Below are 144,179 nucleotides of genomic sequence, written 5' to 3' on the forward strand. Positions count from 1 at the left end.
AAGGCTCCACATTAAGTCAAGTGGCAGCATCGCAATAGGCCACTTGGCAATTCAAGACAAAGTTAGTTAGGTTAGGTAATAATTAGTTTCTTTTTGAATTTAAATATTAAAAAAAATTATGCATTATGTGTTGCTAATAATTAGTTATTCTTTTTGAATTTAAATATACTTAACTAATATTTTTACGAAAATAATATTTTTTTACATATTTAAAATTATTTTTATTTTACGCTTGTTTGCCCTCAAAATCGGATAACAATTGAATTTGTAAGTGGTTTTAGATAAATTAGATCGCAATTGAAATAAATAATGACAAAGTAAATGCAAACCACACGAATTGAATAGTATCAGCCTTGGAAGGTTAGCCACCCTCGAGCCAGGTACGCTTCGAACGGTTTCAGGATACAGAAGAACAAGAGCTTAAAGAGAAATAATAACAATGTATTGCTTTGGGATGCGTGTTACAATGCATTTAATGAATTATCAGACCCCCATTTATATAGTAGAGGAGTCATACTTTAGGTACAATTCTATAAAAGGTAAAAAAAATCCCTTGATTAGCTGAGTGTCGGTTCCTTACTGATACACACCGAGATTCCCGCCGTAATACCAGACCAGTTATGGATATTTCGGTCTTCTGTTGGTTATTCTAATAATATTTCTTCGAGCTCGATAGGGGCTAAGGTCGACTCCGGGATTGCGGACTCAATGTTCTCGAAAACATGCATTCTGACCCCGGGTTCTAGCTCGGTGGGACTCGGGGTCGGTCTTAATCTTTGGTTGTCATGTTCCGAGCATAACTTTCCATGTCGTAGGCGAGCTCGATTCCGACCGTATACAGATAGTCCCCTCATTTTTCGGAGAGTAGACGACGAGAAACGACATGACCTTTTAATTCTTTCTTCGACACCACACGACAGAAATGACAAAATAGTCGCAACGTCTCTTCAGTCAAGTCTTAATGGCATTAAATGTTGGTCAGTTGTTGGTCGGTCACTCCTGGATGCGAACCGTCATTAAACACTATAAATACCCCCTAATTTTGCTCATTCAAACTTTACATTCAAAGCTTTTGCCCATGTACCTTAGCAATATCAATATTTTTAGGCACTTATATTTGAGGTCTTTTTATAAGAACTTCTGTTCCGCTTCAACACAAACCATTAAGTGTACTCTTTTAACTTCCTCTTTTTCTTTATTTCCTCTTCATAAAGAAATGGCGAAAACTTCTAAAACCATTCCCCAAAAAGAAATTCATTCTACCTCGCGGTCGCCTACCGAAGATCTCTTCACGTACTATTTTCGAGGAGCCAGCACCAGAACCATCCTCTAAAAATGTTCATCCCGGGGGGATGCCCGGTCAATGCTGACTTTAAAGTCGAAAAGCCCTCCTCCATACCAGGCCGGTGTGAGAAGGTCTCGAGGTACATCTGCTAGATCACCGAGGATATTCTCTCCAAAATTAAAAAGGATTATAACTGGGTTGATAAACATGTGGTAGTTCCCGAACCTGACGAAGCCATCACCACCCACGTCGAGGGATTTTAAGTGTTTACACTTATCCCTTCACGTTGGGCCCCTTGGACTCAGTTATCTTCGACTTTTGCAAAAGATACGACGTAACCCTCAGTCAAATTCACCCTTCTTTCTGGAGGATCGTAACCCTCCTTAGTTTCTTTGTAAGCAAGATCGAAAGGTGCACTTTCACTATCGACCACCTCATATGTTTATACAGTCCCCGACTCTACCGGGGGGCTGATCAAGATCGCTCGTTGGGCCATTAAGTCCCCGTTCTCAAGTATCGATGAAGATAGGGATCGAGGTTTGCTAGGCCGTTTCGTCTGAGTGAGGACCTCGGACTTGATCCCGGCCGAACACATGTCGTTCCATGAGAAGTGGAACATGTCATATAAGTATATAATTTTTCTTCTAAGATTTTATTTATCGCCCTTTTCCTCCCTTCTTATCGGTGTTCTATGATGATGCAACTGTTGCTCGAATCTCGAACGCAGTTCCTCGAATCAAGGAGTGGGTCGAGGGAATCGTATCACAAATGCCTTATTTCGAGTACTAGTGGCGCGGGCTTTCAAAGGGCCGATGGGAGGCTCGATTGCACAGTGAAATCTTTTTCGTGAGTAATATTTGATTTCCCTTTTGCATGATTAAGTCCTTACTTATTTTATTTCTTTTTGCAGGTTTACCCAAGGATGTCCAAATGAGGCCCCATCCGGTAGTGATGATTTCCCCACTGAGTCCCCTGCTCCGAAACAGGGTGAAGAGAAGAAAAGAAAAAGGGCTCTGAGTTCTCTGAGCTCGGAGAAAAAGAAACCAAGGAGGAGGCTAATCCGCAAGCCAAAAGAAACCTCCAGCTCCCAAATACTTGATTCGAACTCCCTCCACCGATTCAGGGACGAGTCTGGAGAGGATGAAATTTTAGTGGCCCCAGAGCCATCGGTCCCTGAAGAACGGACATCAACCGAATGAGGGACAATAGAGGCCAATCCCTCCCAAATTCAAGAGGTCGATGCATTAGTGAAGGTCGAGAACCCTCAAGACGCCGGTTCTGCTCCACTCGGTGTCATAGATATAACGATATCGCCTTCGTTCACGGACTCAATGTTCGGTGAAGCTTAAGCGGCGAAGGAGCGTCAAATGAGGTAGACCAAGGAGCGAACGATCCCCTCCAAAGATTTTTTGATGACATGGATTCTATTGCCACGGACGATGTCACCGGATGTCACGTCCCCCAAACTCGGGGAGCACGACCGGCGCTCAAGCGAGTGAACCCGATCGAGCAAGCCTATTAGATTTCCTTCTACCCAAACTCATCCATGAATAAAGAGGAGATACACTCCATTAATCAAATATTGAAAATATTTTATTAACAACTCCCATGTCATTCCATTAGCAACTTCATTCATAATTTTTAGAGTATTACAAGTTTATAGATTTAGTGAAAAACATGTTTGCCAAATAGAAATATTTCTAGTTCAATTCCCAACATCATACACCACCCACAACCTATCTACGGAGCCTCTAAATATGATAGAAGAATAGTATGGAAGTGCCGGCAACAAGGCCCCGACTATACTTCAAGACACAAAGTGTAACATCAAGTGACATCGGGCCCAGAATAGAGTAGGGCTCACCAAAACCTGCTGAATAGGGTGTAACTGCTAACGAGGACCAAAGTTGCACTGCTGATGAATCACCTACATCCATTGAAAATGCAGCGTCCCCGACAAAAAGGGACGTTAGTACATATGGAATAGTACTAATATGTAAAGCTAACTGTCCTCTTTTAAAATAGAATACCGATGTAAAAAAAAAAGAAGGAAATCCATAGAATCAACAAGTCACAATCAATGATATTCAAATGCCAAGTTAAAACATAATAATTTCCAAAATATGAAGATAACATTGTGAAGTGATAATCAAATTATGATGATAATATTATTTTTGATTGGGAGATCTTTAGCACCGATATACCACTGTTCACAATACTAATGTTAATAATACCAATATTCACAATATCAGTGTTCACAATACCGATGTTCAAAATACCAATGCCACCGTACTTTTAGCACGAAGTCCAATCACGTCCCGACTGGCTAGGCTATCTCATTAGAGACATCAATCACAATTACTACCATTATCAATACCACCGTAATTTTAGCACAGAGTCCGATCACGGCCCGATCGGCTAGGCTATCTCTTTAGAGAATCAACCACAATTACTATCAATACCAATACCACCATAATTTTAGCACGGAGTCAATTCGGAATAGTTGAATCAAGGCTCATTTCATAACCTTTCTCATATCATTTCATTTCATTTGCTCCATTGGCCACAATATAACTTTCACTTATATCAATCATCGCATTTTATACTTCTTTCACATCTTTTAATTCCATTGGCACCATTGTCCACAAGTATAACTTTTACTTATATCAATCATCGCATTTCATACTTCTTTCACATCTTTATAGGTTATCAACAGTAAGACATTTCCAATCAAGGCTTTAGGTACACATATGAGCAATTAAGAGTCTTAAGCATATTGAGTTTTCTCACACAATTTGGAATCGTAACTTTCATTTGAAACACAACTCAAAGACATAGCATTTTAATACACATATCATTCTTGAACACATTCCCAAAGGATAACATAATGTGTTAGGAACATTCGGAACATGTTTTGAATACTTAATTCCTGACACTTTGCTTATTCGGGACAATCGGATTTATTGGGAACAACTAGGAACATAGAATAAGGAACTTGAGACAACAATACTTGAAACTTATGAGAACATCATTGAATTCAATTCTAAGAGAGTAGTTTAGCCAACATACCTTACTTTTAGCTTTCCTTAAATTACTACAAGTTCCGGAAATTCTAGCAATCCCAATCTATTTTGAGACATAACAAAATTAAACCATTATTAGGAAGATATTCATGGTCTCAGCTCATTTGAGCATTTTATCAAACGCTAGGTGTGCAAATTTAACTACAAGATTCTTCTACAAGATTTCTTTCACTCCACAACCCAATCATTACTTATTTGAGCTCAACAATCTTTTTACAAACCTTATTAGTACAAGCATGTATAAATAATACTCTTACACCCAAGAATCATACTCCCAATTACCCATCTTTTCCCCAAACTCGAAATTGAAAACTAGGGGTTTGAATCTTGCCTCTTAGATGAAGATCTTGTGAGATTTCCTTGTTGGATTTCAAAGCTTGGGCAAGATCTTGATGAACAAAACACTTAATCTACTTTCTCTCTCTAGAACACTCTAACTTCTCTTTAAAAACCCTTAGATAATCGTCCCAAAATAAACCCCAAAGCCTATTTATCAAAATGGGGTCGGGTTATGAAAATAAAAAAATTAACCCTACAAAAGCAGGTCTGTGGTCGCATAATGGACCGCAGAATGGGTATGCGGGTCGCAAAAATCGGTGCCCAGAACTGGGCTATTCTGGTCCATTCTACGACCAGTTTGCGGTCGCAGAAGCAGTTTCGCGATCGCATAATTATTCTGCGATCGCAGAATTAGTCGCAGAATCGCATTTTTCCAGCATTTGGTAATTTGGTCATAACTTCTTGTAGGAGTGTTCAAATGACGAACGGTTTGAAGCGTTAGAAACTAGACACATAGACATTTCATTTGATCAGTAATACACCATATAAATCTTCAAATCAAGATAGGTATGCTCGTTTGAATTTAGGTCTTGTGCGAACTCACTTGAAACTTTATCCCATCATAAAATGTTCAACTTGACTTAGCCTTGGGGCTCTTCTTAGACCATAAACCATTATTAATGCACCTCATACATATATTATCATGATCAATTGATATTATTCATATAATAATCCTTGTCTACACACAAAATAATATAATTAGCGCACATCGACTTTCTTAATAGCGCTTAAGTACTTCAAAAATTTTCGGGGTGTTACATTCTCCCCCACTTAAGAACATTCATCCTCAAATGTTTTACAAGTCACTTCTAATAATAGAGTTACCATCCTTTTACCTCCAGCCATTATACATAGGCGCTTATGACTACATGGGTCTTATACTTCCTTTCCAAAACCTCAACTTACTTATGGCCCTTAAAATTTGGCCATCTTTACAAATTCATAAAACTTTCGGCAGAGTTTCCCTTGTAGGTGGGCCTATCCACCTGTCAGATAATCACCAAAATCAACCTATCACATACACAACTTGACAAAGCATCACCATATATATCAACATCACAAATCTCATCATTACAGGCATTATATTATCAAGAGTGATATCTGGACATGCGCTGCACATATTTAAATTATAACACATAGAAAGTACCTTCCAAATCACAATCATTTGACTATATACTCAAGTGAGAACAGTTTATTTCCTTAACACTTTTTGGCCCTTAAGGTGGCCTCCTCGACTTACCGACTTCGCCATAACACATTAACGGAGGCAATCTCAACTTCCAGACTTTTCGAACAAGGATAGGAAATAGTTGCTCCTCATAATCAAATTATCCATTAACTTCACCTTCTTAAACATAGACAAATGAAACACCGGGTACACGAAGAACAATAATAGGGAAACACCATACTCATAGTTTGGCCTATTTCCTTCGAGATTTCATAAAGCCTAATATGACGACATATACTTTACCTTCCTTAACAATTCACACAATATATTCATAGAGAAATATTTAGAATAACCCGTTCACTTTCTTCCATTCTAAATCTCTATGCCGAACACCCAAACTAAAACTTTTGTGACATCGAACAATTACTCTAATATGTGCTAGCATGAATATGACCATAAACTTTTCTGTCCAATATATTTGATCACGGAATGATGCTTCTTCTTTGACATGTTTGAACCTTTAACCCCCATAGGTTTACTAAAAATAGGAACAACGAGGTTCGAGATTGGGATGAAATTATTCAAGAATCCATCAATGTGCCGAGCACGACATTTCAGGATGTTATATCCTAAGAGACATGAAGGTTACTACCAATAGTGCTGACATGGTTAATCATTGTGATGACATCATTGATTCGACACATGAAGCATAGAGTAGCCTAGTAGGCATTGATAATGTAGGGATCATGTTTCTGATTCTGAGATTTAAATAAATGAGTCATTTTAGACATGTGACATATGCGTGGCATGGTCGGGAGGATAAAGACATTAGCGTCAGTTATTCTTGGAAGACTATGAGCCATGAATAGTACAACAAAAATTGTTTCATTCTATACGTGACTTGTTTGGCAATAGTAAGCCTCAAAGAGATATAGCACTTATGTGACACCAGTCGCCTCTTGGAATGTAGGAAAAATCAGTTTAACTCGAAATGAGAATATTCTAATACCTTGAATGTGATATGGGTTTCAAGATACACAAAGTTGCATTACGCTCCTAACTGTATTTGACACAAGAAATCTATGCCACAAACCAGTGAGGATGAAAAAAAAGTTGAACATTTGTGAGATTATTATCATTCTCACAACTTAACCTTTGCCAATAGTTGATCCTATATGAGAGGACTAGAGATACGATAAACTTGTCTTTCAAATCAATATGCTCTCATGTTACTAGACGGTGAAAAGGATTCGTGATAATATACACAAAGGAACAAAGTGATTGTTCAAACCATATGAGCCACATACACCAGAGAGAAAAAGAGTGACTCAAGAAGGATCTCAACACTAGGTTGCTTTACATTCGATTTGATACCACATAGGTAAATATTATGGTGGTGCGTGCATAGGCACAAATGACCAGATGTTATCCATTTGAATCAAAAGGTTCAGTACGAAATCCATCAGGTATAGTCCTTTGTTGAGAATTTAAGAAAGCAAGTGGAAAGTATTAATCCTAGAGTTATAACTCAATTCAAGGACATAACTATAGAGCTCAATTCCACAAGAGGTTTTAAATAAGAGAATTTATGATAGAGTGGATTCACGAATAATGTATCTCTTTCAAAGAGTAGATATATGCAATGTTTTGTGATTCAACATTTTGGTTAAGACCATATTTATGTAGGCCTCTTCAATATGGATGTACATATACAACAAGGAAAATAATGCGGTGTTCATAATGATGTATTAAGTAGTGACTTACTTGATGACTTTAGATTGATAGGGCAGTACCTTAATTGATGCCCCTCTACTCCACATCCAAAACATACATTAGTACCATAGTGACATACCCCCTAATGATATTTCATACACTTCACACAATGAGGATGGGATCCGCTAAACTGATTCTCCCCACTTACCCAATATTTACCCTTTTTTTATACATCATAAGCATTCCCCTTAGTCTTCCTCCAAGCCTTCATGGTGGGAGTAACAATCTCTGCAACAGCTCGTTGTATGGACTTTTGGAATTGCCTTAATCTACCACCCCTAACATGCTCAGAGTTTTGATCTATATACTGAGATCGAAATCGCTAAGGGGCTCGAGGCCGAGGCCAATAAATTGGCTTACCTTGAGGAAGAAGAAGAAGAAGAAGACTCTGAGGGTTCCGATGGAACCGGGGGCGAAGAAGGCCAGGCTATTTAGACGCCTTTGTAGATGTTCTTGCTTTTTTTCGTACTTATGCACTTTGCACTTTTTGTTAAGGCCATTTGGCCTTTGTAAAAACTGTATATAATATACAAGGCTTGTTTTTCCATTCGACAGTTTAAGAATTTTGTTTTCCTTTGCTTTACTCTTTATGTTTGCAAAGATCTAAATGCCTTAACATAAAATAGTTAGGTCATGTTCGGAGGTTTGAACAGGCCTTGCCTTCGACATTATTTTGCTTAAGGCATCATGGGGGTTCAGTATGACATAAACCTTTTTCCCCAAAATACTTATGAATTTTTAGATTATAGTTTGCCGAAGGTAACCTTTAGAACTGGTTATGAAATTGTGAAGGCCTTATTTTTTGTTACGGGTCTCGGACGTCTCCGAGCCATTTTAATATAGCCGTAGACTTTAGTTTGGGTGTTTTCAGTGGGTTTATTACCCCGAAGTATCCAGGATTGCCTAAGATAACAGTCTCTGAATGGGGATGGCCGTAGCCTTTAAGGTTCGGGCGCTGTCTAATAGGTCTCGTGCCCTCAAGCTCCGATAGCACGAGCCTACCGAGTTTGTTTTTGGACTGCAGTCCTCGATTGGGGGTGATCGTTTGAGCCCAGATAAAGGTGGCCCTTAGGCTCGATACCTTTAGGGGATCGAATGTAAGAAATTCCTTGAGAGGAAAAGAAAAAAGAGACATTCTTAAGGGACAAGATATTTATCCGCAAGGTAGAAACATCTTTTTATTCTTGTGCGTAATAGTTGTACACGTGTACAAGTTTTGTTCCAAGGCTCGAGTAGTCTATGCGGACATGGTTCATTTGACTGTTTAACCCTTACCGTAAATCCTATTGATTAAGCCGAGACCATTCAATCATAAAGTTTCCTTCCTTGCTAAAGTCGTTATCCGAGGGTTATTCCCCCAGTGTTTGTGGCCGAGCATAAAGAGGCCTCGAATATTGTTGTCGTGATCTTCGATACCGATTCATAACCGGCCTTCAATTCTAAGATAGAACAATTTATTGTTGCCTCGTTAGAAACCTTGCCGGAAAATCCATTTGGGACAAAATCAGTTCAAGGGAAAAAGAGTGTAACGCGTGCTTTCTGGCCTAAAGATTGTATCATTCTTTGATGATTGCCTGCAAGTGTTAGTTCGTAATATAAATAAATAAAAGGAAATGAATGGGGTCATACCTTAACAGTAGTATCGCTTCAAGTATGTTATGTTCCAGTTGCTTGGTAGTTGCTCACCGTTCATTGTTCTGAGCTTGTACGATCATTTACCGGTGATCTCGATAATTTGATAAGGTCTTTCCTAGTTCGGCCCCAGCTTTCCTTCGTTTGGGTTTCGAGTGTTTAATGTGACCTTCTTTAACACTAAGTCCCCAACATTGAAGTGTCTAAGGTTATCCCTTTGATTGTAGTATCTCTCGATCCGCTGTTTTTGGGCGCCTAACCGGACAAGGGTTGCTTTGCGCCTTTCATTTAATAGATCTAGGCTCGTGTTCATAGCCTCGTCGTTCGATTCCTTGGTTACATATCAGAACTTGAGACTTGGTTCTCTGACTGGTATTAGAGCTTTGGCGCCATAAACTAATAAGAACGGGGCGGCCCCGGTACTGGACTTCGAGGTCTTACGATATGCCAATAAGATTTCGAGCAGTATTTCCTTCCATTTTCCTTTGGCGTCGGTCAACCTCTTCTTGAGGTTTTGGAGTATGTTTTTGTTGGTCGATTCTGCTTATCCGTTCCTGCTAGGGTAGTTGATAGGATCATTTTGATCTTATGATCTTCGAGAAACTTGCTAACTTTGCTGCCGATGAATTATTTCCTGTTGTCGCACATGATCTCGGCTGGCATTCCGAACCGGCATATGACGTGGTCCTAAATAAAATCGATGACTTCCTTCTTCTTAACCTTTCCGTATGCGTGGTCTTCCACATACATAGAAAAATAGTCACTCATAAACAATATAAATTGAGCATTATCAGGTGCCCACGGAAGGGGCCAACAATATCCATTCTCCACTTCATGAATGACCATGGTGACAAAATCGAATGCAACAGCTCCCCGGGCTGATGAATCATCGGAGCGTGTCTTTGATATTCATCATATTTTTGTACGAACTCCTTCACGTCCTTTTCCATATCGATCTAGTAGTAGCCGACTCTGATCACTTTCCGAACCAATGATTAGGCGCCTAAATGATTTCCACATGTGCCTTTGTGGATTTCCCTCAAAACTTACTTGATATCCCCTGGTCCTAGACATATCGTGAGTGGGCCGTCGAATATTTATTTGAACAGAGTTCCATCTCCGGACAACTAAACCGGGTTGCCTTTGTAGGCTGGGCCCTTGATTATTTTGCACCCGAGGGTAATTTTCTAGTCTTCAAATATTCTATATATTTATTTCTCTAGTCCCAAGTTAGACTCGTTGAGTTAATCTCGGCATGGCCTTCTTCCACTACCGATCTCATAAGTTGTACGAATTCCCCCGAGTTGAACTCGTCGTCCTTGACCGATGACCCTAAATTAGTGAGGGCATCCCCCTCACTATTTTTATCTCGAGGTACATGTTACAAAGTTCATTCTTTGAACCGATGTAATGTTACCTGCAACTTATCTAGGTACCTTTGCATTCGTTCTTCTGTGACTTCGAATGTCCCATTAACTTGGTTAACCACAAGGAGGGAGTCGCACTTGGCTTCGATCACTTCTTCCCCCAAGCTTTTGGCTAGTTCGAGACCTGCAATCATGACCTTATATTCGGCCTTGTTGTTAGTCAATTTCACTGTCCTAATAGATTGTCTGACTACATTACCTGTTGGTGGTTTTAATACGATGCCAAGTTCGAACCCTTTTCCGTTCGAAACGCCGTCCGTAAAGAGGGTCCAGATCCCCGAAAAGGTTCCTGAGTTGATTAATAACTCTCTTTCGATCTCGGGTATTAGGTCCGGCATAAAGTCGGCCACAAAGTCTTCCAAATTTTGAGATTTAATGGCGATCCAGTGTCAATATTCAATATCGTACCCATTGATTTCCACGGCCCATCTGGCCAACCGTCCCGAGAGCTCGGGCTTATGCATGATATTCCTCAACGGATATATAGTCATGACACATATGGGGTGACACTAGAAGTATGATTTTAGCTTTCTAGAGGCGCTTAGCAAAGCGAGCACCAGCTTTTCTAGGTGATGTACCTAGTTTTGGCCTCACCTAAGGTCCTGCTAACATAGTAAATTGGAAATTGCGTACCTTACTCTTCCCAGACCAGGACTCTACGTACCGCTATCTCCGATACTGCCAAGTACAAGTATAGTTACTCGTCTGTCCTTGGTGTGTGAAGAAACGGTGGACTCGATAGATACCGCTTGAGTTCCTCCAAGGCTCGTTGGCACTCCGGGGTCCATGAGAAGTTATTCTTCTTCTTCAATAGTGTGAAGAACTGGCGGCTCTTGCCGGAGGACCTTGAGATGAATCACCCCAGGGTGGCTATGCACCCGGTTAATCTTTGCACGACCTTCACGTTATCCACAACTGTTCTATCTTTGATGGCTTTTGATCTTGTCAGGATTGATCTCGATTCCCTGGTTGGATACCACGAATCCGGGGAATTTACCTGACCCAACTCCAAACGCACATTTCTTCGGGTTCAGCTTCATATTGTACTTTTTCAATATGCTGAAGTTTTCCTACAAATGTTTTAAATGGTCCTCTACTCGTAGTGACTTAACCAATATATCGTCAATGTAAACCTCCATTGATTTTCCTATTTGTTCCTCGAACATCCGATTTACTAGGTGTTGGTAAGTGGCACCGACGTTTTTTTAACCCGAATGGCATCACGTTATAACAGTATGTGCCGTATTTAGTGGTGAAGGAGGTTTTTTCCTGATCACCCGGGTTCATCCGTATTTGGTTGTACCTAGAATAGTTATCTAGAAAACTAAGGATCTCGTGGTTGGTCGTGGCGTCGATCATGCGATCGATGTTGGGCAAAGGGAAAGAATCCTTGGGACATACCTTATTCAAATCCTTATAGTCTACACATATTCTTAATTTTTTCCCTTTTTTAGGGGCTACTACTCCATTTGCTAACCACTCCGGGTATTTAACCTCCCGAATGGACCATATTTTAAGGAGTTTAGATACCTCGTCCTTGATGAAAGTATATTTGACCTCGAGCTAGGGTCTCCTCTTCTGCTTGATCGTATGGAACTTTGGGTCCAGGCTCAACTTATGAATGGTTATCTCCAGCGGGATCCCTGCCATATCAAGGTGAGACCAAGCGAAACAATCTTCATTAGCTATAAGAAATTGAATGAGTTTTTTCCTGAGCTCGAGGCTTAACCCCGTGCCCAGGTGTACCTTTCGATCGGGCAAGTGTTCACTCAATACGACTTGGTCTAGTTCTTCGACCGTTGGTTTTATAGCGTAAGAATCATCGGGGGCTATGAAAGATTTGGGGACCCCGTAATCACCATCCTCGTCTACCGCTTGTTCCTCTGATTCTGTTGAGGTTGGTATCAGTGATTGCTATTTGGCACCGTCTTTGACCATCTGGTTCGGATCCTTCGATGTTGAGATTGTGGATTTTGGGGTCACTTCATCAACCGCGAACATTTCCTTGGCGGTCTGTTGTTCCCCATAAACTATTTTGACTTCACTGGGTGTTGGAAATTTCAGCACCTAGTGCAGTGTCGAGGGCACTGCTCTCATGTTGTGGATATAAGGCCTCCCGAACAAAGAGTTGTACCTCATGTCTCCTTTGATCACATAAAACTTAGCTTCCTGGATGATCCCGGTTATGTTCACTGTTAATGTTATCTCATCCTTAGTGGTTTCACATGCCATGTTGAATCCGTTTAGAACTCGGACTGCAGGCACGATTTGATCTTGTAGACCGAGCTGCTCCACGACCCTCGATCGGATGATGTTGGACGAGCTACTTGGATTAATTAACACACGTTTAACTCAAATTTATTTACGAGTACAAATATTACCAGTGCATCATTGTGAGGCTGCACGATTCCTTCCGCGTCCTCTTGTTGAAAGACAAGGTTCCTTCCAGTACGTAATCTCGAGTTCGTTTCTCCCTCGTCATGGACACTTTGGTGCGCTTCAACATCGACCCCTTAGGGACATAGACCCCACCAATGATTATGTTAATGACGTGTTGAGGTTCTTCTTGTTCAGTTTGTTTGTTAGAATCCCTATTCCTAAAATGATTCTTGTTTCGATCGCTCAGGAATTCTCAAAGATTCCCGTTGTTGAATATTCAGGCTACTTCCTCTCTCACCTGTCGGCAATCCTCCGTTCTGTGGTCGTGAGTGCCGTGATATTTACACATCTGGTTAGGATCCCTTTGGGTTGGATTAGATTGTAGAGGATGAGGCCATTTTGTATCTTTGATGCGCCCGATAACTGATACAATGGTGGCAACATCGATATTAAATTTGTATTCCGATAACCTCGGTGCTTCTTTAGGCCCGATGGGCCTGTTGAAGCTGTTTTTGCTCATGAGTCCTCAGTTTCTCTGACTTCGATCACTTCTCCTTTCATTTCTCATAGAGTTCCGCCCGGACCCATTGCTTCTTCGGTCTCCATTATACGACTGATAACGATCCCTGTTTGGTCTCAGTTTACGATCGATGTCTCTCCTGACTCTGTCGATGGTTTTGATAGGATAAACGGACCCCGAAGAGGCCTTGAGTTGATCATCTTCCACTCTGATTGTTGATTGATACCGATTATGTATGTCAGCCTAAGTAACGGTCGGATATTCTATCAGGTTTTGTTTCAACTAGTGTGAAGCCACCGAGCTTCGAACATTGAGCCCTTGGGTGAAAGCCTGAATGGCCAAATCATCAGCGACCCGTGGCAGGTCCATTCGTTCTATTTGAAATCGGGACACGAACTCTCTGAGTATCTCGTTATCTTTCTGTTTTACTTTGAAAATGTCCGATTTTCTGGTCTCGACCTTAATGGCCCCGACGTGTACTTTCATGAAAGAACCTGCAAGTATGGCAAATGAGTCAATAGAATTAGGCGGTAAGTTGTGGTACCATATCATAGCTTCTTTTGACAGGGTCACTCCGAACTTTTTCAACACGACAGACTCGTTCTCATCATCCTCCAAGTCGTTCCCTTTGATGGCACATGTGTAGGAGGTTACATGCTCATTTGGGTCGGTCTTTCCGTTATACTTAGCAATCTCGGGCATGCAAAATTTCTTAGGGATCGGCTTTGGATCCTTGCTCGGAGGAAAAGGTTTTTGTACGAACTTCTTGGAATCCAGGCCTTTCAATATTGGCGGTGCTCTTGGGATTTGGTCTGCCATGGAATTGTAGGTTTCCACGTTTTTGTCATTAGCTTCGATTTTCTTCTCCCCTGATTCTATATGTTTTGTCAGCTCTTCGAGTACCGGTTCATCCTTGCGGGTGATTTCTCGGGGTGGATCGGGTTCAATTCTGCTCGGTGCACGACTTTGGTTCTGTAACTGAGCTATCGCTGCATGTTGAGCCTGCAACATTTCAAAGATTACCCATAAATCGATTCCGTCTCCTCCAATATTTTGTGTATTTTGAGTTGCCGATCGGGCTCCACCATGGACAATATTCTCGGGGTCGGTAGACAAGTTTGCGTCGATAGCCATATATAAATTAGCGTCAATCGGGCCCGCGACAGGAATTTCGATAGGATCAATAGCCAGTACCTCATCACCGGGCGCTATGTTGTTATTTTCACCGTGATGACCGGACTCATTGTCAAAATGTAGGGGTGCTGGTTGAGAATTCGACATTTTGAGTTTTACCCTCCAATTAGAGACACTTCAAAGAATAAGTGTAAAGTAGTGTGTGTTATGGAGATTTGTATCAAATAACCACTATTATCCTTAGCCCCACGGTGTGCGCCAAACTGTTTACCCTCGAAATCGGATAACAATTAAATTTGTAAGTGGTTTTAAGGATATATGGACTAACTTGATACAAAATGATAAATTAGATCACAATTAAAATAAATAACGATAAAGTAAATGCAAACCAAATGAATTGAATAGTATCAGCCTCGGAAGGTTAGCCACCCTCGAGCCAGGTACGCTTCGAACGATTTCAGGATACAGAGGAACAAGAGCTTAAAGAGAAACAATAACAATGTATTATTTTGGGATGCGTGTTACAACATGTTTAATGAATTATTAAATCCCTCTTTATATAGTAGATGAGTCCTACTTTAGGTACAATTCTATAAAAGGTAAAAAATCTCTTGATTAGCTGATTGACGGTTCCTTACTGATAAGCGCCGAGATTCTCGCCGTAATACCTGACCAGTCACGAATATTTAGGTCTTCTGCTGGTTATGCTAACAATTTTTCTTTGAGCTTGATCGGGGCTAAGTTCGACTCGGGGATTACAAGCTCAATGTTCTCGAAGACTAGCATTCTAACCCCGAGTTCTAGCTCAGTGGGACTCGGGGTCGATCTTCAGTCTTTGGTTGTCATGTTCCGAGCCTAACTTGCCATGTCGTAGGTGAACTCGATTCCGACCATATACAATGCTCGATGCCATCTTTCAAGTTTGACACTCAGAATCATCTTGTTACAACTACCATAGCTATACAAAATTTCATCCGACGACATTCTTCTACCGATACGGAATTCAACTATTATGCTAATGAAGCATTACTGCAGAGATTGAGGAATGAGATGAGCCTTCTGCTTTCCTTTAGAAATTCAAGGCAAGTCTTCTACTAATATGAAGGTGTTGTGTTATAGAATTAGAGATGAAATTGTTGAGAAATATTATCATGTGTGTGCGACTTTGCTTATTATTTCATAGTGGATTATCAATATATAGTAATTTGTGGAATAAACTTCTAATTCATACTGAATGATGTATTTTGATTATTCAAATCATCATATAAACAATAAGTAATTATACTAGATAATATTATATGCTTTGGTGCAACTATATATGTTATATTAATTTAAATCTTTAATATGTATGTTTACTTTATATTTTATATTTTAATTAAATAAAATAAAAAATAATAAAAGTTTACGATAAATATTTAAGTTCATTTTTCTCTTTAAAATAATTACAAGACTTCGGTACTATCCTTTTTGGTAATTTGACACTCAAAAGTACTTTTTAGAAAGGCCGGTCAAATACAATTTGTTTACCAAATGTTGCAAAAAGTATTTCTTAAATGAATTGGCCAAACACAAAGTGTTTTTTCCCAAAAGTACTTTTGGATAAAGCACTTCTGGAAAAAATTACTTTTCAAAATAAACAGTGTTTGGCAGCTTGGCCAAACGGGCCCTAAACTCCATATATCCAGTAGAATGATACCATAATAGGTCAAGAATTCTAATTCAACAAACTTGGTAGGAGGATCATCCAACAACACAGCCATAAAGACTAGACTTTTATAGCATGTTTGCTCAAGCTTTTAAAAGGCCAAAAGTCTTTTGTCCCAAAAAATATTTTTTTAGAAATCGAGGTGTTTGGTCAAAACGGAGAAGTGCTTTTGAGTAGCCTACTCATCTCCCCTTAATTTAGATAAGTACTTAATATTTTTTCTACCTTCTCCTACTCTTCTTTCTAATAGTTTTTCTATTATAAATATATTTTTTTCTGTCTTTTTTCTTTTCATCCTCTCTTATTGCAACTCTCATTCCTTTTTTGAAATAACTAAGCTAATCACCATATTTAAGTATTTTTTTCATGAGGTATGATTCGTTATGTTTTTTTTGTAATATACCATATGCGAAATATTATTATTTTGGTATAACCATATTTTATATTGATTAAAATCTTTAATTTGTATTATTAGTTTATGTTTTATATTTTAATTAAATCGAAATAAAAGGAGAAAATGACTCTCTATAGCCTCTCAAAATTTTAATAGCCCATATTTTTTCGTTGACACGAAACGTCCCTTCGGTCCAAATATATTACATATAATAGCCCGAAATATCTATTTTGTATATTTTTGTATAGTGACAGTCTATTTTGTATATATTTTGTATAGTGACAGTCTATTTAGTATATTTTTTGTATAGTGATAGTCTATTGTATATAAATTGTACAGTGACAGTCTATTTTATATATATTTTGTATAGTGACAGTCTATTTTATATATATTTTGTATAGTGACATTCTATTATATATGAACTGTATAGTGACAATCTATTTAGTATATTTTTTGTATAGTGATAGTCTATTTTGTATATATTTTGTATAGTGACAGTCTATTGTATATAATTTATATAGTGACAGTCTATTTAGTACATATTTTGTATAGTAACAATATATTTTGTATATATTTCAACGTTATGCATAGTTATGTGAGAAAAAACAATCATAAAAATTCCTGTTATTTCCCGTGACTTCAAACTCCCAACTCAAAACCCTATAACTCCATTGAAACACAACACTAAAAGCTTCTTACTTTCCCATTTCTTCCTGTTATTTATCAATGCACCGTTAATTCGCTAAAAGATAAAGAAAAAAGAAAAGAAAAAGATGATGAGGTCACCTTAGGTACGAAACGACATCGTTGATACACCGTCGCCGTCACACTTTCTCTCCACACTGTCCGTACACAAGCTCCGGAGTTTCAACATTTTGAATTATCGTCTTCCGATTTGCTTCCTTCTGCTTCTCTCTTGTTTACTAATTCTCGTCCCGGCGGCTCCGATTTTCCTCAGTGGCACCACTTTCAGGTTTTTCAATTGCTAGCCATTATTATTGTTTTTAGGTTATAACTTGTATGAGGTCATTTAGTGGCTACTGGGTGATATAAGTTTGGCCTGAGTGACTACAAATAAATTTTGCTCAAATAAAAACTTAATTAAATTCTTTTTCGTTTCTATCTTAAATATACTAATAGTATACTGAACCTTGACAGTAATTTGACACTCAAAAGCACTTTTTGTAAAGATTAGTTTTGCTTCCCAATTTATGTAAAAAAAATAATAATTCTCAAATGAATTGACCAAACACAAACTGCTACGCTCCAAAAAGTACTATTCTGAAAATCCATTTTGGTAAAAGTGAATTTCAAAAGAAGCATTTTTTGGCGGTTTGGCCAAACATGGTTTTAGACGAGTTAGAAATGTTAATTGTCAATAGTAATTGTGCTGGGAGAATTTGCGATCATACATTGACTACAGTTTGGAAACGATATAGGATCTCGAATACCTTTTTCCCTTGGTTCATTGAATTGGATGTCTTAAGGAAAATGAACACTTCCCTTTTTCAACAAAATGAAATCTGTTTAGATTGACCAGAAATGGAAGGAAGACAATATAGCAAATTTATTGTTCAAGGTTAATTGGGAGCATCAGAGGTATGTGGACTAAGACAATTGGGAGTATCAAGCTGCAGACTCCAAGACCTGTTTACCAGTTCTCTGAGGCTATAAATAATTGAACTAGGGGGAGTAGTATTTACGAAATAGTATTTACAACGTAACTAGGCATTCTCTAGCATATACTAACTAATACATTAACGCATGACTCAGCTTCATGCCTTGTAGGATTTGTATCTAACCGAGCTTGTCCTATATATTTCATTAGTAAGAGTAGAAGAGCTGATAAGCTAGTATTACTAACACTGTTTTAATATAATTCCCCAATAATTACTAGAATAGCTAATCTAATGCAGTGTGTAATATGATTGTTTGTAACCCAAAGAGAGCTGCATAAACGGTTCTCTGTAACTGTATGACAGAGTGCTATTTCAAAAACTTCTACATACAAGTTCAATTCAGTACGCATTTATTGTTAAGTTAATATCTGAGTCGACTCCTGCTTGGTATGTATCTCTATAAAGTTGATTTTTACAATCAAATGGAGGATAAGCATATCTCTCATGGCTGCAGGTATACCAAGTTGATTTTGTAGTAGTTTGCGTGGGAAGATTCAGCCAAGTTCCAAATATCCCTCCAAACAAAGGTCCACAAGCTGTAGACGGTGAAGAAATCCATTCAATGGACTATTCCAAAATGGATTCAACGACTGCAACTAACTTTGTCAAAGGAAAACATGTAGTCTGTCATTGGGTCCCATAAATCAGGAATGGACATTGCCATCCACAGTTAATGGTAAGTACTGCTACTGATCTTCCATACACCTTCATTACCCGAACCTCTTTATTGTTTGTTTATAAACATCAGTTTGATTCTGTTTGCACTAGTTTTGCAGGGATTGAACGTCCATGCACAGTAGTAACCAAGACACCACATTGGAACATTCCCGATTATTTTCCATAGGGATTGCCTTTGGCATATCTCTACCTACATTGATTCTCCGAACTTATGGTGCATAAACCCGGCGAAGGCCTTCTTCTAAGTCTCCTCGCCACAACTCTTTCACCTTTGGTAATTGTTTTCTTCGTGACTAATTAAACTTATAAAAAGACTCAACTATGTGCAGCAACAATTAGTCATACTTTCTCATTGAAACTAACAAATGCATCTGCAAACAAAGCCAAATACTTTAAGGTTGAGTAATGTTCATTTCTAGCTGTGGATTGTACATCTCGTTCAAAACTTAACCATTGTAGAGAAACTAAGCTACATATAAGTTATATACCTGAATTTCAATAACCAAAGACTGAGTAGCTTTATAAACTAGAAAGATCTTGAATTTGGAAATGAAAAGTTATTCCACCAATTGTTTAAAGAAAGGAAAAAAGTGAAGAAATGTTTTTTACATGACACCACTATGGAACCCAAAAGGATAAAAGAAGTAAAAAAGTGGAGTTTAACATAAGAATAAAATTACATGACTGTTACGTAACACAAATACATGTAAGTGTGCAAGTTAAGTGAAGAAACAAGAAAAATAAATATTATTGTTGTTGAAGCAACAATGGAGCAGCATGTGTCGACAAAGTTAACTACTATTCCTTTTCAAAATATTAGAATCTATCCCAAAGTTACTAGAAGTCGTCTTAAAGTTACTACTCATATGCTCAAAGTTACAACAATGTGATTTTTATTCTTCCTCTCATAAAACTAATATGCAGTACTAATCGAAATCACTCATATTTTAGAGAGGTGGTCCTTCTCAAAATTTGTAGAAAGTCATATACAATACAAACTCGGGCTTGCAAAACATGGAACAATGCTAGAGTATAGTTTCTTAAACGAATTGAGTTCATGTTTAATTTCTATAGTGCATGAGGGATTCTACGATAGAGTTGGGGAAGGAAATATCAAGTTGCAGAAAGCAAAGAGCTTTGGATTCTCGAAAGAAGGTATCATTCTCGAGGGTCAGACTGAACCAATAAAATCCGACTTAGTCAAACTCGCTACTGGATCATCATGCCCTCTTCTGCCAGCTTCAGAGAGGTCTCCTTTCCTCTGTTCTCACTTGTACTCAAAATTCTATTGTATTCTAACTTTAAGACGACTTCAAAATTCAAGATCATTTCCAATTTAGAAAGCTAATCAGATTCTCAGTCTTTGGCTATTGAAATTCAGGTATATAACCTATATGTAGCTTAGTTTCTCTACAATGGTTAAGTTTTGAACGAGATGTACAATCCACAGCTAGAAATGAACATTACTCAACCTTAAAGTATTTGGCTTTGTTTGCAGATGCATTTGTTAGTTTCAATGAGAAAGTATGACTAATTGTTGCTGCACATAGTTGAGTCTTTTTATAAGTTTAATTAGTCACGAAGAAAACAATTACCAAAGGTGAAAGAGTTGTGGCGAGGAGACTTAGAAGAAGGCCTTCGCCGGGTTTATGCACCATAAGTTCGGAGAATCAATGTAGGTAGAGATATGCCAAAGGCAATCCCTATGGAAAATAATCCGGAATGTTCCAATGTGGTGTCCTGGTTACTACTGTGCATGGACGTTCAATCCCTGCAAAACTAATGCAAACAGAATCAAGCTGATGTTTATAAACAAACAATAAACAGGTCCAGGGAATGGAGGTATATGGAAGATTAGTAGCAATACTTACCATTAACTGTGGAGCACTCAATGGCAATGCCCATTCCTCATTTCTGGGACCCAATGCCTGCTACATGTTTTCCTTTGACAAAGTTAGTTGCAGTTGTTGAATCCATTTTGGAATAGTCCATTGAATGGATTACTTCAATGTCTAAAGCTTGTGGACCTTTGTTGGGAGGGAATTGAGGGATATTTGGCACTTGGCTGAATCTTCCCACGCAAACTACTACAAAATCAACTTGGTATGCCTGCAGCCATAAGAGATATGCTTATCCTCCATTTGATTGTAAAAATCAACTTTATAGAGATACATACCAAGCAGGAGTCACTCAGATATTAATCCAAACTATTCATAATAGTATGCAAAACTACAATACTAGAATTCATAACCAATAATAAAAATAGGAAGACGGAAGTGAAAAAACTAATAGAAGAATTCGCCATCTTGCTCCTAGTGTGTTCTTGTCTCCTTAGGTCGAATTTTCCCCTTTCAAAATAGTGTTTAATGACTATTTATATGTGTAGGAAAAACCTATACGAAATAACCAAATCCAAAACCAAATATGAGACAAAATAGGCCTAAAATCCGGAACACCCGCGTCGCGAGGCAAAACGCCTGATCCACCTCGTTGTACACCGGGCGACGCGGGCTCTCCATCGTGCTTTCCACTGCGCGACGCCAGCTCCATAGCGAGCTTTTCGTTTCATTCCTGCTTTGCCTAACTTTTCCCAAATTCCTCTCCTTCTCATTCCTTACTTTTCAACTCTTCTTTTGCTTTTTTTATTTTCTTCTTTTTGTCTTCTTTTGCAATTAAATACCACAAATTAAATAATTATAACTTCATTCCTGTAGTATATAAAATAAACATAAAATCTTTACTTTGCTCCAATTTCATCTCCAATATACCTACACATAAAATAAACTCAATTAAGTACAAATATAATATAGTTTAGCATTAAAGCCTCAAAATATAAGGTAAATAATGCACTAAAAATATGGAATTATATCCAAACATCAACGGCGGAGATGAGCAATCCACTATATAAAAGAGAGTACAAAATATCGAGAGAACAACCTCACAAAGAGGCAAACACAAGTGACATACTAACACTTGTCCCGTAAAGTTCTTCCCCTAAATACGACTCTCAAACCCATATGGCTAAATTGTGGATGCTAATGAATGAGAAGGAAGGATCCTCAATTTATAGAAGTCCAAATATTTTTCTACAAGAAAAAAGGACTAGCCAAACATGGAAGAATTATAATTTTCTTCTATAGAAAGAAAAAATCAATTATGATAAATATATTATCATTTTCTTCGAGAAATAAAAAAATCAAATATGATAAGAAAATCAGAACACAACCCTAACACAATCCTCTATCAGTGGCTTTTGCCAAGTCCCTCCCCGACAAAAAACACAAATAGCCAATATTTAAGAAAATTTTATAAAATCCTAGTAGCACTACAACAACAACAACAACAACTCATTATAATTTCACTAGTGGGGTCTGGGGAGGGAATGTGTACGCAGATCTTACCCCTACCCTAGGGTAGAGAGACTGTTTCTAATAGACCATCGGCTCCCTCTCTCCAAGAACTCTCCACCACCTTGCTCTTGGGTGACTCGAACTCACCCCTAGCAGCAGTCATTATTAACGTGCAAAGAACGTTCATAGATGCTAGTAGAACCTATAAATCTAGACCGTGAATCACGTTTAAAAAACAAATCAATCGTTTTAGTTCCTAAAAATCCATCCAAAATATTAGGACCTCAATAACTCCTCCTATAACCAAGGCACCCTGGATTTCACACTTCCTCAATTTCATGCCATCACCTAAATCACATTCATTGCTAACACATCATCCCCTCTGTCACGACCCAAAATCTCATCCGTCGTGATGGCGCTTATCTCAATACTAGGCAAGCCAAAAATCTCAATAAACCATATATCTTTTAAATTTGAAAATAAAATGATTAAATTCAGCGAAAGAAATCTCAAAAGTACAAATAGAATTAAATAAATAGAATATATACTATGTATTTCGAAGACAAAAGTATATATTATTATTATACATAAATACAATTAAAATACATGGTATATTATATTTATTTAATTGTATTAACTAGGTATAAAAATTGTATGTACTCTGTCTTCAAAATACATGGTGTATTCTATTTATCTAATTGGGTTTAGTTAGTACCTACTTTATCTATATATTATCCAATATTTTGAGGATTCGATTATGGGATAATTAAGGAATTGTGTAAAAATTTCTCTATATACGTATTATTTTTTTAAAGAAAAGAGAAAAAAGTTAATAAGCAAATCTTCTTTTTTATCCCTTAAGTAAATAAAAAAAGAGTTGTGTGACCCCTTGATTTGTGGATTAGTTTATTTTTAAAATTGCTAAGAGGGAGAGCGGGTAAAATATAAATAAGGATAAACATCATATCGCTTGATTTGTGCAATTAGTTATATGTAGTATAACTTTTTTAATGTGCTAATGTTGTAAAAATAATCTGCTATATTTGGAATAAACAAAAAATATATTATTTTCTTAAATAATTTTTAAAGTGCTCACCCGTGTAGTTTTCTCGAAAATTTTTACATCTCTCTGTCTCCACGTGATTGATGTTTTATTTCGGCAGGTTGAAAATATCAGTGTCACTATCTTATAGTTGTGGTATCAAAGTTAGAAACGTTTGTAAACCAGTTATATAGTACTGATAGCTACATTTGTCTTGACAATGATATGTCCTAAGAGGACATGGGCCATACAACTGAATAGCATTGCCCAATAATATGCAGGTCTTAATACTCATCTACGCTTGGTCCCGCGATTGAGCTTCCAAATTAAGGTTGGCAACAGGGCCGGGTCGGGAACGGGACTGGCTCGGAACCGTGGGCTAAAAGATCTGGGATCATTTGGCCCGCAAGAGGTGGGCTCACGCCAGTCTCGTGGGCTGGTTTTTAGGTAGGAACCGTTAGAACCGGACCTGTTTGGCCGGCGAAGAAATTGTGACCGGACAGTTGGCGGGCCCAACGGGCCCAACAGATATATTTAAAAAAAAAGAGTTGTTTGGCTTTTGAAAAAAGTAGTCGTTGGGTGTTTAAAAAATAGCCGTTGGGTCAGGTTGAAAATATCAGTGTCACTATCTTATAGTTGTGGTATCAAAGTTAGAAACGTTTGTAAACCAGTTATATAGTACTGATAGCTACATTTGTCTTGACAATGATATGTCCTAAGAGGACATGGGCCATACAACTGAATAGCATTGCCCAATAATATGCAGGTCTTAATACTCATCTACGCTTGGTCCCGCGATTGAGCTTCCAAATTAAGGTTGGCAACAGGGCCGGGTCGGGAACGGGACTGGCTCGGAACCGTGGGCTAAAAGATCTGGGATCATTTGGCCCGCAAGAGGTGGGCTCACGCCAGTCTCGTGGGCTGGTTTTTAGGTAGGAACCGTTAGAACCGGACCTGTTTGGCCGGCGAAGAAATTGTGACCGGACAGTTGGCGGGCCCAACGGGCCCAACAGATATATTTAAAAAAAAAGAGTTGTTTGGCTTTTGAAAAAAGTAGTCGTTGGGTGTTTAAAAAATAGCCGTTGGGTCAGGTTGAAAATATCAGTGTCACTATCTTATAGTTGTGGTATCAAAGTTAGAAACGTTTGTAAACCAGTTATATAGTACTGATAGCTACATTTGTCTTGACAATGATATGTCCTAAGAGGACATGGGCCATACAACTGAATAGCATTGCCCAATAATATGCAGGTCTTAATACTCATCTACGCTTGGTCCCGCGATTGAGCTTCCAAATTAAGGTTGGCAACAGGGCTGGGTCGGGAACGGGACTGGCTCGGAACCGTGGGCTAAAAGACTTGGGATCGTTTGGCCCGCAAGAGGTGGGCTCACGCCAGTCTCGTGGGCTGGTTTTTAGCTAGGAACCGTTAGGACCGGACCTGTTTGGCCGGCCAAGAAATTGGGACCGGACAGTTGGCGGGCCCAACGGGCCCAACAGATATATTTAAAAAAAAAAGAGTTGTTTGGCTTTTGAAAAAAGTAGTCGTTGGGTGTTTAAAAAATAGCCGTTGGGTATTTAAAAAATAGTCATTTAAACCCTCCCCCAACCAACTAATTTTTAACCCCAAACTTTTTATTATTACACTTTTTCCTATATTTTACTAAAAACACCCCCTCATTCTCTCATTTTTCTTACAAAATCAATATCAATCTATCAAAATCTCCCTCTAATTTTCTTCTATACTTGCTACAATTGTTTACTTTTATAAAAAATATAGTGAAAAAAGTGAGCTTGCTACTATTGCTTACTTTATTCTAAAAAATAGTCAAAAAATATTGAGGTTGTTATAATTTATGAAAAAATTATGAAGTTGGTAAATTAGAGTCTTCAAGTGTTCAACGAAAATCAATTTTCAACAAGTTGTTCGTCAATTCGGTAAACTCGTTCCAACTCTTAAGTCTTAATATTATAGTTTTGTTTGTTTTATTTATTTTTTATTACTTGATTAATTAAAATATCTTTCTTAAGAAATATTTTTGGTAAAAGTAAGAATAAGGAAAAATCCAAGACTGGCAAATCTACTGGTACTGTTGTTCCTCCTCCCCTACCCCCGGCTCTCCGAACCAAACCCCATAGTCGTCCTACACCTGCTATTCTTGATACCGATAATAGTTTATTATATTTTAGCGACACAGAACAAAAATTAGCATGTAACTTGTATTTTCGCACTTCTTGATTAGTTCCTTTTTCTTCTCAATGGTAGTATTAGCACTTTTGTTGTGCTCATTCCAAGGGGAGAGGAAGACTAAGAAAGATATTGCTATGTTTTATTGCTATAATAAAATTACAAGGCATTATGTCACGACCCGAAATTCCCACCGTCGGGACCGTGATAGCGCCTAACATTTCACTTTCTAGGCAAGCCAACGTTAGACAATCATTAAACCAATCCTTATTCCATTCAGTAAATAACGAAAATTAGCTAAGATGAAATATAGTGAGTGCAGAATAATAATAAAACTCTCTTAATTACTACCACCCGAATCTGGAGTCATAATTCACGAGCATTCGAGAATTCACTACAAGTAATAGTCCGAAAAAAATACAATTGTTTGAATGAAAGAAACAGTAAAATAGAAAAGATAGACGGGGACTTCAAGGTCTGTGAACGCCGACAGATCTACCTTGAGTCTCCGGATAGCGAGCCCAACAGCTAGAATCTCGATTAACCCGAGCCAGTACCAAAATCTGCACAAAAGTGCAGAGTGCAGTATCAGTACACCCGACCCCATGTACTGGTAAGTATCGAGCCTAACCTCGACGAAGTAGTGATGAGGCTATGACAAGACACCAATATAATAAACATGTGCAGATAACAGTATATGTACAAGAAAACATCAATAACAGTTAAACATGTACTATTAGGAGGGGCATGCTAAAGGGGCACCAGATATAAGAGATACAACAGAAATGATAACCGAAACAGTCCACATGCTTTTAACCAGTAAAAAGACCTAAAACACAATGAAGAAAATTACACGGCATCACCCTTCGTGCTTTTACTCTCAGACTCACAATATAAATCAATAGATATGGCACGACATCACCCTTCGTGCATTAACTCTCATAACATGGCACGACATCACCCTTTGTGCATTAACACTTACAATATGGCACGACATCACCCTTCGTGCATTAACACTCATAATATGGCACGACATCACCCTTCGTGCATTAACACTCACAATATGGCACGGCATCATCCTTCATGTATTAACACTCTCCCTTACCATAATGCAATGAACAGATAACAACAGGGAGAAATAATAACAAGTACAAGCCTTACCTCAATATTTGGTTCCACAATATCAATCTCAACTTCGAAATAAATACTTAATTATCACCATAAGATCCATAAACATAATAAGAATAATCAATTTACAACACTAGTCTAACACGTAGCAATTAGGCAGGGGAAAGAGACAATATGAGAAAAATGAGGGAAACGGGAAAAACAGGTAAATTGGCGGCGCATAAGTACTCGTCACCTCACATATACGCCACTCACATGAATTTCACATAGCAAATAATCTAAGGTTCCTAATTCCCTCAAGTCAGGGTTAACCACGACACTTACCTCGCTCCGAAGGCCACTCAATACTCAATCACAACTTTTCTTCTAGAATCCACCTCCAAACCACTCGTATCTATTCAAAAATGTCTCAATAATATCAAATATTGCTAAAGGAATCAATTACATTGCATAAATTTAGATTTCCCAAACTTTCCCACAAAAAGTCAAAAATCGACACCGGACCCGCTTGGTCAAAACCTGAGGTTCGGACCAAAATTCTTTAATCCATTCACCCCCGAGCCGGGATATATAATTGGTTTTGTAATCCGACCTCAATTTGAGGTCTAAATCCCCAAAATTTGAAATTCCTAGTTTCTACCCAAAACCCCTAATTCTATCATGAAAGCTCTAGATTTTAGGTTGATAATTCATGAAATATAATGGGTAATCGAAAGAAAATGGTTTAGAATTACTTACCAACACTTTGGGGAAGAGAATATCTTTTGAAAATCGCCTCTAGCCCGTTTGGTTTTTGAAAATTTTGAAAAATGGCTTAAGTCCCGTTTTGGGATTGTTTTTAAACCGGGCGACAGTGTTCATCGCGTTCGTGAGGCCACTATCACGTTCGCGAATAGTAGAGCTTGCCAAGCTTACGTGTTCGCGAGACTCCAATCGCGTTCGAGAAGGTTACGCCCCCTGGCGTTCGCGTTCGCGAGTCCTTGCTCGCGTTCGCGATGAAGAGTTACTGACCCCTCCCCCAGGTCCAAAATGCTACACGTTTGCGATGAGCCGGTCGCATTCGCGAAGGGTAAAAATTCACCCCGAACGCGAAGAAGAACATACTAGAACAGCTGATGCAGCAAAAATACCAGATTTTCTAAGTCCAAAACATCCCGTGGCCTATCCGAAACTCACCCGAGCCCTCGGGGCTTCAAACCCAACATGCACACAAGTATAAAAATATCATACAAATTTGTCGCGCGATCAAATCGCCAAAATAACACCTAGAACTACGAATTGAACACCAAGTCGAATGAAATTTTCAAGAAAGCTTTAAAATTTCTATTTTCACAACCGGACGTCCGAATCATGTCAAACGAACTTCCTTTCTCACCAAATTTCACAGACAAGTCTTAAATATTATAATCAACCTGTACCGGGCTCCGAAACTAAAATACGGACCCGGTACTAACAATGCCAAACATCAATCAATTCTTAAAGACATTAGATTTTTAGACTTTTAATTTTCATCAAAAATTCATAACTCAAGCTAGGGACCTCCGAATTCGATTTCGGGTATACGCGCAGTTCGATACAGACCCACCGAAACCGTCAAAATATGGATCCGGGCTCGTTTACCAAAAATATTGACCGAAGTCAACTCAATTGAAGTTTTTAGGCAAACATTCTTATTTTTATCAGTTTTTAACATATAAGCCTTCCGGGCTAATACCCGGACTATGCACGCAAATCGAGAAAGGTAAAAAAATGAGATTTTAAAGGCTTAAGAGCTGATAATCGAGTTCTAAAATATAAGATGACCTTTTGGGTCATCACATTCTCCACCTCTAAAATAACTGTTCGTCCTTGACTCCTCACAAAGTACCTGGGCTGGTGAAAAGATGTGGATATCTACTCTGCATGTCCGACTCGGACTCCCAAGTAGCTGCCTCGACGGGATGGCCTCTCCACTGCACTCGAACTGAATGGTAACTCTTTAATCTCAATTGGCGAACCTGCCGGGCTAGAATAGCCACCGGCTCCTCCTTGTAAGTCAAATCCTTGTCCAACTGGACAAAGGTGAAATCTAACACATGGGACGGATCGCCATGATACTTTCGAAGCATGGAATACCGGGTGAATTGCTGATAACCCCGGTGGCAACGCAAGCCTGTAAGCCACCTCTCCCTCTCTCTCCAGATTCTCAAAAGGTCCGATATACCTAGGGCTCAACTTGCCCTTCTTCCCGAACCTCATTACACCCTTCATGGGTGATACCCGAAGCAACACTCTCTCCCCGACCATGAATGCAACATCACGAACTTTGCGGTTGTCATAACTCTTCTGCCTGGACTGAGTTGTGCGAATTCGATCCTGAATAATCTTGACCTTATCCAAGACATCCTGTACTAAGTCTATGCCCAACCACCGAACCTCCCCAAGCTCGAACCACCCAACTGGTGACCGGCACCGCCTACCATATAATGCCTCATAGGGAGCCATCTGAATGCTCGACTGGTAGCTGTGTTTGTAGGCGAACTCTGCAAGGGGAAAGAACTGATCCCATGATTCTCCGAAGTCTGTGACACACGCGTGGAGCATAACCACCAAGATCTGAATAGTGCGCTCGGACTGTCCGTCCGTTTGAGGATGAAACGCTGTGCTCAACTCAATCCAAGTGCCCAACTCACGCTGTACTCCCCTCCAGAAATGCGAGGTGAACTGCGCACCTTGATCAGAAATGATAGACACGGGCACACCGTGAAGGAGGACGATCTCGCGGATGTAAATCTATGCCAACCACTCCGAGGAATAGGTAACTGCCACAGGAATGAAATGCGATGACTTAGTCTGCCTGTCCACAATGACCCAAACGGCATCGAACCTCCTCTAAGTTCGTGGGAGTCCAACAATGAAGTCCATAGTGATACGCTTCCACTTCCACTCAGGATTCTCTATCTTCTGAAGCAAACCACCAAGCCTCTGGTGCTCACACTTTACCGCTGGCAATTTAGACACCGAGCTACATATGCAACTATGTCTTTCTTCATTCGCCTCCACCAATAATGCTGCCGCAAGTCCTGATACATCTTGGCGGCGCCCGGATGAGTAGAATACCGGGAACTGTGGGCCTCCTCAAGAATAAACTCACGAAGTCCATCCATATTAGGCACACAAATACGACCCTGCATCCTCAAAACTCCATCATCTCCAATAGTAACCTGCTTGGCACCAACGTACCGTACTGTGTCTCTAAGGACAAGAAAATGAGGATCGTCATATTGCCGATCTCTGATGCGCTCAAACAAAGAAGACCGAGCAACTATACAAGCTAAAACATGGCTGGGCTCAGAAACATTCAACCTCACGAACTTGTTGGCCAGGGCCTGAACATCCAATGCAAGCGGTCTCTCACCGACTGGAATAAACGCAAGGCTGTCCATACTCGCTGACTTTCTACTCAAAGCATCGGCCACCATATTGGCCTTCCCGGGATGATACAATATGGTGATATCATAGTCTTTCAATAGCTCCAACCACCTCCTCTACCTCACATTGAGTTCCTTTTGCTTGAACAAATACTGCAAGCTCCGATGATCCGTGAATACCTCACATAGCACGCCGTAAAGATAGTGCCTCTAAATCTTCAGCGCGTGAACAATGGCTGCCAGCTCTTGATCATGAACATGGTAATTCTTCCCGTGAACCTTCAACTGCCGCGAAGCATTTGCAATAACCTTGCCACCCTGCATCAATACCGCACCCAGACCAATACGAGATGCATCATAATATACTGTATACGATCATGAACCTGAGAGTAACACCAATACCGGTGCCGTAGTCAAAACTGTCTTGAGCTTCTGGAGGCTCGCCTCACACTCGTTTGACCACCTGAACGGGGCACCCATTCTGGGTCAACCTGGTCAACGGGGCTACTATAGATGAAAACCCCTCCACGAATCGATAGTAGTAGCCCGCCAAACCCAAAAAACTACGGATCTCTGTAACTAATGTGGGTCTGGGCCAGTTCTAGACTGCCTCAATCTTCTTAGGATCCACCTGAATACCCTCTGCTGATACGACGTGACCCAGGAAAGCAACTGAACTCAACCAAAACTCGCATTTTGAGAACTTAGCATATAACTGGCTGTCTCTCAGAGTCTGGAGAATGATCCGAAGGTGCTGCTCATGCTCCTCTCAGCTGTGGGAGTAGATCAAGATATCATTAATAAACACAATCACAAAGGAATCCAAGTAGGGCTTGAACACCCGGTTCATCAAATCCATGAATGCTGCTGGGGCATTTGTCAGCCCAAATGACATCACTAGAAACTCATAATACCCATACCGAGTCCGAAAAGCTGTCTTAGGGTCATCGGATGCCCTAATCCTCAACTGATGGTAGCCAGATCTTAAATAAATCTTCGAAAACACCTTGGCACCCTGAAGCTGATCAAACAAATCATCAATCCTCTGCAATGGATACTTGTTCTTGATGGTGACTTTGTTCAACTGCCGATAATCTATACACATCCTCATCGATCCATCTTTCTTCTTCACAAATAACACAAGTGCACCCTAGGGCAAGACACTAGGTCTAATGAAGCCCTTATCAAGAAAATCTTGCAACTGTTCCTTCAATTCTTTCAACTCTGGCGGGGACATGCGGTATGGCAGAATGGAAATGGGCTGAGTGCCCGGAGCCAAATCAATACAGAAATCAATATCCTTGTCGGGTGGCATCCCAGACAAATCTGTAGGAAACACCTCTGGAAACTCACGGACAACCGACATTGAATCCATGGAAGGAACCTCCGCACTAGAATCGTAGACATAAGCCAAATAAGCTAGACACCCCTTCTCGACCATATGCCGAGCCTTCATATAAGAGATAACCCTGCTGGTAGAGTGGCCAAGAGTCCCTCTCTACTCTAATCGAGGCAACCCCTGCAAGGCTAAGGTTACAATCTTGGCGTGACAATCTAATACAACATGATAAGGTGACAGCCAATCTATACCCAATATGACATCAAAATCAACCATATCGAGAAGTAGAAGATCTACATGAGTCTCAAGACTCCCAATGGTGACCACACACGAACGATAAAAATGATCTACAACAATAGCATCTCTCATTGGTGTGGACACATACACAGGATCACTCAAAGAATCACGGGGCACAACCAAATATCAAGCAAAATAGGATGACACATAAGAGTAAGTAGACCCCGGATAAAATAGAACTGAAGCATCTCTACTGCAAACTGAAGTAGTACCTGTGATAACAGCGTCAGATGACTTAGCCTCAGGCCTGGCCGGGAAAGCATAACACCGGGGCTGGGCCCTACCACTCTGAACTACGTCTCTAGGATGGCCTCTTGCTGGCTGGTCTCTACCTCTAATGGCCTGACCTCCACCTCTAACAGTCTGGCCTCTACCTCTGGCTGCATGACCCCTACCTCTGGCTGGCTGAGCAGGTGGTGCAACAACTAGTGCCGGAACTATGGCACGAGAACTCTGATACTGTGAGCTGCCCGTTGCCCGAGGGCAAAATCTAGCAATGTGCTTCAGATCACCACAAGTATAACATGACCTCGGCTTCTATGATTGCTGACCTTGAAACTGACCCTGTCGACCTGAGTAACCACCCTGATAACTCTAGAGTGGAGGTGCACTAATAGGAGCTAGTGGTGCACTATAGGCTAGCTGGTCAGAATAAGTCATATGAGGACCACGACCACCTGAGGCACCGTAGGATGCCTGGAGTGCTGAATGAAACGGCCTGGGAGGATGGCCTCTACCAAAAGTACTCACCAGAATGACGAGGTCTCTTGTCAGACCCCTAACCTCCCTGAGCAAGAACCATCTCGACTCGTCTGGCGACATTGGCAGCCGCCTGAAAAGAAATCTCACTGCCAGTCTCCTTAGCCATCTGCAATCTGATAGGCTGAGCGAGTCCGTCAATAAACCTCCTCACCCTCTCTCTCTCTCTCTCTCTCTCTCTCTGGGAAGCAGAAGAATAGTATGACGGGCCAAATCCACAAAACGGGTCTCATACTGAGTAACAGTCATACTGCCCTGCTGGAGATGCTCAAACTGACGCCGACACTCCTCTCTCAATGTGATAGTCAGAAACTTCTCTAGGAAGAGCTGAGAGAACTGGTCCCAAGTAAGAGCGGGTGACCCAGCTGGTCTGGTCAACAAATAATCTCTCCACTATTTCTTGGCGGAACCAGTCATCTGAAATGCAGCAAAATTGACCCCATTGGTCTCCACTATACCCATGTTCTGTAGAACCTCGTGACAGCAGTCAAGATACGCCTGGGGATCCTCTGAAGTAGCACCACTGAAGTGAACTGGGAAGAGCTTGGTAAACCTGTCCAATCTCCATAAAGCCTCAGAAGACATCGCTGACCCATCTTCGGCTTGTGCCCCAACAACCGGCTGAACTACTCTGGCTGGATGAGCTGCTGGAGCCTGATACTGGGGAGCTATCTGCTCTGGAGCGTGAGTAGTGGGAGTCTGGGCTCCTCCTCCAGCCTGAGAGATGGATGGTGCCATGGGAAATGTGCCAGTCCGGGCCACACTCTCCATAAGGCCCACCAAATGGACCAAAGCGTCCTGAAGTACTGGGGTGGCAATGAACCCCTCCGGAATTTGAGCTGGCCCAGCAGGAACAGTCTGGACTGGAACCTCCTCGTCAAGCTCAATATGAGGCTCCACTACCGGGGCTGCGGCTCGGGCTCTGGGCTGAGCCTTCCCCCTACCTCGGCCTCTGGCACGGCCTCGACCTCGTCCTCTGCCCCACGTAGGAGCTGCCACTGGAGGCTCTGGCTGCTGCTTAGCTAAGGAAGCGGTATGTGTTCTCGCCATCCGCGAGAGAATAAGAGTAGAATAATTCAATTAGTATTGAGAAAACAAAATCGCACGACAGAGAAGAATATAAGTGAAATTTGTTCCTAAACTTTATAGCCTCTGGAAGATAAGCACAGACGTCTCTGTACTGATCTTCCAGACTCTACTATGCTCGCTCGTGAATCGTGAGACCTAGGCAACCTAGTGCTCTGATACTAACTTGTCACAACATTTCACTTGCTAGGCAAACTAACGTTAGACAATCATTAAACCAATCCTTATTCCATTCAATAAATAACGACAATTAGCTAAGATGAAATATAGTGAGTGTGGAACAATAATAAAACTGCCTTAATTACTACCACTCAGATCTGGAGTCACAATTCATGAGCATTCTAGAATTCACTACAAGTAATAGTCCGAGAGAAATACAACTGTTTGAATGAAAAAATAGTAAAACAAAAATATAGACGGGGACTTCAAGGTCTGTGAACGCCGACAGATCTACCTTGAGTCTCCGGATAGCGGGTCCAACAACTAGAATCTCGATCAACCCGAGCCGGTACCAAAATCTGCACAAAAAGTACAGAGTGTAGTATCAGTACAACCGACCCCATGTACTGGTAAGTATCGAGCCTAACCTCGACGAAGTAGTGACAAGGCTATGACAAGACACCCACATAATAAACCTATGCAAATAACAATATATGTACAAGAAAATAACAATAACAGTTAAACGTGTACTATAGGGAGGGGGCATGCTAAAAGGGCACCAGATATAAGAGATATAGCAGAAATGATAACCGAATCAGTCCACATGCTTTTAACCAGTGAAAAAAACTAAAACATAATGAAGAAAATTGCACGACATCACCTTTCGTGCTTTTACTCTCAGCCTCACAATATAAATCAATAGATACGTCATGACATCACCCTTCGTGCAATAACTCTCATAACATAGCACGACATCACCCTTCAGCAGGAGCGTGCCGAGGATTTAGCCAACAGGGAACAAGAGGCAGACAGGGTGACTGCCATGCAACAAACTATAGACAACTTGACAGGCCAGCTCAATGTTGTCAATGCTGCTTTACAAGGCCTACTTCGAGGAGGCGGAAACTAATTTGGGGGTGGTGTGAACCTTGCCCCTATGGAACAAAAGCTAAAAATTCCTAAGCCAAAGCCATACAGTGGAGCTCGGAATGCCAAAGAAGTGGAAAATTTCATTTTCGACATCGAGCAATACTTCGATGCCGTGGGAGGCCTAGAAGAAGCTAAGAAGGTAGCAACTGCTGCCATGTATCTTCAGGGTGATGCCAAACTCTGGTGGTGGGTGAAGTATGAAGCTATCAAGGCTGGTGAAGATGCCCTCGAGACATAGGCGGAACTGAAGGCAGCCATACGCCTACAGTTCTTCCCCGAAAATGTTGAGTACAATGCCAGGAGAAAGTTGCGGGAGCTCCGCCAGACCAAATCAGTGCGAGATTACGTGCGGGAATTCTCCGCGCTCATGCTGAATATCTGTGACATGGGGGACAAAGACAAACTCTTCACCTTCTTGGAAGGGTTGAAACCTTATGCCCGGATGGAGTTGCAGAGACAAAGGGTAGACACGTTGTCTAAGGCAATCCAAGCAGCAGAGTGCCTTGGGGATTACCAAGTGGAAGCCCGGAAGGATAGGCCTCAACAGCCTGCCCCAGGAGGATACAAAGGGGGCTAACCAAACACTGGTGGCCCTAGTAGAAGTGGAGGAGACCGGAGTGCACCCAAATCCAAGGCTCCCTCTCCCGGCATTACTAGTGCTGCATCTAACAACAATGATCGGGGGAGGAAGCCCCCCTCAGGATGTCGTCATTGTGGCGGACCACATTGGAATAATGAATGCCCACATGCACAGATGGACGCCCATCAAGCTTTTGAGGATGGGACGGATGACGACACCGATGATGCGGACCAGACCGAGCTAGTAGGTGTATTCAATGCAATTGTTGGCTCCATTTCTGAGCCCTTAGCGGGAACCAGTGCCGGTATCCGCAAGAAGAAGGACCCCTGTCCAATTGCCAGGAAAGGAAATAAGAAGGCGAATTTGAGGACTCCTCCTCATCAAGAGAGGACCTTAATGTTCGTTGACATGAAGGTAAGTGGCAAGCCCATTCGGGCAATGATAGACACGGGTGCCACCCACAACTACTTAGCCTCGACTCAGGTGGAGCGTCTTGGACTAGTTGTAGGAAAGGGCAAAGGTCGTGTGAAGGCTATCAACTCACCACCTCAACCAGTGGGTGGAATAGCCAAAGAAGTACCAGTGAAGCTTGGCCCTTATGAAGGAAAGTTCAACCTGCGCGTAGTGATCATAGATGACTTTGAGTTAATAGTGGGGTTGGAATTCCTGAGACAGACCAATACCATGCCCGCACCGTATGCAGACATGCTACTGATGATGGGAGTAAATGGGGCCAAGCCCTGCATTATTCCGTGCATTCCCATGAAGATGGCAGCCGAGAACATCTCGGCCTTACAGTTGAAGAAGGGGGTAAAGAGACATGAACCCACGTTCCTGGCTACCCACTGCATGGAAGATATAGAACACTCCTCGGGTCCCATTCCTGCACCCGTGAAGGAGTTGCTTCTAGAATTTGAAGACATCATGCCACAAGACATGCCGAAGCGCCTTCCGCCTAGGCAAACTGTGGACCATAAGATTGAGTTGGTGTCGAGTGCGAAGCCACCTGCCCGCCCTGGCACCGTACAGAATGTCACAACCCGAACTCTTCGAGCTTCGGAGATAATTGACGAAAATGCTAGACACAGGGATCATCGTGCCCTCCAATTCCCCATATGGGTCCCCTGTGTTATTCCAAAAGAAACATGATGGTAGTTTACGACTCTGTGTGGATTACCGGGCTCTAAACAAAATCACCGTGAAAAACAAGTATCCTATTCCGTTAATGGCAGACTTGTTTGATAGACTGGGTGGTGCGACGGTATTCACAAAAATAGACCTGAGGACAGGTTATTGGCAAGTTCGGATTGCAGATGGTGATGAGCACAAGACGACCTGTGTGACAAGATATGGGTCGTACGACTTCCTGGTTATGCCCTTTGGCTTGACTAACGCGCCAGCCACATTTTGCACCTTGATGAACCAAGTCTTCCGAGAATACATTGATGAATTCGTCGTGGTTTATCTGGATGACATTGTGGTATATAGCCAGACATTGGAAGAACACCTGGAGCATTTGCGGAAGGTCCTAGCCCGATTGCGGGAGCACTAATTATATGCGAAGCTATCCAAGTGCTCCTTTGCTCAGAAACAAATTGACTTCCTCGGACATGTCATCGAGGAAGGGAGGATCAAGATAGACCAGCGGAAAATTCAGGCCATTACAGAATGGCCGCCTCCTAAGGATATACATGCCTTGAGGTCGTTCCTTGGTCTATGCAACTTCTATCGGCGTTTTGTGAAAAGTTACTCCCTTATTGCAGTGCTGCTGACAGAACTTCTCAAGAAGGCCACCCCGTGGGATTGGGGCCCCAAGCGGGCAGAGGCCTTCGACGCATTGAAGATGGCTATGTCTAGTAGCCCAGTCTTGGCCCTCCCTGACTTGGCCAAGCCATTCGAAGTGCAAACGGATGCCTCCGACTATGCACTTGGGGGAGTATTGCTCCAAGAAGGGCATCCCGTAGCGTATGAGAGCCGGAAACTAAAGGATGCAGAGCGGCGCTATGCCGCCCATGAGAAAGAATTATTGGCTGTCGTTCATTGCTTATGCCTTTGGAGGCATTATCTATTGGGAGCCCCATTCGTCGTCAAGACAGACAACACAGCCGTTAGCCATTTCATGACCCAGCCAAAGCTGAACGGTCGACAGGCTAGGTGGCAGGAACTCCTAGCGGAATTTCACTTCAACCTGGAGTACCGAAGTGGAAAGACCAATCATGTTGCTGATGCACTCAGTCGGAGAGCTGATCTAGCATCGATGTGTGTACTCGTCGCCCTAAAAGGAAGTAAAGTAACCACCACCATAAAAGACCAGATACAGGATCTACTCATCAAGGATCCTGCTGCACAGTATTTGGTTGATTTGGTAGGATAGGGAAAGACTCGCCAGTTCTACACCGAAGATGGTTTCCTGAAGGTGAAAGGGAACCGACTTTATGTTCCTAAAGGAGGAGATCTGCGACGAGCTCTTCTTGCAGAATGCCACGATACTTTGTGGGCCGGTTATCCCGGCGAGGAACGCACCATGGCATTACTTCGCCGTGCATATTATTGGCCTCAAATGGTCGATGACGTCGCTCAGTATGTGAAGACTTTTCTAGTATGCCAGAAAGATAAGTCAGACAGCTTGACGCAGGCAGGGCTCTTGGAACCACTAGCTGTCCCAAAAAGACCTTGGGAAAGCGTTTCCCTGGACTTTATCACCGGATTGCCCAAGGTCGGAGATCTCACAACTATCTTGGTTGTGGTGGATCGGTTTTCCAAGTATGCTACCTTTATAGCAGCCCCACAATATATATCAGCAGAAAATATAGCTCGACTATTCTTCTCTCATGTCGTCAAATATTGGGGCTTACCTAAAGACATTGTTAGTGATCGCGACTCACACTTCACTAGCAATTTTTGGACCCAACTCTTTAAGTGCCTCAGGTCAAAATTGAGTCATAGCTCAAGTTTTCATCCGCAATCTGATGGCCAGATGGAGCGATTCAATGGCATGCTAGAGGAATATCTCCGGCACTTTGTGACCGGATCGCAGAAGAATTGGGTGAAGCTTCTGGATGCTGCTCAACTGTGTTTCAATTCACAAAAGAGCTCAAGTACCAACAAAAGCGCTTTTGAAATTGTTACCGGACAGCAACCGCTACTCCCACACACAGTGAACGCACCAAACATGTCAAAATCTCCTCGGGCTGCTAGCTTCTCAAAAGAATGGAAGCAAAATTTGGAGATAGTGCGGAGCTATCTTGTCAAAGCCCAAAAGCGGATGAAGAGGCATGCTGATCAGAATCGCCGCTTTGTTGAATACCAGGTGGGAGACAAAGTGATGGTCAAAATCCCAAAGCGGTACTTGTTTGCAGGGGTCCATGACCCTCGCCTATTGCAAAAATATATTGGACCCTTGTCCATTGAAAGGCGCATTGGGAAAGTTGCATACCGGGTGGATACCCCAGCTTGGTGGAAAATCCATCCTGTTTTCCATGTCAGTCTCCTGAAACCTTTTCGGTAAGATATGGAGGATCCTTCACGAAGCCAACTCACAATACCAAGTATTCGAGGCCCCAATTCAATCGGGAAAAGGCGTGCTGAAGCTATTCTTGATGATCGAGTGATTCACGCCTCAAGAAAAGATCACCAGGAGTTCTTGGTGAAATGGCAGGGATGTGATGCAGAGGAGAATACTTGGGAGAGGGGAACAAACCTCAAAGCCTACAAGAGCCTGATTGATGATTACCTTGCAAGGAAGGCGCCGAGGACGTCGCCAACTCAGGTGGGGGAGAATGTCATGGGCGGCTTTCCAACCATGCCCCATGACCCCTTGGACGCGCCCCGTGGTGTCCTGGCCAGCCTCCCAACGCCCGTCGCCACGGTCGGCCCCGTGGTCTCGGCAGCTCCAAGTGACAAGCGCGGATGTGCCTCTATCACCCCACCGATAGCCATCGCCAGCGCCCAGCCACAGGCAGATGCCAACAGCGCCGCGCGCGTAGACAATGCCGCGCGCGCAGACCCTGATGCTAAAGACAAAGTTGCTGCCAACAGACTTGTTGCTGCTTTGTAGAAGACTAAGTCCTTTTCATTGTAAATATAGAGTGGTTTTGCTGCATTTTCTTTAAGTGTAATTTTCCAGATTTCATAGATCTAGTCATGTAACTTTGGTTTATTTTTTTTAAGCATTATTAAGGGGGACCAAGCAATCAAAACTTTCAAGCAAGCAAACAATTCTCTGTACTGGTGTCTCTCCCCCCTGACACCATCTTGTTTTCTGTAATTGCTTTCATTCAATGCAATCAAGCTTTCTTTCATTCTCAATTCTCTTTTCTGCTCTCTTTCAATTGCTCATGACATTGGTTTTCCCGTACGGCACTGACAATCTAGTCTAGCGTATGGAGGGGACCTCAGTTGGCGAACAGCAACCGTACTGACATCGGTTGCTTAGCCTTACGTCGCCCTTCCAAGGAACTTCAGGAAGGCGCCGCGTAAGAGCTCACATGATGAATCTCTACTCCCCCAAGATCTTCTGTGGGGAAATAATAAATCTTTGCAAGCGTGGCCACCATGCTTTGATATCTAGCATGGACGATGACAACGATCGAGAGTGGATGGAGAGGTTTGTTGCTGTTGCCACCAGTGATATTATTACAACAACGACTTCATCCTTTCCGGTTGCTTGGAACCGCTCTCGTAAGTTTCCTTTAATACATTTTCTCATACTAAATATTCTTCTATGCCTATATTGATTCTTCAACTTTTGTATGTTACAGCGACTCGATGGATCCCACAGGTGGTAGAAGGCTTGGACCGGTGGGTTCAGAAGATCTTGGACATCACAACGCCCAAAATTCATTTGTGGAATGAGTTATCCCTTAAATACGGGTGGAAGGCCAAACATTATGCTAACTTTAATTTTCCTTGTTCCCACCTTTTGTATATGAAGAATTTGTTTGAACCCTTCTAATTTATTCATGAAATTAGGTCTATATGCAGGCTCAATTGATGTCCCAGAGGAGGATGTTTTGGCTGACCCTGCAGATGCGGCGAGGCTGCTTCAGGAGTCACTTACTCGAACATGCATCTCCGGGTCTGCTTCGGGCGCAAATGTTTCTTCACGGAGTCCCCGTCCAGACAACAAGCAACCAAAAAGAAGACGTTCTTCTATGGCCGGGGAAAAGAATAAAAGGACAAAGGTTGATGCCCCTGAGTCATCTCTGGTAGCGATGATGTCTAGTCCTCCCTCCGAGCCGGTCATAGACATTGTGATGATCGATGATGATGAAGATGCTAGTGATGAGGGAGCTTCTTTACATAGAAGGCGATGATACTTATTCTCTCAATAGGATGCTCAACATGTTGAGGTAGTCACACCCGCCGAGGATGATGTATCGACACTTTGGGGAGAATTTGATTTGGTAGATAATGCTAACTCCCGCTATCGGGCCCCAATTGTTATGCCCAGTACTGCGAGGCAGAGTATCGGATTTGTGCCATCTTCGGTTGGCGAGCACCCAACATCCAGTGCTGCTTTCGATGCAGTTGTTTCTCATTCTTCTACCCCATCAGCTTCATCACCTCCTTCCTCAACACCATCAACTGCTATATCATTTCCATCTCCATCCACTCTTACATCAAAAACATCAAATCCAGCGCTCGTACCTAATCATGAAGAAGGCGTTCCTCTTCCAGATTCCCCAGTTCATGGGAATTTGGGGCACAATTGTGTTGCCCCTTCTGAAGATCCTCGGAGGAGGAGGAATGTTACTCTTTTGGTCTCTACCGGGTGCAATCTTCTTTCTCAGCCAGTGGAGCTTGCAAATTATCTGAAACCTTTGGCTTTGTAGAAGGATTGAGAAAAGATTTAGACACTCTCAGGACAGTGTTTGTTGAACAATACAATACATAACGCCGCAACAGTATATTTCTTTCTTCCTTTGTTATTTCTCTAACTTTTGAATGAATGTATTTTAAGTTATGACTTTTCTTGTCTTGAAGGCAAATTTTTTTGCTTCCGAAGGCCTTTAAAGATTAATTCGTGAGAAAGAGAAACTTACTTCTGAGCGGGATCAGCTTTTGGTGGAACGTGACCTGACTGTTCTTGTAACGACCCGACCAGTCTTTTTGAGTAGTATATCCCCATTCCCCTATTTACTACCTAAGTTATGCTTTACATTTGTTTTATAATTTTACCGGGTTAGTTGGTTCGGGTCCAGAAGGATTTCGGAGTGAAATGAGACACTTAGTCTCATAATTAGAACTTAAGTTGGAAAGGTTGACCAGATATTGACTTATGTGTAAATGACCCCAGAATAGAGTTTTGATGATTCTAATAGCTTTGTATGGTGATTTTGGACTTAGGAGCGTATCCGGAAAATTATTTGGAAATTCGTAGTGGAATTTGGCTTGAAATGGTGAAAGTTGAATTTTTGAAAATCCGGGGATTTGACTTTTTGATATCGGGGTCGGAATGTCATTTATGACCTGTGTGCAAAATTTGAGGTCAATTAGAATTGATTTGATAGGTTTCGGCAACGAATGTAGAAGTTGGAAATTTTTAAGTTTCATTAAGCTTGAATTGGGGTATAATGTATTAGCGTTGTTTGATGTGATTTGAGGTTTTGACTAAGGTCGTATGATATTTTAGGACTTGTTTGTGTATTTGGTTGAGGCCCCGAGGGCCTCGGACGAGTTTTGGATGGTTAACAAATCAAGAATTGAAGTTGGGAGAGTGGTGATGTTGAGTTTGCTGGGTTTTGGCTGATCTAGTTTCCTTCATCTGTCAAAAATCGAAGGCTGGAAATCGAGGTCAGGAAATCGAGGGCAGCGTCTAGACAGAAACTTCAAGTTATAAAACCGGGAGCTTCATCCCATTTTCCATTTTTGACAAATTGGAGCTTGGGGAGAGGCGATTCTTGAGAGATTTTCAAGAAAAAACATCGGGGTAAGTGAATCTAACTCGAATTTGGTCAATATACACGAATATATCATTGTTTTCATCATTTAATTAGTGTTTTGAGATGAAAATTTTGGGAAAATGAGGAAGAGTTTTCAATTTTGAGGTTTTGAATGGGATTTTATTATCGGATTTGAGTAAATTTGGTATGGTTGGACTCGTGGTTGAATGGGCTTTCGGATTTTATAACTTTTGTAGGGTTCCAAGACGTGGGCCCCACATGCGAGTTTTGAGATAAATTTAAGATTTTGTTGAAAAATTAGTATTTTCTTATGGAATTAATTCTAATAAATTTTATTGACTGAATCAAATTATTTGTGGCTAGATTCGAGGTGTTTGGAGGCCAATTCAGGAGGCAAAGGCATAGCGAAATAAAGAATTACACGGTTTGAGGTAAGTAACAGTTTAAATCTGGTCCCGAGGGTATGAAACCCCGAATTATATGTTATATGATTGGTTTTGAGGTGACGCACATGCTAGGTGACTGGTGTGTGGGCGTGCACCGTAGGAATTGTGACTTGGTCAATTCCATGGGTATGTGTTGTTGAATTAATTGTTGCTACCCTTACAGTTTTCCACGTATTAACGAAGTTGAACTATAAATCATGTTTAAACCATGTGTTGACACTGTTGGGACCCACAGAGGGCGTGTACATGCTGAATTATCTATTAAATTACTATTTTGTAGTAAGTCACAGTTTTACTTGCATATTACATCTCAGTCTCTCTTGTTCATTATTGATGCATCATATCATTGTTGTTGGGCTGCTTATCATGATTTCTGAGAGCCCGAGAGATTGGAGAGGTTGATGAGTGAGTGAGACCGAGGGCCTAATTATGAGGATATTTATGGGATCGGGCTGCACGCCACAACATATTTTATTGATTTATGCTATGATTGGCTTGTTATATTGCTTGGGTTGAAGGATCCCTCCGGAGTCTGTACACACCCCTAGTGAGCGCATATACCTACTGACTGCGAGTGTCGAGTGCTGAGTGATTGAAAGGAATGAGTGACTGAGAGGAATGATTGACTGTGAGGTTGGAGTGAATGGGAGGACTGAGTGACTGTTACTCTGAGAGGATGCATTGATTTCATTATTGCTGCACTTCAACTGTCATATATAACTATTTTGGAAATTTCGGAAAAATATTATTTTTCTGTTTCAGTCAAATTTGATATGAAATTACTGTGGAGTTTTAAATGTTGATCTTGAAAGCATGTATACCCTTTCATGTTGGAAAGTACTGTATTTGGACTTAGCTGAGAAGCTCGTCACTACTTTCAGTTCCTTATTTATTACTGTTACTTGCTGAGTTGGTTGTACTCATACTACACCCTGCACTTTGTGTGCAGATTCAGGTGATCCCGGATATAGTGGTTGTTGATTCTTTCACACAGTTGATTTTTCCAGAGATTCAGAGATAGCTGCCATGTTTCACAGACCTTCTCTTTCCTTCCATATCCTCTTGTTTATTGTATTTGGTCTTAGATTATTATATACCGTAATTTCCAGACTTGTCATATATAGATGCTCATGTACTCAGTGATACCAGGTTTTGGAAGTGTATTTGTATCTGAAATTGTGAGGTCTTTTATTAAATTCAAATTATTATGTTTCAAACTTAAAAGAAAAATGTGGGTTATTGATGTTGTCGGCTTGCCTAGTACTGAGATAGGCGTCATCATGACAGGTTAGGATCCATGGGTCGTGATAGTTCTCCGCCTCTCAGAACTGGAAACCAAGGCTACCGAGGCCATTATTTTGGAGGCCTGTTTGCAACAAAGTGAGCAGGAAGTGGTAACTCTTAGCTAAGAAATTGGGCCGCTGAGGGCTAGTTTTGATGAAGCCAAGGCTAAATGGGCTGAGGTCCAAGATGCCATTTTTGCTGCAAACGATCGTGATCTTGCTGCTGCTGAAAAGGTAACTAACTTGGAAGCAACCTTGAATTCCAAAGTCGAGGAGCTTGCTGCCGCGGGGGTGAAACATGCCCGGTTAGAATAGAAGTACAGGAAAACTATCGAGCATAACAAGCTCTTAGTTCAACTGTCCATGAGCTTGACATCAATCTCTAATCTGCTAGGTCCGCCTTGGATAAAGTTTCTACCGAGATAGCTCAACTCAAATAAGAACTCAAGCGCCGAGAAGCTTCCGTCGTTGTTGAAAAAACTTATGCCATGTACAGCATGAGGAGAAAAACCTTGGAAGAAGTCAAAGCTGGTGTCATTGATATTGATGCCAAAATTGTTAAGGCACACGAGCTTGAGTTGGATACAAGAAATGGTATCCCAGCGTAGTCTGACACTCCAAGTTCTTATGATCTCGATTTTGAGTTTTCAGACACTGAAGAGGGATCGAAAGGCGATGATGCCTAAGACCAAGCTGAGTAAGATATTGAGCCATTGGTGGAACCGTCTACTACTCCCAGGGATGTGGATACTTCTCTTCCTCTTGATTCCGATGATGCTGCAGTTTAGATTTTCCTTTTCCCGTTTTGTATTTCTTTTGGCACATTCTTGTAAATGAAGACATATTTTTGCTCAAATGTTTGATTGAGTCTTACTTTTTCTTGAATATCCATGCAATTATTTTAACCCTTGTATTCTTTTAAGAATTCTGTGCATGTTTTCCTATTCACGTTTTTCTGCATGTGGTCTCGGATGCATTTTCTTCATTGCACTTTGCCTTCGAGAATTATCCCTTTTATGTGAGGGTTTCAATAAGTGCATTTTCTTTGATGCACTTTGTTTCCGAGGATTATCCCTTTTTTGTGAGGGTTTCAAAAAGTATTTGCACAAGTATGCTTTTTGAGTCCTTTTCATATGTGGCTTCGAGTGTATTTTCCCCCCTATATCATTTTTTATTCCGGACATACATTCTTCCGAAACCAACCCTTTAACGTGATGGTTTTTATAAGTATTTGCGCAAGTCTACTTTTTGCGTTCTTTTCATAGGTGGCTTCGAGTGTATTTTTCCCAGATAGTATTTTTGATTCCGGGCATAAATTTTTCCGGAACTAACCTTTTAATGTAAGGATTTTTATAAGAGAGGGCCCTCTTATGTTTATGGTGCTCTTGAAGAGGACGTCTCCTGTTCATTACAGCACTAACATTTGAAGTACTTGTTTAACTTTTAAATGACAAAGTTAGCTCATCGTTTGGAAAAGAAACAAGATTTTAGTAAAAGGGGTTTTACATTATCCTTTCTGTTTTTAGAGTTTTACATAAGCATTTTGCTATGCAGAAAAGAAATTACCATGACTTGTGGCTATCTTGTACAACTTGTTTTCACGGGGCTGTCTTCGCAGTCCCCAATCTCGATGATGCATTTTTTTGCCGGATTTTCATTCATGGTTGACGTGGCATTCAGTGTTGCCTTGCCGTATTTTCGTTCCCGGTTAACATGGCATTTAGTGTTGTCGTATCCTCATATGACTCTCCCCCCCAGTGTTCGAATGCAATGAATGCAAATTGGAACACTGGAAGTCTTGTTCCACCAATGGATTGCTATGTAATCCTCCACTCGGTAACATATTTTGCTTCCCCTTAGGAACCCATGCTATTGAGCGAAATGATACCTAACATCCCTTTAGTGGTTTGTGCTCGTGAACGGGTAAACTTTGTTCGGTAACAAACTTAACTTCCCGGTGGGAATTTGCTATCGAAGCAAAGATTATCTTATCATCCCTAAGTGAAAACTTATTTGTTTGCCTTGTTATCAAAGGTCTTATCATTGTTGTCTTCGTAGTATGATTTTCCGTTGCTGCCTCGTTAAACATCCTTGCCAGACAAACCCAACTGGGACAAAAACTGAACGAAGGAAAAAAGAGTGCAGTACATACTTTCCGTTTGACTGTTGTTTGTCAGCAGTAATATCTTTTGAGGTGAGCCACGTTCCAGTTGTTGGGAAACTTATCTCTATTCTGGTTGTCCAACTCGTATGATCCTTTATCAATGATAGCTGAGACCCGGTAATGGCGTTCCCATGTCGAGACTAACTTGCCCGCGTTGCGTTCCTTTGTGTTTTGAGTCTCCTTCCTCAAGACCAGGCCTCCCACTTTGAAATAATGGAGGTTGGCTCTTTGATTATAATGCCACTTTGTTCTCTGCTTTTGAGCAGCCAATTTAACATGTGCTAAGTCCCTGCGTTCCTCGAGCAGCTCCAAGTTGATTAGCATTGCCTCGTTGTTTGATTCTTCGTACGCCTGAAAATACCTTAAGGATGGTTCCCCTACTTCCATCAGTATCAAAGCTTCTACGCCGTACACAAGGTAAAGTTTATCCTGAGCTTGACTTGGCCATTGTTCGGTAGGCCCATAGAACCCCAGGTAATTCTTGGGGCCAGTTTCCTTTTACTGCTTCTAACATTTTCTTTAGATTTTGCAAAATCACTTCGTTCGTTGATTCTGCTTGTCCGTTTGCGCTCGGATGGTAAGGTGAAGAGGTAATCCTCTTTATCTTCAAATCTTCAAGGAATTTTGTAACTTTTACACCAATAAACTGCGGCCCGTTGTCGCATGCAATCTATTTTGGTATTCCGAACCTACAAATTATATTTTCCTACAGGAAGTTAACCACTTCACGTTCTCCCATCTTCTGATAAGGACATGATTCCATCCATTTAGAAAAATAGCCAGTCAAAATTAAAAGAAACCTTACATTTCCAAGAGACGGATGTAGCAGTCCGATGATGTCCATTCCCATTTCATGAACAGCCACGGGGACATAACCGAATGTAGGGGTTCCACCGGTTGATGTACTAGTGGAGCCTAACATTGGCACTTATCACATTTGCGTACGAAGTCTTTGGCGTCTTGTTCCATACGAGGTCAGTTATATCCTTTTCGGACTAATTTCAGTACCAAAGAATCTGCGCCCGAGTGTTTGCCGCATATACCTTCATTGACTTCTCTCATGATATAGTTGGCTTCTAATGCTCCTAAGCACCGGGCCAACGAGCCTTGAAAGGATGTTTTGTACAATTGGCCTTACTTGAAGCTGTATCGTGCGGCTTTGGCATGCAACACTCTTGATTCTTTGGGGTATTCGGGAAATTTTCCATGCTCGAGACAATCGATTATTTTGTTTCTCCATTCCTAGACCAGAATGGTCAAATTAATCTCACAATAAGTATCTGTGTCCAAGGCTGAGTTTATCAGTTGTACTATCGTACCTGATTCCGGTCCTTGGATTTCTCTCGATGAGCCCAATTTTGCTAACACATCTGCTTCCATGTTATCTTCCCCCGGGATGTGATTAATCGACCACTCCCAGAATCATGCCAATAAAGCCAGAACCTTTACCGTGTATTATTGCATACGTTCATCTTTGGCGTCAAAAATTCCGTAGACCTGATTTGAGCTCTGCAATCAAAGGAATCGTTTTGATGGCTTGCCTTAAGGTTTCCCCCGAAGGTATGATCAAGACTATTCTCAACCCAAACCCTTTTACATTTGAAGCTTCATCCGTGAATAAGGTCCAGACTCCCGATGCCGATTCTGACACCATTATTGCCTCTTTGGCAGCCAGAGGCAATAATGCCGGGCTGAAATCGGCCACGAAGTCAGTCAAGACTTGTGACTTAATTACAGTCCTCGATTTATACTCTATGTCGAACTCGCTCATTTCAACGACCCATTTGGCCAATCTATCTGAGAGCTCGGGTTTATGGAGGATATTCCTCAAAGGAAAAGTAGTCACCACAGTTATCGGGTGGCACTGGAAATAGGGCCTCAACTTCCAAGCGGTGACTACGAGAGCTAATGCCAGCTTTTTCAGATGCGGGTAGCGAGTTTCTGCTCCCATTAAAATTTTGCTAACATAATAAGTGGAAAATTGCGTACCTTCATCCTCTCAGACTAAAACCGCGCTTACTGCAACTTCTAAGACCGCGAGGTATATCAGTAATGTTTCACCTTCTTTTGGTTTTGAGAGAAACAGAGGGCTTGACAAGTATTTCTTTAACTACTTTAGGGCTTGCCGACACTCCAGTGTCCATTCGAAATTGTTTTTTTTAGTAGTGCAAAGAAGCGATGGCATTGTTTCGATGACCGGGAAATGAACGTGCTCAAAGCTGGCAATATTCTTGTGAGTCTTTGGACTTCCTTTACCGTAGATAGTTGATCCGAGATGTCCTCTATGGACTTGATTTTGTCGAGATTTACCTCAATTCTCCTTTGTGAGACTAGGAATCCTAAGAACTTACTTGAACTGACCCCGAACGCACACTTCTCGGGGTTAAACTTCATATTATGCTCCCTCAGGGTGTCAAATGTTTGTTGCAAATGCTTCAGGTAGTCACCTGCATTCAAAGACTTAACAAGCATATCATCTATATATATACTTCCATAGTCTTTCCTATTTTTTTTCGAACATTTTATTAACGAGCCGTTGATAAGTGGCTATAACATTTTTTAACCCGAAGGGCATTACATTGTAACAATATGTACCAAAATTCGTTATAAACAAAGTCTTTTCCCGGTCTTCTAGGTTCATCTTGATTTGATTGTACCGAGAATAAGCATCAAGAAAACTCATTAACTCGTGCCCGGCCGTGGCATCAATCATTTGATCGATATTTGGTAATGGGAACGAGTCCGTCGGGCATGTCTTATTAAGGTCCTTATAATCTATGCACATGCAAAATTTATTATTTTTCTTAGGAACTACTACTACATTAGCTAGCCAGTATGGATACCTTACCTCTCGGATCAAACCAATCTTAAGTAGACATGTTACCTCTTCTTAGACGAATTTATTTCTTGCTTCTGCAATAGCGCACTTTTTTGCCTTACCGGAGGTATGCTTGGGTCCAAGCTTAACTTGTGCACGACTATCTCTGTCGGAATTTCTGTCATATCCTTGTGCGACCATGCAAAACAATCAGCGTTAATTTTAAGGAATCAATAAAAGCATACATGAGCTCCGGATACAGTCCTGTTCCCAAATGGACTTTCCTTTCTAGGAATTTTTCTAACACCGCAACTTGCTATAGCTCTTCCGCCATGGACTTCGTCGTGTCCGTATCTTCTAGTACTTGCAAATACCTTGGTACCTGGTATTGTTCCGACTCCTTTGCCCCCAGGATAATTTCTTCTGGTTCGAGGGCATGTGCCGGTTCTAGTAATTGCTATGTCGTATGTTCCTTTCCTTTGCTATAGGAGACCGAAATTGCAATCATCTCTCTTGCTGCCGGTTGATCACCTCTTATCTGTTTGATCCCCTCAGGTATCGGAAATTTTAACAATTGGTGGTATGTCGAAGGCATAACTTTCATATCGTGAAACCATGGTCTTCCCAAGCTAATATTATAACCCATGTCTAATCTACTACTTGGAAAAGAGTTGTCTTCGTTACTCCCTCAGCATCCATGAGCAACAAAATTTCCCCCGGGTTGTCACGCTTGCGAGGTTGAATCCAGCGAGGAGCTTTGTTGCCGGGATAATGCTTCTGGTGAGTTTTGCTTGCTCCAGAACTCTCCATTGTATGATATTAGCTGAACTTTATGGATCCACTAAAACACGTTTAATTTTAAAATTTAACACATTTAAAGAAATTACCAGTGCGTCATTGTGTAGTAGCAATAATTCGTCTGCGTCTTCATCCGTAAATGTGATATCATCTTTCCGGAACCTCTTACTATGAGTTATCGATACTTTTGTCTTCTTTGCTATCGAAAATGTGGCCCCATTAATCTCATTCCCTCCGAAGATCATGTTGATCGTTTGGCGTGGAGGTTCCTTTCCTGCTTTCGAGGTTTGTGTGTCGCCTCTGTTCCGACCATAATTGTTTTTAGCTTGGTCACTTAACAATTCCCTGTGGTGACCATTTTTTAACAGCGTTGCCACTTTTTCTTGGAGGTGTCGGTAGTCCCTAGTCTGATGGCCGTTAGTGCCGTGGTATTCACATAATAAATTAGGGTCCTTCTGGTTGGGATCAGACCTTATAGATCTCGGAAATCGTGCCTCTTTGATATCTCTCATGGCCGATACTGACTCCACCACACTGACGTTGAAGTTATACTCTGATAACTTTGAGTAAGAAGAACCTCGTGACCCCGAGATTTCTTTATCCTGCAGCAATCTGTTATTCTGCCCACGATCGGTTCTTCTATCAACAGTGAAATTATCTGCTATCCGGAAGCCCCTGCCACGACCTTCTGTCCGCTCGTAGGGCAAAAACTGGCCCTTTAAAGTTCGTTTATCTGAGTCAATATCATCTTTCATTTTTTCTCTATTCTTCTCCAGTCCTTTGGTCGACGACGAAAAGCCAACCTGATAGTCTTCGATCCTTATTTTCAACTCGTACCGGTTGTGGACATCCGCCCAAGTCGCCACTTGAAACACGAGCATAATTTCCTTCATCTTCTGGGAAGCGTCCGAACTTCTCGGATTTGAACCTTTACTGAACGCTTCAATTGCCCATTCATCCGGGACTGACGGTAACAACATTATTTCGTTCTGGAACTGGGTAACGAATCTTCGTAATAACTCGGATTCTCCCTGCGTGATCCTGAATATGTCGGCCTTTTGGGCTTGTAACTTTCTGGCACCGGCATATGCCTTGATGAATGTGTAAGGACCCGTAAAAATTTAAATCAAAAAAAAAAAAACTCGGGGCTTCGTGGCGCTAAGATAGATTCATGCATTATTATATTAGAAATTTTTGGACTTTTTGGATTGAACAGTACCCTACGGACTGTGAGGAAAATATTTCGCATAAGAACGTATTTCTGTGGCCCATTATGCGGCCGCATAATCACTCTGCGGACCGCATAATGGCTGCAGAGTGAAGCAGAAAGTTTGGCCAATTTGAGGTCAGTTTTGCGGTCGATTATGCGACCGCATAATCAATATGCGGACCGCATAATCGATATGCGGACCGTATATCGGTCGCATAATCCCTCTTGGGTTTTTGCAGAGGGAGTTCTGCAGTGCATTATGCGACTGCAGAACAAGTATGCGGACCGCATACTGGTCGCATACCTAGGCCGAAAGTTCAGGCCCCTGAGGGCCATTTCTGCGGTCACTTTGCGGACCGCATATGTGACCGCAGACCTGTGTCGGGGCACCCATTTTTCTTAATTTAAAACCCGACCCCCAATCCATTAAAACACCCCTTATGTCTATTTTGAGCTTATTTTCTGATTTTTCTAGAGTGAGAGAAAGAGGGTTCAAGAGGGAGGGCCTAAGTTTTCATCAAATTGATCTTCAATCATCACTTAAAACTTTGGAAATATTCAAGTAGAGCACCAAATTCTTCATCCAAAAGGGGTAAGACTTCATCTCCCCAGCTCTTAATTTCAAACATAGCTATAATGGGATATTAGTGTGATACTCCATGGGTATGAGAGTGGTTTATCTTGCTTGCATGTATGATAAAGAGCGTGGGGAAAAAGTGAGCTAGAACCATGAACGTTTTCCTAATTCTGGGTTCAATTTGTATATTGCTAAAATAGATTGAGGTTGCTAAGGGTTTCGGATAATTGTAGAGTCTAAAGAAGCGCAATTGAGGTATGTATGGCTAACTCTCTTCTTCCTAGAATCGAACTCCTGGTGTCCGAATAATTGGTGTAAGTTCCAACTTGATCATACTAGAATTGTTTGCCTTAGTATGTTAGGTTGGAAGATTCATATTCCCTAATTGTTTTAGATATTTACCATGTCATCATGCTACTTGAGAACGTTATTATGATTTTCCAAGTTCCTTCCCTTATATGTGTAATGCCTTATGTGATGATACTTATCGACATGAATGATGATGTTATTTGAATGGATAAAAAGGGAAAGACTTGAATTGTAAAATATTCCCAAGTGCCAAGAACTACTTAATAAATGAGGCTGTTTGTGCCATGTAACGAAAGATGGAAAAGAAATGTGAATTGAGTGAACAATTGAAAGAGGTTATGTCTCAAGTGAGATGGCTTAGCCGATCGGGCCGAGATCAGACGCCATGCTGTAGACATGGTGGCATTTGTGTTGGAATTATTGATTTACATTGTGGATATGTATATGTCTCACTTGAGATGGCTTAGCCTGTCGGGCCGAGATCGGACTCCGTGTAAAAATACGGTGGCATTGTGAGTTGTGGCTTTGGCACTAAAGATCATTAACCTATAAAGATGGAAAGATTGAATTGGAATATGTGATCCTTACTTGGTGTTTCTGTGTATTTCTGTGAAGCACTTATTGGTTATTATGACTGCTTTCTCCTTGTTTCACTGTTCATTCTACTAAAATTGGTGTTTGCCTTACATACTAGTACTATTCGATAGTACTAACGTCCCTTTTGCCGGGGGCATTACATCTTTGAATGGATATAGGTGGTTCCATCGCATATAGTACCGATCGCAGATAGTTGTGCTCTCTTTCTCTCCTCACAGCAGTCTTGGTGAGCCCCATTTCTCCCAGGGGTCATGTAGTCCTTCTTTTGTATAAGTTTTCATATTTTGAGGTATAGCCGGGGCCTTGTTGCCGGCATTGTCATGTTGCTCTTTTGTACTCTTAGAGGCTCCGTAGACGTTTATGTGGGTCATGTATGTATGTTGGGGTGGTCGTTGGATCGAGTTGTATTTTGGAAACTCAACTATGGCATAATATATATAAGGAAAAATGAACTAGCAACGTTTATATATTTATATAACTAATCTCTCCCCTGTTTTACAAATGGTGATGCGATCCTTTTTTTTTGGATTATGAATGAGTCGGGTAGGAAAGGTTTAATAGGCTTGCTCGACCGGGTTCACTCGGTTGAGCGCTGGTCACGCTCCCCGAGGTTGGGGCGTGACAGAATGAATCCGTGAGCATTTCGAAGGAACCTATGGAATGCTCGGCAATAATGAATATCACGTCAAAGCTCCCCTCGTGAGAGTCTCACCAAATTTCTTTAACAACATGGACTCAATTTCGTGAGGAGCCAAATCATTTCCTTTCACCGCTGTTGTATAAGTGGTAATGTGCTCATGTGGATCTGAAGTTCCGTCATATTTCGGCACTTCAGACATTCTGAACGGTAATTGAATATACTTCTTCGAGTTCGGGCCTTTTAATACTGGAGGCGCCCATGATTTGATCCATGCAAGCTTTTACTTCCTTCATGAACTGCAAAACTTCCTCCTTGAACGGATCGTTATCGTTGTTGAGGCCAGATCTGCACTGCCCAGCCCCGCCGGAGCCAACTTCGCCCCTGGGAAGGTTGTTGTCGATTCTCTGTGTTGTTGGTTTATGGGAACAACAGGAGAAATTGGATCTCACCTATTCACATTATTTGAAGCACCTGATAGTGCCTGCTTTAGTTCCGTCATAAACTGATCGTGCCGCGTGAGATGGCCTAGAATGATTGCCTATTGCTTTTGCAGGATCCTCACCGCATCCGCTACATGCTCCTCGTCAGCATCATCAGGAGTCGTCTCCCGCACTTGTCTAGGGTACCGCCCGTCATACACTGGCCTGGCGTCGTTCCACTCATTGCGAGTGTCGCTGATTGAGTCCTCAAAATGAGGATGTTCCCCTTGAATTTCAGGATTGTGAGTGTTGTTAACGGTATTGACTGCCAATTTTGTGATTTTTGCTAAAACAGAACGATCAAAGCTTGTTAGTAAAAAAAGCAATGATCAATTTAATTGCACGGCTGTCTATGCCCCACAGTAGGCGCCAAACTATTTACCCGAGAAACTGTACAGTTGAATTTGTTTGTGGTTTTTAGACAAATGAATTAATTTGGTCCAAAAAGTAACAAATTAATCGATTGAATACAAAATACTTAGCTCAAAATACAGATGAAACGACAGATTTGATGAGTCCAGGAACAGGGTTTTCGGACACAATAATGATGAGATCAACAAGAGAGAGAGCGAAATAGTATAAAAATGCTGTATGGAATGTAATGTGATTTATCCAGAAAAGCCGTATTTACAATAATCATTGAGCTTATTATTTATAGCTTAGTGGGTACTAAGGTCGGACCCACCATTAATGATAATTATTGAGGAATAATGATGAAAACGTAACGGTAAACATAAATGTTAAATTCTCTGTAGCGATCCGTTACTCTTTAATGCTACGAAATATTCCTCATTAAATGCCACCGGGCGCAGAGTATTCAATGTCTTCACGAACGTTATCTTTTCCGGTGACACAAGGGGTAGTTGCGTCCGGTTTTTCGTCCTCCCGACTTAGGTTCCACGTGTCCCCTTCTTTGGTGGTCACGTGAGAAAACTTGTGAGTTTAAAACATGGTGGTTAGTTTGTGGCCTTGACTACGAGGGCAATTTCTCTTGTACTTGTCACGATCAACTATATTTTGACCACCTTAATGAAAATTCTGGCTCCGCCACTGACCTCATCGGCAACACGCTTGCTTTCTCAAAGGGCAATTTGGTCATTCTAGATATTCAGACGGAGACACGTGGGGTATTTTGCTAAACCAGCAGAAAAATTTCCATCTTGCGTTGGAGCCTTTTTGTACCTATCACTTCTCTGGCCATTGGTTAGCTTTGCACAGCTAAGCTATTTAGGTTTTGCTCCTCTTATTATTCTCTTATCGCTTGAGATAAAGTTTTCAGTAACATCCCACTTACAAGTGGTGAAAATAGCACGAGGTAGCTAGATTTCGGATTGATAATAGTTAACTGTTGTAAAATTATTAAAAAATAATTATTATTTTACCGAAACACGAAAAGTTTCAGCATAATATGCTGGATTATGGAGCTCCTGCGTATAAACTTTCAGTATATTATGTTGGAACTCCAACACATTATGAAATTTCAGCACATTATGCTGGAATCTCATAAGTCAAAAATTCGAACTCTAATATATTATTCTGGAATTATCTGAATTTTAAAGGGTGTTTTTGTTCAGATTTCATCTTTGTATGAAAAAGTAGCTAAATTTTAATTATTTTTGAAACTATTACTATTTTTCAATTACCAATTATAAATATAATTATTTCTGATTTTTACCCGAAAAGTAATTTAAAAAAGGACCTCAAAACTAAATCTGAACCCTAAATAAGCAAGACTTTACATCCAGAAAATCAAACATTTAAAATTATTGAGATCAACCAAATGAATGAAGTGTTATCATAAACCTTCAACAAATCGAATTGAGAATCTAAACATAAATTCTAATTAAGCATGAACCACCAATTTCAGTAACTATTCTATTCGATGAAAGTTCATTAACTTCCTTGATTTCATAAACATCTCATTAAAAATGCAGTAAATTTCAATAGGACCTCAAACTAGACATAAAATCCTTGAATAAACATGAATTCATATTCAGAAAATTAAACTTCTTAAATTATTGAGACCTTGTGTTTGGAAAACCGTTTTCTTTAATTAACAAAAACAAAACGAGTAATCAATATTTGAATGTTAAAGATATGAACTGACCAGGTCAAAATATTTTTACGATTGAATCAAACCTTTTCTTGTTAAGTTAGGTAAACTTGGTTGTGCCATAGAAAATTACTTTTAACACCTAATTTTCTTCATCATATGAAGAAAGCATTAGTGCACAAACATTCCGCTATTGCCATTGCTAGCCTATGAGGGAAGAACTTGTGATTTTTTAATTGTTTTCAAAATTTATTTTTTAATATTAATTAACAATGAAATTGACCATATTAAACTTTATTATTTCTTCACATAAATACCCCTAATACATATTCCAACACTATTTACTCCAAGGGCAATGTAGGAAAAAATAATTAATTCATTCTTGAAATCTGAAAAAATCAGATATTTTCTACCACAAAAAAAAGACAAAATTACTTACTATGGACCAGAGATAATATGAGACTAGAAAATTTCCCCCAATCTATATATCTATCTATATATCTATATAATTGAGAGGCAATGGGAGGTGATGTGGCACTCCTCTAAAGCAAGGATTTGAGTTTATCTTTTTCCTCAGTTTTTTTAGTTTTCCTTGATATTTTCCAATTTAGGTGCTCTGAAAAATAAACCTGAAAAGTCACGCATTTACACCAACAAAATAGAAACTGGAACGTCGCATATTTCCACTTAAATTTCATTAATTGCCCTTCCTTTCTTACTTCTCTTTCTGCCAACGAAGGGTTAACCCCCATCTCTTTACCCTGTTGAAGAAATATCATTTTCTTCATTTTCACCCAGCCCCAAAAATCTATATATATGAAACTAGGACAAACATATGTAAAAATCTAATCTTTATTTAAGAGAGGTGATGTGGTATCTTCTGTGGTGTAGAAATCCTATTTATTTTTTTCCTTTTACTTTTTCCATTTATCCTATTTTAAAAAGTCCAAACCCATAACTCACACCTCTTTATGGGGGATTATGACTTTTCAAGTCCATAAGCCCCAATCGTATAATGTGTTATAACCTGCATCTTTCTTTTTATATATTTTATTCCTGCCAATTGTGATCTCTCTCGCATTAGGAAGATGAAAAACGCGAGTGGCATCTCGGCTTTGCTTTTGGCCAGACTAAAGAGGTATTGTGATTATCTTTTCATTCCGATAAGTTAATTCTTTGAATGATATTGAATAATCCAATTTCTATTCTGATGGGTTTCATATATGAAAACAAGAACAAGGTTGGTTACAATATAAATGCTACTAATTATTTTCCTCTTATTTTTCCTTCTCTCTGTATTTCTTTTCCGTAATAGATGTATACTTTTCCTGCTAATTAGCATGTTAGTTCAACTTTTACGCATTTATATTGTAAAACAATAACAATCTCATTTCCTTGCTTATTGGCAAGTTAGCCGTACTTTTGACGCATATATATATCGTAAAATCTCACTTTTTTGCTAGAAATAAATGCTCTTAAGCTACTTAAATGCGATGATTAATTCCTATTCATTTATTTTACTTATTAACGTTAATTTTTATTTATTAGTTTATTTTCCAGTAAATTTATAATTTTTATGCTTCTAAGAGAATGTTTTTTATTACCGCGCGAAGCGCACATGAATTTTCTAGTAATCTATAAGTGGGAACTTTTTGCATGGTCAAAGGAAGCAAATTGCAGTTCATTAACAGTCACCACTTTTTGTAGCTTCTCGAGATAAGATAAGTTTCAAATTGGTCAATGTCGACACGCAAAAACTAATATGCAATGTAAAGTCTTATTGTTTTAAATTAAATAATTTATCTTTTTGCCCCTTTAATATTTCTATTATTTTGTATATATCACTGTAAATTGCTTATCCAATTTTTCATTTGAATTATTGAAATATTAATATCTGATGTACAGAAAATATTTGAGGTAAAGGAAGGAACTCAAAGATTATAATTTTTAATATTGTAAGAATAAATATAAATATTGTTAGGATCGTTAATCGGGTAGTGCGAAATTTAGCCAAACAATGTTATAATGACAATGACAAAGACAATGCAAGTTGATAATAATGACAATTAAAGAAGATAAAGAAGACACAAATTTAACGTAGTTCGGTCAAGGTGACCTACGTCCACAAGTGGAGAGAAGCAATTTCACTATACCAACAAGAGTACAAAAGAGAGTACAAAATTAGAGTAAATACTCTCATTAGTTCCAAATACCCCAAGAGAATAACCTCACAAGATCACTCCAAAGAAAGGGTTCACACAAGTGTTTCCCAATACTCACTCTCTTATAAAATATTTTATAATGAATTAAATGAAGAGAAAGAAAGACAAGAGTGAAAAGCTCTTGAATTGATGTGTTTTCAAAAGAGGAGAAGCTCCTCTATTTATAGCAAAAAATCCTTAGCCTAATAGTGGATATTATGTCATGGCAAATGTCATGGTCCACAAATTTTGTTATAGTGGATATTATGTCATGAAAATTTGGCCCCCACTTGAGAAGAAGCCAAATTAATGGCCATATTATAAATCTCCACCTTGGCCTAATTTCGGCTTATTTATAGTAAATTTGCTCCACCTTCTCCGCAAAAACCCCAATGGGCAAAATCATTCTTCATAAATGTCAATCAAGTTCAGGCAAAGCTTGAACTTGGACACTGGAAGAGGTTTTGTGAATATGTCAGGAGGATTGTCTTTAGTGTTGATCTTCTGAACAGAGACTTTTCCTTCAACAATAGTTTCTCGGATGAAATGATACTTTATATCAATGTGCTTCGTCCTCTCATGATACATCTGATCTTTAGTCAAGTGAATGGCACTTTGACTATCATAGAAAATGGTAAGACCACCTTGGTGTGAACTGAGTTCTGTAAATAGACCCTTCAACCATAAGGCTTCTTTGATTGCCTCGATCACTGCTATATATTCTGCTTCGGTAGTAGAAAAAGCTACTACATGTTGTAATATAACTTTCCAACTAATAACGCAACCACCAATGCAAAATATATAGCCTGACAGTGATATTCTTTTGTCAAGATCACATGCATAATCCGAGTCTACAAAACCAACCAAAGTGTTAGTATTTTTCCCAAACCCCAAACGTGTTTGAAGTACTCTTAAGTATATGATAATCTATTTCACAGCCTGCCAATGTGCTTTACCAGGGCAAGCCATATACCGACTTACCACGCTCACTACTTGTGAAATATCTGGACGTGTACAAACTATTGCATACATAATATTGTCGGCTGTATTGGAATAATGAACATGTTTCATGTACCTATCTTCTTCCTCTGACTGCGGTGACTGAGCAACTGATAACTTAAAATGAGCAGCAAGAGGGGTACTAACTAGTTTAGCATCTTTCATGCCAAACCTCTCCAAGACTTTCTCCAAGTACTTCTTCTGGGCCAGGAATAGCCTGTTGGGTTTTCGATCTCCATGCCAAGGATTTTCTTAGCTGCTCCCAAATCTTTCATCTCAAATTCACTTTTCAGCTGACTTTTTAAATTGTGAATTTCTGTTAAATCCTTAGCAACAATGAGCATGTCATCAACATAAAGTAATAAGTACACAAATGAACTATCATTTAACTTCCGGAAGTAAACGCAACTATCATACATGCTCCTCAAATAACCATGACCCAACATAAAGGAAAGGTACCATTGTCTTGGAGACTGCTTTAATCCGTATAAGGATTTCTTCAACAAGCAAATATGATCTTCTTTTCCTTCAACTTCAAATCCTTCGGGTTGATGCATGCATATTTGTTCCTCAAGTTCTCCATGTAAGAAAGCTGTCCTAACATTAAGTTATTCTAATTTCAAATCATATATGGCAACGAAGGCAAGCAAGATACGAATATAGCTATATTTAACAATATGTGAGAAAATATCATTAAAATTAACTCCTTGTACCTGACTATAGCCCTTAGCAACTAATCGTGCCTTATACCTCATATCTTCAACCCCTGGAGTGCCATCCTTTTTCTTGAAGACCCATTTGCAACCAACAATTCTTTTTTCTGATGGCGGCTTCATAAGAGACCAAGTACCATTCTTGTGGAGAGACTCAATTTCTTTATTCATTGCAATCAACCACTTGGCTGTGTCAGCACCAGAAATTGCTTCTGAATATTTTGATGGTTCTCCAATTTCTTCAGTTTCCTGTGCAACTGAAAAAGCAAATGCAACATAATCTCCAAACCTTAATGGTTGTTTACCTTCTCTTCTTGGTCTATGTTTGGATATAGAATACTCCCCTTCTTCTGGTTCAACTTCAGGAGTCTCAACTTCAGGAATTTCAGCTTCTGGCTCAACTTCAGGAGTTTCAACTGTATTTTGCTCCAAAGTTGATGAGCTTGGCTCAGAAGGAATGCCAATCTCAACCTCGACCTGCTTTTGCGTACTCTTTCCTCCATCTCTATTACAAGAACTAGACGACTCTTTTCTAGAATGTAACTTAGAGGATTCATCAAAGGTTATATCTCTGCTAATTATAAATTTTGGTGTCGTGGGATCAGGACACCATAGTCGGTATCCTTTCACCCCAGATGCATACCCAAGAAAAATGCACTTTTTAGCCCTTGGCTCTAATTTTCGGTCATTTACATATATGTATGCAGGGCAACCAAATATCTTTAAATCAGAATAATTAGCAGGAGTACCTGACTACATTTCCTCTGGAGTCTTAAAGTTCAAAGGTGTATAAGGAGCTCGATTGACAATATAACAAGCTGTAGAGATAGCTTCTGCCCAAAAGGCGTTTGTGTCAACCCAGCATTTGAAATCATGCAACGAGCCATTTCCAAAAGAGTTATATTCATCCTTTCTGCCACATCATTTTGCTGAGGTGTCAATCTCATAGTACGGTGTCGAGAAATTCCTACATTCTTGCAAAATTCGTTGAATTCATCATTACAAAATTCTAAGCCATTATCCGTTCTAAGACGCTTAACCTGTTTTCCTGTTTTCTTCTCAATCAAAACTTTTTATTGTTTGAAATTTAAGAAAACATCACTTTTATTTTGCAGGAAATAAACCCAAACTTTCCTTGAATAATCATCAATGAAAGTTAACATATACCTGGCACCACCTTTTGATGGGGTACATGAAGGACCCAAAAAATCTGAATAAATGTAATCCAAAGTATCTTTTGTTCAATGAATCGGTAGAGATTTGAAGCTGACTCTTTTCTACTTTCCGAACACACAATGTTCACAGAACTCCATATTTTCAGTACTTTGGCCACATAAGAGACCTTTTTTGCTGAGGATGGAAAGACTTTTTTCACTCATATGCCCCAATCGCATATGCCACAATTTGGTGATCTAGGATCTGATTTATCTGATATTGAAATTGCAGCAGCACCTGTAATAGTAGATCCCAATAGAGTATACAACATACCAGATCTACGTGCTTTCATGATCACAAGAGGACCATGAGAAACTTTCAGAACTCCACCTTCACCTGTGTACTTACACCCAAGAGATTCTAGAGTGCCCAAAGAGATGAGATTTTTCTTCAAGTCAGGAACATGTCTAACATCGATGAGAGTTCTCACCATACCATCGTGCATTTTGATTCGGACTATACCTTTTCCAATAACTTTGCACGCAGCATTGTTGCCCATCAAGACAACTCCACCTCCAATAGATTCATATGTGGTAAATAAATCAAGATTGGGAAACATATATTAAGAACAACCCGAATCTAAAATCCACTCATTGTTAGATTTGAAACTATTATTAATTGCTAAAACATAGTTCCCCCAGTCTCATCAGCAACTACACTTGTTTCGGCAGTGTCAGTATTTTTGTGTTCATTTTCCTTTTCTGTATGTTTTTCTTTATTTTTCAATTTAAAATATTTAGAAATAATGTGACCTTTCTTATGACAATATTTGCATATCATATTTCTGTATCTGGATTTTGACCTTGATTTAGGTCTCTCACTACTTGAATCTTTTTTATTGGATCTACCTCTTATGAATAAGCCTTCCCCTTGGTTCCCACTAGTTTCCCCAGTAATATCTTTATCTATTTGTTTTTTTGATTTCAAAATAGATTTGATATCTTTATCAGAGATATTATCCTTTCCATAAAGCATAGTATCTCTTATATGTTTAAACGACTGGGGTAAGGAAACAACAATAACACAGCTTGATCCTCATCTTTGATTTCAGCATCTATGTTACTTAAATCCAAAAGAAGAGAATCAAAAGTATCAAGACGTGTAAGTATAGAGGTACCTTCAGCCATACGAAAAGTGTAGAGTTTTTGCTTTAGGTAAAGCATGTTTTCTACTGTTCTTTTCATATATAGGGTTTTAAACTTTTTCCATACGCCTTTGTCACGACCCAAAATCCGACTAGTCATGATGACACCTAACCCAACTCGCTAGGTAAGCAAATTAACCACTAACCAATTCCAATAACAATTAATAAAGAGATTAAGTAAAAAAATATCTGAATTTTATACAATCTCCAAGGACTGGTAGTACAAATCATGAGCTTCTAAGAATAAAGTTTACAAAGATGAAATGAAGTAAATACATCATTTGTTTGAAAAATACATTAACAGAGTTTTATAGATCTAAGGCTACCATGAACAAGAGGCAGCTACAACGTCAGCAGTCAATATCTGCACCCAAGGTGCAGAAATGTAGTATGAGTACAACCGACCCCATGTACTCAATAAATAACAAACCTAACCTTAGGTTGAAAGTAGTGACGAGCTAACACAAAGGTCGGGCCCAACACCAATATTCCACAACAGTTCATAACAACATAGTACAAGTAACAAAAGAGGTATCCTAGAAATAAAATGCTTTGTTTGTTCACAGTTCCAGAAAAATAGGCATTTCTTTTCAAGTATCTCAATGAAAACCCAAATTTTTTACCGAAAAAGCCAAATTACAAGTAAGTTTGAAAACTGTGATTTTCCCCAAATATCCTTTCAACAATAAAAAAGATGTTTCATTTTCCTTTCATATAACAAATGTAAAATGTTTCTCTATGCCCATATGTCAAGATGTATGAGAAGTCATAAATAATATGATACTATACAACGTGAGAAAAATACATCTATATACATGTATGTCAAGTGTGCATGCCAAATGCGATGTAGATCAGTGATAAAGATCATATGCATACTCTCAGAGTATCGATTCACTTAATCCTCCCAATCACTCAACACTCGGCACTCGGCACTCAGTAGGTACCTGCGCTCACTGGGGGTGTACAGACTCCGGAGGGGCTCCTATACCCAAGCGCTATAATCCGCACGGACAACTCACGTGCTGCCCGGACAACTCACGTGCTATAATATCAATATCTGAAATCGCACGGACAACTCACGTGCTATAGTAAGCCAATCTGGCCTGCGGCATGCAGCCTGATCCCATAATCATCCTCATAATCAGGCCCTCGGCCTCACTCAATCATCAATCTCTCCAGTCTCTCGGGCTCACAATGTCATGATACTAGCCCGAAAATAATGATATGATGCATCAATAAATAACAACAGAGACTGAGATATGATATGAATATGAATGCGTATGACTGAGTATGTAATGTAATGAAAACAAATTACTCAACAACAGAAATGACCTCACTGGGCCCCAACAGGATAAACATGTAGCCTAGACATGGCTTCTAATATAATCACAGTTTGATAACTCTAGTACGTAGAAATTTCATGAATTCAAACAAGTTCAGGTAACTACACCGTACCCCAAAAATAACGAAAATCACAGTTCACACGGTGCACGCCCACACGCCCGTCACCTAGCACGTGCTTCACCTCAAAACCAAACACATAACACGTATATTCAGGGTTCATACCCTCAGCTCCAAGATTAGAAGAGTTACTTACCTCGAACAAGCCAATACCAATACCGAGCAAGCCAAGCGATGCTCCAAAGATGCCATTCCACGCGTTCCGACCTCCGAACGGCTCGAAACTAACCAAATACAACTCAAATACATCAAACAATGCTAAAGGAACCAATCGCAATCGAAAAAGATCAAATCTTGAATCAAAAGCCCAAAATTGGCCCGCACCTCGGAACTCGACAAAATTTAAAAAGTCCAACAACCCATTTAATTACCAGTCCAACCATACTTGTTTCACTCAAATCCGACTCCAATTCGATGTTCAAAACTCAAAAATGCATATTATGAAACTTTAGGCCAAAACCCCAATTTCCTCTATAAAATTCACAATCCAATTACCAAACACGAAGGTAGATTCGTGATATAAGATAAAAAAATGAGTAGAGAATACTTACCCCAGTCCACAAGCTGAAATTTCTCCAAGAATCGCCTCAATCCGAGTTTGGAAATGTTAAAATGAAGCCAAAATTGCGAACCCTTGTATTTATCATTCTGCCTAGCACCTTCGTATTTGCGGTCAATTCGTCGCATCTGCGACCACCGCTTTTGCGGAAAAACTTCGCTTCTCCGAAGAATAGCCTTGTCCAGCAACCCCCACACCTACGGTATTAAAATCTGCATCTGTGAAGACCCTCGTACCTGCGCATCCGCACCTGCGCCCTTTTCTCTGCTCATCTGGGCCTCCTCATCCAACTCTCATCCCGCTTCTACGACTGCATTGTCGCTTCTGCGACTATCGCACCTGCGTAAAACCAACCGCAGGTGCGATCACACCAGAACCAGCACCATTCAACAATGCACTATGCAATGAAAGTGATCTGAACCTCGTCCGAAACTCATCCGAGCCACTCGGGACCCCGTCTGAATATACCTACAAGTCCAATAACATAACACGGACCTACTCGAGGCCTCAAATCACGCATAACAATATTGAAACGACAAATTGCACCTCAAATCGAACTTAATGAACTTTGAACTTTTCAACTTCAATAACTCGTGTCGAAATATAACAAATCAACCCGTAATGAACCCAAATTTTGCACACAAGTCCCAAATGACAAAAAAAAAGCTATTCAAATTCCTAGAATCACAATTCGAGTCCGATATAAAAAAGTTCACTCCTGGTCAAACTTTTCAAAAATCTAACTTCCGCTATTTCAAGCCAAATTCCACTATAAACCTCCAAATCATAATCCAGACGCGCTGCTAAGTCCAAAATTACCCAACGGACCTACCGGAACCATCAAACGCGTTCAAATTCACAAAAGTCAAACTTGGTCAACTCTCCCAATTTAAAGCTTCAACAATGAAATCCATTCTTCCAATTCGATTCCGAATAACCTGAAAATCAAAACCGACGATTCACATAAGTCATAATGCATCATACGGAGCTACTCATGCCCGTAAACTACCGAGCGAAGTACAAATGCTCAAAACGACCGGTTGGGTCGTTACAATCTTTGGCTGAGCTTTCTGCTGCAACTTCACGCAAAACCTCATTTGAGAGATTTAACATAATACCTGCTTTGCTGTTTTGTCTATGACAAATTTCTCGTCCGTTATTTTATCCAGCTTCTTTTTTTTTTCCTTGCAGTGCCAAATCTAAATCATCCTGAATTAGGATAACTTCTATCTTTAATTGCCACATTCCGAAGTTTGCACTTCGGTTAAATTTCTCAACATAAGACTTTGTTATAGTCATTTTGGCTATTTAAACTAATCCGGTTAGATCTGACTCTGATACCAATTTGTTAGGATCGGTAAACCGGGTAGTGCCGAATTTAGCCAAACAATGTTATAATGACAATAACAAAGACAATGCATATTGATAATAACGGCAAATAAAGAAGGTAAAGAAGACACAAATTTAACGTGGTTCAGTCAAGGTGACCTACGTCCACAAGCGGAGAGAAGCAATTTTACTATACCAACAAGAGTATAAAAGAGAGTACAAAATTAGAGTAAATACTCTAATTAGTCCCAACTACCCCAAGAGAATAACCTCACAAGATCACTCCAAAGAAAGGGTTCACACAAGTATTTTCCAACACTCACTTTCTTACAAAATACTCTATAATGAAATAAAGGAGAAAGAAAGATAAGAGTGAAAAACTCTTGAATTGGTGTGTTTTCAAATGAGGAGAAACTCCTCTATTAATAGCAAGAAATTGTTGGCCTAATAGTGGATATTATGTCATGGCAAATGTCATGGTCCACAAATTTTGTTATAGTGAATATTATGTCATGACAAATATCATGAAAATTTGGCCCCCACTTGAAAAGAAGCCAAATTAATGGCCTTATTATAAATATTATATTAGAAAAAGTAAAAATTGCTCTATTAACAACATTTAAAAGCTTGTAATAAATATCTGAAGGTTTGATTATATTGTTACGAGGTTTCATTTCGTTTAGAGTTGCATGCAGAAAATGGGAAACGGTCAATAAATAATTTTTTAAAGGACAAAATATTAAATATAAAACAAAAATTGAATTGGGATGAAAGTTTAAGAAAGTGAATATTTTTGTCTAAGAAAAATAAAGTACGTAGCAATTAGTAATTTCAGAATTCGATGTGGGGTGATAAGAATTAAGAAGGAGTTTACAACTAGGAGTGTACAAGAAAAATTAAAAAATAAAATCAGACAAGAAATTGAATCAAATTGTTTTAAAGTTAAATGTCAAATAAGAAAGATTTAAATGCTATACATAAATAGCCTTGTAAAACTATAGGCATTATATTAGTAACACTTATAAATGCAACACATAAATTGCTACAGTAACGCGACTTACAAAATTCCATTCGTAAAATGCTGACTTAAAAATCGCATTCTTAAAATGCTCCACTGGGCTGGACTAGAACTTGAAAATATGACTATTTTGTTGATCCTTAGTACATAGTGAAATCCTAACTAGTGGGTTTGGGGATGGTAGTGTGTACGTGGACCTTACCCCTATCCTGAGAGGTAGAGCTGTTGTTTCCGAAAGACTTTCGGTTCAAAAAGACGAAAAGAGGCAATATACAGTACCATCAATAAAAATCATAGAAAAAATAAGAGCATCACAAGAATAAGAAAATAGATAAAAAGCTAAATAATAACAAATAGATAAAGCCTCACACCACACTAAGAGGAGCGAAAGAGTAGCGAGGAAAATAATTGTTGATCCTTCGGTACAAATGTGTAAATTTTGAAGGAAAAACAAAGTTCATTCTTATAGTCTGTTTGACCAAGTTTCTAAAATCTACTTATTTTGAGAAGTGCTTTTCAAAAAAGTACTTTTGATGAGAATCAGTTTGTGTTTGACTAATTAATTTAAAAAAAATACTTTTGAGCAGTAATTAGTGTTTGACCAAGCTTTTGAAACCTGCTTCTAAGTGTATTTTTTTCAAAAGCACTTATCAGAAAAGTGCTTTTGGAGAAAAGCTACATTTTTCTGCATCTGATTCTCCTCAAAAGCACTTTTATTTTCTTATAAAAGTTTGGCCAAACAACTCAATTTTTGGTCGAAAGCACTTTGGCCAAAAAAATACTTTTGGCCCCCAAAAAAATTTGGCTAAACAAGCTATTATGCTTTTAGCTTATTCATATGTTAAAAAGTTGACATACAGGTTATTGGAGGATCAGCGTGAGTTGTTGAATCAATTTATGGTATTAAGCCTATACGGCCCAGGGGCGGACCTACGCTTGGGAGTGGGGGGTCAATGGAACCCGTTGGCCTCGACAAAAATATTGTATATATATTTTATATATATCTGCTAATACAGGGAGGACCCCTTTAAATATGTAAAGCGGCCCCCTAAGTCACAAAGGCCGGACAGAAGAGATGGTTTGTGGAAGTGCTCAACAGCCTTCTTTTGCCTTTGGACCCAGGTTCGAATCTGGGGTCCTACATTCCATATTATTTAATTTTTACTTTAACTTAAAACTTAAATAGCTTAATATTTTTTTAACCCCCTCAAAAATCCGAAAACAAACCCTCTTTTTTCTCCAAGAAATAAACCTTCTTAACTTCTCTGCCTCCCTTCAACTTCAACCTTCTTTTCAGTTCTTCACTTCTTTGCATCCCTTTGAAGTTCGAATCCCACTCTTCTTCAAATCTTTGATTAGTTGAGTAAGTTTTTCTTCTTTTTACAAATATTATTTTTTTGATTTTTGTGATTTTAACCTAGATTGTTTATGAGTTATGACTTATGAACAGATTTACTTTCTTCCCCATTCAAAATATCCCTTTTCACTAACACCATCAAATGCAAATTCAAATAGTAGCAAGCATTTAAGTTGAACAAATAATTGATGAGTAAAGTGCTCATGTAGTCCTGTAAATTTCTCTTTTTATTAGCTTAATTTTCTGGAGTTCTTTAATATAGTAGATAATGCTTGCAATTTTTGCAAGAAACTTGTATTCGGATTTCAAGGATACTTCTTTTAGTTTTTGAATTCATTACTGTTCTTTTAGTTTTTGAATTCATTGTTTGAGCAGACAACAATCATGGTGATTGGTGCACATTTACATGATGTTAAATCTTTAGTTGGTGTGTTAATTCCTTTATCTTAATAAATTAATTTCATAGGTATTTGAAGATATTTTGCTAATGCTATTTGAAATATTGTTTTAGTGAAATGGATGATTTGAAACCAAGCTGTATTTGAATTTCAAGGATACCTTTCACAAATTGGTAAGTGTTCCTTCTATCTTTAAGATAATAATAATAATAATACAGTTATGAGTTATGACTTATAATAAAATATAGTGGTGTGATTTTCTTATTAGAAATATTATATTTGCTTTTGTTCGTGATAGAATGAGTGTGATTTCCCTATTAAAATATTATTTTGCTTGGCATTGTTGCTTTGTAGGAAGTTTTGTTGATGTGAATTGAGATGGATATATTTTTGACGAGGTTTAATTCTTCTCAACCAAGTTCTAGTTTTAGAGACAATTCTTCCCATCTTGTAGAGGAGTTTGATATGAAATCACTTAATCCTGACCCCGGAGAGAGAATACCCATTCATAGATATAGCTCCAGAATACGGGATGAAGTGAGAAGACACTACATCCAAAGAGGGCCTTGCCAACCAGTTTATCACAAATTTTCTAAAACTTTATTTGGGGAAAAAATGCGCCAATTTAGTCCAGGTTGGTTTAAAGATTCACATTCTAGATGGTTAGAGTATAGTGTGAAGAAAGATGCCGCATTTTGTTTATGCTATTATTTATTCAAAAATGATTACGTTCATAGTAGCACATGTGACTCTTTCACAAAAATCGGCTTTAAGGCTTGGAATAAAGGACCCGAAAGACTTGGTCTACATGTTGGTGAAGTAAATAGCCTCCACCATAAGTGTTTCAACAAAATGCTAGACTTGTCAAATCAATCTCAATCAATTCAAGCTGCTTTTGAAAAGCAATCTGAGAAACAAAAGAGTGAATATCGAATTCGTTTAAATGCCTCAATCGATGTTGCAAGGTTTCTCTTAGACTTTGGGTTGTCTTTTCGAGGTCACGATGAAAGTGAATCTTCAAAAAACAAAGGCCTTTTTATAGGCCTTTTTATAGGGCGTCGAGTTCAACTATGAGTGGACAATGTGCTTTTGTTATATTAGTATCAAGTTAATGGTATTTGATAATATTGATGTTTTTATTTTGATGATAAATTTTCATAGTCATTTCAAAGAGTTGCACCCGAACTTTATCGCAGGTGATTGGGATACTAAAGATAATGGTGCCCCCGTTATGCTTAAATTCTGGGTCCGCCTCTGCCTATACCAATACTACAAGCATGCTTCAATTTCACTTAAGCTGCTTGTTTAGTAAGTGCTCTAGATTTCTTAACCATTTCTTGTTCTTTCGGGAGAATTTTAGGAATAAGATTGTTAAAGAGTAGCCTGGTGCACCAAGCTCCCGCGATGTGCGGGGTTCAGGAAAGGACCAGACCACAAGGGTCTATTGTATCGAATAAGCCGAAAGATTGATGTTCACGGTTCCGTCGGTAGTATGCCAATAGCATATTTGGCCAAACTTTTCCAAACCTAAAAGTACTTTTTTTTCAAAGTTGAAGTGTTTAGCCAAGCTTTTAGAAGAAAAAAAGTGCTTTTGAGTAGAAGCAGAAGCAGTTTTGAGAAACAGAAAAAAATAGCTTCTCCCCAGTTTTTAAAAGTTTGGTCAAATACTAATTGCTGCTCAGAAGTGCTTTTCAAATTAATTAGCCAAACATAAACTGCTTCTCACTAAAATTAATTTTGTGAAAAACACTTTGTATATGGTCGAAATCGGGCTCGACTATTGCACAACAGATCGGGCTCAGAACGCGAAGAGTTGAAGATCGACCCCGAGTCTCATCGAACCAGAACACGAGGTCAGAATATCTGTCCTCAAGAACATTGAGCCCCTGATCCCGCAATCGACCTTGACCCCGAATAAGATCGAGAAAACATTGTCGGTATAAAACAACAGAAGACCGATATAACGGAAGACCTAAATATCCGTAATCGATCGGATATTTCGGCGGGAATCTCGGCACGTATCAGAAAAGAACCGGCAAATCAGCAAAATAGAAGATTTTTACCTTTTATAAAATTGTACCTACAATAGGACCCCCTACTATATAAATAGGAGTCTGATTACTTGTAAAGCACATGGTAACATGCATTCCAAGGCAATATATTATTATTTCTAGTTCTTATTATTTGGTCATTATGTTCCGGCATCGATAAAAGTATTTTTGGCTCAAGGGTGACTAACCTTCTAAGGCTAAGATTGTTCAACTTGTGTGGTTTGCATTTACTTTCTCATTATTTATTTCAACTTCAATCTGATTTCTCATTTCGTATCAAGTTAGATTACGTATCCTTAAAACCACATACAAATTCAATTGTTATCCGATTTTGAAGGTAAACAGTTCGGCGTCCACCGTGGGGCTAAGGATAATAGTGGTTATTTAATACAAATCTCCATAACACACACTACTTTACACTTTCTCTTTGAAGTGTCTTTGATTCCAGGCTAAAACACAAAATGGCAAACTCTCAATCAACACCTCTATATATTGACAATGAATCCAGTCATCAAGGTGAAAATAATAATATAGCGTCCGGTAACGAGGTGGCGCCTGCTGATCCCATTTGAATTCCGATCGTAGATCTGATTGACGCTAATTCACATGTGGCTATCGACACAAACTTGGCGACTGGACCCAAAAATAACATCTGTAGTGGAGCCCGATCCACAACTCTAAACATACAAAACATTGAAGGAGACATGATCATTCTATTGGTGATCTTCGAAATGCTGCAGGCTTAACATGCGGCGATAACTCAGTTATAGAACAAAAGTCGTGCACCAAGCAGGGTTGAGCCCGATCCGCCCCGAGAAGTCACTCGCAGGGAGGAACCAATCATAGAAAGGTCAAATGAACATGAATCGGGGGCTAACCCCGAGATCATAAAGATGCTCGATGATCTGACAAAACAAATAGAATCGGGGGGGGGGGGAAGAAAATCGAAGTTAATCAAAAAAAGGTGGAAACCTACAATTCCAAGGTAGATCAAATCCTAGGAGCACCTCCTATATCGAAAGACATGGATTCCAGGAAGTTCATGCAAAAACCTTTTCCTTCGAGCGCGGCTCCGAAACCGATACCCAAGAAATTCCGTATGCCTGAAATACCTAAGTATAATGGAACGACCGATCCAAACGAGCATGCAACCTCTTATACTGTCACGACCCAAAATTTCCACTTTCGGAACCGTGATGGCGCCTAACATTTCACTTGCTAGGCAAGCCAATGTTAGAATGATCTTAACCATTTTTAAACCAATTAAATTAAACAGAAGTCCATTACTAAAATAAAGTACAAAAGACCATAACAAACGAATCCTCCAAATACATCCCCGAATCTGGTGTCACAAGTGCATGAGCTACTAGGATAATACAAATAAAGGTCTGAATAAAATTCAACCTGTTCAAAAGATAATACACAGCTAAGATAAGATAGGAGTGGAATTCTGAATTGCGGACGCTGTGCAGTTATACCTCAAGTCTCCTCTGGGTAGCTAAATTCGAGCAAATCTATGGTACACAGCTGAGACCAACTCCAAAATCTGCAAAAGAAATGCAAAGTGTAGTATGAGTACAACCGATCCCATGTACTCCCTAAGTGTCGAGTCTAACCTCGACGAGTGACGAAGCTACGACAAGATACGTACGTAAACAACCTGTACAAGTATATACAAATACGAAGCAACAATAATACAGTAAATAACAACTTATAAATTTGGGAGGGAACATGCGAAGGGGAATGATATAAAAATTTCAGTAGGAGAAGTATCACTTAGGATCCAATTAATTCCTCAACAATAAAATGAACAACTGATAATATAAAAATGGCACGACACCACCCTTCGTGCTTTTACTCTCATTCCTTCCATAATCTGATAAATAAATAATAATAATTGGCACGGCATCACCCTTCGTGCTTTAACTCTTTTTTGGCATGGCAACACCCTTCGTGCTTTTACACTCTCTGAAAATGGCACGACATCACCCTTCGTGCTTTTACACTCAAAAATTACACGGCAACACCCTTCGTGATTTTACACTCTTTCTCACCATGACAATGACAGTATAAATAATAAAAATGGCACGACATCACCCTTCGTGCTTTTACACTCTTTCTCACCATATTCAACAATAATTAAATTAATAAACAATTTCATGAATAATGATCAAATAATCAATAATAAACTTTAAGCAGGAATATCTTAATTAAATAAGCAATTATTCAAAATGAAATAAATTCCTCCAGCATGCTTTGACTCAACCACAACGCATATGTACTCGTCAACTCACATATACGTTGTACCTGCACATTAAATCATGTAGCAAATAGACAAATGAATCATACTCCCTCAAGTCAAGGTTAACCACGACACTTACCTCGCTTTGCAACCAACTCAAGATTCCAATAAACCTTTGCCTTATGAATTGTTGTCTGAATACCTCAAATCTAGTCACAAACAATTCAATATATTCAATACGAATTATAGAAACTAATTCTATATAAAAATACTAAATTTTCCAATCAAAACCCAAAATTTAACTCAAATATTGCCAGTGGGACCCATGTCTCGGAACCCGACAAAAGTTACAAAATATGAACACCCATTTAACCATGAGTCCAGCCATACAAATTTTACCAAATTCCGACATCAACTCGACCTTCAAATGCCTAAGCCTAAATCTTATTTTCAAATGCCTAAGCCCAAATCCTCGAATTTTACCTCAAAAATACGTAATCTAGTCGGAATAATCGATGATAATTCAATATTATTGACTAACAATGATCAAAAGTGACTTACCTCAAGATTTTCCGTGAATTCTCGCTCAAAGATCGCCTCAGCCCGTGTTGGAAATGTCCGAAATGACAAAAATGTCGGAACCCTCTGTTTTTGTAATCTGTCCAGTGCTTTCGCACCTGCGGACACTTAACCGCATCTACAGTTCCACTTTTGCAGAGATTGTGGTCGCTTCTGTGAGCTGGCTCGCTTCTGCGGACTCGCTTTTGCGAAGAAGCGACGAGGCTGCCCCATCCCCTTTTCCAATTCTGTGATGCGTGTGCCACTTCTGCGATCGCGCTTCTGCGATGCCCTATCCGCTTCTATGAGGCCAGGCTCGCTTCTACGAGCTCGCACCTGCGGTCTAAAATCCGCAGGTGCGATTACACCAGAAGGCCAAAATTTTAGATTTTCCTTAAGTCTAAATCTTGATCTGTTAACCATCTGGAATCCACCCGAGGCCTCCGGGAACTCAACCAAATACACCAACAAGTCCTAAAATATCATACAAACTTAGTCGAAACCTCAAATTACGTCAAACAATGCTAAAACCACGAATCATACCCCAATTCAAGCTTAAGGAACTTAAGAATTTTCAACTTCTACATTCGATGCCGAAACCTATCAAATCAAGTCCGATACCTCAAATTTTGCACACAAGTCATAAATGTCATAGCAAACCTATGAAAATTTTTCAGAACTGAATTCCGATCCCGATATCAATAAAAGTCAATTTGTGGTCTAACTTTGGAATCTATAAGCTTTCACACTTCCAATTTTCAACAAATGGCGATAACTTAAGCTAGGGACATCCGAATTAGATTTCGGTTATACGTCCAAGTCCCAAATCACGATACAGACCCACAGGGACTGTCAGAACACCGATCCGGGTCCATTTACTAAAAATGTTGACTGAAGTCAACTTAGTTGAGTTTGAAAGCATTATTTCTCATTCATTTTAAAATTTTTCACCTAAAAGCTTTCCGAAAAAATATACGGACTGCACACGCAAGTCGAGAAAAGTTGAATGGTGCTATTTGAGGTTTAAGAACGCAAAAATAATATTTAAAATTAAAGATGACCTTTTGGGTCATCACATATACATGTGCCATCGAAGGGAATGACTTGGAGGACGATGAGATCGAGTCTGTTCTGCTGAAACAATTTGGGGAGACCCTGTCAAAGGGAGCTATGATATGGTATCACAACTTGCCTGCTAATTCTATTGACTCATTTGCTATGCTTGAAGTCTCTTTCGTGAAAGCACACGTTGGATCCATCAAGGTTGAGACCAGGAAATCGGACCTATTCAAGTCTCTTTCCCGTTTTAAAATGGAACGAATGGATCTGCCACCGGTCGCTGATGATTGGGTTGTTCAAGCTTTCACTTAGGGACTCAATATTCGAAGCTCGGTGGCTTCACAACAGCTAAAGTAGAACCTGATAGAATACCCGACTATTACATGGACCGACATGCATAACCGGTATCAATCGAAAATCAGAGTCGAAGATGATCAACTCGAGGCCCCTTCGGGGGCTGTTTATCCCGTCAGAACCCTCAACAGAGTCGAGAGAGACATCGATCATGAACCGAGACCAAACAGGGATAGGTATCAACAATATAATGGAGATTGGAGAGGTAGTGGGTTCGGGCGGAACTCCACGAGAAACGAAAGGAGAATTGACTAAGCTCAGAACAACCGGGGACTCATGACCATAACCATCTTCGACGGGTCCATCGAGCCTAAAGAAGCACCGAGATTATCGGAATATAAATTTAATGTCGATGATGCCACCATTGTATCACCTATCGGGCGTATCAAAGATACTAAATGGCTTCAACCTATACAATACGATCCAAACCAAAGGGATCCTAACCAGATGTACAAATATCATGGCACTCACGGTCATAGAACGGAAGATTGTCGACAGGTGAGAGAGGAAGTAGCCCGACTATTCAATAATGGGCACCTTCGAGAATTCTTGAGCGACCGAGCCAAGAATCATTTCAGGAACAGGGATTCTAACAAACAAACAGAACAAGAAGAACCTCAACATGTCATTAACATGATCATCGGTGGGATCGATATCCCATAGGGGCCGATGTTGAAACACACCAGAGTATCCATCACTAGGGAGAAAAGAACTCGAGACTACATACCGGAAGGAACTTTATCTTTCAACGACGAGGATGCGGAAGGGATTGTACAGCCTCATAACGATGTTCTGGTAATATATGTATTCATACATAAAATTCGAGTTAAATGTGTGTTAACTGATCCAGGTAGCTTGGCCAACATCATTCGATCGAGGGTCGTGGAGCAGCTCGGTCAACAAGACCAAATCGTGCATGCAGTCTAAGTTCTAAACAGATTCAACATGGCATGTGAAACCACTAAGGGCGAGATAACATTACCAGTAAACACCGACGGGACCATCAAGGAAACTAAATTTTATGTGATCGAAGGAGACATGAGGTAAAATGCTTTATTCAAGAGGCCATGGATCCACAACATGAGGGTGGTGCCCTCGACACTGCACCAGACACTGAAATTCCCAACACCTAGCGAAGTCAAAATAGTCTACGGTGAACAATCGACTGCCAAGGAAATGTTCGCGGCCAAGGAAGTGATACCGTCATCTACAATCTCAATATCGAAGGATCCAAACCATATGGTCAAAAACGGGGCCAAATAGCAATCACTGATACCATCTTGGGCAGATTCGGACAAACAAAGGGAAGGTGAGGACGATGAGTACGGGGTTCCTAGATCATTTATAGCCCTCGATGATTCCGATGCCACCAAATCGACGGTCGAGGAGCTGGAACGGGTTATATTGGTCGAACATCTACCCGAACGATAGGTATACATGGGCACGAGTCTAAATCCCGAGCTCAGGAAAGAACTCATTCAGTTTCTAATGGCTAACATTAATTGTTTCGCTTGGTCCCACCTTGATATGACAGGGATCCCATCGGAGATAACCACTCACAAGCTGAGCTTGGACCCGAAGTTCCATCAGGTCAAGCAAAAGAGGAGACCCTAGTCCGAGGTCAAACATGCTTTCATCAAGGACGAGGTTTCTAAACTCCTTAAAATAGGGTCCATTCGGTAGGTTAAATACCCATATTGGTTAGCAAATATAGTAGTAGTGCCTAAGAAAGGAAACAAATTAAGAATGTGTGTAGATTATAAGGATTTGAATAAGGCATGTCCCAAGGATTTGTTTCCTTTGACCAATATTGATCGAATGATCGATGCCATGGCCGGCCACGAGATCCTCAGTTTTCTCGATGCCTACTACGGGTACAACCAAATATGGATGGATCCAGGTGATCAGGAAAAAACTTCCTTCATCACTAAATACGGCACATACTGCTATAACATGATGCCGTTTGGATTATAAAATGTCGGTGCCACTTACCCAATGTCTAGTAAATCGGATGTTCGAGGAACAAATAGGAAAATCAATGGAAGTTTACATTGACGAGATGTTGGTTAAGTCCCTGCGGGGAATCGAGATCAATCCCGACAAAATCAAATCCATCAAAGATATCACGATTGTGGACAACGTAAAGGCCGTGCAAATGTTAACCGAGCACATAGCTGCCTTGGGGCAATTTATTTCGAGGTCATTCAACAAGATCCACCGATTCTTGGCACTATTGGAGAAGAAGAATAACTTCTCGTGGACCCCGGAATGCCAACGAGCTTTAGAGGAACTCAAACGGTACTTATCGAGCCCGTCGCTGCTTCACACACCAAAGGCAGATGAACAACTGTACTTGTACTAGGTGGTCTCGGAGATAACGGTAAGTGGAGTCCTAGTCCGGGAAGAGCAAGGTACGCAATTTCCAATTTACTATGTTAGCAGGACCCTAGGTGAGGCCGAAACTAGGTACCCTTACCTAGAAAAACTGACGCTCGCTTTACGAAGCACCTCTAAAAAGCTAAAACCATACTTTCAGTGTCACCCCATATGTATCGTAACTACTTACTCGTTGAGGAACGTTATGCATAAGCTCGAGTTCTCGGTCTGGTTGGCCAAATGGGTCGTGGAAATAAGTGGCTACGATATTGAATACCAACCCCAGGCCGCTATTTCAAATCTCGGTAGACTTTATGGTTGACTTTACGCCGACCCTAATACCCGAGGTCGAAAAAGAGTTATTATTTAACTTAAGGAGTTCCTCGGGAATCTGAACCCTCTTAATGGACGACGCCTCAAACGCAAAAGGGTTCAGACTTGGCATCATATTGAAGCACCACCAACTAACGTAATTAGACAATCTATTAAGACTGTGAAATTGACTAACAACGAAGCCGAATATGAGGCCATGATTGCAGGCCTTGAACTAGCCAAAAGCTTGAGGACAGATGAGATCGATGCCAAGTGTGACTCCCTCCTTGTGGTGAACCAAGTTAATGGAATATTCGGGGTCAGAGAAGAACGGATGCAAAGATACTTGGATAAGTTACACGTAACATTACATCGGTTCAAAGAATGGACTTTGCAACAATTACCTCGGGATAAAAACAGCGAGGTCGATGCCCTCGTTAACTTAGGGTCATCAATTGAAGATGACAAGTTCAACTCGGGAGAAGTCGTACAACTTATGAGATCGGTGGTGGAAGAAGGCAATGTCGAGATCAACTCAACGACCCTAACTTATGACTGGAGGAATAAATATGTCACGACCCAATTTCACCTATAGGTCGTGATGGCGCTCAACACTACAGCTAGGCAAGCCAACTAATAAATTAAACATATATCGTTTATTTTCAGAATAATTTTCCAAGAAATTTTATTATTTTATTAACAGTATTAAAGAAAATGAAAAGATACAGATAAATTTAAATCCAAGAAAAATAATAAGACACCAAATTCTACTAATGTGTGTGCCAAAACCTGGTGTCACAAGTGTATGAGCATCTAGTAGATTATACAAAACTTCAAATACTGTCTCAAATGAAAATAGACAGAATGAAAAATACAAGAAGAGTCACTGGTAGCTGCATGACGGGTCAGGAAGGCAGCTCACCATTACGCCCCTGGATAACGAGGATGTGCGATGATAGGTTCTCCACTAGTATCTGTCTCAGATCCTGCACAAAAAGTACAGCAAGTGTAGTATGAGTACGTAAACAACGTGTACCCAATAAATATCAAGCCTAATCTCGAAGTGGTAGAGACGAGATGGCCGACTTTGACACTCACTATGGGTCAATAATAATATTTAAAATAAAACTAGAATATCTAAATCAACATGATTCACAAAATTAACAAAAAATTATTTAACCAGCAGAAATAATTAAATTTCTTCAAAAGCAACAATTCTCAATATATTAATTATATTCCTTCAAGTCCAATAAATTTTCATTCTATCAATTAGCTTCACAAGCTGAAATAAACTATCAAAATATCGTGTAATTATTATTATTAGGCACGATTTCTGCCAAGGTCGTACGGTCCGATCCAGAATGTCGTGTACACTGCCGAGGGACGTGCGGCATGATCCATAGATGCATCTATCTTGCCGAGGCGTTCGGCCCGCTTCACAAGAAAGAGGGATATTTTTTATGTACCTCCGGAATGAGAGTATTTATTGTAACATTTATTCGAGAGGATAAACAATTTATCTCAATAATTAATTAATTTAAACAAAAATTAAGCATATGAGAATTTCATCTTTTACTACCTTTCCTAACCATTCACACTATATACATCAAATAATAATTTAATTAATAAAGAATACCATTTACACAAGTAATTCATACTTTGAGCCCTAAACTCCCCGGACTTTAGCATTAATAGTAGCTACGCACGGACTCTCGTCATCTCGTGCGTACGTAGCCCCCACAATTAACAACAATTATTAATTTAATCACCCATGAGGTAATTTCCACCTCACAAGATTAGACAAGAGACTTACCTCAATTTGCTCCAATTTAATCCACTAGAAGGCCCTTTCCACGATTATCGAACTTTGAATGGCTCGAATCTAGCCGAAACAAATTCGATACAATCACTAAAAAATTATAGGAATTAATTTCATAAGAAAATACTACATTTTTCAATAAAATCTGAAATTAACTCAAAAATCGTCAGTGGGATCCACGTCTCGGAATCCAGCGAAAGTTACGAAATATGAACGCCCATTCAATCACGAGTCTACCCATACCAAAATTACTAAATTCCGATAACAATTCGGCCCTCAAATCTATCCAAGAGAGTTTTCAAACTTTTCCAACTTAATTCACCAATTAAATGATAAAAACAGTGATGGATTCGGGTAATTTAACCAATATTGAGTTAAGAACACTTACCCCATTATTTTTCCTCCGAAAATCTCCCAAATATCGCCTCCATTCGAGCTCCAAATCGTTAAACTGGAAAATGGGATCTGCCCACTGATTTCTTCTACGCGATCTCGAACTTCCTCACGCGATCGCGAAGCACAATTCCACCACTGCCCAAAATTAACTCTATGTGATCGCGTATATCCTCACGCGCTCGCACATCACAGAGTTCCCAGCTCTACGCGATCGCAGTTCCCTTCACGCGATTGCATAGAGCAAACGCGTGACCTCCACTCCTGCTCTGTTACCCTACGCGATTGCAGATATCCCCACGCGATCGTAGAGAACAAAATTGCACTGCTCAATTAATCCTACGCGATTGCATCCCAATCTTTGTGATTGCGTAGAAGGTTTAAAATACTAGAAATCAGCAGCTACCAGCAGTGCCAAAATGAAGGAAAATACTCCGAATACCATCCGAAACACGCCTGAGCCCCTCCAGACCTCAACCAAATAAACCAACAAGTCCTAAAACATCATACGGACTTAGTCGAGTCTTCAAATCACATCCAACAACACTAAAACCACGAATCGTCCTCCAATTCAAGCTTAATAAAACTTAAGATTTTCAACTTTTACATTTGGTACTGAAACCTATCAAATCAAGTCCGATTGACCTCAAATTTTGCACACAAATCATAAATGACATAACAGAGCTATGAAAATTTTCGAAACTAGATTCCGACCCCGATATCAAAAAGTCAACTCCCCGATCAAACTTCTAAACTTAAATTCTTATTTTAGCCATTTCAAGCCTAATTTAACTACAGACTTCCAAATAAAAATTCCAACACGCTCCTAAGTCCAAAATCACCATACGGAGCTATTGGAACCGTCAAATTCCGGTTACAGAGTTGTTTTCTCAAAATATTGACCGATGTCAAACTTAGCACTTTAAGGCTAACTTAAGAAACCAAGTGATTCGATTTCAACCCGAACACTTCCAAGTCCCGAATCAACCATCCCCACAAGTCATAAATCAATAAAATCACTTACGAGAAGTTTTATTTAGGGGAACGGGGTTCTAAAAGTTAAAAATGACCGGTTGGGTCATTAAAAAATATGTAAAATATCTCAGGACCGGTAAACTGCTCTCGTATCTAAAAGCATCGAGGGCCCTACATACAAAGGCAAGTTTAGCCTGTTCGAAGACGGAACCCTGTTCAGAAGAACATTCGATGGCCCACTCGCATTATACCTAGGGCGGGGGGAATACTAAGTACGTTTTGAGGGAAATCCACGAAGGCACTTGTGGAAATCATTCGAGCACCGAATTGTTGTTCGAAAATAATCAGAGCCGGTTACTACTAGATCGACATGGAAAAAGACGCAAAGGAGTTCGTTCAAAAATGTGATGGATGCCAAAGACACGCTTTGATGATTTATCAACACGAGGAGGTGCTGCATTCAGTTTTGTCACCATGTCCGTTCATGAAATGGGGAGTGGACATCGTCGGCCCCCTACCATGGGCACCCGGTAAGGCTCAATTGATATTGTTTATGATCGACTATTTTTCTAAATGGGTGGAAGCCCAGACGTACGAGAAGTTTAGGGAGAAGGAAGTCATCGATTTCATTTTGGACCACATCATATGCCGATTCGGAATGCCGGCCGAGATTGTATGCGACAATGGGAAACAATTCATCTACAGCAAAGTAACCAAATTTCTTGAAGACCACAAGATCAAAAGGATCATATCAACACCCTATCACCCTAATAGGAATGGACAAGTTGAATCTACCAAAAAAACCATACTCCAAAACCTTAAAAATAGGTTAACCAACGCCAAAGGAAAATGGAAGTAAATCCTACCCGAAGTCATCTTACGACCTCGAAGTCCATTACCGGGCCACCCTATTTTCTTTGGTTTATAGCGCTGAAGCTCTAATACCGATCGAATTCGGAGAACCAAGTGTCAGATTCCGATATGCAACAAAGGAATCAAACAACGAGGCCTTGAGTATGATCCTGTAGCTATTAGATGAAAGGCGCGAAGCCGCCCTTGTCTAGTTGGCCGCCCAAAAACAGCGGATCGAAAGGTATTACAATCGAAGGGCCAACCTTCGACACTTCAAGACTGGGGACTTAGTGCTAAGGAAGGTCACACTGAGCACCCAAAACCCGAACGAAAGGAAATTGGGACCGAACTAGGAAGTACCGTATCAAATTATTGAGATCACCGAAAAAGGATCCTACAAACTCGGAACAATCAACGGAGAGCAACTACTGAACAACTGGAATATAACTCATTTGAAACGATATTACTGCTAAGGTACGACCTCATTCTTTATTTTATTTACATTTTAAACTAACGTTTGCAGGTAACCAACAAGGAACGATACATCATTTTAGGTTTGAAAGCACGTTTTGCACTCTTTTTTCCTTGAACTGGTTTTGTCCCAAATGGGTTTTCCGGCAAGGTTTGTAATGAGGCAATAAGTAAATCGTGCTAACTTAGAATTGAAGGCCGGCTACGAACCGATGAAGATGATCACAACAACATTCGAGGCCTCTCTTCGGTCAGCCCCGAACATTGGAGGGGTATTACCCTTGGATATCGACTTTAGCAAGGAAAGAAATTTCGTGATTGAAGGGTCTCGATCGATAGGATTTATTGTAAGGGCCAAATGGTCTAATGAACCGTGCCCACATAGACTGCTCCAGCCCTGGCATAAAACATGTATACATGTGCAACTATTATGCACAAGAATAAAAAGAAGTCTCTTCCTTGCGCATAAACATCTTGTCCTTTAAAATGTTTCTTGCATCTTTCAAGGAATTTCCTACACCCGATCCCATAAAGGTATCAAGCCCAAGGGCCACCTTAATCCGAGTTCGAACAATCACTCTCACTCGGGGACCGTCGTCCGAAAACAAACTCAGACGGTCCGAGCTATCAATCCTCAGGGGCATAAGACCCATTAGGCAACGTCCGAATTTCAAAGGCGACGACCACCCCTCACTCGGGGACTGTTATCTTAGGCAAGCCCGGATAACTCGGGATAGCAATCCCACTAGTCAACACCTGAACCTAAAAGGCTACGACCATATTAGCATGAGTCGGAGATGTTCGAGACCCGTAACAAAAACAAGGCCTTCAAATGATTTCGTAACCGGTTCTAAAGGCTACCCTTAACAAACTATAATCTAAACTACTTTGGGAAAATGTTTCCGTTTATAACGAATCCCCACGATGCCTTAAAACAAAATAATGTTAAAGGCAAGGTTTTTTCGAACCTTTGAACATAATCTAACTATTTCATGCTAAGGCATTTCAATCTTTGCGAATACACATAATGAAGCAAAGGGAAAATTCAAAAGTTGTGAAAGGGAAAAAGCCTTATATATACATATCAAAAATTCTTTTTACAAGGGCCAAATAGCCCCGATACAAATTTTTACAAAGGCCGAACGACCTCAAAAAAAAGGTGATACAAAAAGCAGAAGACAAAAACATCTAAAAAGATCCTAAGTGGCCTAGTCTTCGTCGGGGGACCGCATTATCACCTTCGGGGTCTCCTCCACCCTCGGACTCACCCGAATCTACAGACTCATAGGAATCTTCCTCTTCCAGATAGGCCAGTTTCCTAGCCACGACTTCGAGCACCTTGGCATCCTTGATCTCAGCCGATAAATCAAAACCCCGAGCGTGAACTTCCTAGAGGGCCTCCATTCAGGATTGCCACTTCATATGCTCAATCATATTTTATACAAGATCCTGAGCCGCCTCGGCATCGGCCTTGTATTGGGCCACCCTTTCATCAGCTTCGGCTTTGACCACGACGACCTCTGACTAGGCCGCCTCAAACTCCTTGGCCAGATTTTCTTGATCGGAGATAGCCGAACTCAGCTGAGACTGGAGCCCCTCGACATTTTTGGCCTGCACCAAGGCCTTTTCCTTCGCAGCCCAAAGCTGGACCTCTGCCGAAGTCAATTGTGCACGGGCAATCTCCTTTTCCAAGGTCACGCGGTCCATGTTCCTTTTCCTTTCTTCGGCATCGGCCTTTACCGTATCCGCCTCTACATGGAGCTGCTCGATCTGATCAAGTTTCTTTTGAACCTGAGGGTTCGGACTGATAGACACCGTGTCTAACTCATTGTCACTAACTTTAAATACTCTTCTTACCTGCTCGACCAGGTCGGCATGCTCCTTCCGGGCTGCCTCTACCTCAGACTGGAGTTTCTCAATGAGAAGTTTGTAAGAATCCCTCTTCTCAGTGATCCCTTAAGTCTTGGCCTCATGTTGGTTTAACTCTTCCCGATATCGGAGAAAATCTCCTGATGAGGCACCGAGGCTTGTAAGCACAAAGAAAAAAGTTATTATTGTTTGCGACTTAATCTAAGTACATAATAAAGGTCGACAAAAGGCATTCAAAGTTACCCGATTTAATGCATGTTGTGCTTCATTGACTAGGCAGGGCGCTTCTACCTCGTTTATCTTGGCTTGATCCTCTTTGGTCACCGGGCACCAGATATAATTCGCAACCCCCATGGGGGCAGAGAGAACTCGGGCATCCTCCGTAATAGACATAATAATTGACCACTTCCGGTCATGATCTACACTCGGAGGTGGAAACCAGTTTACTAATTTCGGACTTGAAGAAGGCCCGCTGGCTCCCGAAGACGGTCTCTTCTTTGGTACCGGTAAGTCACCCAACCCGGTGACGTCCTCCGAGGTGGTAGAATCTAAACCTTTAAAGAAGTTGTTAAAAGAGTCTGCCACCTCTTGGGGCCCCTCATTTGGGTGTCTTTTCAGCGTCTGAGCCTCCTTGGTCATGAAGTCAGTAAATGAAGGCGACTCGAAGATATCTACCTTCGGGGCGTTATCCTTTGCTCGAGAAGCACCAATCGTGGTCTCTTTGTCCACCTCACCAACTTGGGACAAAACGGCCTCGCCCCTCTCTGGTTCGGAGGCCTCGGCCTCTGCCTTTTCATCAGCGACCCTGGTTTGAGGTAGTTCGGTATCGCTTCGCACGTGGGCCACCAACTCAAAAGCTTCTTCTTCTTTTTCGTATTCGTCCCTCGGCCGATTGAGTGAGTCCGATGGGAGCTCTCATGCGCTGGTGCTTTCCTTGGATTTGCACACCAACCTCCTTTTCGATTTTTTCTCCTCCGAGTTTGAAGAACTCGGGGGACTTTTTCTCTTCTTTTCCTCACCCTGTCTCGGAGGGGCAATCCTCGTCACCAGATGGGGGCCTCATTGCAACATCTTTCAGAAGACCTGCAAAGAAAAAAGAAATAAGTAAGAGCTCAACAACACGGAGGAAACCTAAGTGTTTTCCACTCAAGAAAGGAATCTCACCGTGAGAACGGACCTCCCACCGACCCTTCGAAATCTCACTCCACGAACGCTCGGAGTATGATCTCTGTGTTGCAATACCTCGACCCACTCCTTGAGTCGAGGAACTGCATCTAGGATCCGAGCAATAACTGCACCACCACAAAGCACTGATGAGAAGAGAAAAGGAAGGGAAGAGTAATGAATAAAACTTGACAGTAATATTGTACTTACGTGACATGTTCCACTTCTCAGAAAATGGCATATACTCGGCTAAGATTAAATCCGAGGTATTCACTCGGATGAATCGGCTTAACCAACCTCAGTCCCGGTCTTCGTCTATGCTCGAGAATGGGGCCTTACTGGCCCGAAGAGCAAGCTTAATTAATCCCCACCAATAGAGTCAGGGACTATACAAATGCATGAGGTGGTCGATTGTGAAAGAGTACCCCTCGATCTTGCTTATAAAGAAACGGAGAAAAATTATTATTCTCCAGAAAGAAGGATGGATTTGACCGAGGTTCACCTCGTACCTCTTATAGAAGGCAATGATGACCGGATCCAAGGGGCCCAACGTGAAGGGATAAGTGTAAACACTTAAAAAACCTTCCACGTGGGTAGTAATAGCTTCCTTGGGCGTAGGGACCACTACCTACGTATTAGCCCAGTTGCAATCTTCCTTGACCTTGGAGAGGACGCTATCGGTGACCGAGCATATATATCTCGAGACCGGATCACACCGACCCGGTACCGAGGAGGTTTTCTCAACCTTAAAATCAGCACTGGTCGGGCACCACGTAGGAACAAACATTTTCAGGGGAGGTTCCGATGTCGTTTCCTCGACAACGACATGCGAAACGCTCTCCTCAACAGACGGTCGCGAGAAAGAGGGGTTTTCTTTTTGGGGAACAGATTTTGAAGTCTTCGCCATTGCTTTTAATGTAGCAAAAAAAGTGGAGAAAGGTAGGTGCTGATAAAAGAAAAAGTATGATAGGCAACTCTTACGGAAGTTTTCAGAATACTAGAAGGAAAGAAAGTGAGAGTGATTAAGTTTCTTAAGCACAAAGAATAGAAAATTTTGAATGTAAAGTTCAAATGAATGGATGAGAGGGTATTTATAGTTTTCCAAATGACGGTTCACATCCTAGAGTGGCCGACTATTAACTAACACGCATTTAATGCCTTGAAGACTGGACTGATGGGACATTTCACCTATCTTTTGTCGCTTACGTCATGATTTATCGAAGTAAGAATCGGGAGCTCATATCGTTTCTCGTCGTTTACTCTCCGAAAAATGAGGGAACCATCTGTATACGGTTGAAATCAGGCTCGACTATTGCATAACAGATCGGGTTCAGAACGCGAAGGGCTGAAGATCGACCCCGAGTCTCATCGAACCAGAACAGGAGGTCAGAATGTCCGTCCTCAAGAAAATTGAGCCCCTGATCCCGGAATCGACCCTGACTCCGAATAATCTCGAGGAAACGTTGCCGGTATAAAATAACAGAAGACCGAAATAACGGAAGGCCAAAATATCCGTAACTGATCGAATATTTTGGCGGGAATCTCGGCACGTATGAGAAAAGAACCGGCAAATCAGCAAACCAGGAGATTTTTACCTTTTATAGAATTGTACCTAAAGTAGGACCCCCTACTATATAAATGGGAGTCTGATTACTTGTAAAGTACATGGTAACATGCATTCCAAGGCAATATGTTGTTATTTCTAGTTCTTATTATCTGGTCATTCTATTCCGGCATCGATAAAAGCATTTTTGGCTCAAGGGTCACTAACCTTCCAAGGCTAAGATTATTCAACTTGTGTGGTTTGCATTTACTTTCTCATTATTTATTTTAACTTCAATCTGATTTCTCATTACGTATCCTTAAACCCATGTACAAATTCAATTGTTATCCGATTATGAGGGTAAACACGCTTTTGAGAGAAAATATATCTCAAAATAAGCTGATTTTTGCAGCTTGGCCAAACAGGCTATAAGACTGTTGAGGTCCTAAAATCTGGTAGGATCAGCTTAGGTACTACAAAGGTATGTGTTTAGAATTGAGTGCTGGTGAATTTTATTTTCTTATGCCTTTTTAATTAGTGATATTTTTTGTAGCACAGGCCAAGGTTTGAGTTTTCTCTTCAAAGAACAAACTTTGTTGACTTCCTGCAAATTGCTGATATGAGAACTAGAAGATGAAGGGAATTATGCAAAAAATCAAAAAGAAAAATCATCATCGTATGCTATTAAATGAAAATGCTAATGTGTTACTTGGTTGTAATCTGACTCACTCTATAACGAATTTTCTATCTCTCAAGTAGTTCACCTTTTTAAGTAGGATTGACACAATAAAAACTATAACAATCATTGTTAATTCCACGATAATATGTCTTGTTACAAGTATCTATCTAATTGATAGTATTTGCAGAAAATTCAACTCCCAAATTCAGAGTATCACTTTATTACATAAATTAAGACGAATTCAGTTTTTAGCTATTGAGTTAAGGAAAAGTCAAAACTCCTCAACTCCACTTAAAGGTACCCATAACCCATTTGATGTTGAGTTGTGGCCGTTCATTTTGAAGGAGGAAGCAGTCAACACACTCAATAATTTGGGATAGTTTACTAAGTTAGACGGAGCCACGATTTCAAGTTTATGAGTTCGGAATTCTAAGCGGTTTAAGCTATTGGGTTCTAAATTAATAATTTAGATATATTCAATAAATCTTTTAAGACAAATACAGGGTTCGAACCAAAGCTACTGGGTTCTGTCGAACCCAGTACGAGCACTCTAGCTCCGCCCCTGAAGCTAACGTTTGGATATAAATTTAGTTGAAACTTGAAAAAATAATTTTTTAAGTTGTGTTTGAAAAATAATTTTTGAAAGTTTAAAGATGTGTTTGGACACGCGTTTTATTTGGAAAAATGTTGAAATTTTGTGAGTGGGAAAAAAGTTTCGCTCAAAAACTCCCCTAAACTAATTTTTGGGAACTCTAAAAGTTTATCCAATTTTTTTTCAAAAGCTTATCATATTCCATGAGCAATATATTCAAAAGATATTTGATAAAATTTTATCAAAATTTATGACCATGCTAAGATGATCGACGAAATGGATAATTGTACTACCTTTTGTTACTACTCATATTAATATATATAATATTTTCTTTCCGGCCAAGAAAAAAAAAAGACTTAGAGGATGTTTGGATGGGCTTAAAAGCTGGTCAAACTAGCTTTTAAATATTTTTTTATTTTCTGGATTGTTTGGCAAAAAGAAAGCTGCTAAAAAAAAAAGCTAAAAAATGCTTAAAAATGCCAAAAGCAACAAATTGGCTGACCCCAACTTTTTTGATTTTGGCTTAAAAGCCATTTTGGGTTTGACCAATAAAATTACTTTCTTGTCCATTATAAGTTTTCATAATACCAAAATTACCCTTACTTAAAGAAACACTAAAACATCGTACTTCTCCTATTTTCTTCACTTCTGAAAAGAGCCCCTCCTCTTCTTTCTTCTTCCTCTCTGTTTCATCTTCATTTTTCTGCATTTTTCCTCAAGCATTTCAGTGGAAATCAATCCTTGTTGTAAGTTCTTCTCAAAGAGAAATTTCTTCCTAAAAAATGAGATTCTTTCAAGTTTCACATAGAGAAGTTTCTTCTATATATTTGTCCGTATATAAGTCAATGGTTACCATACCAGAAAAGTAAATACCACGGAGGAAGATAGAAAAATCATTTTCTTGCAGACAATCTGGCATAAAATGAAAGGAGCATTATAACATTTTATTCTATCAGCAAACATACAATTACAACAGAATTAAGGTTGCATACTGGATCGGTTTCTACTGTTTTTCCAAGAAGAGGAGCTAATGCCATAATGAGCTTCCTTCAACTTTCAATGGATGTAACTGCATCTTTAATCTGTAAGAGTAAATGGACAAAAAGGGAAAGAAGAATTCAACAAAATAATTTGGTATTTTAAAATAGGTTTGAGACTTTTATGCAAGTTTACTTGATTGAAAGTGGTGAAAAGTGAGCATTCAAGAATTATATTTATAAAAATTATCTAAAGTAATCAATTAAATTACTATTAAATTAAAATATAAATTATTTTTTATTTGCATTAATTCAGAATTAAATATATTGTAGTAAAGAGATCCTTTATAACGTTAACAACTTTAAGGATATTTTTGTCTTTTTAACAGAAAAAGTACTTATCAACACTTGTTTACCAAACACTTCAACAGTTTTTTTTAAGTTTCATCACTTTTATCCAAACAGGTAACTGTTTATTTATAAAATAAGTTTGAGCACTTAATAGTTGCTTTTAAGCATTTGTGCTTAAAAGTCACTTTTTTTAAGTGCCACTTTTTTTAAGTCAATCCAACGGGCTCTTAAAACTCTTATATCTTGCTCATTTTCTCTTTATAAACTGTTTATTCTTATTTAGTGAAATTCTTTAATTTGCTTTATAATCTCCAAAAGTGCCATTTCCATTTTTATTTGATTAGTCAATATCCTAATTTCCACATGTTTAAAACATATACACCGGGGGTTGTTTGGTACGAGGAATATGACAGGATAAGATGTGAGATTAAATTTATACCGTATTTAATTAGTGGTATAAATTTATACCTTCAACCAAATACGGTATAAATTTAATCCCAGACTTAATCATCTTATCCCACATTATCCCATTAAACTAGAGATTATTTTATTCCACTCTCATACTTAATCATCTTATCTCATATTATCCCATTAAACTTGAGATTATTTTATCCTACTCCCATGTAATATAAATTAGTCATCAGATTATAATCCCAGGATTATAATATCGGAATAATTTAGTATGCACTTTTAGAACATCAATGATCAAACCTTAAAAGTCAACAATCATCAATCCTTAAAGTTAACAACTTTAAGGATATTTTTGTCTTTTTAACAGAAAAAGTACTTATCAACACTTGTTTACCAAACACTTCAACAGTTTTTTTTAAGTTTCATCACTTTTATCCAAACAGGTAACTGTTTATTTATAAAATAAGTTTGAGCACTTAATAGTTGCTTTTAAGCATTTGTGCTTAAAAGTCACTTTTTTTAAGTGCCACTTTTTTTAAGTCAATCCAACGGGCTCTTAAAACTCTTATATCTTGCTCATTTTCTCTTTATAAACTGTTTATTCTTATTTAGTGAAATTCTTTAATTTGCTTTATAATCTCCAAAAGTGCCATTTCCATTTTTATTTGATTAGTCAATATCCTAATTTCCACATGTTTAAAACATATACACCGGGGGTTGTTTGGTACGAGGAATATGACAGGATAAGATGTGAGATTAAATTTATACCGTATTTAATTAGTGGTATAAATTTATACCTTCAACCAAATACGGTATAAATTTAATCCCAGACTTAATCATCTTATCCCACATTATCCCATTAAACTAGAGATTATTTTATTCCACTCTCATACTTAATCATCTTATCTCATATTATCCCATTAAACTTGAGATTATTTTATCCTACTCCCATGTAATATAAATTAGTCATCAGATTATAATCCCAGGATTATAATATCGGAATAATTTAGTATGCACTTTTAGAACATCAATGATCAAACCTTAAAAGTCAACAATCATCAATAAATAAAGACAAATTGAAGTTGCTTCAGTAACCTACAAGGAAGTTGACTGCTTTGCCTGACTAGTTTGACCCCACTTCAACAATAAGTATAATATTTGAAGTATAAATCATTCTTCAGAGATGTTTTCATTGCTGATATCTATTTTTTCTTTATTTCAAGATTTAGCAGGAAGTCTTTCAATATATGGAGAAAACCAACTTTAGAACAAGATCTTTCTTTTTCATCTGCACATTTCTTGGATTTCTATTGATATTACTTAGCAAAATTTCTGTCTGTAGTGCTGCAGAAAATGATTTTTATTGCTTGAAATCAATAAAAGATTCATTACAAGACCCTTTCAATAATTTGGGCAGTTGGGATTTCAACAATGTTACAGAAGGCTTCATCTGCCGTTTTTCAGGAATTAATTGCTGGCATGATAATGAGAATAAGGTACTGAGCATCACACTTTCAAACTATGGATTAATTGGTGAGTTTCCTCGAGGCGTTCGAAATTGTACAAGTTTGACTAATTTAGATCTTTCAGGCAACAAGTTGTATGGAAATATCCCTTCTGATATTTCAGTGATACTTGATTATGTGGTAATACTTGATCTATCATATAACACATTTTCTGGCAATATACCACCTGATATAGCTAATTGTACCTACCTTAACTTTCTGGGGTTGGACAATAATAATTTAGAAGGTGAAATTCCAAGTAGAATAGGCTCTTTACTTCGCCTTCGGACATTCAGTGTAGCCAACAATTACTTGACTGGGGCAGTGCCGTCGTTTGTTAATGAACAAATCACAGCTAAAAGTTTTGAAAACAATCCAGAGTTTTGTGGGAAGCCTTTGAAAGGATGTGAGAATTCTTGGATATGGAAACATATCGATCGTGCTTCGTTTATCAAAGCGTTTGTGGTTGGTTGGGTACTTTTCTTTACGTTGGCTTTAGTCCTTCGCTTATTTCAATTTCCAAGCAAGGTTATCAACAAGATAGTCTCATTCAACAAATGGAAACTGAGGGTAAAGGAACATTTAACTTCAGGAAGTGATTTACCAGGTGAAGAGGACTTAAGCAGCAGCAACCACAAGGTAAAGATCCTGCTAATTTCCAGCTTTTTCCCTGCATTAGTTAAGTGGCATTTTTTTCTAGCGTCACATATAGACTGCCACTTTACATTTCCAGTAAGTTTTTCTATGTTCTGTTCTATTCTGTATGTTCCAATGATTTAACTGGCTGCTTTACAGATATTAAGGCTGCAGAAGTTTGTTACTAGAATGAGTTTTGGGGAGCTGGAAAAAGCAACTTCTGGGTTTAGTGAAAACCATTTAGTAGGAAATGGAATGTTGGGCAAAGTGTACAAAGCAATACTTCCAAATGGCTGGACACTTGCCATCAAGAAGCTCAATGAATGGGAGAATTTGGAGGACGAGTTTGTCTCTGAGATAACAACTCTCGGTGGCCTGAGACATCGGAACCTATTGCCTCTTATAGGTTTCTGTGCTGAAAAAGAAAACAGATTTCTTGTTTACAAATATATGCCTAATGGAAGTCTTCATGAATGGCTGCACTCGAACGAAGAAAAGGCCAAGATTTTGGACTTCCCTCTTAGAGTTAAAATGGCACTTGGGATAGCAAAAGGCCTTGCTTGGCTTCATCATGGGTACGAATTACACGTTACACACGGGAGCATAAGCACACGATGTATCTTGCTAGATCAAAATTTTGAACCTAAAATATCCAATTTTTGGGAAGCCAAGTTTTGGAGTAAGAATGACACTGCATTAAGTTGGAGTCTTTTCCCAGTAGCTGAATATTCTGGTTTAGGTTCTTACAAGCAAGACATTTACTGCTTTGGTGTTGTGCTTCTCGAGCTTGTAACTGGGAAGGAACCACATGAACTGACCAGCTCGAGAAATCTATTTGATCATTCGCCTTGTCTACTTGATGCAGATAGAGATTTGCTTGGAAAAGGAGTCGACGATTTAATCCTCCAATTTCTTGAATTAGCTTGTACCTGTGTGAAGTTCTTTCCTAATGAAAGGCCAACAATGCTGGAAGTGTATGACACATTGAGGACAGTTTCTCAGGGCCGAACAGACTGAATACGAATTATACCCTTATCAACTGATATTTCAAGTCTATATGACTAGTGCTGAGGAGACAAAGTAAGAGCACACTAAATTAAACCATGAAAGCCATTATGTAAGTCTGTACATTAATAGCTTCTATTGCAATTGTAATTTCTAAGAATCTGTATATACTCTATAATATTGGAAAAGAATATGGATTGCATTTTTAGTTTCTGAAAGAATAGAAGACTGATCCTGCATTGGCTTAGTTAAAATTTTATATGCATTTTTCTGAGACTCGTCTTCTGAAACTGTCGTCGAGCTGTTTTTCAGAATATTAGCATTCTAATATTGGATTCTGGGGTGAATTGTTACTTTCGAATAGTTGAGAACTAACTGAAGATTCCCAAAATTTGGTATAGGCAATCACCTAGAGTAAATGCTGAAACCAGTTGTTATTAGGTCAGTTATGGTTGTGATTCAAAATTGATAAAGTATGAAACATAAACCTATAGACAATCTAATATAATTGCATATTTAAAAATCTAACAAATGTATATATCTCTTTTCAGACCATAACCATGATATTCAAATCCAACTTCAACTCCTGATCCCCCTGCTGTCTCAATCTAAAGATGATCAGTAACATATAGATGCTTACTACATTGATTCATTAATTCTGTACTAATTAAAGTCATTGCAATTATATTTCTGAAATTTGTTTCTGTTATTACAAGTTTTAGTGAGTCAAGATGACTATCTACTACAGACAGAAGATTAAGGTCATTATAAGGATAGTAAACATGTAATAATGCCTAGGATATCTCCTAGATTTAAGCCAGGAGAATAAGGAATCATCAATAAATAAAGACAAAATTGAAGTCTTTTTCCAAGTTTGCTTCCGTATACTGCAATGAAGTTGAGTTCTTGGCCCAGCTAGTTTGACCCCGTTGCTATAATAAGCATAATCACTCTTTTGGAAAGATCTTCTGTGCTGATATATCCGTCCTATTTAATTCAAGATTTAGCAGGAGGATTATCAAAGTGATGGATAAAACAAATTTCAAAACAAGCCCTTTCATTTTCATCAGTATCTCTCTTGGCTTTCAATTAACATTACTTGCCAGATTTTGTGTCTGCAATGCTGCAGAGAGTGATATTTATTGCTTGAAATCAATAAAAGATTCATTACAAGACCCTTACAATTACTTGGACTCTTGGGATTTCACCAATGCTACCGAAGGCTTCATCTGTCGTTTTACAGGAATTCAATGCTGGCATCCTAATGAGAATAAGGTACTGAATGTCGCGCTTTCAAGCATGGATTTGCAGGGTGAGTTTTCTCGTGGCATTCGAAATTGTACAAGCTCGACTGGTTTAGATCTTTATGGCAACAACTTGTATGGAACCATACCATTTGATATTTCAGTAATACTTGAACATGTTACAACACTTGATCTCTCAAGTAACCGATTTTCTGGCATATACCGCCTGATATAGCTAATTGTGCCTACCTTAATGTTCTGAGGTTGGACAACAATAATCTAGAAGGTGAAATTCCAAGCAGAATAGGCCTTTTGCTTTGCCTTAAGACATTTAGTGTAGCCAACAATAATTTGACCGGTTTAGTGCCATCATTTGTTAGCGAACAAATCACAGCTGATAGTTTTGCAAACAATCCAGGGCTTTGTGGTAAGCCCTTAAATGGATGTGAGGATTCTGAGGATTCTTGGATATGGAAACATATCGATTGTTCCTCATTCATCACAGCGTTTGTGGTCGGTTGGGTATTTTTCTCTACATCAGTTTTAGTTCTTTGCTTATTTCAATTTCCTAGCAAGGCAATCAACAAGATAGTCTCATTCAACAAATGGAAGCTGAGGTCAAAGGAACATTCAAGTCCAGGAAGTGATTCACCTAGTGAAGAAGAATTAAGTAGCCAACAGAAGGTAAACATATTGCTAAATTTTCAGCTTTTCCCCTGCATTTTTATGTTATAATTTTTTGTTTTGCTACAATTCTAGATTAGTTATAGTCCTTGCAAATCTGTCATGCAATTCTTTATTCGAGATGAATAAACACGATAGATGTAAGGTTTTCAAGTTTCTGTGTTTGTTCCAATGATTCAACTCACTATTTTACAGATATTAAGGCTGGAGAAGTTTGTCACTAGAATGAGTTTCAAGGAGTTGGCAATAACAACTTCTGATTTTTGTGAAGACTATTTAGTAGGAAATGGAATGCTGGGGAAAGTGTACAAAGCAATTCTTCCAAATGGCTGGCCACTTGCCATCAAGAAGCTCAATGAATGGGAGAATTTGGAGGACGAGTTCGTGTGTGAGATAACAACTCTCGGTGGCCTGAGACATCGGAACCTATTGCCTCTTATAGGTTTCTGCGCTGAAAAGGAAAAAAGACTTCTTGTTTACAAATACATGCATAGTGGAAATCTTCATGAATGGCTGCACTCAACCGAATATACGGCCCATATTTTGGACTTCCCTCTTAGACTTAAAATTGCACTTGGGATAGCAAAAGGCCTGGTTTGGCTTCATCATGGGTATGAATTACATGTCACACACTGAAACATAAGCACACGGTGTATCTTGCTAGATAGAAATTTTGAACCAAAAATATCCAACTTTTGGGAAGCGAAATTCTGGAGTAAGAATGACAACTGCATTAAGTTGGAGTCTTTTCCCAGCAGCTGAATATTCAAATTTAGGTTGTTATAAGCAAGATATCTACTGCTTTGGTGTGATGCTTCTTGAGCTGGTTACTGGGAAGGAACCACATGAATTGACCAGCTCAAGAAATCTATTTGATCGCTCTCCTTGTCTACTTGATGCAGATAGAGATTTGCTTGGAAAAGGAATCAACGATTTGATCCTCCAATTTCTAGAGTTAGCTTGTGACTGTGTGAAGTTCTTTCCTAATGAAAGGCCAACAATGTTGGAAGTCTATATGACACACTGAGGTCAATTTCTCAGGGTCGAAAGGACTTGCTACGAAGACAGAGTAGAAGTGCACCAGATTAAACTATGAAAGCCATAAGTCTGTACAGTAATAGCTTCTGTTGCAACTGTAATGTTATACTCTACAATGTTGGAAAACCATATTGATTGCATGTTTCTAAAAGAAGCTCAGCAGACTGATGCTGCATTGCATTGTCTTAGTTTGAATTTTATAGGCATTCTTCTGAGAATTATCTTCTGAAATTAGCCTCGAGCAGTTTCTTTCTATAAAACTATAACCATGATATTAGTTCAAAACCAACTGCAACCCCTTGATTCCCCTGCTTTCTCTATCTAAACTTGATCAATTAATATCTAAATGCTTACTACATTGACTCTATTCATTCTGTACTAACTTAAAGTCATATTGCGATTAGATTTTGAAACTTGTTTCTGTAGAATAAGGTTTAGTGAGCCAAATTCACTATTTACTACTGACAATTTGAGGAAGATTATGGTCATTATTAGGATAGTAAACATGGAAGAATGCATTAAGCTAGTGATTATGTTTGTGGCTGATATCAAACAGCCACTCCATTTTTATTTTGAAGGTGGGAACCGAATTAATGGATGTCAACTCCGTGTGATCATAAGTCACAGGTTTGAGCCGCGGAAGCAGCTACTAATGCGTTAGGGCTAGGCTGTGCGGCCCTTCCTTTGTGAACTTTGTGCACCGGGCTGTCCATGGATTTCGGGTACCCAATTGGTTTAAATACAAGAAAGGATATCTAGCAAATGAAGTCATATTCAATTGGTGACTGCATCTTATTTCAGTTGAACTAAAAGGTGCACTTTTTGATGTACCTGGTCTCCTATTTTGGTTAAGCTTATTAAGCAACTTGAAGCCGTTATTTGCATCTGTGTTGTCCCTTTTAGCATGTTTTGGAAGGAAGTCCAAGACCTTTGGACTTTATGACTTTAACGTGTTTTATTTTTCCTCCCAATTGTAACTTGACGTTTTCAACATATGTTATTAAGGGGTATCAAAATATATAAAAGTAAATACATCCAAAATCTTCAAATATTTATATAAATAGAATATATATATAATTTTTTTTACCTACCTACACAATATATTTTTCTCGCTTGTAAGGTGGCTCCGCCACGGTTCCCAGCCACCTTAAATTTTGTCAGTCCAACAAATTCCATAAGGTACAGGTCAAATATTCAGATCTAAGTTGCATAAGATATATTTCATCAATATATCAATGGAAGTCCGATGAAGAACAGAGAATAAAAGTAGCTAGTTTTGGTTAAAAAATCTTCTGCCAAATATAAAAAAAATTAGAATCAGAATTTACCAATATTTGGGTTAGAATATCAGACTTATATATTATGAAAACTAAAATTACTTGTTTTTATATGTTTAATTCAAGATGGTTTTAAAAAAATATACAATCCCAATACACAAACTGTAAAAAGAAACTTTTGGTAAATTCTTATTTTAATTCTACTGTTTAAGAAATATTGTTTAGTAGTAGATCCTAGAAAATAGATATAGAGATATGCCGATAACTAATTCTCCGTTATTCCCTAGTGGTGCAGCCCCCACGTTGCATGTCATGAATGCACGCAGCCGCTATTCTCTCATTTTTACAAATTTGATTAGACTATACAACTACAATAGGGTAGAAAGCATTTTATAGTGTTGCATTTAATTTGTTTAATCTCATAGCAGAAAAGATTCTGGTAAGTAGCGGTTCCTTTTAATAGACATTTTGCTGTGCAAATTCGAATTAATCGAGACCCTATATTGGTGCGCCGAAACCTAGTGCACTACTAAAAATCTGCTAAAAACCGACCAACTATTTCTGTCGGTCAAAAAAAGCGACCAAAAACCGTCCAGGTTGGACGGAAACTGGGAAAAAAATTTATATTTTTTTAAAACTAAATACCGACCAACGTTGGTCGGTAAATTGGTCAACGAATTGACCCAGCTGGTCAGACAAGAAATTTTTGGATCCAATTTTTTAAATTTTAATAATTATTTTATTATTTAAAATATTTTATAATATTTAAGAATTTATATTTAAAATTACCGACCAACGTTGGTCGGTTAATGTAGGGGAAGCATTTACCGACCAACTTTGGTCGGTAATTGTTATTTTCTGCAAAATAACCGACCAAAGTTGGTCGGTTATTACGTCAACATTGATCAAACTTTCGAATTACTTTTATATTTACTATCTAAATAATATAAATGTAATTCGTTAACACTTTTGTAATACAAATAATGAATACACTAACATATACTATATATAACATGCTATTTGTAAATTGATTCATCGACTTATAACTTACTTAGATGCATCGATGAATATTAAAAACAAAACGTTTGACCTATATCGACTAATAGTAAAAACAAAACGTCTCGACTTATATCGATTAATCTAGCTATGCCATGCATTATTAGTGATGAATGAATGAAAAATAAAAGAATTAATACTAAACATCTTTGATATATATATATATATATATATATATATATATATATATATATATATATATATATATATATATATATATATATATATATATATATATATATATATATATATATGGATCACAAATTAAATAAACGAAAGAAGCTATTAGTATTAAGTAAACGAGTTAAATTAATAGGTCAAACATGGTCAAACTTTAACAAGCTATATATATACACACTAACATATACTATAACAAGCTATATATATAGTTAAAGTATTACAGTGAAGTGTGTTTGTATGTGTATATATATATATAAGAACACGAAGCGCTAGGACCACAGGGTCGGGTTCTTTTAGGGATAGACTTGGGAAGATACTAATTCTCTCTCTCTCTATATATATATATATATATATATATATATATATATATATAAGAACACGAAGCGCTAGGACCACAGAGTCGGGTTCTTTTAGGGATAGACTTGGGAAGATACTAATTAGTATATATACTTTATCATCAAATATATCTATTTGTAAATTGATTCATCGACTTATAACTTACTTAGATGTATCGATGAATATTAATCGATGATTCATCAAAACGTCTCGACCTATATATCGATTAATCTATGTCATGCATTATTAGTGATGAACGAATGAAAAAAGAAGTTATTAGCATCAATTACAATATAGTGTATGTGTGTGTGTGAGAAATTACTCACATACTTAATTATAACTTAGAAAATTTACTTAGATAGATGCTATTATAATTTATTAAAATTAAATAGTTAATATAATTATTTATAAAGATTATGCTTATAGTTTATAATTATTTATAATAATTGCATAGTTAAATAAAATAAATTCTTGTAGTTTATAATATTTTAAGAAAAAAAACACAAAAAAAAGAATTTAAATTTTTTTTTTTTAAAAACCGACCAAAGTTGGTCGGTTTTTGGTCAAACGGTCAACACTTAATATACCGGCCAAAATTACCGATCAACTTTGGTCGGTAATTCTGAAATCAGAGAATTGAAAAACGGGGAAAACCCCCATTTCTCTGAAATTTTCCCCTCTCCTCACTCAAAACCTTCACCTCTCCTTCTCTATTTCCCTCACATAAATCTCATTCCCCACCCCACGTTGCCACCGCCCAGCCCTCGCCCTCGCCTCCCACCCCGCGTCGCCACCGCCCAGCCGTCGCCGTCGCCGCGCCGTCGCCGTCGCCGCTGCCACTGCCACTGCCGCCCCTCTCCTTCTCCATCTCCTAAAAATTCTAGGTTTGAATTACAATCCATTTATTTATTATTTCTAGATTTTGTTAATTAGTTATGAATTAGTTTTAATTGATTAGTGTTTTAATTATTTGAACATTGCATTTTATTAAGGATTAGGGTTTAGGTATTGTTTTAATTAGTTTTGTTAATTAGTTTTGTTAATTAGTCAATTAGTTATGAATTAGTTTAGTTTAGGGTATGGGTTAAATTTCTTTAGTTTAGTTAGTTTATGTTTAAACTCATAGGATATGAATTGAAATTTTAGTTTTTAGGATTTGTTCTTGTAAATTGAACTTTTAGGATATGAATTGAACTTTTAAGATATGAATTGGACCTTTTGGATATGAATTGAACTTTTAGGATATAAATTGGTGTAATTAGGAAAAAATAATTATCTTGAATTAACTAAAAAAGATATAATTAATTTATAATTGTAGAATAAATTAATTTGTTCTTGTGAATCGAACTTTTAGGGTATGGGTTGAATTTCTTTAGTTTAGTTAGTTTATGTTTAAACTCGTAGGATATGAATTGAAATTTTAGTTTTTAGGATTTTATCTTGTGAATTGAACTTTTAGGATATGAATTGAACTTTTAAGATATGAATTGGACCTTTTGGATATGAATTGAAATTTTAGGATATAAATTGGTGTAATTAGGAAAAAATAATTATCTTGAATTAACTGAAAAAGATATAATTAATTTATAATTGTAGAATAAATTAATTTATTCTTGTGAATCGAACTTTTAGGGTATGGGTTGAATTTCTTTAGTTTAGTTAGTTTATGTTTAAACTCGTAGGATATGAATTGAAATTTTAGTTTTTAGGATTTGTTCTTGTGAATTGAACTTTTAGGATATGAATTGAACTTTTAAGATATGAATTGGACCTTTTGGATATGAATTGAACTTTTAGGATATAAATTGGTGTAATTAGGAAAAAATAATTATCTTGAATTAACTAAAAAAGATATAATTAATTTATAATTGTAGAATAAATTAATTTGTTCTTGTGAATCGAACTTTTAGGGTATGGGTTGAATTTCTTTAGTTTAGTTAGTTTATGTTTAAACTCGTAGGATATGAATTGAAATTTTAGTTTTTAGGATTTGTTCTTGTGAATTGAACTTTTAGGATATGAATTGAACTTTTAAGATATGAATTGGACCTTTTGGATATGAATTGAACTTTTAGGATATAAATTGGTGTAATTAGGAAAAAATAATTATCTTGAATTAACTAAAAAAGATATAATTAATTTATAATTGTAGAATAAATTAATTTGTTCTTGTGAATCGAACTTTTAGGGTATGGGTTGAATTTCTTTAGTTTAGTTAGTTTATGTTTAAACTCGTAGGATATGAATTGAAATTTTAGTTTTTAGGATTTTATCTTGTGAATTGAACTTTTAGGATATGAATTGAACTTTTAAGATATGAATTGGACCTTTTGGATATGAATTGAAATTTTAGGATATAAATTGGTGTAATTAGGAAAAAATAATTATCTTGAATTAACTGAAAAAGATATAATTAATTTATAATTGTAGAATAAATTAATTTATTCTTGTGAATCGAACTTTTAGGGTATGGGTTGAATTTCTTTAGTTTAGTTAGTTTATGTTTAAACTCGTAGGATATGAATTGAAATTTTAGTTTTTAGGATTTGTTCTTGTGAATTGAACTTTTAGGATATGAATTGAACTTTTAAGATATGAATTGGACCTTTTGGATATGAATTGAACTTTTAGGATATAAATTGGTGTAATTAGGAAAAAATAATTATCTTGAATTAACTAAAAAAGATATAATTAATTTATAATTGTAGAATAAATTAATTTGTTCTTGTGAATCGAACTTTTAGGGTATGAGTTGAATTTCTTTAGTTTAGTTAGTTTATGTTTAAACTCGTAGGATATGAATTGAAATTTTAGTTTTTAGGATTTGTTCTTGTGAATTGAACTTTTAGGATATGAATTGAACTTTTAAGATATGAATTGGACCTTTTGGATATGAATTGAACTTTTAGGATATAAATTGGTGTAATTAGGAAAAAATAATTATCTTGAATTAACTAAAAAGATATAATTAATTTATAATTGTAGAATAAATTAATTTGTTCTTGTGAATCGAACTTTTAGGGTATGGGTTGAATTTCTTTAGTTTAGTTAGTTTATGTTTAAACTCGTAGGATATGAATTGAAATTTTAGTTTTTAGGATTTTATCTTGTGAATTGAACTTTTAGGATATGAATTGAACTTTTAAGATATGAATTGGACCTTTTGGATATGAATTGAATTTTTAGGATATAAATTGGTGTAATTAGGAAAAAATAATTATCTTGAATTAACTAAAAAAGATATAATTAATTTATAATTGTAGAATAAATTAATTTATTCTTATTTTATTTGTATAGATGGAACATCGTACTTGGATGTACAATAGAAATTATCCTAATCGGCGGGGATTGCGGGAGGATTTTATAGAAGGGGTTGATGACTTTATTAGACATGCAATGTCACTTCCACGATACCAAAGTGAAGGAGTAATTAGGTGCCCTTGTGTCGGGTGCGATTGTATGAAGTTTAAAAAATCGGAGGAAGTTAAGCTTCATCTTTATAGGAAGGGGTTTATAGAGAATTACTTTGTGTGGACTAATCATGGAGAGATCGATGGTAGCCGTGGGATATTTCATAACATGGTTGTTGGTGAAAGTAGTAGGTCGGTGGAGAATACAAATCTTGATTCTAGAATTCAGGATATGGTTGCGGATGCTTTTGGGGGTGAGCCCAATGAAAATGTTGAACAAACTCCTAATGATGACGCAAAATATTTTTATGAACAGTTAGAGGAAGCTAGTCGTCCACTACGTGAAGGAAGTCCGCACTCTGAGCTGTCTGTTGCAGTTAGATTACTAAGTATCAAATCTAATTGGAATATTTCTCAAGCAGCCATGGACTCTTTCATTGACCTTATGAGTGAACTAGTTGACCCTAATATCAACTTACCTGGTGATTTCTATAAGGCGAAGAGATTGGTTTCTAAGTTAGGACTTTCGTCAATGAGAATTGATTGTTGTGAAGATGGTTGCATGTTATATTATAAAGATGATGCAACTTTAGACAGTTGTAAATTTTGCGAAAAGCCTCGTTTCAAGAGGCTTTCCAGCGGGAATATGGTCGCTGTCAAGGCGATGCATTATTTACCTCTTATACCTAGGTTAAAGAGGTTATATGCGTCGATGAGTTCTGCTCCTCATATGAGATGGCACTTTGAAAATAGAAGACCACCTGGTGTTATGTGTCATCCTTCAGATGGAGAAGCTTGGAAGCACTTTGATAGGACATATCCAGATTTTGCTAGTGAACCAAGGAACATTCGGTTAGGTCTGTGTGCGGATGGCTTCATGCCTTTTTCTATATCTGCGATACCATATTCATGTTGGCCTGTCTTTCTTACACCTTATAATCTACCACCTGAGTTGTATATGACTAGTCCATATATATTCTTAAATTGTATTATCCCCGGTCCACGTAATCCGAAAAGTTTGATTGATGTATATTTGCAACCTTTGATTGATGAGCTAAAACAATTGTGGTATGATGGTGTTGAAGCATATGACATATCAACCAAGAAGAATTTTAATTTGCGTGCTAATTTAATGTGGACTATTAATGATTTTTCTGTGTATGGAATGTTGTCTGGGTGGATGACTGTTGGGAAGTTAGCTTGTCCTTACTGCATGGAAAATAGTAAAGCGTTCACTTTAAAACATGGCCGAAAGCAATCATGGTTTGATTGTCACCGTCAATTCTTGCCTGATGATCATGAGTTTAGAAGGATGAAAAATGTATTCAAAAAGAATAAAGTGGAATATGATTCTCCACCTCCGATACTTTCAGGTGAGGAAATTTGGGAGAGGGTCCAGAACTTCAGTAAAGTTACTGAGGCTCCACCTTATAGATTCCCCGGATATGGTGTTAATCATAATTAGACGAAACAAAGTATATTTTGGGAGTTGCCTTATTGGAAGGATAATCTTCTCCGACACAACTTTGATGTCATGCATATTGAGAAGAATTATTTTGATAATTTGTTCAACACAGTGATGGATGTTAAAGGTAAGACAAAAGATAACCCGAAGGCTAGAATAGACTTACAAGAATATTGCAGGCGGCCTGAATTATACTTGCAGACAGCAAACAATGGTAAGGTGTTCAAGCCCAAAGCAAGTTACACATTCACTTTGGAGGAAAGACGACAAATTTGTGATTGGGTTACGAAATTGAAGATGCCTGAGGGTTATGTGTCGAATCTTGGAAAAAAAGTAGATATGGAGGTAGGGAAGTTGAGCCATTTGAAAAGTCATGACTGCCATGTTTTCATGGAGACCTTAGTGCCTATTGCATTTTGTGGTTTGCCTGAAAGAATCTGGAAATCCATCACAGAGATTAGTTTGTTTTTCAAAGACTTGTGTTCTACCACATTAAGGGAAGAAAACCTACTTCGGATGGACCAGAACATCCGTGTAATTTCTAGTAAGATGGAAAAAATATTCCCATGTGGTTTCTTTGATGTGATGGAACACCTTCCAATACACCTTGTACACGAGGCACGACTTGGAGGACATGTTCAATGCAGATGGATGTATCCCTTTGAGAGGTAATATTATAAGTTTGATGTAATATTCTATTTTATTTGAATGTTCTTGGCTAACATGAGATTATGTAGGACAATTGGCAAATGCAAACAATTTGTTAAGCAGGGGAATAAGATTGAAGGATCTATATGCGAAGCCTATCTTGCAAAGGAAACTGCACATTTTTGTTCTTATTATTTTGAGAGTAACGTGCCATGTTCTAGGAATAGGACCAATAGTCACACGGTCGAATGCGTGAATGATCCATTATATCCACTAATGTCCATATTCAATCAACCAGGCCGATGTTCTAAGGATGTTAGAAAGAGAAGTTTGAGTGATATGGAGTACAAGTCAGCTACACTTCATGTGTTGCTAAATTATCCCGAAGTTGTACTATTTCTCAAGTAAGTATTGATTTATTAGTTATCAAAATGTAAAATTTACTGTGACTACATATTGATGCAACTACTAAAAATATTTGATATGTCACAGTCACTTCGTGGGTCAATTTGGCTATGATGCTGTATATACGAGATTTGATACGTGGTTCAAATAGTTTGTAAGTGTGTATATATATATACATATGTAGTGAATGTATAAAAATTGATTCATAAATTGTGCTAACTTATGAATTTTTTTAACTCTATGTAGGTAAATAATCTAAATAATGGTGTAAATTAATTTTTGAAAGATATATCTTGGGGACCTGGGCTTTAGGTCACAATAATGTCTAAGTACGTAGTGAATGGTTATAAGTTTCATACAGAAGATTGCTCTAAAAATAAAAATAGCAACAACAGCGGGGTGTGGGTTCAAGGTGGTGATGGCAACCAAGTTGGAGATATTGATTATTATGGTGTGGTCAAAGAAATATTACAACTAGAATATACAGGTTGTCCATATAAGAAATTGATACTCTTTAGATGCAAGTGGTTTGACCCAAATTCAACAAGAGGTACAAGAGTACACAACCAATACAACATAATTGAGGTTAATCATACGAGGGAGTATGATAGCTATGATCCTTTCATAATTGCACATAACGTTAGGCAAGTGTATTATGCTCCTTATCCATTATGGCGGAATAAGTCCGATTGGTGGGTTGTAATAAAAACTAAGCCTGTAGGTAGGGTGGAAGTCGAGAATGTGTTAGATGTTGCATATCAAAACGATATCTCCAATGTTCACCAAATAGTGGACGATCAGTTAGAAAATGATTTGGAACATCCTGAACGCATATTGGAAGAAGTTGATATAAATGAAGTAACAATTATAGGAAATAAGGACGAAGAATCAACTGATGAAGCTCAAACAAGTGAGGACGAAGAATTCTCGGACGAGGAACAATACGTCGATGAGGATTAAAAAGTTAGTTTTTTAAAGCACTCTCATTTTATAGCTAGTTTCTTATATGTTTCAATCTAAATGTGTATTATATTATGCAGATGGCAGGCAAGAGTCAAGGTAACAATGACCCTACTAGTTCTCGGGGTCGAGAAAAGGGTAGGAAGGGAAAGAGGAGGGTAGAAAATAATACTCCCTCTTGTCCATCCTTTTCAGAGATGCCTATGTCTTATCCTCTACCACACGGCTATACTGAGCTGCCACAGCATCACGAGATGTACACCTTCATTCAGACACCCAGTCTTCCATCACAAGGCCATAGGACTATACGTCCGACATACAGTCCATCTGCCTCACAGCCATCTGCATCACATCCAAATGGATCTCATCCCTACATATCACAGCCACATGGATCGCATCCATCCATGTCACAGCCACTCGGGTCACAGCCACTCGGGGTCATATCCATCGATATCACATCCACTTGGGTCGCATCCAACTATGTCGCAGTCACAGGGATCGCAACCATCTTCATCATCGACTCTATCTATTACAGGCCTTCGCCTGCGAGGCATTAGCTCTGACCCGCCTACACCGTCTTCACATGCCTCTGATACACATGCTTCGGATGGTGATGACGAGGTAGTGCATTATGATCGATATGACAGGATCATCATAGTTCCTGAGGGTGATGGGTAAGTGTTATTCATTATTTTTGCGTCTATTGATTTGTAACATTTTTACTAAGATATTAATGTGTTTTTATTGTTAAATTGCAGGTTCAGGCCGGGTAATAAGACTACGAGGATAATCACCAATGCCATCAGAAAGCTTTATGATGGCCCTTATGCGACTTGGACTGATTGCCTATTCTCACTGAAGGAGCAAATTTTCAATCAATTTAAGGTATAAATATTTTTTTAAACAGTTTAATAATTTATATTTATGATATTTCCATCTAATATTTAACTTTTGAAATACAGAGAAAGTGTGTATGGGAAGACCGCTATAGCGCGGAAGTGGCTATAAATTTTTATCATAAAGCTCGCAAGAGATTGGCGGATGCTTTCTCGGATGCTAGAAAGAAGAACAAGAAGCCCGGATGGTTACTTGAGAATTTGTGGAATGATTTGCAAAGGCAATGGCTTACCGCAGAGTTCTTAGAGAGGAGCGAAAAAGGAAAGAAAGCTCGCGCATCCGAGAAGGGTGGCTCCTTGCACACTGGAGGTGCGATCAGCCTAGAGACAATAAAAAGAAGATTGGTACGTAATTGCTTAAATTATTTTACTTTTCTAAGTATATCTATTCTGTTTATTAACTAAATTAATTTGTTTTCAGAAAAAGAAGTATGGGCATCCAATGAGTCATGATGAGCTATTCAAGGAGACACATATTGTGAAGAAGAAGAAAGATGGGGATCAAGATAGGTGGGTCGAGGACCGGGCCTCGACTGCATATATAAGCTTTCAATTTTCTTTAAGTATTATAATTTACTTTTATAAAAATTTTGAAATACTGATTTAATTTACAATAATATAGGGTTGCTACCAAAGTAACGTGGAGGAATTCATCCGTAGTCATCCAGCTGGTGAATCGGGTGAGTCAACCCAACCTTCGGACGATGATGCTGAAAGAATATGGTTGGAGTCTGTTGGCAGTCCAAAATGGGGGAAGGTATACGGGCTTACTAAAAACTTCCATCGCTAAAAGTGTGGAATGCGAGGAATAGGGACTTCCTCGCAAGGCGAGCAACTTAATAGGGAGAGCCTTTCCGCTATGCGGGAGACAGTGACAAAGCTCACATCAAAGGTAGAAGCGGCCAAGGAAAGAGAAAGGCTTAGAGATGCTCAATTCCTTGGCATGCAAGCTCAGATCAGAACTCTCCTATCTAGTGGAGCTTTTCCGTTGCCCCGATCTCGTGAGTCATCTCCAGAGGATCGAACTCCACGTGATCGTTCCTCCCGTCCTGCTCGTGATCGTTCCTCCCGTCCTGCTCGTGATCGTTCCTCCCGTCCTCCCCGTGATCGTGCTTCCCGTCCTCCACAAGACCGTTCTCTATATCGTCTTGTAAATAAAAGTTCATCAGACGGTGATGATGATGTTGTAGAAAATACCCCTTGACTTTTATATACTTTGAACTAGACAAATAGAACCAGTTTTGAACTAGTTGTAATTAGTTTTAACTTGGTTTTGGATTTTTATGTTCAATTGAACTTTAATTTGTTAGTTTTAAAGTATTTATTGAATGTTTTAGTTGTTGTTGTTGTTGTTGTTGTGTTGTTGTTGTTGTTGTTGTTGTGTTGTTGTATTGGTATGCTGGCAGGTGGTGTAGCTGCCAAAACAGGCATTTTATGCCAAAATTAAACCCAGAAAAACCGACCAAAGTTGGTCGGTTTTTAATAAAAAAATAAATTATTCCAAAATACCGACCAAAGTTGGTCGGTTAATGAACATTGAATTCCCAGAATTCAACATTACCGACCAACTTTGGTCGGTATTTTGCCTGCACTGTTAAGATTACCGACCATAGTTGGTCGGTAATGTTTAATTTTAATTATTTTTAAAAAATATATATTTTTAATTACCGACCCAAGTTGGTCGATTTTTTTAAATTTTAATAATTAATAAAAAAAACATAATTTAGTTAAACCGACCAACTTTGGTCGGTAAAATTAAATTAATAAAATATGTTTCCGAGCAAAGTTGGTCGGTAAGTAATTAAACTTGTCAGATGGTCGTTTTAAGCTGCCGACGAAAGTTGGTCGGTAATTTCCGACCAACTTTGGTCGGTAAGCCATTCCGACCATCAAAACACCGTCCACATCGTAATGGTCGCGTTTTGGTCGGTAATTTGCCATAACCGACCAACGTTGGTCGGTTTTTTTGATCAGTTTTTAGCGAATTTCTAGTAGCGGTGAGAAACAAAAAAATTATTTAATTTTGTCTTTCCATTCGATCTCTTTCTTTAATCTCCAACTCTACGAGTCATAAATAAAAAATATTTGCTAGTCACATTTATCGAAGGGAAAAGGACGGCTATATGTTTTCGATAAATTTCATGCTCTATATTTATATCAAATCAAATAATTTAATCTTAGTAATTGATAATTAAAGTGAAAAAATATACTCTCATTTAACCATGAATAAGTAATTAATATATGTACGAAAAACACATATCCTGCGTTCATTTATCATTTGGTATAAATATACTGATGCAGATATGTTTTTACCTATATTTTCACTCCCGAATAGTTTAGATAGTAGAGGATTAATTAAACCACTAATATTCGTTGTTGTCTCTTTATAGTTATTAATGCACCACAAGTCACAACTCGAATATGTTATGCAACTTATTTCTCTAGTCTAAGACATAAAATTGATCATTTTCCAGTGGAACGATTACGTAAAATGTTACAAATAGACAACAACAACCCAATATAATCCCACTAGTGAGGTATGAGGAGGATAATGTGTACGCAGACCTTACCCCTACCCTGGGGTAGAGAAAGTTTCTGATAGACCCTCGGCTCCCTCCTCCAAGAACTCCCCACCTTGCTCTTGGGGTGACTCGAACTCACAACCTCTTCTTCGAGTCACCCCAAGAGTAAGGTGGGGAGTTCTTGGAGGGAGGAGCCGGGGGTCTATCGGAAACAACCTCTCTACCCCATGGTAGAGGTAAGGTCTGCGTACACACTACCCTCCCCAAACCCCACTAGTGATATTATACTGGATTGTTGTTGTTGTCTCTTTATAACATTTTACGTAATCGTTCCACTGGAAAATGGTCAATTTTATGTCTTAGACTAGAGAAATAAGTTGCATAACATATTGAGAGTTGTGACTTGTGGTGCATTAATAACTACTATAAAAGAGTAGTATATGATTCACGTTTATACTGATCGCAAAATCAATTACATTACACTCGTTAATTCTAAATTATATGTCAAACTTAATTTATCAAGGATTAAATCTACTTATGAAAAGTAAAAGTTAAACACTACCTTTTCAGATCGAGTAATATCTATATCTACTCATATATTATTAAAAGGAGAGGAAAAAGTCATCTCCTTAAGCCAAGTGGCACCCTAGAAAAAAGTCATATGGCATAAGTAGTTAATAATTAGTTATTGATTATTATTTTTGAATTTAAATATCTACAAAATAATAAAAATAAAATATTTTATTATTTTAAAGGTAAATTAAAACAAAATTGTCCATTTAAATTGGAGAATAGTTTCAAGTTGGATTTTTTAAATTATTTGAAAATAAAAAACAAAAATTACAAATAATTAAAAGGTGCCAATTCAAATTTCATTGTTTTTTTAAATAATTTTTAATTTTCTTTTTAAAAATAAAAATTTTATTTATTCAGAAAATATTATTGAGAATAATAAAATAAAATATAAAATAAAAAAAAATATGTTCTATTATATTATAAAAAGAAAGTAGCATACAAAAATTTAAATAAAGTAATATGCTAATAAAAGTTTTTATTAACAATGCAATAATACAAAATATTGGATAATATAATAAAAATAAATACCGAACAAGACTATTATTCGATGCCTATATAAGTCTCATTAATTTAACAGAGATTTTATTCATTAAAATTCAGAAAATATTATTGAGAACAATAGGATAAAATTAAAATAAAACAATATTTCAAGAGTAATAAAAAATATATATTCTATTATATTATAAAAAGAAAAAATAAACAAAGTAATATGCTAATAAAAGTTTCTATTAACAATGCAATAATACTAAATATTGGATAATATAATAAAACAAATACAGAACAAAAAAGTTATTCAATGACTATACAACTCTCATTAATTTAATAGAGATTTTATTCATTAAAATTCAGATGAAATTATTGAGAAAAATAGGATAAAATGTTAAAATAAAAAACAAATTTCAAGTGGAATAAAATATATATCTTCAATTATATTACAAAAAGAAAGTAGGAGACAAAAATATTAAACAAAGTAATATGCCAATAAAAATTTCTATTAACAGTGTAAAAATACTAAATATTGGATAAGTATAATGAAAAACAAATATAGAACAAAAAAGTTATTAAATGATTATACAACTCTCTTTAATTTAATAGAGATTTTATTCATTATAATTCAGATGATATTATTGAGAACTATAGGATAAATTTTAAAATAAAAAAAATATTTCAAGAGTAATAAAATATATATCTTCTATTATATTGCAAAAAGAAAGTAATAGACAAAAATATTAAAAAAAGTAATATGCCAATAAACAATTCTATTAACAATGTAAAAATACTAAATATTGGATAAGTATAATAAAGAAAAATATATAACGAAAAAGTTATTCAATGACTATACAAGTCTCTTTAATTTAATAGAGATTTTATTCATTAAATTTCAGACAATATTATTGAGAACATTAGCATGAAATTAAAAATAAAAAAATATTTTAAAAGTAATAAAATATATATCTTCTATTATATTATAAAAATAAAGTAGTAGACAAAAATATTAAACAAAGTAATATGCTAATAAAAATTTCTATTAACAATGCAATTATATTAAATATTGGATAATATAATAAAAAATATAAAATAAAAAAGTTATTCGATGACTATATAAGTTCCTTTAATTTAATAGAGATTTTATTCATTAAAATTCAGATAATATTATTGTAATGACCCAACCGGTCATTTTAAATTTTAGAAACTCGTTCCTTAAAATAAAACTCCCGAACATGCTTTTATTAATTTATGACTCGCGGGGATGGTTGGTTCGAGATTTGGAAGTGTGTGAGTTGAAATCGGAACACTTGGTTCCTTAAGTTAGCTTTAAATGGACAAGTTTGACTTCGGTCAACATTTTGAGAAAACGACACCGGAATCGGGATTTGACGGTTTCAATAAGTTCGTATGATGATTTTGGACTTGGGCGTATGTCCGAATCGGGTTTTGGATAACCCGGGAGCGTTTTGACGCTTAATAGTAAAAATCACTTATTTGAAGGTTTAAACTTCTTTAAATTTGGTTTGGAGTAGGATTTTGAGTAATTGAAGTCCGTTTGAAATTCCGAGTTTGGGAATAGTTTCGTATAGTGATTTAAGACTTGCACGCAAAATTTCGTGTCATTCCGAGTAGTTTAAGTATATTTCGGCGCATTGGAAGTAAATTGAAGAACTTGAAATTCTTAAGTTTGAATCAATTTGGTTTAGGGTATGATTCTTAGATTTGATGTTGTTTTACACGTTCCAAGAGTTCGAGCGAATTCGTTTTATGATTTCAAACCTGTTGGTATGTTCGGGCGGGGCCCCAAGGGTCCCGAGTGTTAATCGGACGAGGTTCGGACCAAGTTGGAAGTTGGGAGCCAAAACTAAAGCTCCCAGCTACTGTCAGAATCGCACCTACGCTTGGCCAGCCGCAGGTGCGACACTCGCAGGTGCGGCAGTAGCTCGCAGGAGCGAACCTCGCAGATGCATGTTTTTGTGCGCACAAGCGGAAAAGTGAAGGGGGCAATCGACCGCAGATGTAGATGATTTGCGCACCTACGAATGCGCAGGTGCGAAGCCGTGTGCGCAAATGCGAGAATTGGCAAGGCAAGTGGAACTCGCACCTACGAGGATTTTCCGCAGGTGCGGAGCCGCAAGTGCGTTCCAATCTACGCAGGTGCGAAAGATCTATTTGGCAGAAAGCTTAAAAGAACGGGAATTCACCATTTTTGCTCATTTTCTTCCATTCTTGGGCGATTTTGGAGCTTTTTGAGAGGAGATTTCAACTAGCAATTGAAAGGTAAGTTAATTCCACACTCCTTGAGTTAAATACATAGATTATAGGTAGATTATAACTAGTAAATCTTAGAAATCAAGGGTTTAGGTGAAAATCCTAGATTTTTATAAAAATGAAATTTTAACCACGAAAATAGTTATGGAATTGGATAAAAATTATATATTTGAGTTCTTGAGATTATGGGTAACGTTTTCATCCGAAAATTTCCAGAATCCGAGCACATGGGACCGGGGTGAATTTTAGGAATTTTTCCATTTTGGATAGGGTAATTTATTTAATAGATGAATTTTAAATTATTGAACATATATTAATTATTTTATATAACTTTTGGATAGTTTCGGATTTTTCGGCATTGAATCGAGAATTTTACGCGACGCGATAATCGGAAAGTGGACTTTGAGATGAGGTAAGTCTCTTGTCTAATCTTGTGAGGGGGAAATTACCCCATAGGGATTAAATTGAATAATTGCGGGGACTACGTACGTACGAGGTGACGAGATTCCGTGCGTAGCTACTATAAATACTAAAGTCCGGGTAGTTTAGGACTCAAAGCATGAATTACTTGTCTAAATTATATTCCTTGATTAATTAATATTAATTGATATATATGAATATATTGTGAATTATTAGATAAAGATATTAAAGGATGGAAATCTCATATGATTGATTTTCTGTTTAAATCATTTAATTGTTAAAAGAAATTATTCTCCTCCCGAATTTATCTCATAATAAATATATTCTCCTTCCGGAGGTACATAAGAAAATGTCCTCCTTTCTTGTGGAGCGGGCCGAATGCCTCGGCAGGATAGATGCATCTATGGATCGCGCCGCATGTCCGTCGGCAGTGTACACGAATTTGGGTTGTAACATGTTCTCCGCAGAAATCGTGCTTAATAATAATAATTACACGATACTTTAATAATTTATTTCAGCTTGCAAAGCTAATTGATAAATTAAAAAATCCTTGGAATTTAATGAATTATTATTCTTGCTTGTTAAAGAATTAATTGTTATTCTTGTAAATGATATTTAATTGATAAATTAGAAATTATTTGAATTGAAGGAATTTAATTAATATATTGAGAATTGTTGCATTTGAAGGAATTTGATTATTTTCACTGATTAAATAAATTATTTTAAATTTTGTAAATCATGCTGATTTAAATATCTTAGCTGTATTTCAATTATTATTATTGACCCAGAGTGAGTGTCAAAGTCGGCCATCTCGTCTCTACCACTTCGAGATTAGGCTTGATACTTACTGGGTACACGTTGTTTACGTACTCATACTACACTTGCTGCACTTTTTGTGCAGGACCTGAGGTAAGTACTAGTGGGGGACCTATCGTTTTCCACCCACGTTATCCAGGGGCATAGTGGTGAGCTGACTTTCTGATCCGTTCTGCAGCTACTATGTCTCTCCTTGTATTTTTTTTCATTCTGTCTATTTTTATTTCAGACAGTATTTAAGGTTTTGTATAATCTACTAGATGCTCTAAACTTGTGACACCAGGTCTTGGCACACACATTGGTAGAATTTGGGTTTTATTATTTTCTTGGTTTTAAATTTTGTCAATATATGCTTAATTTATTAAGTTGGCTTGCCTAGCTGTAGTGTTGGGCGGCATCACGACCTATAGGTGAAATTGGGTTGTGACAATATGGTATCAGAGCAGTAGGTTTACGTAGGTCTCACAAGTTATGAGCAGGCCTAATAGAGTATTGCGGGTCGGTACGGAGACGTCTGTACTTATCTTGAGAGGCTATAGGGTGTTAGGAAATTACCTTTCTTCATATTCCATCGTGCAATTGATGTAGTTCTAAATGTCCTTCTCTTATTATCTCTCAGATGGTGAGAACGCGCTCAAATGAGGTTCCATACCAGGGAAGAGCTACTCCCCTAGTTGCTAGAGGCCGAGGCAGATGCCGAGGGAGGGCTCCAGCCCATGGTAGAGGGCGAGGACGTCCAAGGACTGTTCCAGTTATGCCGCCATTGGGTCTAGCAGAGAACCCCATTATTGAGGAACAGGATGAGGTGCCTGTGGCAGAGCCAGCTTCGGTGGATTTCACATCTGCACCGGGATTTCAGGATGTCATGGGTCGTATGCTGCAGTTCATGGACAATATGACTCAGGCCGGTTTATTTCTAGCAGACCCAGCCACATCTCAAGCGGGCGGGGGAGCACAGACCCCTACCGCGCAGGCTCATGGACAAGCAGCTGCTGTATATCAGACCCAGGGTGCACTACCCGTGGGTGGAGCCTAGCCAGTGGCAGCAGCTACACCTGAGCCCAGGCCAGCTGTAGCCGCCGATCCTCAGAAACTATTGGACTGATGGAGTAGACTACATCCTCCTATCTTTGGGGGTGAGCGACATGCGGATCCACAAGACTTCATTGATTGTTGCAGGGACAGACTACATAACATGAGGATATTGGAGTCTCATGTGGTAGACTTTGCTACTTTTCAGCTAGAGGGCAGAGCTCGTAGATGGTGGCAGTCTTATGCTCTTGGCAGACCGGCAGATTCTCCTCCCATGACTTGGGACAGGTTCACTCGTATCTTCCGGGACAGGTATATTCCACCCTCCCAGAGGGAAGAGTTGCGGTTTCAGTTTGAGCAGCTCCAGCAAGGTCAAATGTCAGTGACTGATTATGAGGTGAGGTTTTCTAAATTATCTCGCCATGCACTTATGATACTCCCTACTGAGGCGGAGAGAGTGCAGAGGTTTGTAGCCTGTTTACATACTGGTATTCAGGCCATTATGGCTCGAGAGGTTGAGATGTGTGCTTCTTATGAGCGAGTTGTGGAGATAGCCCGGAGGATTGAGGGTGTGCGTCAGCGGAGCCAAGAGTAGATTATGAGAGATAAGCGGTTTAGGTACTCTGGAGAGTTTAGAGGTGCTCCGTCTGGGGGCAGAGGTCAGTTCGTGAAGGGGCAGTCCAGCAGACTCCCATTTCCAGCACCGCCACCTCCTCGAGGTGCTCCAGTGCGACCTTATCTCAGTGTTATACCAGAGAGTTCCTAACGCCCACCAGCTATTCAGGGTCCTCCCAGTGGGTATTCAGGTCCCCAGGGCCAGACTCTTAGTCAGCAGCCCATCGCACAGAAGAGTTGTTACGAGTGCGGGGAACCCAGTCACATACGAAGGTTTTTCCTAAGGCTTCGGGGTAGACCAGTACAGCAGGGTCATCAGCCTATGCTTACCGGACCAGTTGCTCCACCAGTTGTCCAACCACCAAGAGGTGGAGGACAGGTAGGTAGGGGCCGTCCTAAAGGTGGAGGTCAGCCAGGCGGAGGCTAGCCAGTTGGCGCTCCAGCTCGGTTCTATGCTTTTCCGGCTAGACCAGATGTAGAGGCCTCAGATGCTGTGATTACAGGTATTATTTCTATTTGCGGCAAAGATGCCTTAGTATTATTTGATCCAGGATCCACATATTCATATGTGTCATCTCTATTTGCTCCATTCCTGGGTATTTCTCGTGAGTCCTTGAGTACTCCTGTTTATGTGTCCACTCCTGTAGGCAATTCTATTATTGTGAACCGGATCTACTAGTCTTATATTATTACATTCTGTGGTTATGAAACTAGAGCAGATCTCTTATTGCTCGAGATGATCGATTTTGAAATTATTCTGGGTATGGACTGGTTATCTCCATATCATGCTGTTCTAGATTGTCATGACAAAACTGTTACCTTGGCTATTCCATCTTTGCCTAGGCTGGAGTGGAAGGGTTCGTCGGTTAGTTCATTTAATCGAGTTATTTCTTTTATAAAGGCTCAACACATGGTTGAGAAGGGTTGTGTGGCTTATCTAGCATATGTTCGAGATACTACTACAGAGACTCCAGCTATTGATTCAGTTCCAGTAGTTTGGGAGTTCTCCGATGTATTTCCTTTAGATCTTCCAGGTATGCCACCTGATCGTGATATTGATTTTTGTATTGACTTGGCTCCAGATACTCAGCCTATATCTATTCCACCGTATCGCATGGCTCCGAAAGAATTGAAAGAATTGAAAGAGCAGCTTGAGGAGTTACTAGCCAAAGGGTTCGTCAGACCGAGTGTATTGCCTTGGGGTGCACCAGTATTATTTGTGAAAAAGAAGGATGGAACAATGCGGATGTGTATTGATTATCGCCAATTGAACAAAATCACTATTAAGAACAAGTACCCGTTGCCGCGTATTGATGATCTATTTGACCAGTTGCAGGGTGCTAGGGTGTTCTCTAAGATCGACTTGAGGTCGGGGTATCACCAGTTAAAGATTCGAGATTCGGATGTTCCAAAAACTGCTTTCCGTACTAGATATGGTCATTATGAGTTTCTGGTAATGTCTTTCGGTTTGACTAATGCCCCGGCAGCATTTATGGACCTGATGAACAGGGTATTCAAGCCATATATTGATTCGTTTGTCATTGTCTGCATTGATGACAATTTGATCTACTCGTGCAGTAAGGAGGAACATGAGCAGCATATGAGAGTAGTGCTTCAGACATTGCGGGAACAAAAGCTATATGCTAAGTTCTCTAAATGTGAGTTCTGGCTTGAGTCTGTAGTATTTTTGGGACATATTGTATCGGGTGATGGTATTAAGGTTGATCCCAAAAAGATTGAGGCAGTTCAGAATTGGCATCATCCCACTTCGGCGACTGAGATCAGGATTTTCTGGGTTTAGCAAGTTATTATCGTCGGTTTGTGGAAGGTTTTTCATCTATTGCATCACCTTTGACCAAATTAACCTAGAAGGGTGTTCAGTTTCGATGGTTCGATGATTGTGGGTCAAGCTTTCAGAAGCTCAAGACAACATTGACTACAATACCAGTGTTAGTGTTACCTTCCGGTTCGGGGATGTATACAGTGTATTGCAACACTTCAAGCGTTGGTTTGGGTTGTGTATTAATGCAGGAAGGGCGAGTTATTGCATATGCTTCACGTCAGTTAAAGCCCCACGAGCAGAATTATCCGGTACATGATTTGGAGTTAGCTGCGATTGTTCATGCCCTTAAGATTTGGAGGCATTATCTTTATGGGGTGTCCTGTGAAGTTTATACTGATCATCATAGTTTGTAGCATTTGTTCAAGCAGAGGGACCTAAATTTGAGGCAGCGCAGATGGCTGGAATTACTAAAAGATTATGATATTACTATCCTTTATCATCCAGGTAAAGCAAATGTAGTTGCAGATGCCTTGAGTAGAAAGGCGAAAAGTATGGGTAGTTTGGCTTTCATTTCAGCAGAAGAGAGGCCATTAGCTTTGGATATCCAGTCCTTGGCCAACAGACTTGTGCGGCTAGATATTTCAGAGCCCAGCCGAGTTCTTGCATGTGTCGTAGCTTAGTCTTCACTATTTGAGCAGATCAAGGCTCGCCAGTATGATGACCCACACTTAATGGTTCTTCGAGAAACAGTACTACGAGGTGGTGCCAAGGAAGTTACTATTGGTGCGGATGGTGTTTTGCGACTCCAGGATCATTTGTGTGTTCCTAATGTGGATGAACTGAGGAAAAAGATCCTGGAGGAGGCACACAGTTCTCGGTACTCTATTCATCCAGGTGCTACGAAGATGTATCGTGACTTGAGGCAGCATTATTGGTGGCGAAGGATGAAAAAGGACATAGTTAAGTATGTAGCTAGGTGTCTAAATTGCCAGCAAGTTAAATATGAGCACCAGAGGCCAGGTGGCCTACTTCAACAGATTATACCGGAATGGAAATGGGAACGCATTACTATGGATTTTGTAGTTGGGTTGCCGCAGACCTTGAGGAAGTTTGATGCAGTTTGGGTGATTGTTGACAGGTTGACCAAGTCGGCACATTTTATTCCTGTTGTGACTATGTATACTTCAGAGAGGTTGGCCCATATTTATATTCAAGAGATAGTTTGGTTGCACGGTGTGCCAATTTCCATCATATCAGATAGAGGCCCTCAGTTTACTTCACATTTCTAGAGAGCAGTACAGAGTGAGTTGGGGACCTGTGTAGAGCTCATCACAGCCTTTCATCCGTAGACCGACGGGCAGTCAGAGCGGACAGTTCAGATTTTGGAGGATATGCTCAGGGCATGTGTGATTGACTTTGGAGGTTAGTGGGATCGTTTCCCGCTTTTGGCCGAGTTTGCTTATAATAACAGTTACCAATCCACCATCGAGATGGCTCCATTTGAGGCTTTATATGGCCTTTGATGCCGTTCACCTATAGGATGATTTGAGCCCGGTGAGGCTAAATTATATGGTACTGATTTGATAAAGGATGCCTTGGAAAAGGTAAAGTTGATTCAGGAGCGACTTCGTACAACACAGTCCAGACAGAAGAGTTATGCGGATCAAAAAGCGCGTGATTTATCATTTATGGTAGGTGAAAAAGTTCTCTTGAAGGTTTCGCCGATGAAGGGATTTATGAGATTCGGGAAGAAGGGCAAGTTGAGCCCAAGGTTTATAGGCCCATTTGAGGTGTTGCCTCCTAGTTTATCGGGAGTTCATCCGGTTTTCCATGTATGTATGCTCCGGAAGTATCGTGCTGATCTATCACTTGTGTTGGACTTCAGCACAGTTCAGCTAGATAAGAGTTTGGGTTATGAAGAAGAGCCATTTGCCATTATTGATAAACAAGTTCGCCAGTTGAGGTCCAAGAGGATTTTTGCAGTAAAGGTCCAGTGGGGAGACCAACCAGTCAAGGAAGCGACTTGGGAGGCCGAGGAGGACATGCGGAGCAAATATCCACACTTATTTAGCACTCCAGGTATTATTATAAACCCGTTCGAGGACGAACGTTTGTTTAAGAGGTGGAGAATGTAATGACCCAACCAGTCATTTTAACTTTTAGAAACCCGTTCCTTAAAATAAAACTCCCCGAACATGCTTTTATTAATTTATGACTCGCGGGGATGGTTGGTTCAGGATTTTGACGTGTATGAGTTGAAATCGAAACACTTGGTTCCTTAAGTTAGCTTTAAATGGACTAGTTTGACATCGGTCAACATTTTGAGAAAACGATGCCGGAATCGGGATTTGACGGTTCCAATAGGTTCGTATGATGATTTTAGACTTGGGCATATGTCCGAATCGGGTTTTGGATAACCCGGGAGCGTTTTGACGCTTAATAGTAAATATCAACTATTTGAAGGTTTAAACTTCTTTAAATTTGGTTTGGAGTAGGATTTTGAGTAATTGAAGTCTGTTTGGAATTCCGAGTTTGGGAATAGTTTCGTATAGTGATTTAAGGCTTGGACGCAAAATTTCGTGTCATTCCGAGTAGTTTAAGTATATTTCGGCGCATTGGAAGTAAATTGAAGAACTTGAAATTCTTAAGTTTGAATCAATTTGGTTTAGGGTATGATTCTTAGATTTGATGTTGTTTTACACGTTCCGAGAGTTCGAGCTAGTCCATTTTATGATTTCAAACCTACTGGTATGTTCGGGCGGGGCCCCGGAGGTCCCGAGTGTTAATCGGACAAGGCTCGGACCAATTTGGAAGTTGGGAGCCAAAACTGAAGCTCCCAGCTACTGTTAGAATCGCACCTGCGCTTGGCCAACCGCAGGTGCGACACTCGCAGGTGCAGCAGTAGCTCGCAGGAGCGAACCTCGCAGATGCGAGTTTTTGTGCGTAGAAGCGGAAAAGGGAAGGGGGCAATCGACCGCAGATGCAGATGATTTGCGCACCTACGAACGCGCAGGTGTGAAGCCGTGTGCGCAAATGCGAGAATTGGCCAGGCAAGTGGAACTCGCACCTGCGAGGATTTTTCGCAGGTGCGGAGCCGCAGGTGCGTTCCAATCTCCGCAGGTGCGAAAGACCTGTTTGGCAGAAAGCTTAAAAGAACGGGAATTCACCATTTTTGCCCATTTTCTTCCATTCTTGGGCGATTTTGGAGCTTTGTGAGAGGGGATTTTAACTAGCAATTGAAAGGTAAGTTAATTCCACACTCCTTGAGTTAAATACATAGATTATAGGTAGATTATAACTAGTAAATCTTAGAAATCAAGGGTTTAGGTGAAAATCCTAGATTTTTATAAAAATGAGATTTTAACCACGAAAATAGTTATGGAATTGGGTAGAAATTATATATTTGAGTTCTTGGGATTATGGGTAACGTTTTCATTTGAAAATTTCTAGAATCCGAGCACGTGGGCCCGGGATGAATTTTAAGAATTTTACCATTTTGGATAGGGTAATTTATTTAATTGATGAATTTCGAATTATTGAACATATATTAATTATTTTATATAACTTTTGGATAGTTTCGGATTTTTCGGCATTGAATCGTGAGTTTTACGCGACACGATAATAGGAAAGTAGACTTTGAGACGAGGTAAGTCTCTTGTCTAATCTTGTGAGGAGGAAATTACCCCATAGGGATTAAATTGAATAATTGTGGGGGCTACATACGCACGAGGTGACGAGAGTCCGTGCGTAGCTACTATAAATACTAAAGTCCGGGTAGTTTAGGACTCAAAGCATGAATTACTTGTGTAAATTATATTTCTTGATTAATTAATATTAATTCATATATATGAATATATTGTGAATTGTTAGATAAAGATATTAAACGATAAAATTTCATATGCTTGATTTTCTATTTAAATCAATTAATTATTAAAAGAAATTATTCTCCTCTCGAATTTATCTCATAATAAATATACTCTCCTTCCGGAGGTACATAAGAAAATGTCCTCATTTCTTGTGGAGCGGGCCGAACGCCTCGGCAGGATAGACGCATCTATGGATCGCGCCGCACATCCCTCGGCAGTGTACACGACACTCTGGATCGGGTCGCACGTCCTCGGCAGAAATCGTGCTTAATAATAATAATTACACAATACTTTAATAGTTTATTTCAGCTTGCGAAGCTAATTGATAAATTGGAAAATCCTTGGAATTTAATGAATTATTATTCTTGTTTGTTAAAGAATTAATTGTTATTCTTGTAAATGATATTTAATTGATAAATTGAAAATGATTTGAATTGAAGGAATTTAATTAATATATTGAGAATTATTGCATTTGAAAGAATTTGATTATTTTCGCTGATTAAATAAATTATTTTAAATTCTGTAAATTATGTTGATTTAAATATCTTAGTTGTATTTCAATTATTATTATTATTGACCCATAGTGAGTGTCAAAGTCGGCCATCTCGTCTCTACCACTTCGAGATTAGGCTTGATACTTACTGGATATACGTTGTTTACGTACTCATACTACACTTGCTGCACTTTTTGCGTAGGACCTGAAGCAAGTACTAGTGGGACCTATCGTCTTACACCCACGTTATCCAGGGGCATAGTGGTGAGCTGCCTTTCTGATTCGTTCTGCAACTACTAGTGTCTCTCCTTGTATTTTTTTTTATTCTATCTATTTTTATTTCAGACAGTATTTGAGGTTTTGTATAATCTACTAGATGCTCTACACTTGTGACACCAGGTCTTGGCACACACATTGGTAGAATTTGGGTTTTATTATTTTTTTGGTTTTAAACTTTGTCAATATATGCTTAATTTATTAAGTTGGCTTACCTAGCTGTAGTGTTGGGCGCCATCACGACCTATAGGTGAAATTGGGTCGTGACAATTATTGACAACAACAGAATAAAATTTAAAATAAAAAATATTTCAACATTAATAAGACATATATATCTTCTATTATATTACAAAAAGAAAGCGAGCAGACAAAATATTAAACAAAGTAATATACTAATAAAAGTTTTTATTAACAATGTAAAAATACTAAGCATTGGATAATAGAATGAAGAAAAATATAGAACAAAAAAATTATTCAATGACTATATATAAGTCCCTTTAATTTAATAAAGATTTTATTATTGGGTATATCATATTAACAAATAAGATGACAATTGAAATTTATTAAAGCAATACGATCTAATATGTTCAAACAAGCCCGATCACAATTTAATTTAATTAATATTTTTTTATATTGACCGCTCATCGCGCGAGTACGACTACTAGTTTCAAGTAATATGACATTATTAATCACCTTGAATTACAAGATCAAATACTAATACATGCATGTGGAACAAGTAAGAGCAAAGATCAAACAGAATTTCTGTTTTATTCTCTGGTATAATTATCACGTGAATAAGAGCCAATGTGTTCATTCCCAACAATAAGAAAAAGCTAAAGATGACAAAGCATTTTATAAAGCTAAATGAATTTCTTATAATGTTGTAAAACTGCCATATTATGCCAACTGAATAAAGATTGGAAAACTGTTTTCTATGTATGATGGAAGTTATGACGGCCATGAAATGAATATGAGGCTATGATTAGGGGCGGAGCTAGAGTTTTGAACGCGGGTTCGGCCGAAATCAGTAGTTTTGATCCAAACTTTGTATTTATCTTTAAAAATTCATTTAATATGTACAAATTATTAATTTAGAACTCTATAAGTTAAAAGGAATAAAATCCCGAATCCATTAGTTTTTAAATCCTGACTCTACTTCTGGCTATGATGTCTTTCATGTATACTGACTTGGGAAGAAAAGAGAAATATATTATATATACCGATATTGTAAATAATTTTTATACTATTTTATGCTATTAACCTATTATAATAGATTGTCTAACTTATGTTTTAAACAAGTTATAATTACCCTTTAGATGATATGACTGTATACAGTCAAAATCGAGTTTGCCCTCCGTATGATTAATCGAGATTGGAACATGATGGTCCGAGATTCATCATTCTAATATCGAGCCATGGTGCGAAGTATAGGTTGTCGAGCTCGAGACCCAGAGACCGATCAAGATCGAGGTCGGCCAAGATCGAGCTCGAGACCCAGAGACCGATTAAGATTGAGATCGGCCAAGATCAAGATCGAGCCAAGAAACAAAAAAAGCCGTTATAGCCGCAATTAGGGGGAGAATCTTAGCGAAAATCACGACGCAAATCAATGAGAGATTAATTAATTAATCTATCATTGGATCCCCACTATCTATTTTTAATTATATCCAAAATAGGATTTCTCCACTATATTAAGGGTTGTTATCACTTGTAGTCGGAGGATCAGATTCATTAAGATTTATAGAACATCAAGCAAATACTATCCTTTTTTGGGCTTTGATATGCGTCATATTGTTCTTCTATCAATTACTCTCCATTCAATTTGAGGGTGAAAAAACTTGAAGGCTTAGGCTAACTAATTCATTCGGTTTGCATTCACTTCTTTTACAGCTAATTTCGATATTCATTTACTTATTTTTTCCGATTTGTACCAAGTTATACCACGTATCCTTAGAACTACGTATAAATTCAATTACTATCCATTTTTCAGGTAAACAGTTTGGTGCCCATCGTGGGGCTAAAGATAATAGTAGTTATTTGGTACAAATCTATGCAAAACGCACTATTTTACACTTGCTCTTGGGAGTATCTTTGATTTCAGGCTAAAAAGTGACGAACTCTCAATTAATGGCCCTACCTATCGACAATGAATCTGGCCCTCAAGGTGAGAATAACAACCTAATGCCCGGGGATGAAAGGCCACCCATTGACCCCTTTGGAACTCGGGCCGTGGATCCAATTGACATTAATTCACATGTGGCCATTGAAGCGAACCAACATTCCGGTCCCGAAAATAACATTCATGGTGGAACTCGATCTGCAGTTCGAAATACCCAAAATCTTGGAGAAGACGGGATCAGCCTGCGTATGATTTTTGAAATGTTGCAAGCTCAACAGGTAGCGATAGCTCAGTTGCAGAGCCAAACCCAGGCACCGAGCCGGCCTGAGTCCGATCCACCCCAAGAAGTCACCCACAGAACGGGGCTAGCTATAGTAAGGTTAAATGAACAAGAATCGGGGACTAACCCCGAAATTATAAAGATGCTCGAGGAAGTGACAAAACGGATAGAGTCAGGAGAAAAGAGGATTGAAGCAAATGACAAGCAAGTAGAAACTTATAACTCCAAGGTTGATTAGACCCCGGGGGTACCACCAATATTGAAGGGTTTGGATTCCAAAAATTTCGTACAAAAGCCTTCCCCCCCCGAGCGCAACTCCCAAACCGATCCCTAAGAAGTTTCGCATGCCCGAGATTCCTAAATATAATGGAACGACCGACCCCAACGAACATGTCACCTCTTACACGTGTGCCATTAAAGGGAATGATCTAGAGGACGACGAGATCGAATCCGTATTATTAAAGAAATTCGGGGAAACCTTGTCAAAGGGAGCAATGATATGGTATCATAATTTACCACCTAACTCTATCGATTCTTTTGCCATGCTTGAAGATTCTTTTGTAAAAGCACACGCCGGAGCCATAAAGGTCGAGACTAGGAAGTCGGACCTTTTCAAGGTAAGGCAAAAAGATAACGAGATGCTAAGAGAGTTTGTATCTCGTTTCCAAATGGAACGAATGGATTTACCACTGGTCACGGACGATTGGGCTGTTCAAGCTTTCACCCAAGGACTAAACGAACGAAGCTCAATGGCTTCATAGCAGTTAAAGCAAAACTTGATTGAGTACTCGGCTGTTACCTGGGCCGATATACATAATCGATATCAATTGAAGATTAGAGTCGAAGACGACCAGTTGGGGGGGGGGTTGTGGGTCCGTTATCAAAAGGGACATCGATCGAGAACCGAGGTTGAACATGGACCGATACCAGCTGTATAATAGAGATCGTAGGGGCAGCAAACCAGGGCAAAACTCCGTACGAGGTGAAATGAGAAGTGATTGAAGTCAAGGGTCTCGAGGGCTGATGAGCAAGAATGGTTTTGACAGGCATACCGGACCTAAGGAAGCACCGCGATTGTCAGAGTATAACATCAACATTGATGCATCCGCCATTGTATCGTCTATCAGACGCATCAAAAATACTAAATGGCATCGACCTCTGTAGACCGATCCAGCCCAGAGAAATCCCAATTGTCACGACCCCAAATTCCCTCCGTAGGATGTCGTGATGGCACCTAGTCTCTAAGACTAGGTAAGCCTATCAATGCAGAATAATAATAAATATCTGAAATAAATAAACTACAAGTCAAACAATTTCAAATCTCAAAACCCGGTAGAAATAAGTCACAAGCTTCTAAGAATTTATTCTCTATGTCTCTATACATCAGAGTCTAAAGCAAATAAGGAAAACAACATAGTAAGATAGAAGGGGACTTCAGAGTCTTCGGACGCTGGTAGATATACCTCGAAGTCTCCTCATACAGCTAGTTTACTGATGTGTGGTCTGATAAGATGTACCTGGATCTGCACAAAAAGATGTGCAGAAGCGTAGTATGAGTACACCACATCGGTACCTAGTAAGTGCCAAGCCTAACCTTGGTAGAGTAGTGACGAGGTCAGGTCAGGCCCTACTGGAGAATAAATAATGGCATGGTAAAATGTTTAAATAATATTATAAGATAAAATGACAATGGAAATGAATCAAGTAGTATGTCACATTTAATTACATCAAATAATGGCAAATAAATACCTCGTGGAAACAAAACAGAATTCTTTTCAACTTTAAGAAAATCACAACAATAATCAAAGGCAACTGCGGCCATAAATCAATATCAACAAGGGCACTCCCGAGGTACCGCCTCGTAGTCCCAAATCATAAACAAATTCACAATATCTCATTTCCTTATCTCACCGCGGGAGCCTTCACAAATTATTTGAAAGAAACTATTTTTTTCGAAATAGCATCCAGCGTTTTAGCCATCCTTATCACACTGCATGACTTCTAGTAGTTTTCCCTACTACCCACGCGTATCAAGTCACCCTTATCTCACTGCATGCGTTTCAATACCCAGACCTTATGCCACCGCATGCGTATCAATATCACAATATATCACAATTTGCACCTTAAGTGCTCAAATAATTTAACTTTCCAAAATAATTCAACAATAATATTTTTCACAATAAAGAGCTCACGGCTCATGCCAAAATAAATTATCAATAATATTTTTTCACAATAAAGAGTTCACGGCTCATATCAAAATAATTCAACAATAATAATTTTCTACAATAAAGAGCTCACTGCTCATGTCAAAATAATTCAACAATAATATTTTTCCACAATTAAGAGCTCACTGCTCCATCACAATGAGTACGAAAATCTTACAAAAATATTCAGGAGTAAATAATTCAGGAAAAATAATATTTCAAAATCTTTAATACATTGCTTCAATATCAAGTTTAAAAATGTCAAATACTTCATATTAATAATATTTAATTTAAAGAAAATCAACCTTCAAATAATACACAGAATAAAAGAAACCAAGTTCCAACTAAACAGATAAAACAATTAGCAGGAAAAGGTCAAGCAAATTTAAAAATATAAACATTAAATCAATAATGAAGAATATAACAAAATAAAATAATTTAATTAATGCGCAACAGTGATCTACACAATTTAAAACATAATCTTTCACATTTAGCCCTTGTACACACTCGTCACCTCGTCTACATGGCTTTCCGTACATTACAATTATCAATCCTAGGGGAATTTCCCTCGCACAAGGTTAGACAAGTCACTTACCTCGACTTGCTCCAATTTAACCAAGTATTATGCTTTTTTCTCGATTTTTCCGACTCCGATCGACTCGTATCTATTCATAATTAATTCGATACAGTCAACAAAAATTATAGTAATAAATTTCATAAGAAAATATTATATTTTTTAATAAAATCCGAAATTAGCTCAAAATTTGTCTGTGGGGCCCACATCTCGGAATCTGGCGAAACTTACAAAATCCGACAATCCATTCAATTACGAGTCCACCCATACCAATTTTACCAAATTCCGATAACAACTCGACCTCCAAATCATAAATTTTTGTTTTTGGAAGATTTTGCAAAAAAAATTGATTTTTCTTCCATAAATTCACGGATTCATGTTGTAAATGAGTATGGAATCATCAAATATAATCAATATAGGATAAGGAACACTTACCCCAATGTTTTCCCGTGAAAATCGCACAAGAACCGTGCTCCAAAAATCCAAAATGAAATGAATGAAATGACCATTTTTGGTCCTTAAGTTTCTGTCAATCCGTCACTAAAAGTCCATTTTCCGTCACTAAAAGTCCATTTTAAAGTCCACCAGAAATTGCTCTACCAGCCTTCCTTCAATCGATCATAACTTTATGTACAAATGTCCAAATGATGAATGGTTTAACTTTCTGGAAACTAGAATCAAATGACTACAACTTTCATGTTTTGAAAATTTCCGATTCCTTATGAATTTTGAGATATAAGCTTTCAAAGTCGGCTCCACACATCAGAAATTTCTGGCAAAGTTTTTGGCGAAACTGCTCTACCAGCCTTCATTCAATCCATCATAACTTTCTGTACGAATGTCCAAATAATGAATGGTTTAACTTTCTGGACACTAGAATCAAAGGAATACAACTTTCATGTTTTGAAAATATTCTGATTCCTTAGTGATTGCGAGATATAAGCTTCCAAGTTTGGCTCCACGCACCAAAAATTCCTGGCGAAATTTCTGCAACAGAAATTTCCAACAGCCTTCTTTGTCCGAAATCCATTCCGTTTACCTTCCGAAATCCACCCGAGACCCTCGGGACCTTAACCAATTATACCAACATGTCCCAAAATACAATACGAACTTATTCGAGGCTTCAAACCACATCAAACAACATCAAAATGACGAATCGCACCTCAAATCAAAATCTATGAACTTTGAACTTTCAAATTCTATATCTTGTGCCGAAATACATCAAATCAATTCGGAATGATTTTAAATTTTTCACACAAGTCATAAATGACATAACAGACCTATTTCAATTTCCAAAATCGGATTCCGACCTCGATATCAAAAAGTCACCCCCCGGTCAAACCTCCCAAAAATTCAACTTTTGGCATTTCAAGCCTAATTCTACTACGGACTTCCAAATAAAATTCCGATCACGCTCCCAAGTCCAAAATCACCATACAGAGCTATTGGAATTATCAAAATTCTATTCTGGGGTCGTTTGCACATAATTTGATATCCGGTCACTATTTGAACTTAAACTTTTAATTTTTCATCAAAATTCCATATCTCGGGCTAGGGACCTCAGAATTTGATTATGGGCATACGCCTAAGTCCCAAATCATGATACGGACCTACCAGAACTTTCAAAACACTTATCCGAGTCCGTTTGCTCAAAATGTTGACCAAAGTCAACTCAGTTGAGTTTTAAAGCTCTAATTCACATTTTAATCCATTTTTCACCTAAAAACTTTCCGAAAAGTTTTACGGACTATGCACGCAAGTCGAGAAATGATAAATAATGTTTTTTGAGGTTTTAGAACACAAAATTAATTATTAAATTTAAATATGACATTTTGGGTCATCACATTCTCCGCCTCTAAAACAAACGTTCGTCCTCGAACAGAGTTCTAAAAAGTACCTGAGCTGGTGAATAAGTGTGGATAACGGTGGCATATATCATGCTCGGTCTCCCAAGTTGCCTCCTCGATTAGATGACCCCTCCACTGAACCTTCACGAAAGCAATGTTCTTTGACCTCAGCTTTCAAATCTGCCTATCTAAAATAGTCATTGGTTCCTCAACATAAGATAGATCCTTGTCCAACTGAACAGAACTGAAGTCTAACACATGAGACGGATCGCCGTGATATTTTCGAAGCATAGAAACATGGAATCTCGGATGAACTGCAGAGATGCTAGGTGGTAGTGCAAGTCTGTAAGCCACCTCTCCAACTCTCTCAAGAATCTCAAAAGGTCCAATATACCTAGGGCTCAACTTGCCCTTCTTCCCAAACCTCATCACACCCTTCATAGGCAAAACTCGGAGCAATACCCGCTCACCAACCATGAATGCAACATCACGAACCTTCTGATCCGCATAACTCTTCTGTCTAGATTGGGCTGTACGAAGTCGATCCTAAATCATCTTAACCTTTTTCCAGGGCATCCTGAACCAAGTCTATACCCAATAATCTAGCCTCGCACGGTTTGAACCAATCCATTGGAGATCGGCACTGCCTACCATACAAGGCCTCATACGGAGCCATCTGAATGCTTGACTGGTAACTATTGTTGTAAGAAAACTCCGAAGTGGTAAGAACTGATCCCAACCACCCCCAAAATCTATCACACGCACGAAGCATATCCTCAAGTATCTGAATAGTGCGTTCGAACTGCCCGTCCGTCTGAGGGTGAAATGTTGTACTCAAATCCACACGAGTACCCAACTCTCGATGCACAACCCTCCAAAACCGTGAGGTAAACTGTGTACCCCGGTCAGAGATGATAGATACTGGTACACCATGAAGTCTGACAATCTCGCGAATATATACCTGAGTCAGCTGCTCTGAAGAGTAAGTAGTAATCACAGGAATGAAATGAGCTGACTTGGTTAATCTATCCACAATTACCCAAATTGCATCGAACTTCCTCCGAGTCCGTGGGAGCCCAACAATGAAATCCATAGTGATCCGCTCCCATTTCCATTATGGAATTTCCAACTTTTGAAGCAATCCACCCGGTTGTTGATGCTCATATTTCACCTCCTGACAATTTAGGCACCGAGCTACATATTACACTATGTCTTTCTTCATCCGCCTCCACCAATAGTGTTGTCTCAAGTCTTGATACATCTTTGCAGCACCCGGATGAATGGAGTACCGCGAACTGTGAGCCTCCTGGAAAATCAAGTCGCACAAACCATCTACATTTGGCACACATAGCCTGCCCTGCATCCATAATACATCTTCATCTCCAATAGTGACTTCCTTGGCATCTCCGTGCTGAACTGTGTCCTTAAGGACAAGCAGATGGGGGTCATCATACTGACGTTCCCTGATACGATCATAAAGAGAAAACTGAGAAACCACACAAGCCAAAACTCGACTCGTCTCGGAAACATCAAATCTGACAAACTGGTTGGCCAAGGACTGAACATCCAAGGCCAAAGGCCTCTCTGCTACCGGTAAATATGCTAAGCTGCCTAAACTCTCCGCCTTACGACTCAAGGCATCAGTCACTACATTGGCCTTCCCAAGATGATAGAGAATGGTGATATCATAATCCTTAAGCAACTCCAACCATCTCCGATGCCGCAAATTAAGATCCTTCTGTTTAAATAGATGTTATAGACTTCGGTGATCAGTGTAGACCTCGCAATGGACACCGTACAAATAATGCCGCCAAATATTTAAGACATGAACAATAGCTGCTAACTCAAGGTTCTATATAGGATAATTCTTCTCATACACCTTTAACTGTCTGGACGCGTAGGCAATCACCCCACCGTCTTGCATCAACACTGCGCCGAGGTCAATACGCGACGCATCACAATACACAATATAAGACCCTGAACCTGTAGGTAATACCAACATTGGGGCTGTAGTTAAAGTTGTCTTGAGGTTTTGGAAGCTCTCCTCACATTCCTCGGCCCATATGAACGGAGCACCCTTCTGGGTCAATCTGGTCTTAATAGTTGTTCATAATCAATTACAAAATCGTCAATTAACTTCATGTTAACAAAAATCTTATTTTAAACCTTCATAATACTGATAACGAGATACGAGGCATGAAGACCTCATAATTATTTACCCGAATTAATGAGTCACATTTAACGTCACCTAGGCAGGAACCTACCTTGTAGGTTAAAACTCAATAATTATAACACAAAATTGGCAAGTATGCACAGAGAATTTCATATAGAATTTTCAAATAAGCCTAACAGGAATGACTCTCTATTAGTACTATAGTACAAATTTAATTTCACAAGGGAGAACTTAAACACAAGAATTTTCCTCACAAGGATCTCGTCCTTATATAACTTCCACCGCAGCTCGTAGCCTGATTTAAACATATCAATTTATATAAAAATGTGAGGATCTCGTCCTCAGTTCTGAATCACAAGTAATATGCACATCGTGCCAATTGAAACTTTTCATTTGCTCTTTCTAAATAATTTCCGTTAAAAAAGAAAATCACAACACATAATGAACCCCACACCGGTAGGGCATATAATTCACAATTTGTTATTAATGATCCGTAAATTACATCAAAACTTACTGAAATGATTAACAGAAAACCACATTCAGCCTCACAGGTCTTATTAGTGACCATCATGGAATGATAGGCGTAGTTATCTCCATGGAATCTCCCAACAGGGGTAAACACATAAGTAGATTATAGAATTATGAAACTCACTCATAAGTGGAGCACAATAAGAGGACTCGTCTTGATGATCAGAACCGAATCAAGTCAAGGAAATTATTCCTTTATATTATATCAAGGTCATACCTGTAACGACACCAACTGATTTAGCGACCTCCGCCATACCATAAAATAAATATATCAACGGTTGGGTCTCCACCTCTAGGACGCCTTCTACCCGTCTGTCCTCCACCCCTAACTGGTCGTGTGGGTGGTGTAGTAACTGCAATGGGGCACGTATCCTGAGTGCTTTGATGAAATAAGTCTCTCCCAAGTTTGGGACAATTTTCTCATGATGTGCCTAGTATCACCGTATTCATAACAACCCCTTTGCGGGTTAGGCTGCTTATATTGAGTCTGTGCCAGATAACTGGAATAACCATTGTAGGAACTCATGTCGGTGGTGCATTAAAAAAACTTACTGGAGTACCCCGAGTAATCCGATGTGCGGACTGGGCTGGCCGACTGCTCGAGTCCCCGCCATAATAATTTATACTTGCAGAGTAGAATCCACTGAATCCCCCAGAACCTTGAGACGTCTTGGTCTCCTTAGTTTCCTTTTTCCTCACCCCGAACACATTCTAATATCTTGGTAATTTGTACAACTAGAAGAAATGAAATATCAGCTTGTAACTCTCGAGTCGTACAAAATTTTACGATCATAATTGAGTCCTTTAATGAGTCTGTGGACTCGCCCTCTAGCTGTAGGAAGCAAAGTAGGAGTATGACGGGCTAACCTATTGAACTTGATGGCATATTTTGACACCGTCAATGGTGACCTGGCGCAACCGTTCAAACCCTATGCGCCATGCATTACGGAGAGTCCGGGAAACAAACTCTTTCAAAAGCATTTCTGAGAATTGAGCCAAGCGGGCGGTGTTGCATTGGCTGGTCTGCCCTCTTCATAGGCTTGCCATGAACACTGGTGGAGAATTATCTCGCCTAAGGCAAATTTCTTCTTTTGTTATGCTGACTCAACACTGTTGAGTTGACCCATTTCTTAACATACTCTTCGATTCTTCTTTGGGGTAACCCTTACCCCTATTTATACACAACGATCACAAAAGTAGAGCTCCATACAGACAAATCTTGTCACGAACCGCATAGTCCAGACTCTCGTCAACAAGTGTACTTCCTCCGAAGCACCCCAAAATCCGCAACAGTGACGTCCATGCTGAGTAGACCTTCTACAAATTTAGAGTTGTTTCTATAACTTCTTTGGTATTGAAGTATAAGATTATTAAGGAGGCGGACATACTGCAAGTCCCAACCTTATCCTCTACAAAATCTCAGGTCTTAAACTTGTGTAAATTTTAGGGAACCTTTCAGTATCACATATATACATTTCAGGCCAAATCTGATATAATACATGACCCCACAATCCACCCATTGGTAGTGGACTCCCCCGCCACTCGGCGCGAAGTAATAGGTCACAACGTCCGATGATCCACAAATAATAACCTTCACAGCTTGTATAAATCAACCAGATGCCAACGTCCGTTGCACCCCCACATGATTCACTAGGTGATCTCTCAATACGCCCGCATCTTCAGTCGGAACCACACGTTGAGGCAATGTTGGAGCATCTCTGGCTCCCTCATAGTCCATCTACGACATCACAAACCGTCGAAGCACAACTGATACCGAGTGCGCAATGTCATACACGAGTGGATACAAAGGAATATAAGATATATGTTTCAAACTAAATCAATGTCGCACGATAAAGAGTCAAAGAAGTGAACATTTCCTAACAGTTCCATAGCCTCTGGAAGATAAGTACAGACGTTTCCGTACCGATCTGCAAGACTCTACTAAACCTGTTTGTGAATCATGACACATATGAACCTAGAGCTCTGATACCAACTTGTCACGACCCCAAATTCCCTCCGCAGGATGTCGTGATGGCACCTAGTCTCTTAGACTAGGTAAGCCTATCAATGCAGAATAATAATAAATATCTGAAATAAATAAACTACAAGTCAAACAATTTCAACTCCCAAAACCCGGTAGAAATAAGTCACAAGCTTCTAAGAATTTATTCTCTATGTCTCTATACATCAGAGTCTAAAGCAAATAAGGAAGACAACATAGTAAGATAGAAGGGGACTCCGGAGTCTGCGGACGCTGGCAGATATACCTCGAAGTCTCCTCGTACAGCTAGTTTACTGATGTGTGGTCTGATAAGATGTACCTGGATCTGCACAAAAAGATGTGCAAAAGCGTAGTATGAGCACACCACAGCGGTACCCAGTAAGTGCCAAGCCTAACCTCGGTAGAGTAGTGACGAGATCAAGTCAGACCCTACTGGAGAATAAATAATGGCATGATAAAATATATAAACAATATTATAAGATAAAATGACAATGAAAATGAATCAATTAGTATGTCACATTTAATTACATCAAATAATGGCAAATAAATACCTCGTGGAAACAAAACAAAATTTTTTTCAACTTTAAGAAAATCACAACAATAATCAAAGGCAACTGCGGCCATAAATCAATATCAACAAGGGCACTTCCGAGATACCGCCTCGTAGTCCCAAATTATAAATAAATTCACAACATCTTATTTCCTTATCTCACCGCGGGAGCCTTCACAATTTATTTGAAAGAAAATATTTTTCCCAAAATAGCATCCCGCGTTTTAGCCATCCTTATCACACCGCATGACTTCTAGTAGTTCCCCCTAGTAGGCATGCGTATCAAGCCACCCTTATCTCACCGCATGCGTTTCAATACCCAGACCTTATACCACCGCATGCGTATCAATATCACAATTTGCACCTCAAGTGCTCAAATAATTTAACTTGCCAAAATAATTCAACAACAATATTTTTCCACAATAAAGAGCTCACGGCTCATGCCAAAATAAATCATCAAAAATATTTTTTCACAATAAAGAGCTCACGGCTCATGTCAAAATAATTCAGCAATAGTATTTTTTTACAATAAAGAGCTCACTACTCATGTCAAAATAATTCAACAATAATATTTTTTCACAATTAAGAGCTCACTGCTCCATCACAATGAGTACGAAAATCTTACAAAACTATTCAGGAGTAAATAATTCAGGAAAATAATATTTCAAAATCTTTAATACGTTGCTTCAATATCAAGTTTAAAAATGTCAAATACTTCATATTAATAATATTTAATTTAAAGAAGAATATAAAAAATAAAATAATTTAATTAATGCGCAACAGTGATCTACACAATTTAAAAGATAATCTTTCACATTTAGCCCGTGTACACACTCGTCACCTCGTGTACACGACTTTCCATACATTACAATTATCAATCCTAGAAGAATTTCCCCCACACAAGGTTAGACAAGTCACTTACCTCGACTTGCTCCAATTTAACCAAGTATTATGCTTTTTCCTCAATTTTTCCGACTCCGATCGACTTATATCTATTCATAATTAATTTGATCCAGTCAACAAAAATTATAGTAATCAATTTCATAAGAAAATATTATATTTTTCAATAAAATCCGAAATTAGCCCAAAATTTGCACGTGGGGCCCACATCTCGGAATCCGACGAAACTTACAAAATCCGACAACCCATTCAATTACGAGTCCACCCATACCAATTTTACCAAAATCCGATAACAACTCGACCTCCAAATCTTAAATTTTTGTTTTTGGAAGTTTTGCAAAAAAATTGATTTTTCTTCCATAAATTCACGGATTCATGATGTAAATGAGTATGGAATCAAGAAATATAATCAATATAGGATAAGGAACACTTACCCCAATGTTTTCCCGTGAAAATCGCCCAAGAACCGTGCTCCAAAAATCCAAAACGAAATGAATGAAATGACCATTTTTGGTTCTTAAGTTTCTGCCAATCTGTCACTAAAAGTCCATTTTCCGTCACTAAAAGTCCACCAGAAACTGCTCTACTAGCCTTCCTTCAGTCGATCATAACTTTATGTACAAATATCAAAATGATGAATGGTGTAACATTCTGGAAACTAGAATCAAACGACTACAACTTTCATGTTTTGAAAGTTTTCCGATTCCTTATGAATTTCGAGATATAAGCTTCCAAAGTCTGCTCCACACATCAGAAATTTATGGCAAAGTTTTTGGCCAAACTGCTCTACCAGCCTTCATTCAATCCATCATAACCTTCTGTACGAATGTCCAAATAATGAATGGTTTAACTTTCTGGACACTAGAATCAAAGGACTACAACTTTCTTGTTTTACAAATGTTCCGATTCCTTATTGATTGCGAGATATAAGCTTCCAAATTTGGTTCCACACACCAGAAATTTCTGGCGAATTTTCTGCAACAGAAATTTCCAGCAGCCTTCTTTGTCCGAAATCCATTCCGTTTACCTTCCGAAATCCACCCGAGACCCTCGGGACCTTAACCAATTATACCAACATGTCCCAAAACGATGAATCGCACCTCAAATCAAAATCTATGAACTTTGAACTTTCAAATTCTATATCTTGTGCCGAAACACATCAAATCAATTCGGAATGATTTCAAATTTTGCACACAAGTCATAAATGACATAACAGACCTATTCCAATTTCCAGAACTGGATTTCGACCTAGATATCAAAAAGTCAACTCCCCGGTCAAACTTCCCAAAAATTCAACTTTTGGCATTTCAAGCCTAATTCTACTACGGACTTCCAAATAAAATTTCGATTACGCTCCTAAGTCCAAAATCACCATACGGAGCTGTTGGAATTATCAAAATTCTATTCCGGGGTCGTTTGCACATAATTTGACATCCGGTCACTATTTGAACTTAAACTTTTAATTTTTCATCAAAGTTTCATATCTCGGGCTAGGGACCTCGGAGTTTTATTCCGGTCATATGCCTAAGTCCCAATCACAATACAGACCTACCAGAACTGTCAAAATACTGATCCGAGTTCGTTTGCTCAAAATATTGACCAAAGTCAACTCGGTTGAGTTTTAAAGCTCTAATTCATATTTTAATCCATTTTCACCTAAAAACTTTCCAGAAAATTTTACGGATTGTGCACGCAAGTCGAGGAATAATAAATAGTGATTTTCGAGGTTTTAGAATACAAAATTAATTATTAAATTTAAAGATGACATTTTGGGTCATCATACCAATAAAATGTGCAAGTATCATGGCACCCATGGCAACAGAACGGAAGATTGCAGGCAGTTGAGAGAAGAAGTAGCCCGGTTGTTCAATGAAGGGCACCTTCGAGAGTTTTTAAGTGATCTGGCTAAGAATCACTTCAAAAATAGAGAGCTCAATAGACAAAACGAGCAAGAAGAGCCACAACACATTATTCACATGATTATCGGAGGGATCGATGTTCCCCAAGGGCCAATGTTTAAACGCACTAAGGTGTCGATTATAAGGGAGAAGTGATCTCAGGCTCAGAATTACATACCAAAAGGAACCTTATCCTTCAATGATGAAGACGCAGAAGGAGTCATGCAGCCCTATAATGATGCAATGGTAATATCTGTACTCATGAATAAAACTCAAGTTAAGCGTTTGTTGATTGATCCAGGTAGTTCGGCCAATATTATTCGATCGAGGGTCATAGAGAAACTCTGTCTACAAGACCAGGTCGTGCCCGCGACCCTGGTACTAAACGGATTCAACATGGCATGTGAAACTACTAAGGGTGAGATAACTCTGCCCGTAAACGTGGCCGGGACCATCCAAGAAATGAAGTTCCAAGTGATCGAGGGTGACATGAGGTATAACGCCCTATTCGAGGGACTATGGATCCACAATATGAGAGCAGTGCCCTCGACCCTTCACCAGGTTCTAAAATTCTGAACACCAGAAGGAATCAAAACAATCTACGGGGAGCAACCAACCACAAAGGAAATGTTTGCCGTCGATGAAGTGATTCCTATATCATCACTCTCATTGACAAATGGATCAAATTCGAAGGAAAAATAGGATACCAAATAGCAATCACAAACGTCAGCCTCGACCCAACTAGAGAAGTAGGAGACTAACGAAAATGATGATTATGGAATCCCTCGATCCTTCGTGGTCCCCCATGATTCTGACACTACCAAATCAACGGTCGAAGAACTGGAGCAAATCACATTAATCGAACATCTGCCCAAACGAAAAGTATACCTGGGCACGGGGTTAAATCTCGAGCTCAGGAAAAAGCTTATTCAATTTCTTATAGCTAACATGGACTATTTTGCTTGGTCCTATCTTGACATGACAGGGATCCCACCAAAAAATCACCACTCAAAGACTAAGCTTGGATCCGAAATTCCATCCGGTGAATCAAAAAAGAAGGCCCCAGTCCAAGGTCAAACATGCCTTCATCAAGGACGAGGTAACCAAGATTCTCAAATAGGATCCATTCGAGAAGTAAAGTACCCCGAATGGCTAGAAAACGTGGTGGTAGTCCCTAAGAAGGGAAACAAACTTAGAATGTGTGTAGATTATAAAGACTTGAATAAAGCATGCCCCAATGATTCTTTTCCTTTGCCTAATATAGATCGTATGATCGATGCCACGGCCGGCCACGAGACTCTCAGTTTTCTCGATGCCTACTCCGGGTACAACCAGATACAGATAAACCCGGAGGATCAGGAAAAGACCTCATTTATCACTAAGTACAGTACCTACTATTATAACGTAATGCCATTCAGTCTAAAATATGCTGGTGTAACTTATCAACGCCTAGTAAACCGAATGTTCGAAGAACAAATAGGGAAATCAATGGAAGTTTATATTGATGATATGTTAGTTAAGTCCATGCGAGCAGAGGACCATTTAAAGCATTTGCAGGAAACTTTCGATATACTGAGGGAGTACAATATGAAGCTCAACCCTGAAAAGTGTACATTCGGGGTTGTCTCGGGCAAGTTTCTTAGTTTTATGGTGTCCAATCGAGGAATCGAGATCAACCTTGATAAAATTAAAGCTATCGAGGATAGCCGCCCTAGGACGATTAATTTCAAGATCCTCAGATAGGAGCCACCAATATTTCTCGCTGATTAAGAATAAGAGCAATTTTGCATGGACTCCGGAATGCCAGCATGCCTTGGAGGAACTAAAGAGATATTTATCGAGCCCGCCACTACTTCATACCCCGAAAGTGGACAAACAACTTTACCTGTACTTGGCAGGCTCGGAGATAGAGGTAAATAAAGTCCAGGTCCGAGAAGAACAAGGTACGCAATTCCCCGTTTATTATGTTAGTCGGACCTTAGGTGAGGCCGAAACTAGATATCCACATTTAGAAAAATTAGCGCTTGCTGTAATAAGTGCCTCTAGGAAACTAAAACCATATTTCCAATGTCATCCAATATGTGTTGTAATAACTTATCCTCTTCGAAATATTTTGCACAAACCCGAGCTTTCTAGTCGATCGGCCAAATGGGCCGTAGAAATCAGTGGGTCCGATATTGAGTATCGACCCTGAACCTCCATCAAATCTCAAATCTTGACGAACTTCGTGGCTGACTTTACACCAGCCTTCGTACTCGATATTGAAAAAGAACTACTGATAAAATCGGGTACATCTTCGGGAGTCTGGACCCTCTTTATAGACGGTGCTTCCAACACGAAGGGGTCCGGACTAGGCATCGTACTAAAATCACCCACAGGTAATATAGTTAGACAATCTATCAAAACTACAAAATTGACTAACAATGAGGCCGAGTATGAGGCCATGATTGCAGGTCTCGAACTAGCTAGAAGCTTGGGAGTGGAGGTCATAGAGGCTAAGTGTGATTCCCTCCTCATGGTAAACCAAGTTAACGGGACTTTTGAAGTCCGAGAAGACCGAATGCAGAGGTACTTGGATAACCTATAGGTGACTCTACATCGATTTAAGGAATGGACCTTGCAATATGTACCTCGAGAACAGAACAGCGAGGCCGACGCTCTTGCAAACTTAGGTTCATCGATCGAAGACGACGAACTCAACTCGGGGACTGTCATACAAATCATGAGATCGGTAATCGAAGAAGGTCACACCGAGATAAACTCCACAAGTTTAACATGGGATTGGAGAAATAAATACATAGAGTACTTAAAGAAAGGGAAGCTTCCATCAGATCCAAAAGAGTCGAGAGCTCTGCGCACAAAGGCAGCATGATTCACTTTGTCCGAAGACAGAACGCTGTTTAGAAGGATGTTCGCTGGACCATTGGAAATATGTTTGGAACCAGGAGATACTGATTACATACTATGGGAAATTCACGAGGGCACTTGTGGAAATCATTCCGGTACCGATTCACTGGTCCATAAAGTAATCAGAGCAGGGTACTATTGGACCGATATGGGAAAGGATGTAAGGGAGTTCGTTCGAAAATGCGACAAATGCCAAAGGCATGTGCCCATTATTCATCAACCCGAGGAACTAATCCACTCGGTCCTATCCCCATGGCCCTTCATGAAATGGGGAATGGACATCGTTGGCCCTCTCCCGTCGGCCCCAGGTAAGGTTCAATTTATTTTATTTATGATTGATTATTTCTCTAAATGGGTTGAAGCACAGGCTTTCGAGAAAGTCAGAGAAAAGGAAGTCATGGACTTCATTTAGGACCACATCATATGTCGATTCGGGATGCCCTCCGAGATTGTATGTGATAATGGAAAACAATTCATCGACAGTAAAATAACTAAATTTCTCGAGGATCACAAGATCAAAAGGATCCTATAAACACCTTATCATCCCAGCGGGAACGAACAAGCCGAATCGACCAACAAAATCATCATCCAAAATCTTAAGAAGAGATTGACCAACGCCAAAGGAAAATTAAGAGAAATACTACCCGAGGTTCTATGGGAATAGCGCACAACATCAAAATCCAATACCGGAGAAACACCGTTCTCGTTGGTTTATAGAGCTGATGCTCGGATCCCGGTCGAGGTCGGAGAACCTAACATTAGGTTTCGATATGCAACAGAGGAGTCGAACAACGAGACCATGAATACGAGCCTAGAATTGTTGGACGAAAGATGCCAAGTCACTCTCGTCCGATTGGCCGTCCAAAAATAGCGGATCAAAAGGTACTACAATCGAAGAACCAATCTTTGACATTTTAACATCGGGGACTTGGTGCTAACAAATGTCACCCTTAACAACTGAAATCCGAATGAAGGGAAACTGGGTCCGAACTGGGAAGGACCGTATCAGGTTCTCGAAATCATCGGAAAAGGATCCTACAAGCTCGGCATGATAAAAGGCAAATAACTGCCGAGCAATTGGAACGTATCGCACCTAAAACGATACTACTGCTAAGATACGAACCCTCTCATTTTCATTTATATTTTAAACTAACCCTTGCAGGTGTTCGTCCAGAAACAACGATGGATTCTTCGACATGAAGCCTGTAGGTCTGAAAGCACGCGTTGCGCTCTTTTTCCCTTAGACCGATTTTGTCCCAAATGAGTTTTCTGATGAGGGTTTTAATGAGGCAACCATTGATCGTGATAACTTAGAATAATTCAACAGTATCCGAGGCCTCTTTACAATCAACCTCGAATACTGGGGGGCATTCCCCTCGAATATCAACTTTGATGTGAGGAAGTTACTTCATGGCAGTAGGGTCTCAATACTCGATAGGAAAAATTTGTAAGGGCCAAACGGTCAAACGAACTATGCCCGTATAGTTTGCTCGAGCCCTGGCACAGAACATGTACGCATGTATAATCATTTCTAAAAAGAAGTATTTTTCTTTACCGATATCTCGTGCCTTAGAAAATGTTTTCTACTTTACAATTTCATACTCTCGATTTATTATGTAAATAGGCTTAAGGGCCGACCATGACCAGAGTTCGGATGATTACCCCCACGCTCGGGGACTGCCGTCTGAAAAATAAACGAGATCTAATTATTAAAACTCTGAGATCATAAGACCTTTTAGGCAACCCTCGATTTTTGTAGGCCATGCCCACCATACTCGGGGACTGACACTTCAGGAATGCTCAAAGTAAAATGGGAAAATAAGCCCAAGGGGCAAATCCCGAATGAAAGAGTCTACGGTCGAATTTACACGAGTCGGAGACGTCCGAATTCCGTAACAAAACAGGCCTTCGAATCCTTTCATAAACCGATTAAAAATGCTACCCCGGCAAAATCATAAAAGGCTTCGATAATATCAAGCCTCGAAAACTCTAATAAGTACAAAATTGTTCGAACTCTCAAACAATTCCTTATTTCATGCTAAGGCATTACAAGTTTTGCAAATACAAATGATAAAAAACTTTTAGGCCGAAAAGGGGAGAAAGCCATAAATAATCGTTTTACAAAAGCCTAATGACTATTTTTTGTTTTGGTTTCGAGAGACCATCCTCGCTCAAATAAAACACCTAAGGGTTACATTACTTGGAGTTCGAGCAAGCACTCACTAGATCGTAAAGCCTAAGGGCTATACTAGTTTGGTTTCAATCAAATTGTCTAAACCTCATATATATATATATATATATATATATATATATATATATATATATATATATATATATAGAGAGAGAGAGAGAGAGAGAGAGAGAGAGAGAGAGAGAGTACGCATTTAGGTAGTTGTTGAACAATATCACTCCCAACGTATATGAGAGATCAATACGTTTTAAAAAAATTAAAGGCTTTAAATCAATTTATTTCTGTATTTTATTATATAAATATTCGATAATTACCCTACAAATTATTTTTATGATTATTTAATCATCTAAACTTATCATTTATACTAATATGAGATTTTAAATATTTTCAGTGCATTTATCATAATTACATTTGTATTGTTAGGGTCAAATTGCATATTTTGCAATAATAGCCCATATGCATGTATAATTACATTATTTATGCAGAAAATAATTTTTTATATTTTTATAATATTAAGAAATTATTTTTAATCATATTAGTGCACAAATGATATTTTTTTATATTTATTAATTACTTTTATAAATTATGTTTTTTATTAAACATTGGGTATTTAAAATCTGGTCCCAAATTTACTTTAATTTCGGACCTAAACTACCCAACACCAGCCCAATAACCTCTGAGCCCAAACCAAATAACCCCAACCTAACCAATTAACCGACCCGACCCAGAACCCCCAACTAATCATGGCCGTTGAACTCCGAGATCAACAACTCATATTACCCTGTCCTTTTAATTAACCTAATACTCCCCTAACCCTAACCACTCTTCACCACCCGCCGCCTTTGAATGCTCTCAAACCTCCCCCTTCTCTCTGCCCAAACCCTAGTCGTCTCCCCCCAAATTTCTCTCCTAATCCCACCGGACATGGGATTATACGGTTACTTCTTGCCATATTCGACTCCCCCAGTACTGGACCCTTTCTCTATACTGCTTGACTAAACATGGCAAGCGGATCTTATCAACTTCGAACCAAAGCTGGTTCAGTTTCTTGACCTTTTCCGTCTATGTTCATTCTTGTTCTTCTATGGTATGAATCTCTGTGTATTTCTGTGACTCCTACTCACCCTAAAATTAGGGTTTCAGATTCTTTTAAATCGAACCAAATCTGGTTCGATTCTTTGATTTGAAAAGGTATTTCTGTCTATGTTCATCTTATTCTTTGCAACATGTGATTTTTACCTTTTATTTATTTTAGATTTCTGTCGATTTGTGAACTTTACCTAAAATTAAGGTTTTGAAATTTTCTCCTTTCCTTACTGATTTCGATTGCTTTCCTTCCTAGTATTTGACTTATGATTTTTCTTGTTTGGGTGTTTGATTTCTACTGCTAAATAAACCCCTCCCCACTCCCCTTTTGAGACAGTCCGGAATCATTAAGAAAAATTACTAAAAAAATAAAAGTTGTGTGTTATTTGCTCTTTAATAATCTTATTCTGCACTTTGGTTCCTGACCGGCTGAAAGACAAGGTCAGAAATTCTGAGTTCTTGTTCTTTTGTTGATATTCATAACACTGTGGACTTCCATTCTTTCTTGTTTTCGCTTAACTGGTGAGTTGCCAAACCTTTGTCATTTCATTTCTACTTACCTGTCATTAGCATGTGTTTTCACTTCTGAAGATTGTTGTTCAATATGTTTCTAGGCTGTTCTCGTATGCAATTCTGACTGTCTTACTTCAATTCTAGGCCTTTCTAATCTAAAATGCCATTACGCTTGTAGTTTGAGACATGTTTAGACCTACTTTAAGTTGATTAATTTCTTTTTTAAAGTCTGCCTAGCCTATGTGTTACTGATAGCCATCTCTTTACTGTTTAAATTTGCTATTTGAACATGCTCCCATACCCCATTTCTGTGTATTAGTTGACTAAGTATGAGTATATAAGTATATAGCACAAGTCTGTTTCTGAATTTGTTGTGATGACATGCAACCTGTTTTGATCCTGTTTTCACCATGTCTTGACTTCCCCAGTAATTGCCCCTATCCTGTTAAGTTCTGATTGATATGATTCCTTTTTGTGATACTATCATTCTACATTTAGCATAATCTGAACTTTTTACCATAAGTCTGTGCACATCAATCCTACAAACCTGTCTTGGTAGCATATCTATTATGTGTTGAATTTGTTCTTTTGAAACTTTGCTAAAGTCTGTTCTTAAAACCCAAGCATGTTCTATTACGTTTTTAATGTGCTCAATATGAATCTGTTTGTATCCCTCAATGATGTCCCCTAACCTCAGTCTATTCCTTTACTACTTGGACTCTTTGAGTTCTTATTCCTAGTCGGCTGAAAGCCAAGGCTACTTAGGTTCTGTCCTTTGACCTCCCTAGTGTGAGCACTGCTCAGGGTCCAATTGAGACCCTTGTGAACTCTGACACACTATGATTTGGTACCTAATCCCTCCTCTGAACTATTCTTGTTAATCACCCTAGTGTGAGCACTGCCCTAGGTTCTTGAAGCCCTTGGGAACTCTGACACACTAGGTCATTGGTTCTATATGCTCAACTCTATCTTGTGCTCATTAGGTGAATCATTCAATTCCTGGATACTGTATGTCTATGAGTGTGTAACTTGGAGACTGTTGTAAAGGCCAGGCCTGTCCAAGTGTATTTCGGGCATGTTGTAGGCTCCCTATAGTTATTCTCCTATGTAATTCATGCTATTCATTATGGGTTTGTTATAATTATTGTAATAACATTTTGGGGTATTAGTAAAATTGGGAAAGGGGATTTATCTTACACTTGCATTGAGTGGGGTAGAAATCTGCCTATAGGTTCATCACTTAGCTCAAATATGTTATTATATTCAAACATGTTCCACTGTCATGTGTTAGAGATCATGCCTTTATGTATTCTATTTTGC

At 38.8% G+C, this 144,179-nt stretch overlaps 1 protein-coding gene, 3 long non-coding RNA genes and 1 pseudogene across 4 annotated transcripts; 4 read left to right on the top strand and 1 right to left on the bottom strand.

The window, feature by feature from the left end:
- Window positions 1-15,775: 15,775 nt before the first annotated feature.
- On the top strand, window positions 15,776-21,391 carry LOC142169498 (uncharacterized). Its single transcript, XR_012699451.1, has 2 exons — window positions 15,776-17,812; window positions 18,973-21,391. It is a non-coding gene; the product is annotated as an uncharacterized LOC142169498 (long non-coding RNA).
- Window positions 18,846-22,698, bottom strand: LOC107813763 (uncharacterized). The gene is made up of 2 exons (XR_001654418.2): window positions 21,068-22,698; window positions 18,846-20,975 (listed from the first exon to the last, which is right to left on the bottom strand). It is a non-coding gene; the product is annotated as an uncharacterized LOC107813763 (long non-coding RNA).
- A 33,582-nt stretch (window positions 22,699-56,280) lies between these two features.
- LOC142169499 (uncharacterized) lies at window positions 56,281-69,579 on the top strand. Its single transcript, XR_012699452.1, has 3 exons — window positions 56,281-56,879; window positions 68,249-68,308; window positions 69,332-69,579. It is a non-coding gene; the product is annotated as an uncharacterized LOC142169499 (long non-coding RNA).
- Window positions 69,580-90,355: 20,776 nt separating this feature from the next.
- Window positions 90,356-92,548, top strand: LOC107772695 (probably inactive leucine-rich repeat receptor-like protein kinase At5g48380). The gene is made up of 2 exons (XM_075231261.1): window positions 90,356-91,327; window positions 91,484-92,548. Exons 1-2 carry the CDS (start codon window positions 90,431-90,433, stop codon window positions 92,339-92,341), a joined length of 1,755 nt encoding a protein of 584 aa, XP_075087362.1. The 5' UTR covers window positions 90,356-90,430; the 3' UTR covers window positions 92,342-92,548.
- Window positions 92,549-92,703: 155 nt separating this feature from the next.
- On the top strand, window positions 92,704-95,526 carry LOC107772683 (probably inactive leucine-rich repeat receptor-like protein kinase At5g48380; annotated as a pseudogene).
- Window positions 95,527-144,179: the final 48,653 nt, after the last annotated feature.

The sequence above is a fragment of the Nicotiana tabacum genome, chromosome 15 (assembly GCF_000715075.1).
Source record: "Nicotiana tabacum cultivar K326 chromosome 15, ASM71507v2, whole genome shotgun sequence".
Classification (NCBI taxonomy): Eukaryota; Viridiplantae; Streptophyta; class Magnoliopsida; order Solanales; family Solanaceae; genus Nicotiana; species Nicotiana tabacum.

Coding starts and splice junctions, on each gene's coding strand:
- LOC107772695 (XM_075231261.1), top strand. CDS start 90,431: ATGGAGAAAACCAACTTTAGAACAAGATCTTTCTTTTTCATCTGCACA. Junction 91,328..91,483: donor TAAGCAGCAGCAACCACAAG/GTAAAGATCCTG, acceptor GCTGCTTTACAG/ATATTAAGGCTGCAGAAGTT.